Source organism: Ceratotherium simum, chromosome 33 (genome assembly GCF_057802395.1).
Source record: "Ceratotherium simum simum isolate JZ-2026a chromosome 33, ASM5780239v1, whole genome shotgun sequence".
Taxonomy (NCBI): domain Eukaryota; kingdom Metazoa; phylum Chordata; class Mammalia; order Perissodactyla; family Rhinocerotidae; genus Ceratotherium; species Ceratotherium simum.
The window spans coordinates 12,645,389-12,781,094 of NC_141932.1; the positions used below are offsets into that span (position 1 = coordinate 12,645,389).

At 43.6% G+C, this 135,706-nt stretch overlaps 5 protein-coding genes, 1 long non-coding RNA gene and 1 pseudogene across 18 annotated transcripts; 3 read left to right on the top strand and 4 right to left on the bottom strand.

The window, feature by feature from the left end:
- Positions 1-2,212: 2,212 nt before the first annotated feature.
- Positions 2,213-8,768, bottom strand: DKKL1 (dickkopf like acrosomal protein 1). Of its 4 annotated transcripts, none has more exons than XM_087421379.1 (5): positions 8,554-8,768; positions 6,057-6,231; positions 5,440-5,580; positions 5,225-5,317; positions 2,213-2,614 (listed from the first exon to the last, which is right to left on the bottom strand). In XM_087421379.1, the coding sequence occupies exons 2-5, from the start codon at positions 6,210-6,212 to the stop codon at positions 2,303-2,305; spliced, it is 702 nt and encodes a 233-aa protein (XP_087277505.1). In that variant the 5' UTR covers positions 6,213-6,231; positions 8,554-8,768; the 3' UTR covers positions 2,213-2,302. The 4 variants fall into 4 exon arrangements, with proteins under 4 accessions (XP_087277505.1, XP_087277506.1, XP_004440323.1 ...); XM_087421380.1 differs by lacking the exon at positions 8,554-8,768 and adding an exon at positions 6,518-6,701 and having other exon boundaries at positions 5,276-5,317; XM_004440266.3 differs by lacking the exon at positions 8,554-8,768 and adding an exon at positions 6,518-6,697.
- Positions 8,036-23,178, top strand: TEAD2 (TEA domain transcription factor 2). 7 transcript variants are annotated; one of them, XM_014795228.2, is made up of 13 exons: positions 8,036-8,059; positions 9,667-9,904; positions 10,305-10,369; positions 10,840-10,902; positions 12,332-12,343; positions 12,570-12,677; positions 12,780-12,838; positions 15,302-15,366; positions 16,396-16,544; positions 18,982-19,155; positions 20,862-20,984; positions 21,710-21,862; positions 22,406-23,178. In XM_014795228.2, the coding sequence occupies exons 2-13, from the start codon at positions 9,673-9,675 to the stop codon at positions 22,517-22,519; spliced, it is 1,317 nt and encodes a 438-aa protein (XP_014650714.1). In that variant the 5' UTR covers positions 8,036-8,059; positions 9,667-9,672; the 3' UTR covers positions 22,520-23,178. The 7 variants fall into 7 exon arrangements, with proteins under 7 accessions (XP_014650714.1, XP_087277500.1, XP_014650713.1 ...); XM_014795227.2 differs by having other exon boundaries at positions 8,037-8,059; positions 20,862-21,023; XM_004440263.3 differs by lacking the exon at positions 8,036-8,059 and adding an exon at positions 8,078-8,099 and having other exon boundaries at positions 20,862-21,023.
- On the bottom strand, positions 23,168-28,847 carry CD37 (CD37 molecule). Of its 4 annotated transcripts, none has more exons than XM_004440265.2 (9): positions 28,495-28,847; positions 28,168-28,350; positions 27,985-28,057; positions 26,969-27,093; positions 26,780-26,854; positions 26,069-26,173; positions 25,159-25,395; positions 24,671-24,754; positions 23,168-23,551 (listed from the first exon to the last, which is right to left on the bottom strand). In XM_004440265.2, the coding sequence occupies exons 1-9, from the start codon at positions 28,555-28,557 to the stop codon at positions 23,474-23,476; spliced, it is 1,023 nt and encodes a 340-aa protein (XP_004440322.2). In that variant the 5' UTR covers positions 28,558-28,847; the 3' UTR covers positions 23,168-23,473. The 4 variants fall into 4 exon arrangements, with proteins under 4 accessions (XP_004440322.2, XP_087277504.1, XP_014650715.2 ...); XM_014795229.2 differs by lacking the exon at positions 23,168-23,551 and adding an exon at positions 23,559-24,372; XM_087421378.1 differs by lacking the exon at positions 24,671-24,754.
- On the top strand, positions 24,707-64,340 carry SLC6A16 (solute carrier family 6 member 16). Its single transcript, XM_087421913.1, has 8 exons — positions 24,707-24,771; positions 34,613-34,816; positions 61,234-61,335; positions 61,932-62,440; positions 62,831-62,988; positions 63,174-63,300; positions 63,515-63,690; positions 63,933-64,340. Exons 3-8 carry the CDS (start codon positions 61,289-61,291, stop codon positions 64,338-64,340), a joined length of 1,425 nt encoding a protein of 474 aa, XP_087278039.1. The 5' UTR covers positions 24,707-24,771; positions 34,613-34,816; positions 61,234-61,288.
- On the bottom strand, positions 53,161-53,522 carry LOC101401445 (replication protein A 14 kDa subunit pseudogene; annotated as a pseudogene).
- A 38,094-nt stretch (positions 64,341-102,434) lies between the features above and the next one.
- Positions 102,435-110,078, top strand: LOC101401534 (orphan sodium- and chloride-dependent neurotransmitter transporter NTT5-like). The gene is made up of 11 exons (XM_087421914.1): positions 102,435-102,840; positions 103,278-103,435; positions 103,627-103,753; positions 103,940-104,115; positions 104,313-104,423; positions 104,604-104,845; positions 106,982-107,168; positions 107,560-107,761; positions 107,880-108,039; positions 109,441-109,603; positions 109,803-110,078. The coding sequence occupies exons 1-11, from the start codon at positions 102,477-102,479 to the stop codon at positions 110,076-110,078; spliced, it is 2,166 nt and encodes a 721-aa protein (XP_087278040.1). The 5' UTR covers positions 102,435-102,476.
- A 2,676-nt stretch (positions 110,079-112,754) lies between these two features.
- On the bottom strand, positions 112,755-114,449 carry LOC147912828 (uncharacterized). The gene is made up of 2 exons (XR_015549464.1): positions 114,292-114,449; positions 112,755-113,015 (listed from the first exon to the last, which is right to left on the bottom strand). It is a non-coding gene; the product is annotated as an uncharacterized LOC147912828 (long non-coding RNA).
- Positions 114,450-135,706: the final 21,257 nt, after the last annotated feature.

Genomic DNA, 135,706 nt, shown 5'->3' on the forward strand with positions numbered 1-135,706 from the left:
CCTTCAGCCTTCAGAATTTTAACGCAAATTTCCCCTGCGGCCAACGCTAAATCAGAACCACGCAGGGAGAGGAATTTCGGGAAATATAGCTTCGGCTTAGCTAAGGTGACACAACACAAAGTGACCCCAGATGCCAGGGGTGGTTAAGGTTTATGGGATCCTTGTGGACTGCTAGAGGGAGTAGACGTGTCAGGACATTCTATCTAATCAAAGTAGGTGGAGGCATCCCCTACAACCCAGAAATTATTTGCCTCTTTGTGGCCCCCCAAATCCCTCCTCCCCCTCCTTTTGGGCCATAAGGGGACATACACACTGGTGTTTATTGTAGCATTATTTGTAGTGGTGGGAAATCAGAGGCAACTCAGCTGTGCATCACTGAGAGGATGGAGAGGTTACATGTGGTGAAGGTTGACTGTAGAGTCTTATTCGATGGATTGGATGTACCAATGCAACGTGGATGGGTCTTACAGATGGTGCTGGGAAAAAAAGCCCCATCAGAATGAAATATGTAATACCACTGACATAAATTTAAAATACTTGCATAGGGCCGGCCCCGTGGCTTAGCGGTTAAGTGCGCGCGCTCCGCTGCTGGCAGCCGGGATTCGGATCCCGGGCACGCACCCACGCACCGCTTCTCTGGCCATGCTGAGGCGGCGTCCCACATACAGCAACTAGAAGGATGTGCAGCTGTGACATACAACTATCTACTGGGGCTTTGGGGGAAAAAATAAATAAATAAATAAAATTAAAATACTTGCATAAAAAGGAATTCACACATTTTGCAATAAATACTTACTGTTATGAGCTGAGGTGTGTTCTCCCAAAACTTGTATGTTGAAGCCCTACCCCCCAGTTCTGATATGGTCCATGAGGACCGTATTGATGCCCTTTTGGAATGATCAAAAATCTAAATTTTTTCAAAAGAAAGTTCACTTTTATTTACACCCGTGCGTTGCTAGATTCCTGAATGGACCGGGTCTGTTTGGGGGGTGATCCAACGCTGAGCCCTGGCTTCAAGAGAGAAAGTCGTGTCTGCACTCGCTACGGGATTCAGCATCAAGAGGACCCTGATGTGCCTTCTCGATGGTGGGTCTTGAGGGAGGAGTCTCGGAGGGAACAGGAGATGCTCTGAGGATGGGGACAAAGGGGACAGGGCACCGAAGACAGGGTCTGTGAACTTTCAGGTTTGGCTGAGGCATCAGGCCTGGCTGACAGAGATGGAATCACAGGTGATGGGTATGGAGGGACAGACAAAGGGACAAAGGGAAAGAGAAACAGAGCAAGTTGGAGATGGAGTCAACACTAAGTTGAGAGTCAGGGAATGAGAAGATAAAGATGAGTGAAGAACAGGGATGGGTCTGGAGATGCAGAGTTGGGGGCTGGAGGTGACAGGGTCTGGACCCGTGGTAGGCAGAATAATGGCCCCCCAAATATGACCACCCCCTAATTCCTGGAAGCTGTGAAATATGTTGTCCAGGTGGGCCCAATCTGATCCCATGAGCCTTCAAAGGCAGACAGCTGTCTCCCACTGGAGGAAGAAGAGGAAGCCACAATGGACAGGGGGCAGGACAAGTCAGAGAGATTCCAAGTGTGAGATCTGAGGCGTGGGTTCCACATACAAGAACCAGAGAGCAGCAGCTAGGAGCCAAGGGCGGGTGGCCATCAGGTGACAGCCACTGAGGAATCAGGACCTCAGTCCACAGGGGCGCGATTGTGCCAACAACCTGAATGACCTTGAGATTCTTCCCAGAACCTACTGGTATGAGCCTAGCTGGCCGACACCTTGATTTTGGCCTTATGAGACGCTGTGCAGAGGACCAGCCAAGCCATCTCGGATTTCTGACCCAGAGATCAGCGAGGGAACACATTTGCATTGTTTTTAAGTCGCTACATTTGTGGTCATCTGTTGTGGCTGTAATAGGAAACTAATGCAGGGGCTGAGTGGACAGACAGGACTGGAGCGAGAGTTGGGAGCGGGAGGGCAGACAGGGCTGGAGGTGACAGGGTGGGGAACTGAGCGGATGGATGGGGCTGGAGGTGGCATAGTTGCTGAATCAAGACAGACAGCGTCTGAATGAGGAAACCAAGCCGGGAGTCGTTGGCAAGAGCTGGCAGTGCAGCCAGATGTCACGCTCAAGGCTAGGGTCGGGGGGACTCGCATGGCCTGGTCGGCTGAGGCTTGGGGACAGATCCCAAAAGGAGATAGTGCTGATAGATGTAAGAAAAAAACTTTATTTCCATATGGTGCTTGGGGTGGGGTCTGTTGCGGGGGGTGCATGCAGGTGTTCCCCGGCCCCTACCCCTATAGCTGCTGGGAGGGCCTGAGGATGTACAGGAAGTGGGTCTTGCGAGGGGGCAGCTTGAAGTGGGAGGAACTCTGGGTCCCCTCTTCCGGGCCGTCCTCCCGGGTCCCCTCGCGGAGCCCATCCCGGATGGCCTGCAAACGGTGTCGCTTCTCGCTGAGCCAGCGGCTGCCCTCCTGGGCATCCTGACGGGACCTCCGCCGTGGCAGCTTCAGGATCCAGAAGGCCACTCGGGGACGGGGTTCCTGGCGGAAGGTGTCCAGGGCCTTCGGGACAGGCACCACGGCCTCCTTCTCCTCTATCTTGTGTGCCTGGGGAGAAGGGACAAGGAGACCCTCTCAAACTCCACATGACAACCTCAAGATGCTCGGTCCTGCCTGGCCTGTTCAACCCACTTTGCCACCTACAGGGCACTTCACTTAGGGAGTTAAAAGCTCACTTTGCAGTTTACAAAGCACTTGGGTTTACAAGTGCTTTAAAATTAAAAATACTCAGGTTTATGGAATACTCTGGGATTGAAAACACATTTTGGAGGTTTCAACAGCACGTTAGGATTAAACATACCTTGAGCTGTAACTCTTTTTTTTTTTTTTTTTGCTGAGGAAGACTGGCCCTGAGCTAACATCTATTGCCAATCCTCCTCCTTTTATTCCCTTTCTCTCCCCAAAACCCCAGTAGATAGTTGTATATCATAGCTGCACATCCTTCTAGCTGCTGTATGTGGGACGCGGCCTCAGCATGGCCGGACAAAGCGGTGCATCGGGGCGTGCCCTGGGATCCGAACCCCAGCCGCCAGCAGCGGAGTGCGCGCATTTAACCGCTAAGCCACGGGGCCGGCCCCACCTTGAGCTTTAGAAAGCAGTTTGAAATGTACAAAGGACTTCAGGATTAAAAGCTCTTGGCTTTACTAAAGGATCATAACCACAATTGCAATGTGTAATCTTTGATTGCATCCTGGATCAAAAATCAAATCAGCTCCCACGGACAGCTTTGGGGCCAGAGGGGACATTTGAATATAGACTGAATGTTTATTTGGTCCTTGCTTCTCAAAGTGTGGGCTGTGGGCCAGCGGAGCCAGCATCATCTGAGAGCTTGTTAGACATGCAAATTAGCAGACTCCACCCTTCCCCAGACCTACGGAATCAGAGCCCACATTTTAATAAGTTAAGGTGGAGATGCCCTGTAGGACATTGTTATGGGTTGAATTGTGTCCCCCCCAAATCATATGCTGAAGTCCTAACTGGCAGTACCTCAGAATGTGATCTTATCTGGAAATTGGGCCATTGCAGATTGAATTAGTTAAGATGAGGCCATTAGGGGGGGCCCTAATCCAATGTGGCTGGTGTCCTTATGCAAAGGGGACATTTGGACATAGAAATGCACATAGGGAGAATGTCATGTGAAGCTGAAGGCAGAGATGGGGATGATGTATCTGCAAGCCAAGCAACGCCAAAGATTGTCAGCAAACCACCAGAAGGTAGGAGAGAGGCCTGGAACAGAGTCTCCCTCACAGCCTCAGAAGGAACCAACATATTAACACCTTGATCTTGGACATCTAGCTTCCAGAACTCTGAGACAATAAATGTCTGTTATTTAAGTCACCCCATCTGTGGAGCTTTGTTACGGCAGGCCTCGAAAACTAATCCGGAGACAACAGTTTGCCACCAACGGTAAATTTCTTGGGTGTGGTCATGTGGGAGAATGTATTCATTATTCTTAGGAGATATCTGCAGAAGGATTTAGGGCTAAAGTGTCATGATGTCAATAATTGACTGTCATATGGTTCAAAAATGAAAGAGTAAAAATAAAGTAAACGTGGTAAAATGTTATGTGGTGTATCTAGGTCAGTGGTTCTCAACGGAAGTCTGGAGACAGTTTCTGTCGTCATGACTGGTGGAGGTGGGGGTGCTACTTCCGTCTAGTGGGTGGAGGCAGGGAGCTGCTAACCATCCTACGGTGCACAGGACAGCCCCCCAGCAAAAGACGATCCAGCCCCAATGGCCACTGGTGCCAAGGTCAAGAAACCCTGCTCTGCGGACAAGGGAATACAGATATATTTATTGTACTATTTTCCCAACTTTTCTGTAGATTTGAAATTTTTAAAATAAAAAACTGTGTGTGTGTGGGAGCACCATATGGGTTTGCCAAACACTCAGGGCTTCTTGAAACTTTTTAGGATAAAAAAATAAGCACTTTGTGGTTAGAATCACTCAGAGGTTTATGAAGGGGAGCTACACAAGCATTTGGGGTTCATAAAGGGTTTGGAACTAAAAATCACACTTTGAAGTATACAGGGGAGAGACTTACCAAGTACTTTGGGATAGATTAAAAGATAGTCTGAGGTTTGCAGAGTACTTTGAGATAAAAACACACTTTGAGGTTTAGGAGGGTGAAGCTTATCAAACACTCAGAATTAAAAGCACTTCTTTGTTTACAAAACACTTTGGCATTCACAAAACCCTTTGAGGTTTACTAAGCGAGTGGGGATGTACGCTGAGGTCGAAAACCTCATTTCTGAGAGCTGGTTAGTCTCTTTTGACAGATGACAAAACTGAGGCCCACAGCCCAGTGGCGTAGTGGTTAAGTTCGTGTGCTCTGCTTCTGTGGCCTGGGGTTCACAGGTTTGGATCCCGGGCGTGGACCTACACACTGCTCATCAAGCCATGCTGTGGTGGCATCCCACATACAAAATGGAGGAAGATTGGCACAGATTTAGCTCAGGGCCAATCTTCCTCACCAAAAAAAATAAAAAATAAAAATAAATAAAATTACATCCCAATTTCCCTTTAAAAAAAACAACAACACCGAAGCTCAGAGAGAGGAAGTCTCACACAGAGGGAGAGGGAGAGTCAACGCATCTTCTCCTCCTCCTAAACAACAGAAAATGTTGGGGCTTGGACACTTTGGGGGCATGTCTTAACCTTCAGGTCACCCTCCAAGATCCCCTCTGCCGGTTTGATGGATGCTACCACCTTCTCGGAGATCAGCACTTCTCCTGTGTTGTTGTCGGTCACCTGTGAGGATGGGAGGAGAGAGTGAGAGCCAAACTACTTTCCTCCTCTCACCTCTTCCCAACAGATACTGCAGCATGAGGGATCATGGGGAGACTCCAGGAGGGACTTCCCGGCATAGGCACCTTGTCGATCTGGAGGTGGCTGGAGAGAGTGTTGTTCCCGAGCCGGCGATCCTGTTTCTCCTCTTGGTGGTAGTTCCTGGGGAGGCCCCGGAAGTCCATGGGGGCAGAGAAGAAGCTGTCCACACCCCGCAGCAGGTCATCCTGGGGCCGGAGGAGGGACCGGTGAGCTGCTGGACCTCAGGACTCTCGAGTACATCTGCAGCCCTGCCAGGATGCCCTCGAGGCCCACCATGTCCCTCCCATTCCCTTCCCTCTCTGTCCTCTGACCCTTAGGGCCTGACTAGGTCACCTCCTGCCCCCATGCCCCCATCTGTCCTGTCTCCATTCTCTGTCCCATCACCTTCCTATTCATGCCCCTCATCTGTCCTACTGTCTCTCTGTTCCCATCCCCCTCTCCAGTCTTTTGCATCTGCTCCATCTCCCTCTCTGCCTGTCTCCCTTCCTCTCTTCCTATCCTGTCTCTCTGTCCCTTTGACTCCCTCTCTTCCTGTCTGTCTTTCCTGGCTGCGACAGATCTCCCAGTCTGTCTCCCTGAACCCCTCCATCCCTCAGTCTCCGTCTGTTCCCGTCCCTCTTCTCTGTACCTCTTCTTCCCCTCAGCCCCTGCCATCACTCACTTTCAGGAAAAGCCGGGTGAAGCCTTGCAGAAGGCTCTGGAGGCCCAGAAAACCCGAGGAGCTCTCCAGGGAGTCAGCATCGCGGATGGGGGCTGCAGTGGAGGGGGGCACGGGGGCAGAGGGGAGCAGCAGCAGCAGGACCAGCGGATGCCACATTGCGGGGCTGGCCAGGAGGCTGTGGCACCGGTAGGGGTCAGAGCCCAGGCCTCCTATCAAGGCCCCGCCCCCTCAGCAGTCAAGCCCCCTCCCAAGACAATTACCCCTTTCCTATCCCTGGCCCAGGCTCCGCCCCCACACCAAGCCCATCTTCGCCCTCCCCTTTCCTTCCACTCCCATCCCTCCATCGCCTCAGGCCTGAAGGGACACGGCTCTTCCCAGGCCAGGCTCTTCTGGGCCCGGCCTCATTCACCGATCTCACGCTTCTCATTTGCCCACAATCATACCCAGATCTCATTCCTCACCTTCTCCCACGCCCTGCCCCTTCTTCTGGGCCCCGCCTTTACGCTACACCACAGCCCGATCACCGGACTCTCAGACTCCGGCCATCCACGGACTGTTAAGTCCAAACAGTTTTGGTCTCGAGCCCAGGCCGGACACCTGGAGCGTTGGATGAACTCCGCGAGCCCCGGCCTCACCCCTATTGTCTGACCACGCCCCCATCTGCTGACCTCACGCACGAGCCCTCTATTGGGTGGTCACACCCTTAGGGCAGAGCCACGCCTCTAGTCTTCGTTAGCCACGCCCCTTAAACCAGCGCCGCGCGGTCATTCCATGGTCACACTCCCATCTTCGGACCACGCCCCTGTCGGTTGACCTCGGCCCTGGAGACCCAGCGGTGCCTGTATTCTCTGATCATGGCCCTCCCGCCGGAGTCCCGGTCCAATCGCAGATGGCCACGCCCCTCGATTCATAGCCACGCCCCCCGCACCTAGGCCACGCCCCTCGATTCATAGCCTCGCCCCCCGCACCTAGGCCACGCCCCTGTGCCCCTGATCTTGCTCCCGGGGCTCTCAATGCCATTCCTAGGCTCCCTCTGCTCCTGAAACGCTCGAGTCCTAACAGCCCTTCTGGTTCACCCACTCCTTAGTTTTGTATTTATCTCAGAGTTTCTCCGTGTCCCTTCTGGTCTTCTCCAGGATTTGACACGATTAATGCACTCAACAGAGGACTGTGCAGGGACGCTGAACCGGAGCCCTCTTCGGTTCCACTAAAAAGCCCCGGAAACCCTAAATCCAGTCCTTCTCCCTTAGGACCCCAGCGTCCGGACTCCAGCCCCCTATAGTCCCGTGAGTTTGAACACCCACCCTCTCATCTTTAAGGGACCCAACAGTCCGCACCCGAGGCCCCTCTCCCCTCAGACACCGAGGCTCTCCCCCGGTCCTGGGACAGCGCCACCTCTAGTCCACTAGGGCGTGTGGATGCGGGAGTCTGCACCTCCATGGACCTCCAATAAAGTCCCGGTCGTCCTGCCCGCGCTTCTTAAGTCTGGTGAGGTCACAAGGAAACTACGTTGTCATAGAAATCAATCAAAACGCATATCCATATCTCAAACTTCAAAAACATACTTGGGGCTGAACAGGAAAGACTCTTTTGTGTATCACTTCCACATCCCCAACACACTAGAGGGTGGCCAGAGGTCTAGGCCCCCAGACTCCTCTTCCCCCAGACCCAGGAGTCCCGGCCCCCAGCCCCACCTCCTCCAGACCCAGGAAACTCGGCCCTTAGCTGCCTCCTCCCTCAGACCCAGGAGGCCAGACTCCCAGCCTCCTCCTCTGCCAGGGATCCGAGCACCCAAATCCGGACCCAGCAAGACTTCACCTTTCCTTTGCCAAAGCAAAAAAATCTTCCCCCAAACTGTCACCGTCGGATCCCCCTTCCCGCTGTCCGGCGCCTGGACCCGCCCCCCCTCCGGTCCCTCCCACTTTTCCCAAACAAAGCTCCCGGGTAACTTTCTCCCTCGCAGCGCCCCGCCCGCCCGCGGCTCCCCAGCCCCAGGCCGGGAGGTAGGAAGGCGCCGGCGGGAGTCGGGGATCCTGCTTTGGGGTGGGTGAGTTGGGGTGGGAAGTTACGCGTTCTGAGTTGAGGTGTTTGTGGGACCGACTCTGAATTGCTTGCAGCCCTCTTTTTGCCGGCGGGCCCGAGTTTGCGCTCAGACTAGTCTAAGTGTGGAGTTGGAACTTTCGCCGGAGTTGGGGTGTCTGCGGATGGGTCTGAGTTTAGGAGTGTGCGCCCGGGGGTGGGTGAGGGCTGGAGACCTTGGCGGGTGTGTGTGGGGGGTGTGAGTTTCTGCGGCGGTGTCGGTTTCAAGTGAGAAAGGACCCCGTGCGTGTTTCTGACCGAATCGGTGTGTGTGTCATTTGTGGGTTCCTGGTCCTCCTCATGGAGAAAGCAGGCCTCCGGGGTGCCAGGGGGAGGGCTACGGTGCTTTTGGGATCTTCAGTCTTGTCTCTTAGGAAGTTTGGGGCCTGGGGCGGGAAATTGGGGGGACCTTTCTTACCCGGCTTCTCCGTCCCTTTGTCTGGCCACATGGGGGAGAGCTGGGCTGGCATTTTGGCCTACGGGGGTCCTGAACGCCGCAGCGCCACTGGGCTCGGCCTGGGGTCTTTGTCTCGGCCGGGGATCCAGGGTCCCAGGGAGGAGGGGGATGGGGCCTGGACTCTGGGGTCCTGGGAAAACTGTGGCAGACGTGGAGCCGCCAGGGAGGCGGGATCTAACTGTATTGGAAAAAGTTTTCCCCTGTTCCCGGCCTCCGGAAAGTCACTGGGAACTTGAGTTGGATCCGAGCCCACGACGCAGGGGGAGGCGAAGGGAGGGGCGGGGCCTGGGGCCCGAGGGGAGGCGGCCTCGCTGCCCAGCCCCTCCCCTGATGGGGGTTGTGGGAAACTGGGGGAGGGGACGCCTGGGCCCTTTGTTCTGGCTCTCCTGATGGCAGGGCGCCCCTGCCCCTCAGCCTGTGGTTGTGTGGGTCTTTCCTGGTCTCGGCTTGAGTTTCTGCCCTGACTCTCTGTCCCCCTTTCTCTGGGTCTCTGTCCCCTTCTCTCTGGGTCTCTGTCCCTCTCTCTCTGGGTCTGCCCCCACACTAAGTCTCTGTCTCCCTGTCTGTGGATCTCTACCCCCCACACTGAGTCGCTGCCCCTCTCTCTGGGACTCTGTCTTCTCTCTGAGTCTCTGTCCCCCTCTCTCTGGATCCCCTTCAGCCCTACAAGGGCCTGTGCCCCTCCTCCTTCTTTTCCAGCAGCTGCTGCTGACATCCTAGCACCTGTTCTTGGGATGAGACTGAGAAGATCTCACTCACAACCCCCTTCCCTGTAACTAGGCCCTGACTCCTGTCTTCTTTAAGTCAGAAATCCATACACCAAAGGTTCGGCCCTCATGGGCCCTAAGCATTACTCTGGGGTCTTCAAGACTTCATCACAACCCAGGCTCTCCTGGAAACACAGAGGGAACACTCTCACCCTAACCTTCCCCCCAAATCCATCCCCCTTCTCTCTCAGACCCGGGAGTCCTGGCCCCCAGCCCCTCCTCCCTCAGACCCAGCAGTCTGGCCTCCCAGCCCTGAGTTCCCTCTGGGAGGGTCCGGGGAGGCTTGCTGACCTCTGTGTTCCTCCAGGCCCAGATGGGGGAACCCCGGGCTGGGGCCCCCCTGGATGATGGCAGCGGCTGGACAGGAAGTGAGGAAGGAAGTGAGGAGGGCACCGGTGGCAGCGAGGGGGCTGGGGGAGATGGGGGCCCGGACGCAGAGGGTGTCTGGAGTCCGGATATCGAGCAGAGCTTCCAGGAGGCCCTGGCCATCTACCCGCCCTGCGGCCGGCGGAAAATCATCCTGTCCGATGAAGGCAAGATGTATGGTGAGTCCGCCCCTCTTTTTTGGCCTGGCCCCCATTGATTAATAAAAATAATGACCAACATTTATGGAGCCCTAAACACTGTTAACTTAAAAGCACATTATATCTCACAATGACTCTGGTAGGAGCTAGCATCACCATTTGCACAGATGAGGAAACTGAGGCATAGCAAGGTTAAGTGATTTGCCTAAGGTCACAAAGCTAGTCTGTGGGGGAGCTGGGATTTGAACCCAGGCAGTGTGGCTCCAAAGCCTGCGGTCATAACTCCTGTCCCGCTGAGGAGACCTGCAGCCCGGCTTGCAGCAGACCTCTGGGAACTGTTGCTTCTCTCTTCTTCTCTCATGTCCTCTCTGTTGGGAAGTTCTGCTGAAGGTCTAACTCTGTTCCGTCTTTGACTCTTCAGGTCGGAATGAACTGATTGCCCGCTACATCAAGCTGAGAACAGGGAAGACCCGAACTCGCAAACAGGTCTCTGGACTGACTTGTGGGCTCTGTCTGGGGCGGGCTTGGCTTCTCAGGGCCATCCTAGTATGGGCAAGTTCAGGTTCAAGGAGGATCTGCTCCATGTGCTTTTGTCTGTCTTCTGGCTCCTCTGTTAGTATGCTCAAACTGTGCCAATTCTGGTACAGTTCTCTTAGCCGTGTCTTGGAACCAGAGAGTAAGATCGAGAGACCGAAAGAGCCAAAGAGAAGGATGTAGAAGGGAAAGGAGACCCGGATTTGCTGGGCCTGGGGAAGAGCAGTAGTGTTGGTGAGAAAAGGATAGCCTTTATGGACACGTCTGTGTTAGCCTGCTCCTGAGACAGCTAGCGTGTTCTGTGTGTTTGTGATCTTGCATGTTCCAGCAGCTCTGTGGGGCACCCAGAGGGAGGGAGGGGGTAGGAGACTCAAGGGGCGAGTGGCTGTGGCTTGAATCTGCTTCTTTGTCACTCCCTCCAGGTCTCTAGTCACATCCAGGTTTTGGCCCGAAGGAAATCGAGGGAAATCCAATCCAAGCTCAAGGTAGGGACCAAGGCACAGAGACCCAGGTGGAGGGGAGCAGAGCCCCAGAGAGAGGGCAGCAGAGCCCCAGAGAAAGGGGACAGGGACCCAGAGAGAGGGGGACAGAGACCCAGAGAGAGAGAGACAGAGACCCAGAGAGAGGGGGACAGAGACCCAGAGAGAGGGGACAGGGACCCAGAGAGAGGGGGACAGGGACCCAGAGAGAGGGAGACAGAGACCCAGAGAGAGGGGACAGGGACCCAGAGAGAGGGGGACAGGGACCCAGAGAGAGGGGGACAGAGACCCAGAGAGAGGGGGACAGGGACCCAGAGAGAGGGGACAGGGACCCAGAGAGAGGGGGACAGAGACCCAGAGAGGGGGGGACAGAGACCCAGAGAGAGAGGGACAGGGACCCAGAGAGAGGGGGACAGGGACCCAGAGATAGAGGGTCAGGCACTTAGAGAAAGTAGACAGAGAGACTTGGGTGGGCGACAGAGACCCAGAGATGGGGACAGAGTCACACAGAGAGGTGGACAGAGTGGAGGAGCAGAGACCCAAGATGGGGGCTCATGGCCCAGCAGCGGTGGTGGATAGGGACCCTGGGGAGGGAGAGACCAGTAGAGAGAGGTGGATGGAGATTTAGCTTAGGACAGTCCGGAAGGATGGGGCGTTGGGACTCTCCTGGCTCCTGCTGTCTTCCCTCCCTCTCCTCTCCTTTTCCTGTCCCTCCTTTTGCTCTCCTGGTATCCCCATTGCCTTTTCCCTCTTGTGCTGTAAGGATCTCCTCTTCATCTCCTGGTTCATCTTCCCATTTCCCAGTCCCCGTGTGGCTTGCCTGCTCCTTCTGTGCCCCGAAATCCTCATTTCATTCTGGAGATTTTTACACCCCTTTTCTTTTCTTCATCCTCCGGATTTCCTGTTCCCTCTTGGCCGGAGACCCTCATCTTCTACGCTTCTGGGTGTGGGGTCTTTTCTGCCTCTTCCTTTGGATTTGGGGACCATCACTTCTGGTTCCTTTTTTGTACCCGGAAGCCTCCTCTTCCTTTCTCTCTAGTTCTAAAAGCCTTCTTTTCCTGTCTTTTCTCAACCTCGCTGTTCCCCCTCTGTCCTGTCCATGCTAGGGAATGTTCGTGGCCTATTCCCTCTGGGTCTGAAATTCTCATTTCCTGTTGCCTGCGTATCCGGAAACCTTCACTTCTGGCTGTTTCTTGACCTAGAAACTCTCATTACTGTCTTTTATTCTGGACATGGGAACCCCTTTTCCCCTCTAGGCCTGGCCCCTCTCCTTCCTGTTCCGTATCCATCCTTGCTGCCCCTTCCTCCCGTTGCTCAGCTCAGGGTGGTGGGGCTGTAGGAGTTGGGAGGGCAGGAAGGTGGGGGAGCCCAGGCCTCACTTCCTAAGTCGTGTTTTCTTTCCTCCTTTGGCACCCTCCCCCACCCCCACGGGCAGGCCCTGAATGTGGTAAGTCCCCCTGCCCATCCTCCCACCTGCTCCCTTACCCCAGACATTCCTGGGGAGGCCAGGAGGGGCAGGGGCTGTAATGAGAGGGATTTGGGCCCTCCCCAAACCTTTTGCCTTGACTGCCCAACTCTGGATCTCCCCCCGCTTGGCCCACCCCATCACTGACCCACCCTTGCTGTGTCGACCGGTACTGCTCATTAACCTGGACCTCCATCTTCTCCTCCAGGACCAGGTTTCCAAGGACAAGGCTTTCCAGACAATGGCCACCATGTCCTCAGCCCAGCTCATCTCAGCACCTTCCCTGCAGGCCAAACTGGGTCCCGCGGGTCCTCAGGTGGCCTGGATTGGGGGTTGGGAGGCTCAGGGCTGGAGGGGTGGGGCCACAGTTTCAACAGGGGACTGATTGACTGACTCCTCTTCTTTGTCCTGTCTCCAGGCCTCTGAGATTTTCCAGTTTTGGCCGGGGGGCTCTGGGCCCCCCTGGAATGTTCCAGAGTGAGTACTTTCTCTTCTGACTCAGTACCTGCCCCCTACCTCCACTCCCCCTCACAGAATTTTCTCACCCCACCTTCCAGCTCCCAGCTCCCTGTGAACATAGATTCTGGAGCCAGGTTACTGCATTACTCCATAGGTGGAGCCAGGTTACTCCACCTCCCAAGGTGGAGGCTGGGGCGATGGTCTGGGGAAGAGGACTAGGTCTGAGCTGGGGAAGTGAGGAGAGGACGGGGCAGAGGGAGGCAGGAGGAGGCGGGATGGCATTGGGGCCTGATGGGCTGAGAAGGAGGGAGGAGGCAAGGACAATGCCTGGGGGCTGGCTGGTGACTGGGGTTGGTGAGACAGCATGCGGCCCGGGGAGGAGCGGGTTTGGGGAAGAAATGAGCTCAAAAACTTGGAACTTGATGAATGTGAGGGGCCTAGAGATCATCCATGGGGATAATGGCATTATATTTCCATCTCCCATCGAGATTATCTGGGCCCCAGAGGCTAATGGGAAGGCTGTTCTTGTCCCATAGATGTGTTCTTGGGCCTGAGGGTAGAGCAGGTGTCCTTATCTTGTCTCAGAGTCAAGAGGAAGAAAATGGGTCCCCGAGGTACATGGGAGTGTCCTTTTCAGCGCTGAGAGAGCCCCGAGGGTGACAGGATGTATTTCTAGCCTAGAAGAATAGGAATGGACTCCAGAGGCTCATGGGAAGTACAGTTTTCAGCCCAGAGAGGAGTCAGTGGATCCAGGCTGGGCAATGGAAGGGCAGTGTGGCCACAGGGCAGTGAGGCAGGAGTGTTGAGCATATTGCCAGAGAAACAGTGAAGTGACGGGCTGGGAGAGAAGAAAGTTCACTGGGGAGGAGCTGCTGGATGGGGACACAGGAAAGGGTCAGAAGAAGTCCCCAGGGGGCCAAAGGGGCCTCAGGTCTGCAGGGGAGGAGGCTGAGCTGGAAGGAGGGGCAGCTCAGCAAGCCATGCACTGGATACTGGGGTCCTACCTTTTGTGAAGCCGACAATCAAATGGGGGAGATAAATGTTAATTAAATCATCCCCTGCGTAAACACAAAATTGAAGACTGTGACATATTGTGAAGAACTGCAACAGGGTCTGAAGTGAAGGAGAAAGTTCTGGGAGTTTCTCTCAGGAGGTAACATTGAAGGCTGAGGAGGACGTAGCTGGGTGTATAATGGGGGTGGGAATATTTTAGGCAGAGAAAACAGCACGTGCCAAGGCCCTGAGGTAGGAAAGTTTGATGAGTTCCAGGAATTGAGAGAACGTGTTAAGCCATTGGCCAGCCAGTCAAATGTTTATTGAGCAACTGTTAAGTGCCTGGTACTCTACTTGGATGGGGGCACAGCATTGAACAAGTTAGACAGAATCTTTGCTTTCGTGGAGCTTATATACTTGGAGAGGCGAGGAGACAGACAACAGACATGTAAACAAATAAATAAGCATTAATAAGAAAGGAATAAATGTGGGAAATAAAGCAGGGTGTATGTGCTCTATTCTGGGGTCAGGAAGGGCCTCTCTAACGAGGTGACATTTGAGCAGTGGCCCTGACGACAAGAGATTAAGTCAGTGGGTAGGGTACTGGAGTTTGGACTTCAGAATTGGGATGGCAGGTTCTAGGCCAAGGCCCCTGGGAGTTGAGGTCTGAAGGTCCATGGAGTTTGTATCTTTCTGAGCCTGGTCTTTTGACCCTTGACCTTATCCTGACCTCTGACCCCAAGTCCTGTCTCTCTGACCTCTGACCTCTCAGTCTCCTCACCACTATCTACCTATAGGTCATTGGCTTCTAGAGCCGTGCTGTCATGTACTATAGTCACTAGCCATTTAAATTAATTAAAATTAAATAAAATTTAAAGTTCAGTTCCTCAAGCACACTAGCCACATTCGTGCTCAGTAGCCACCTGTGGCCAGTGACACAGATACAGAACATTTCCATCGTCACAGAAAGTTCTGTTGGGCAGCACTGCTTTAGATTCTGTTGTGTGGCCTCCCCACCCCGAAATTTGGCCTGATGTGTCATCTCCAGATCGCTGCTCGTTTTCTCCCCACCCTCCCGACCCTTCAGCCTCCTCTTTCTCCAGATTTCCTCTTCTTTCTGTTTTCCCCCCACCTCTTGAAACTCTCTTTCTCTTCTTTTTCTGCCATTTTGTGAGAGGTACCAAAATATCTTCCTCAAGACCACAGGCTTCGTGAGGGGGACTGACCTGGGTTCAAGGTCAGGCTCCACTGTGCCCAGCTGTGGGAATTTTGGGGGGGGGTCAGTTGACCCCTGTGTGCCTCAGTTTCCTCCTGTGCAAAATGAGAGGAGCAGTAACTGCACCTACCTCATAGGCTGTGAGGCTTCAATGAAATCGTGCTCATGATGTGCTAGCACGGGGTCCGGCGTGTCATGGCCCCTCAGCAACTGTTAGCTAGTACGATTAGCATCTTTCCACCTCTCTGACCGCCAGCTATTTTCTTCCTCAGTGTGAAGCCATTCTCACAGACGCCGTTTTCCTTGTCACTGACTCCCCCATCTACTGACCTCCCAGGTAAGAGCCTGCTTTCCATCTTCCTTGTCTCCCCTTTCTCCTCAACCCCAACTGCCTTTCCTTCAACCTTCCATTAAGCAGGGGACACATGCTTACTGAGCTCCAGCTCTGAGGCAGGGCATGGAGGGGTATGGAAAGAAGAGTGGCAGAATTTGTAGTGGGTAAGAGCATGGCCTCTGTAGCCAGACACACTGGGTTTGTGCTCTGCCATTTGCTAGACTAAAGGACATTGGGGAGGTGGACTAGTCAAGATTCTTTCAGCCACAAGTGACGTTAACCCAAATCAATCAGATGACCAAAAAAAGAGGAATTTATTAGTTTGGGTAACTGATTTATCAGGAATTGTGGCTTCAGGTATGGTTGGATCCAGGGTCTCAAATGCTAGCATCAAGAATTGGTTGGTTCTGCTTTCTTCTGTGGCAGCTTCATTCCCAGGCAGGCTTTGCCCACCTGGTAGCAAAGACGGCTTCCAGAAGTTCATGCTGTGTGGTCCTAAGAACTCATTGGTGAAAGAGAACTCAGGTTCCACAGATTCATCAATTAGGAATGCTTTTGGCTGCAAGTAACAGAATGCCCAAATTAATAGTGCCCTAAATAATAAAGGCTTTAATGATTCCACATAACAAAAAGTCTGGAGGTGGGCTGCTTCTGTGCTGGCTCAGCAGTTCAGCAATATCAGGCCTGGCATCTCCATAGGTCCCTTGGCCTCTGTCTTATTGTCCCAAGATGGCAGTTATGACTTCAAGCATCATGTCCCAAGCAGGACTTGGTCAGGGCCAAAAGCTTTCTCCTCCCAAAGTTCTGTCTTTTTTGTTCAGGAAGAAACTCCTTCCCAGAAGCCCCCCAGCAGATTTTCCCTAACATCTCATTGGCCAGGACTGTGTCACATGGCCACCTCTAGCTGCAAGGGAGGCTGGGAAAGTGAGTCTTTAGCTTTTTCAGCTTCTAAGCAGAGGCAGGCAAGACAGAACAGTGCTTGATACATTCAATAAATGTTAGCAATTTTTATTGTTTGTTCTCTCTCTTTAGGGTACGAGCCGCCCCAAGCCCTCTCACCTCCTGCCCTGCCCCCACCTGCCCCATCACCGCCAGCCTGGCAGGCTCGGGCCCTGGGCACTGCCCGGTTGCAGCTGGTGGAGTTCTCGGCGTTTGTGGAACCGCCGGATGCAGTTGACTCCGTGAGTGCAATTTTGGGATAATCACTGTGGGTGTTTTGGGATGTAGAGAGCTATAGGAAGGGAAAGCATAAGGCAATGATTCTCAAACTTTAGCATGTATCATAATAACATGGAGGGCTTGTTAAAACACAGATTGCTGGGCCCCACCCTCAGAATTTCTGATTCAGTAGGTCTGGTGTGGGCCTGAGAATTTGCATTTCTAACAAACTCCCAGGGGATGTTGATTCTGCTGGTCCAGAGACCACACTTTGAGAACTACTAGCGTAAAGGAACTGGAAGATCATGGGGTCATGGGTTAGGAACGTCAGAGAAACTCCCCGGGGACATTGTTCATTCATTCATCAAACATTTTTGAGTGCCTACTGTGTGCCAGGCTTTGTGGTGGACGCTGGGAACCTGGTAAAGCAGATCTTGTTTCTAGGCTCGAGCTTTTCCTGGCCTAGGATGGAGACATGCCATAATAGTCAGGGTGGGCTGACTGTTAGAAGAAATAACCCCAACGCTCAGGGACTGAACATCATAGATGTTTCTCACTCATGTAACATTTCAGTGTGGGTGTTCAGCAGGAAGCTTCCACGCAGTGATTCAGGGAACCGGGCTCCTTCCATTTGGTGCCTCTGCCATTTTCTTGGGCTTCAGAATCTGCTGCTGGATTCTCTGCATCTGGCTGGCAGATGGTGGAAGGGAGAGAGTCAAGAATTGTGCAGGAGGTTTTATGGGTGTGGCTTGGAAGTGGCAACTATCAGGTCTGCTCACATCCCACTGGCCAGAACTTAGTCATGTGGTCACACCTAACTGCAAAGGAGCCTGGGAAATGTAGTTTAGCTGTGTGAAAAGGAACCAGGGTTTGTGAACACAGCAGTCTCTGCCACAGCCATGTAAACACCAATTGCTGTATATAGTGGTCCTGGTAAAACCCAAGTCAGATCAGGTTAAAACCCTCCTATCTCACTTGAAGCAAAAGCTGAAGTCCTTTCAGTTGCCCACATGGCTCTGCAGGATCTGACCTCCATTCCTGCTCTGCCCTTACCTCCTGCCCTCTCACCCTTACTTACTCTGCTCTGACCACACTGACCTCCATGCCCTTTCTCAAACATGCCCTGCCCACTCCTGCCTCAGGGCCTGTGCATTTGCTGTTCTTGCTGCCTGGAATATGCTTTCTCCAGATAAACCCACTCTCTCCCTCTATTCACTCAAGCCTTTGCTTGATTATCTTCTCAGATTGGCTTTCCCAAACCACTTCATGAAAAATACCAGTTACCGTCACTCTTGACCCCAGTACTATGCTTTGTTAGGATTTTTTTCATAGCATACATCACTCTCTGAAATTGACATTGTCCATTGTATGATTTTTAAGATTTTCTGTCTCTGCCAGTAGACTGTGAGCTCCATGAAGTCATGGACTTTGCCTTGTAGCCCTGGGACCCAGAGTAGGGCCTGCACATAGTAGGTCTCTCAATAGATGTCTATTGAATAATGAGTATGCTCTGGGATAGGGGAAGCACAAGTTTTCATGGGTGTACAGAGGAGTAATTCTGCCTGGGGAGTCAGTGAAGGCTTCCCTGAGATGACAACATTTGGGTTGGGCTTTGAGGGTTACATAGGAGTTTGCCATGTGCAGAACTGGATGTTTCAGGTACAGAGATGGAAACAGCATGAAGTTTTCAGGGAAATAAATAACTGAATATGGTGGGAGCTGGTGAAGCTGCAGACAGGTGGGCAGGTGCCGGTTCTGGAGGAGCTGGCATTGCCAAGCTGAGGGACCCAGACTTTCTCCTGAGGGTGATGGGAATCCATGGAAAAGGTGGGGTAGAGAGATCCCATCTGATTGTGATCAAGGGTGGCTTCCAGGAAGAGGCAGATTTGGATGAACTTGGGCCTGGAAAGATGGAGGGAAGATTTGTATTGGAAGAGAAGATGGGGAAGATTTTCAGGATATGGACAAAACGTGATGAGAATGGGAGTAGAGAGGAAGTCTTGATGTGGGCTCTGTGGATTCCCATCCATCCATCTATCCATCCATTGATCGCACGTTCATGAGCACCTATTCAATACAGGGCCAAGTAGAGGGGGTGTGGGCTTTGTCCTGGGGGCGGTAGGGAGCCATGGGAGGATTATGAGCAGGGGAGGGCCACGGTCAGCTCTGGAGCATGTGAATGATGAACTGGAGAGGAGAGACTAGAGGCTGGGAGGCTAGGGAGGAGGCTGGGGTGAGAGTGGGAGAGGACAGGGCTTGGGGACTGAGGTATTATGGGAGTCAAGGGGCAGAAGGGAGTGGGGACTGTGCCTGGGAGTAGGGCCCAGTGTCTGGGTGGACAGTATGGAACAGCTAGCAGGAACTGTGTGGGTGGCGACAGGAGTGTGGGACGAGCTTGGGCATCGAGGGCCGGAGGCCCAGCCCATCTTCCACTCCTCACCCACGGCTGACCCTCCTCAGTACCAGAGGCACCTGTTCGTACACATCAGCCAGCACTGCCCCAGCCCTGGAGCGCCCCCCCTCGAGAGTGTGGACGTCCGGCAGATATATGACAAATTCCCTGAGAAAAAGGGTGGTCTGCGGGAGCTGTATGACCGTGGGCCCCCCCACGCCTTCTTCCTGGTCAAGTTCTGGGTGAGTTCTGCCACCGAAAACAAGAGGGCTCATAAATCATGTGGCCTCCCAGCTAAGGCCTCTGGATCTAAGGGACACAGTCTCAGGACCTACCAGGTCAGCCTGGGCCTTCCCGGTCCTCAAGGCTCAGAGCGTTGGCCCCCTTTGCAACAAGGAACGCAGAGGAGTTTTGCCCCCAGTGGGGGATGAGGGGTCAGCGCAGGCATAGGGCTAGGACTCTGACCTCCCCAGATCCCACTAGACTTGGCCACATCCAGTCGTGTGACTGATACGGCCCTGGGGATTGGCTTGTAACGTTTCAGGCTTCCCTATGCCCCATCTGACCACCCCAAGCCTTGTTGCTAAGGAATGGCCCCCTCCCCTTAGCAAATGGAGTCAAGGAGAGTTTCATCTCCAGAGGACAAGGCTTTGCTTGTTCCACCAGACCCTGTTGCTAGCGAATGTCTGGCCTTGAGGAAGCGATTAAAGGACCTGGGGAGTGGCTGTGTGAAATCCTGTATTTATTTAACAATCATTTATTGAGCACTTACTATATACAGGCCCCATGCCAGGTGCTATGTATATCATTGTGAATAAGAGGGTCCATCTTGGGTCTCTCTTGGGCCTCTGGTTTTGTGTCCAGTACGATGACTGATGCTATCAGGGTTCAATAAATGTGGTGAGTGCTTAGGGGGTGTTACCTCTTGTGGCAACTAGGTCGGTGGCGGGATCTAGTCCCTGAGAAGGAAGGAAGCCTGCTGAGGGTTGAAGTTTACTGGCCTTGCTTTTCCTATAGCTACCATGGTTCTAAAGTGTTCTAGTGTGTGAAGTGGAGGCCCGAGACGGCTCTGGGGATGTGCTGCTGAGGTCCTGGCATTGTCAGGGCTTAAGACGGGCCTCACCAGGTCGCAGGTCTGGAGAGCGACCCTTAGGAAGCCCAGCATCTGAATGGATGCAGGGGAGTGGCTGGGAAGGCCTTCAGTTTTGTCTGGCTTCACCAGTTCCTGTGGCCAGGGTGATGGATGGAGTCAGGCCCCTGAGGAGAGGAGTAAACCACCCCAGGAAGTGCCTGGGCAAGTTAGCAACTAACGTTAGGGGTGTGGAGAAAGGGATGTGGCTCCCAAGAAGGTGACCAATGGGCTCGGACCAGAGGTGTGATGAGGTCTTAGGCTTCCTTAGGTTCTGCTTGGCCTAATGGACTCTCTGCCCACTTGGCCACTGGGGTCATAGAGGGGTCTGACCTCTGAGAATCGGCTGAAAGGGCCCAGGAGGGTGTTCTGGAGAAAGGTCAGGCTTCCCCAGGCCCCAGCAGGCCCCATTGGTCGAGAGACCACTTGCCTTAGCAGCCAGGGTTGTGGAGGGCTCCAAGGGAGAGCCTCTGGTTGCTAGGGAGTAACTGCTTCCTTAGTAACCAGGCCCTTGGAAGGGGCTGAACTCTCGAGTTGGGGGCTTTAGGAGAAAAAAGTTGAATTCCAAGCCTCGTTTGGCGGGGGTTTTACCGGGGAGAGAGGGCTAGGACCTAGACTTCTCCAACGCTGATGGAAGGATGGGTCTTCTCCAGAAACTGGCCCATGGAGAGGTGGAGACATTGAACGCTGAGAAAGAGAGGTGCACAACTGCAGGGCGATGGGAGAAACCGGGCCATGTGTGGGTTCCCACTATAGAAGAGTCCCCACTGTTTATAAGGGACGTCCCCTCCAACTTATCTGTGCCTCCCTATCCCCCAGGCGGACCTGAACTGGGGCCCGAGTGGCGAGGAGGTGGGGGCCGGCGGCAGCAGCGGTGGCTTCTACGGAGTGAGCAGCCAGTACGAGAGCCTGGAGCACATGACCCTCACCTGTTCCTCCAAGGTCTGCTCCTTTGGCAAGCAGGTGGTGGAGAAGGTGGAGGTGAGGCTGGAGGGGTGGAGCTCTGGGCGGGTGAGCGCCCAGCCACCTGCCACTTCGGGGGTGCAGACGAAATGCACCAGGAGCCACGACAGCTCAGGCATTTGGGGGTCTGCATGGTGGAGTGGGGGGTGTCCTAGCCTCTTTGGGGGTTTAATGCATGGGCTTAGAGCTAACATGGAGTTCCAAAGTCACATGTAGGGGTCACTTGGAGGAGTCAAGGGTAGTGTGTGGGACAGAGATTTAGAGTCACTAAGATTCAAAAGGTTCTTATGGATATGGAAGAGTCTGCAGGCCAAGGAGGTTCAGGGGTCACAGTTAGGGGTGCTGAGGGCTTGAGGGACCTTGAGTTCAAAGGTCATACAGAGTTTGGAGGTCTCACGGAGGGGTCTTTGGAGGGTTTGAGGATATCTGAGGGCCTGGAGGTCAGAGGAGTTCAAAGGTCATTGAAGGTTCAGAGCGTGGCTTTGAGGGGCTGGAGGGGCCCCTGGTTTACAGGCTCAGTGATCCTGAGCCGGATACCCAAGGGTGCAGGGTCCCGTCTCCGGTCACTATGGATGGGGCACTGGAGGGAAGATGGCAGTGGGGGGGGGTGGCATCTGAGAGGCATGGAGGAGTGGGGCTTGGTTCCTGGGGCCACCCCGTGTCTCTCGGTCACTGTCCTCCCCATTCCCCGTCCCCCGGGTCAGACGGAGCGTGCCCAGCTGGAGGATGGGAGGTTCGTGTACCGCCTGCTGCGCTCGCCCATGTGCGAGTACCTGGTGAATTTCTTGCACAAGCTGCGGCAGCTGCCCGAGCGCTATATGATGAACAGCGTCCTGGAGAACTTCACCATCCTCCAGGTGAGGCGCAGGGGCTGGGCTGGAGCAGGGCCCTTGACGGGGAGCAGAGTGCCCATCACAGACCCTCAGCCCGGGGACCCTTTCACCTGGGGAACTGACACAGTGGGGACGCCACAGTGGACCCTTAGCTTAGGGGACCCCTTTACCCAGGAAACTGATATGGTGGGAACTCCACAGCACTCTCATTCACTGGGGAAATTGACCTGGAGGACATCCTGCGGGGGATCCTCAGCTTAAGGGACCCCCTTCATGGGGAACCTAACCTTAGCCCAGAGAACACGATATGGTGGGATCCTCTTTAACTCTGGGGAACGTGATGTGGTGGGGACCCCCTTGACCTGTAACATGATATACCATCTGATGTGAGGCCCCTCATTGCCGACCCTCAAATCAGGAACTTGACATGTTGGGCATCTGCTCTATCTGGGGAACGTGACATGGTGGGGACCCCTTTCCTGGGTAACCCATGATGCCTTAGGGACGGCACAGTGGTCCCTGCTCCCCCTTCCAAGCGTAAACCCCTTCTCCTGGCTTCCTTGGCAGGTGGTGACCAACAGGGACACCCAGGAGCTGCTGCTCTGCACCGCCTACGTCTTTGAGGTCTCCACCAGCGAGCGGGGGGCCCAGCACCACATTTACCGCCTGGTCAGGGACTGAAGGGGAACCCCCAAAGTGGCTCACCCCCGGAAGGACCTCCAGCTTTCCTCATGTTTTTATTTGGGGAGGGGGCTGCTCCCTGTTAGAGGGGACCTTAAAAGCTGGGTGGTGAGTTGAATGGGCTGGGACCGAGAGGAAAGAATCGATCCTGATATGGGACCTCACAGGGGCGTCTGAAAGGACACATCACTCCAGCGCATCAGGGACTGGTCACAGGAGTGAGACAACCCCCAGGTACAGCACTGGTTTCTCAGTCTTTACCAGGCGCCCTCCTCCCACTCTGTTCTGGATGTTTTGGAGGGCCCTAGTTACACATCGGCTTGTCCCTCACTCTGTTTCTCAGCCCCACTCTTTTCCCTGCCTTCCTTTCCTTACCACCCCCAACCTGTGACCCTAATATCGAATATTGAAGGTTAACCCTTTCTGTGCAGGAGCAGAGCCAGGTGGGCCCTGGAAATATTTTTTTTTTTAATATAACAAGAGATATTTATAAGTGGGTGTTAGGGTCGTGACTTTTTCTCAGCTGGGCAAACAGTGGGGTGAGGCTTTTAAATCTCATCCCCTCTTCTAAATGAGCCGTGGGCTAGACTGTGTTGCCCCTCCCTCCCCCAAGTGTGTTGGTTTGTGTTTTGACAGAGGATAAAGCTATTTTACCAAAACACAGGGGATTTATTTGGGGTTTGGGTGAAAAATCATCTTGTGGGAAGTGGTAGGCCGACAGATGAGCTAAGGAAATGAGGTGTCTTTTGGGGCAGGAAGCTGGTGGCAGAAGCCCCAGGTCCCGCGGGAGAGGTGACAGCAGCGGGGCAGGCAGACACCTGGGTCCCCGGGGGAATAAAGAGGCAGAGGGCTCAATGGCTGGTGCCAACTGGGGATTAAACAAATATTTACAGGCCACAGGGAAATACCCAGGCACTGGAAGTGGGCGGGGCGGGGCTTTGGGGAGGGCGGGGCCTAGCGGTACCGAGCGAGCCGGTCGTAGACGTGGTCCAGGTTTCTGCACAGGAATATCGAGAGCGTCATGAAGCTGAGCTATAGAGAAAGGAGACGCAGTCAGAGAGGTCGAGGGGGTGCCGGCGAGAGGGGGGTGGGGTAGTGAGGGTCCCAAGGGAGAAAAGTCGGGGTGGGGCCAGGGCAAGAAAGTAAGGCACCGAGAATTGGGCCGGGAGGGGTCCTGGGAGGGGCGGAGAAAGAAGTAGGTAGAAAATGGGCTGGGCTAGAGGGAGAACTGGGCCTGGTTGTGAAAGGTGGGGTTAGGGATGGGAGTTGGGGGGAAGATAAGAGGTGGAGAATGTGGTGGAGTTAAGGGTAATAGGGCAGGAGGTCATGGGGTAGGCCACAGAAGATGAGAGCGGGCCGGGGAGGGTGGGAACAGAGTTGGGAGCTGGAAGAGGAACAGAATAGGGTAAGGGAACCCAGTTGCGTCTAGCGTAGGTCTAGAGTCTGGGAAGGAGTGAGATCTGGAGCAAGCCCAGGGTCCTTTATTCTGGAGGCTCATCTGTCTCCCCTTCCGCCTCAGCCTGTAATTCCACCTTGGCCTCCACCTCCGTGCCTGCGCTCCTGGTCTCAGGCTGTTCCTCGTCTTGATCCCAAAGAGGCCAGGGCCCCAGGGCCATGGGCAGCTTGCCCTGCGGGGCCTTGTCCCCCCAGTTGGGGCAGGCATCCGCCATGCCCCAGCCACCCCACAGATTGCCGCTACGCCCGCTGCTGCTCAGCACACCACAGCGCCCTCCGTCGCCGTCAGCGCTCAGGCCGGGCCCAGGGCTCGAACCGTGGGCACCCAGGACCTGCGGCCGGGCTTCCCGGTAGAGCGCCCTGCGCAGTAGTAGCAGGCTCAGCCCCGCCACACTCACCTGCAGGGAAAGGGGAGGGATATTGTGGCCAATAGCAGGATGCTGGTCTTCCGAGGAAGGCCAATGGGAGCCTCGCGAGGAAGGGCGGGAACGCCTGCTTCCTCCGTACAACCAATCAGAGCTCACAGAGGCTAGGTCGCCTCCCTCGTCCCAGTTGGAGCGGCAGGAGGGCCTGTCTGAATTGGCTGACGTTCTACCACGCATGCGCCTTTCCCAGAGACTGGGAGGAAGCGCAATTTGGGGCGGGGCCAGCTAGGGATTGTAGGGCCAATCGCGAATGGGGGCGGGACCAGATCACCTCGAGGAGACCGACGCCCAGACAAATGCCCACTATGGAGATGAGGTTGTTCTGCAACCACTTCTGGAGGCTCTGCTCGCATCCCTGGGGAATGGTTTAAGGTAGAGTTCTTTTTGGGATTCGCCCTCAAGCCCGGGCCCACCGTTCTCAGCGCACCCCTCGCACCTCTTTCAGGCACCGCCCTGCTTCCTTCGTGACCAGAGTTCTCTAGTCTCCGCTTCGCCCCGTCCAAGCGTCCCCCTCCCTAGGCATCAGCGTTCCAGGTGCGACCCTTTTAGCCAGTCCTTTGCTTTAGGCCCCGCCTTTCCTACATGCCTCGCCCCTTTTAGGGGACTCCGCCCCTCCCTTTGTACCGTTCTTTCTCGTGGTTCCACCCTGCGTGCAGACCCCACCCACGTCCTACGGCCCCGCCTCCTGGGGACCCTCCCGGCAGCCCAACACCTCCCACAGGTCCCTCCCCTTTCCAGCGGTTCCCGAACCCGCCCCACCTCGCGGTAGATGTAGCTGTTTTCAGGGACCACGCAAAGGTCTGTACTGTGTCGCGGCCGCGCCAGTGGTCCGAGCCGGCTGAACTGGGGGAGGGAGATCTTTTCGAAGATTGTGGAGTCGTTGGTGGCCGATGAGTTATAGCAGGAGCAGGGCACGTGGGGCACCTCCGACTCGTTGCTGCTCAGGCTGGGGACACGGAACCAGTCCTGAGGAGACTTCCAGCCGCAGCAGCGCAGCTAGGAGAGGGACAAGAGTCAGAGGGACCGGGACTGGAGGGATGCAAGATGATTTGGGGCATCATGGGACTGGGTGACGGGTATGAGGACATGTTGGGGAGCAGAGGGCTAAGTGGTGGGTGCAGGGTGGGGTCACGACAGGGCCAGGGCACATTAGGGGAACGTGGGGTTGGAAGAGACGAATCACGGGGCGACCTGGGGCTGGGGGAGGAGATGCAGAATCACGCTGTGGACCGAAGATTGGGTGGACAGTGCAATTCAGCCTCAGGTAGGGGACAGGTGGATGGAGGGCGGGGCCACACGAATGACAGGGAATGGAGCCTCACGTGAGCTGCATCCCGTGGGAGCCCGAGTCACTACGGGGCAGGGAGTAGGGTCACTCTAGGGCCTGGGGGCTGAGGGCCGAGTCTTGTCGAGGCGGAAGACGGAACCATTCCACAGTCTGGGAGCTGGGGGACTGGGCCACGTTGGGGCCAGTGTTCTTATCTGAGGGCGGGGCCCCGTCCGGAGTGGCGAGAGGTGGAGTGGATAGTTAGGGTTACGTCAGGGTCTTGGAGCTGGGGGCCCGGGCTCCGTTGGGGCGGACTTTCCTCGAGGCCGAGAGCAGAGCCACGTCAGAGTCTCAGAGCTGGAGGGAGGAGTACACGTCCGGGGGGGTGGGGGTCTCACGCACCTGGAACTGCACGTAGTCCCAGCTCTCCTCGGCCGCGGCCCGCTCCGGTTTGGCGCGGTACTTCTGGATAGTCTCCAGCACGATCTCCTTCACCCTCCGCGCCAGCTAAGAGGCCGAGAGTAAGGCTGGACCCCTACCAGCCTCCCCACCTCCACCGGCCCCGACCCACTCCAGCCACTCCCCTGCTGTTTCAGCCCCGTGGGATCCCTGAGCACATTTATGTTGGCCTCAGTTCCTCACTGAAGGGCTAGCTATGTTTTTGTTCCTCAAAACCTCAGCCAGTTTCTACCCTCTGTCTTTCTATTTTTCCCTCTATCTCCCACGATCTCTCATTAGGTCTCTATCACTACCTGGGAGCCTTTTGTTTCTCTGCTGTGTTTTTTATCGTTTGTTTGTTTGTTTGTTTTTCCTGTTTGTTTCCGTTTAGATCTCTTTCTCTCTTGCTATGTCTGTCTTCCTCCGTCCATGTCGGTGAGTCTTTCTCTGACTCTCCCTGTCTCTTTCTCTCTCTGTGTCCCTCTGCCAGTCTCTGTATCTGACTCTCTTCTGTCTCTCGCTCTTTCTGTGTCTGTTTCTCTCAGTCTTCCTCTGCCTGGTTATATCTCTTTATCTATGTCAGCCCCTGTCTGCCTTTGTTTCTCTTTCCACTTCCTCCCACTCCCCCACGCCCACCCACTAGCTGCAGGGAGGGAGAGGGGAAGGCAACCTCACCCGGCTCCGCTGAGTGGAGATGAGGATCCCCAGGGTGATCTGCGTGGCAAACAGGAGCAGCAGTATCCCAAAATACTGGGGGGGCAGAGTGGAGAGGTCAGGCTGAGCCCCTCCCCTGGATGCAGGGCCTGCCAGGGCTCTATTTGAGGGGGGGATGTGAGTGGTCCTAGGGATGCGGGGGGCACTCACCAGACCCAGGAGGCAGCGAAGCTCCTTCAGGGCCCCCACACAGCCCAGGAGGGCCAGGCCCATGGTGAGGATTCCTGAGATGGCCAGAGCCTTGGACCAGATCTGCAGGGGCATGAAGGACAAGCCTGGGGGACATGAGAGGCAGTGACTTTGGGCCCCATGTGCACAGCTCCAGGCAGCCCCATTCCCCACCCACGTGGCCACCCAAGTGGGGAACAGCATCCGGGCGGGGGCCTCTTTCTGGGCTCCCAGCACTCTTTTCTCTGGGTATCTGTCCTGGCCCTAGTCTCTGTCCCTTTTCTTCTGAGATTCTCTCCTTCTCTCTCTGAGTCTCTGTCCTCCTCTCTCTCTGGGTCTCTGTCCCTTTCTCCCTGGTCTCTGTCTCTCCCTCTTGCTCTCAGTCTCTCTTTTGTCCTTCAGCTCCTCCTCAACCCTGAGAGTATCAGCCCATTACTTGTTCTGTGACATTAGATCAGTCACTTAAACATCCCTGCAGCCTAGGGGTTAGTAATATCTATTTCTTAGGGTTGTTTTGAAGGACATGTGTTCAACCCAGTCCTCAACCCAGGGCAAACACTTAGTAAATATGAGCTATTAGGGTTTTGACTATTACCCCATTATTATTTTCCTACTCTTATTATTAGTGTCACATTTGCTCTTCCACTTCCTTTCTGGGTGACATCCAGTAAGTGACTTCCCCTCTCTGAACCTCAAGAGAGAGGAAGGTTTGCTGAAGAATGAGAATCTGCCCAAGATCTGACACATAGGAAGTGCCTGAGGGATGGCTATTATTATTATTATTATTAGTAGTAGTATGCACAACTCATTTGTCAGAGGAAGGTGCTAAGCTTAGGCATGGCAGTGGCGAGCCGTGGAGCAAAGCTTGGGGCCTGCCTAGGGAGCTGAGCACCGTGGGCCCCCCTGGGACAAGGGAGACCACAGGAGGCCACTTGTGGGGAGGCTGAGTCCACGCCTGCTGCAGGGAGGCCCCCCGCCGACTGCCCCAGCCCCCTCACCCACAAAAGACACGAAACTGGTCTTGTCGATGAGTATCCAGATGCCGAAGCAGAAAATAAGGCTGCCTAGGACCTGGGGAGAGGAGATGAGAATACGGCGGTGGGCAAAGGGGGCTAGGATAGGAGGTCGGGCGGCTGCGGCAGGGGTGGGGACCCGGGCTGGGTCGCCATGAGGCAACTCACGAAGAAGAAGAGGTTGAAGACGAAGAGGAGGTACTTGATGAGGCTGAGGCATCTGTCCTGGGCTGACATCTTCACGTAGAGGGGTGAGCCACCAGTGGGAGGGACGGGACAGAAGAGGTGTTGGCAGTGGGGGAGACAGGCAGAAAGACAGAGGCCGTGAGAGAGAGAGAGAGAGAGGAGAGGCTGAGAGAGGGAGAAAGGAACACAGAGAAAGAGGAAGTTCCAGGGGTGGAGCCCCACCCCCTTCCTCTACACCCGAGGTGGCTTTCTTCTCTGTCTCTGTCCCTGTCTCCCTCACCTGCCCCACTGCGACACACACACCCATACCTGAGGGGCCTTGGAATTTGTGGGCACCACGGACACAGCAGGCAGTCCCTCCCAGGTCTCCATGGCTCAGGCTGGGGGACCCACAGGAACTCCTGGTCTACTTGTACCCACCTCCTCTGGGCACCAGGACCCCAGGCTGGCTCTGAACAGCAGCCGACCTCACAGACACTCTGACCTCACCGCCTGCTAAGCTCTGCCATCCCTGCATCCGTCTCTGTCCTCCCTTCCTGGCCCTGGGTCTCTTGTCCTCCCCTCTCTGGGTCTCTGTTCCCTTTTCTCTGGGTTGTTAGTCCTCTCTTTCCCTCTGGGTCTCTGTTCTCCTCTCTCTGGGTCTCTGTGTCCCTCCCCCCCCCCGGGGGTCTCTATCCTCTCCCTCTCTGGGTTTCTGGCCCCTTCTCTCTGCATGCCTGTGCTTTCTCTGTTTATCTAGCCCCTTCTTCCCCCTTGTCATGGCCCCTCTCTCTCGGAGTCTGCATCCTGTTCTTGGCGACAAGTGTCGATCATGGCGCTCCCACGTGCTGGGGCAGGGGCTGGGCACCTGGGGGAAGTGAAAGTGCTGCAGGCCCCAAATGGGAAGGTCCCTGGGAGTGAGGAGGGCGACTGGGTGGTACCAAAACACCCAGAGCGGAAGCTAAGCCTCGGGCAGTACTTCCTGCCTCTGCAGTGGGGCCCCAAAAGGAGGAGCCAGGATCGAGCCTGGGACCTTGGCAGTTAGATCCAGGTTTGCAGTACCTAATTGTCTCCAGGCCTGAGCTGCACACCCAGCAGCTTCTGAAGTCTCCCCTGAGGCCCCACAGGCTCCCCACTCTTGTCCCAAATTCCTCACAGATTTGCAATGTCAGGGATGTTCCTACCATCCTGACATCCACCCAGGCCCTGGAAAACCAGCCTCTCTTAGCATCCTCTCTTTTTTTTTTTTTAATTTTATTTATTTATTTATTTTTTCCCCCAAAGCCCCAATAGATAGTTGTATGTCATAGCTGCACATCCTTCTAGTTGCTGTATGTGGGACGTGGCCTCAGCATGGCCGGAGAAGCGGTGCGTTGGTGCGCGCCCGGGATCCGAACCCAGGCTGCCAGCAGCGGAGCACATGCACTTAACCGCTAAGCCGTGGGGCCGGCCCAGCATCCTCTCTTCTGAGAGGTCTCATCCACTATTTTCTTTTTTTTTTTAAAGGCTCCTAATGCAATTAATTTTCTTATTAATGTCATCAAAAATCAATTCATATTAATAGTATTCCAATTTTTGATTCTGGGCTTTCCTTTTTTCCCCCAACTTGATTGAGGAATGGTTGACAAATATAATTGTCTATATTTAAAGTGTACAACATGATTTGATATACATATACATTGTGGAATGATTACCAAGCTTGAGATATTTAACACATTCATCATTTCACATAGTTAACTCTTTTTTTTTTTTTTTTGTGGTGAGAATGCTTAAGATCTACTCTTAGCAACTTTAAGTACACAATACTGTATTATTAACTATAGTCACCATGCTATACCTTACATCCTCAGAACTTCTTATTCTTATAACTGAAAGTTTGTACCCCTTAACCTACATCTCTCCATTTCCTCCATTCCCCAGACCCTGGCAACTGCCATTCTACTCTCTGTTTCTATGAAATTGGCTTTTTTTTTTTTTTTTAGATTCCACATATAAGTAATACCATACAGTATTTGTCTTTCTCTTTCTGACTTATTTCACTTAGCATCATGCCCTCCAGGTTCATCCATGTTGTTGCAAATGGCAGGATTTCCTTCTTTTTTATGGCTGAATAATATTCTGTTGTGTATATATACCACGTTTTCTTTCTTTTTTTCTTTTTTTTGTTGAGGAAGATTGGCCCTGAGCTAACATCTGTTGCCAATCTTCCTCTTTTTGCTTGAGGAAGATTGTCGCTGAGCTAACATCTGTGCCAGTCCTCTATTTTGCATGTGGGACGCCACCACAGCATGGCTTTATGAGTGGCGTGTAGGTCTGCACCAGGGATCCGAAACTGCGAACCTCAGGCTGCGGAAGCGGAGCATGAGAACTCAACTACTATGCCACCGGGCCGGCCCCTATACCACATTTTCTTGATCCATTCATCTATTGAAGGACATTTAGGCTGTTTCCATGTCTTGGCTATTGTGAATAATGCTGCAATGAACATGAGAGTGCAGATATCTCTTCCAAATACTGATTTCATTTACTTTGGATATATACGTGGGAGTGGGATTGCTGGATTATATGGTAATTCTATTTTTTTTTTTGGGGGGGGAGGAAGATCAGCCCTGAGCTAACATCCGTGCTAATCCTCCTCTTTTTGCTGAGGAAGACCGGCTCTGAGCTAACATCTATTGCCAGTCCTCCTCCTTTTTTTTTTTTTCCCCAAAGCCCCAGTAGATAGTTGTATGTCATAGTTGACATCCTTCTAGCTGCTGTATGTGGGTCGCGGCCTCAGCATGGCCGGACAAGTGGTGTGTCGGTGCGCGCCCGGGATCCGAACCTGGGCCGTCAGTAGCGGAGCGCGTGCACTTAACCGCTAAGCCACAGGGCCGGCCCTCATACGGTAATTCTATTTTTAATTTTTTCAGGATCCTCCATACTGTTTTCCATAGTGGCTGCACCAATTTACATTCCTACCAACAGTGCACAAGGGTTCCCTTTTCTCCACACCCTCTCCAATACTTGTTCTCTTGTCTTTTTGATAATAGGCATCCTAACAGGTGTGAAATGGTATCTCATTGTGGTTTTGATTTGCATTTCCCTCATGATTAGTGATGTTGAGCATGTTTTCATGTACCTATTGGCCATTTGTATATCTTCTTTAGAAAAATGTCTCTTCTGGTCTATTTCTTAATGAGATTATTTGCTTTTTTGCTGTTGAGTTGTATGAGTTCTTTATATATTTTGGATATTAACCTCCTATCAGATATATGCTTTGCAAATATTTTCTCTCATTTCGTAGGTTGCCTTTCAATTTATTAATTGTTTCCTTTGTTGTGCAGAAGCTCTTTTGTTTGATGTAATCCCACTTGTTTATTTTAGCTTTTGTTTCTTGTGTTTTTTGGTATCTTATCCAATAAGTTATTGCCAAGACCAACTTGGCAAAACACAAGGAGCGGTTTCCCTATATTTTCTTCTAGGAGTTTTACAGTTTCAGGTCTTACATTTAAGTCTTTAATCCACTTCAAGTTAATTTTTGTGAGTGGTATACGATAGTGGTTCAGTTTCATTCTTTTGCGTATGGCTGTCCAGTTTTCCCAGCACCATTTATTGAAGAGACTATCCTTTCCCCAGTATTATTCTTCGCACGTGTGTCAAAAATGAATTGACCGTATTTGTGTGAGTATATTTCTGGGCTCTCTATTCTGTTTCACTGATCTATATGCCTGTTTTTATGCCAGTACCCTATTGTTTTGATTACTATAACTTTGTAATATAGTTTGAAATCAGGAAGTGTGATGCTTCCAACTTTGTTCTTCTTTCTCAAAATTGTTTTGGCTATTCAGGATCTTTTGTAGTTCCATACAAATTTTAGGATAATTTTTTCTATTTCTGTGAAAAACACCATTAGAATCTTGATAGGGGATTTCATTGAATCTGTAGATTGCTTGGGGTAGTATGGACATTTTCACAATATTAATTCTTCCAATCCAAGAACATATCTTTCTACTTGTGTCTTCTTCAATTTCTTTCATCAATGTCTAATAGTTTTCAGTGTACAGATTTTTTACCTCTTTGGTTAAATGTATTCCTATGTATTTTATTGTTTTTGATGCTATTATAAATAGGATAGCTTTCTTAATTTCTCTTTCAGATAGTTTGTTGTTAGTGTATAGAAATGCAACTGAGTTTTGTATGTTGATCTTGTATCCTGCAACTTTACTGAATTCATTTATTAGTTCTAACAGTTTTTTGGTGGAGTCATTAGGGTGTTTTATATAAGATCATGTTGTCTGCAAGCTGATAATTTTCTTCCTTTCTGATTTGGATAACTTTTATTTCTTTTTCTTGTCTGATTGCTGTGGCTAGGACTTCCAGAACTATGTTGAATAGAAGTGGTGAGAGTGGGCATTTTTGTATTGTTCCTGATCATAGAGGAAAGGCTTTTAAATTTTGACCATTGAGTATGGTGTTAGCTTTGGGCTTGTCATATGTGGTCTTTATTATGTTGAGGCACATTCCTTTTATACCTAATTTGTTGAGAATTTTTGTCATGAAAGGCTGTTGAATTTTGTCAAATGCTTTTTCTGCATCTATTGAAATGATCATATGGTTTTTACCATTCATTCTATCAGTGTGGTATACTCATGTGTTAGTTTGCCTATGCTGAACCATACTTGCATCCCAGGGATAAATCTCACCTGATCATGGTGTATGATCCTTTTAATGTGCTGTTGAATTCAGTTTGCTAATATTTTGTTGAGGATTTTTGCATCTATGTTCATCAGGGATATTGGCCTGTAATTTTTCTTTTCTTGCTGTGTCCTTGTCTGGCTTTGGTATCAAGGTAATGATGGCCTTATAAAATGAGTTTGGAAGTGTTCCTTTCTCTTCAAATTTTGGGAAGAGTTTGAGAAGGATTAGTATTAATTCTTCATTAAATGTTTAGTAGAATTCACCAGTAAAATCATCTGGTCCTGGGCTTTTATTTGTTGGGGGATTTTTAATTACTGATTCAATCTCCTTGCTCATTATTGGTATCTTCAGATTTACTTTGTGATTCAGTCTTGGTAAGTTGTATGTTTCTAGGAATTTATCCATTTCTTCTAAGTTATCTAATTTGTTGGCATATAATTGTTCATAGTAGTCTCTTATGATCCTTTATATTTCTGTGGTATCAGTTGTTATGTCTCGTTTTTCATTTATGATTTTATTAATTTGAGTCATTTTATCTCTTTTCTTAGTTTTGCCAAAGGTTTGTCAATTTTATTTATCTTTCCAAAAAAGCAACTCTTCATTTAATTGATTTTTACATTGTCTTCCTAGTCTCTATTTCATTTATTTCTGCTCTAATAATTATTATTTTCTTTCTTCTGCTACCTTTAGATTTAGTTTCTTCTTCTTTTTCTAGTTCCTTGTGGTGTAAGGTTAGAACACAGATACAAAAAACCTCAACAAAATACTAGCAAACTGAATTCACTCTTTTTTTTTTTTTTCTGAGGAAGATCAGCCCTGAGCTAACATCCGATGCCAATCCTCCTCTCCTTTGCTGAGGAAGATTGGCCCTGGGATAACATCTGTGCCCATCTTCCTCTACTTGATATGGAATGCCGCCACAGCATGGCTTGACAAGCGGTGCGTTGGTGCGCGCCTGGGATCTGAACCCTCAAACCCCGGGCTGCCAAAGCAGAGCGCGCGCACTTAACCGCTGCACCACCGGGCCGGCCCCTGAATTCACTCTTTTTCATTCTTATTTCTTTTTTATCCTCTGACTGGATAATATCAAGAGATCTGTCTTCAAGTTCACAGATTCTTTCTTCCTGGGTGGGCCAACCCCTGGGTGACATCCTTATTCCCTCTTTACCATACAGCCCATCAGTCTCTAAGCCAGTTCCTCCTGCCTCCTGATTCTCTACTCTGTCCCCTCATCTCTGTCCTTATGGCTCAGGATGGCTCAGGACTTGTGCTCTCCCACCTGGACCCAGACCTCAGGCTCCTCTCTGGCCTTAGTCTCTCCCCTCCAGCCTATTCCCCTCTTGGCCCCAGAGGAGTTTTTTTGAAACCAAGACCTGAGTTACACAGCCCTATGTCCAAATCTCAGTTAGGACACCAACTCACCACCCCTCATCCCTCAGCTCCCACTTCTAAGCCATTATGAAGTCCTCTATGCTCTACTACTAAAATACATTTCAAATCCATCCACTTCTCTCCAACTCCAATGCCACCATCCTAATCCAGGATCTCATCATTTTCCACACAAATAATTATAATTGCCTCTGAACTGATTGTAGTGGGTTGAATGTTGACCCCCCAAAAGGTGCGTCCATGTTCTGGAATCTGAATGTGACCTTATTTGGAAAAAAGGGTTTCTGCAGATGTAATTAAGTTAAGGATCTCAGGAGGAAAGCAACCTAGATTATGTGAGTAGGCCCTAAATTTAATGATGTGTCCTGTTTTATAAGAGACACACAGAGGAAAAGACACAGAGCGAAGAGGAGAATGCCATTTGAAGAGAGAGGCAGAGATTGGAGTTATGCAGCCACAAGCCAAAGCAGTCCTGGAGCCAACATAAGCTCAAAGAGCAAAGATCTGATTCTCCCCTAGAGCCTCCATGGGGAGTGCAGCCCTGCCAACACCTTGATTTTGGACTTCTGGCCTCCAGAACTGTGTGAGAATAAATTTCCATTGTTTTAAGCTACCAAGTTTGTAATAATTTGTTATTGCAATCACAAGAAACTAATACACCAATCTCCCCCTATTCCACCCACCAATCCCTTCCTGAGAGATGAGTACATGAGTAACTGGAGGTCCAGGGGTAGGTGGCAGAGATTCACTAGATACTCACCAACTTGGTTTCTTCTTTCCTCTTTCCTAGGCACACAGGAAGACTACATTTCCCAGGCCTCCTTCCAGTGAGATTGAGGCCACGTGACTAGTCTTGGGCCAATAGGGTGGGTGCAGTGTGATATAGGCCACTTCTGGACTCGGCCATAACATGTCCTGTACAGGTTTTACCTTGTCTCTCTCCCTTCACTTATTGGCTGACTAGAAGCTGAGAAGTCATTGGAGGACTCAGGGATGGAGAGCCAAGAGATAAAGGAGCTTAGGTCCCTGGTTTCTCCTTGGAGGAGAGCCTTTTGGACTTTATATAAGTATGAAAATATTGCATTAAGCTACTAATATTTTAGGGTTGTGTGTTAAAGCAACTAGCTTTAATAGTCCTGACTGCTATGGGTAGAATACCTGTAACTACGTTTTAGTCAGCATCAAAATTCAGATCTGTGATAAACTCCAGTGCTTTCAAATTTTCTTTTAGTAGTTTTGAGTGCATAATGTTATTTTTTACCTTTTTTTATTGTGAAAGATGACACATATAGTAATGTTCACAAAACACAATGTACAGCTCAGTGAATTATCACACAGTAAATATCCATGTAACTAAGATCAACATTAGCATCAACCCAGAAACTATTTACTCCCTTGCAAATCACTAGCCCCTTCCTCTTTTTTTTTTTTTTGTGAGGAAGATAAGCCCTGAGCTAACATCCATGCTAATCCTCCTCTTTTTGCTGAGGAAGACCGGCTCTGAGCTAACATCTATTGCCAATCCTCCTTCTTTTTTCTCCCCAAGCCCCAGTAGATAGTTGTATGTCATAGTTGCACATCCTTCTGGTTGCTGTATGTGGGACGCGGCCTCAGCATGGCCGAACAAGCGGTGCGTTGGTGCATGCCCAGGATCCGAACCCGGGCTGCCAGTAGCGGAGCGCGCGCACTTAACCGCTAAGCCACGGGGCCGGCCCCGAGCCCCTTCCTCTTGACTTATAACACTATACTTTGGTTTGGCCTGTTTTTAATTACGCAAATAGAGCCATCGAGTAAGTATTCTTTTCTGTTGGACTTAATTTTTTTCAACATTATGTTTGGGAGATTCATCAATGGAATAAGTAGCAATAGTTCTTACATTCTCACCATTCTGTAGTATTCCATTGTCTGAATATACCACAGTTTATCCATTCAACTGTTGATGTACATTTTGGTTGTTTCCAGTTTTGGGTTATTACAGATAATACGAGTATAAATACTAAAGAAAAGAAACATTATTTTTAATAGTATGTTTTATTTAATCCAACATATCTAAAATATTAACATGTAATCAATATTAAAAGTATTAATGAGATCTTTTACATTCTTTTTGCATTGAGTCTTTGAAATCCAGTGTGTATTTTACACTAACAGCATATATCAATTTGGACTCACCACATTTTGAGTGCTCAGAAGCCATATGTGGTGAGTGGCTACCATCTTGGACCACCCAGCTCTAAGGGAAACCAATCCACCTGATGCTCTATTCCATCTTTTCTTGCCTCCTCCTTACGGACATCCCTCCTATGATTTGTTTCCTCTTTCCTCTGAATCACCAAGTTCCCCTTCTCTACCAACTCTTTCCTACTAGCATACAAACGTGCTATTATTTCTTCCATCTTAAAAGCTCATTCCTTGACCATACATCCTTCTACACTTTCGTCCCATTTCTTCCTCTTCTTGATAATAAAATCCATTAAAAAGTTGTCTATGTTCACAGCTTCTTCTTCCTCTCTTCCAAGTCTCCCTTGACTCTACTCTAGTAAGGCTTTTATCCTGACTCATCCACCAAAACCACTTTTGTCCAAGTCACCAATGATATCCATGCAGTCAATCCTTGGTCCCCCTCTTACTTGACCTCTCTACACCAGTGGTTGTGGTCCCTGCAAGGGCAGCATCAGTGTCACCTGGGAACTTGTTAGAAATGCATATTCTCGGTCCCCATCCCAGACCTACTGTAGTGGGCTAAATGGTGGCTCCCCAAAAGGTATGTCCTTGTCCTAACCCCCAGAACTTGTGAATGTGACTTTATTTGGAGAAAGGGTCTTTGCAGATGTAATTAAGGATTTCAAGATGAGATTATCCTTGATTATTGGAGTGGGCCCTAAATCTAATGTCAAGTGTCCTTATAAGAGGCACCCAGAAGAGAGACACTCCTAGAAGAGAAGGCCACTTGAAGACAGAGGCAGAGATTGGAGTTATGCAGACAAGCCAGGGAATGCCTGGAGCCACCAGAAGCTGCCCTTAGCCCAGACATCCTATTGTCTGCCCAGAAGCTAGAGGGATCCTCCTGTTAAAACATAAGTCACTTCTTGACTGAAAATCCTCTAATAGCTTTTCATCTCGCTCAGGAAAAAAACCCCAACTTCCTACCATGACCTACAAGGGCCTCCACACAACACTCTGGCCCCTGCTACTTCTCTGATCCCATCTACTACCGCCCTATCCCTCAATCACTGGGACCCAGTCATACTGTCTTCCATGCTGTTTCAAGAACCTGTCAAGTACACATCTGCCTCTAGGTCTTTGCCATTGCTGTTCTCTCTGCCTAGAATGCTCTTTCCCATGTTGTTCACGGCTCCCTTCCTCATCTCCTTCAAGACTCTTCTCACTTCCTCTGAGAGGTCTTTCTTGACTACTCTGTCTATAGCTCTCTGCCTTGTCCCCTCATAACACTCTCTTTTGTTTTCTTTTTTCTTTTTTGGTGAGGAAGATTGGCCCTGAGCTAACATATGTTGCCAATCTTCCTCTTTTTGCTTGAGGAAGATTGTCCCTGAGCTAACATCTGTGCCAATCATCCTCTATTTTTTATGTGGCACGCCGCCACAGCATGGCTTGATGAGTGGCGTGTAGGTCCATGCCCAGGATCCCAACCCGGGAACCCCGGGCCATCGAAACGGAGTGTGAACTTAACCACTACGCCACTGGGCTGGCCCCTCTTTTGTTTTCTTAATGACACTCTCACTTTTGGAAATTCTTATTTGTTTGTGTGTTTACTGTTTTTTTGCCACTAGACTATAAAATCTTTTTCATAACAGTATCCCGAGTGTCTAGGGCAGTGTGCGGCACATCGTTCAACACATATTTATTGACTGACCTTTTTCCAAGTGACTTGAATTCACAAATTTTCCTGCCTCAGCGCCTTTGCATAGTCTCCAGGCCTGAGATGCTTACACCTCATTTTTCACTAGTAAATCATCCTTCAAGCCTCAGGTTCAATATTACTTCCTCAGAGAACTCCTCCCTCCAAATTAGGTCTGTGTGTTGAAGGATGGAATGATTTCCACAGATTGTGATGCATTCTTACAGCACCTAGACATTTTCCTTTACATCTCTCTGTTCAATGGTAAGTATCTAAGCCTGTGGTTCTCAACATGTGGCCCAGGGACCCTCAGAGGTTCCTGAGACACTTTCAGGAGTCCATGAAGTGAAAATTATTTTCATAATTTCATAATAAAATTAGGATGTTATTTGCCTTTTCACTCTCATTTTCTCTTGAGTGAACAGCAATGTTTTCCAGAAGCTACAGGACATGAGCTATTTTGACAGACCCAGTGCAGAAACAGAAATGAGAATCCAACTGTCTTCTATTAAGCTGGGCATTAAAGAAATTTGCAAAAACGTAAAACACTCTTCTCACTAAATTATTTTTGGTGTGGAAATTATAGTTATTTTAAAAAACGTTATTTATGTTAACACATGGATTTCTTTTTTTTTTTTTTTTAAAGATTTTATTTATTCCCCCCAAAGCCCCAGTGGATAGTTGTGTGTCGTAGCTGCACATCCTTCTAGTTGCTGTATGTGGGACTCGGCCTCAGGATGAACGGAGAAGTGGTGCCTCGATGCGCACCCGGGATCCGAACCCGGGCCGCCAGCATCGCAGCGCGCGCACTTAACCACCAAGCCACAGGGCCGGCCCAACACATGGATTTCTGATGATAATATACATCTTAGAAATTTCTCAGTTTTAATATTTATAGATATAATTCACATAAACGCACAACTTATATAAATATAGCCCACATAAATTATTGGGGTCCTTAATTTTTAAGAGTATAAAAGCAGTCCTGAGACAGAAAAGTTTGAGACCCACTGACCTAAGTAAATCTTCATCTGGGTTTTTGATTCTTGTCTGCAATTCCAGTAGATTTCTCAGCTCTCTGAAGGCAAGGTTCCTGTCTGTCTTGTTGGACACATATTTAAGGTTTGGCTAGTAGTAGGGGAGCCTTAAGTAAGTGTCAAAGGTTTGAAGTCAAGAAGGAACGAATGGGAAGACCAAGCCTCCCACCTCATCCTCACCGCCACCTTCCTTGGGGCCGTGGAAGCAAAGCGCATGCTCCAGACCAAGCCCATGGCTAAGAGCCTAGCAGGAGCAGTGGAGGGGAGAAACGGGACCGGAAACGGGCTTGGGCTCCTGGTCCAAAGCGGGAAGCGAGAGAAGCAGCGGCGCATGCGCGGGCGGAGGGCGTGCTCAAGTGTGCATGTGCGTGCGCGTGCGTGTAGGGATGAAGCTGACGCGGAGAGGGCGGAGTGGCGGAATCATCCGCTAAATCGGTAGAGGGCGCGCGGGGGAGCAGCTGCGCATGCGCAGAGGAGCAGCTGCGCATGCGCAGAGGAACAGCGGGAAAGGCGGCCCTTCGGCCAGAGCGAGGAGGGGCGCGTGAGCGGGCCCGACGAGGCCTGAAGGGAACTGAGATGGTCGCTAGGCTTCTCAGTTGAGGCTTTTTCACCCTCATTTTTGCCTGACTGACCAGACTGAAGAGCCCAGGCCCCCTGAGGCTAGGGTGAGGGTGACTTGGCTCCAGAGAACCCAGAAACTCATAGACCTGAGGTGTGTGAGGCTAGGCGTCACTCCCGGGGCCTGAGGTCCCTGGACTCCCCCGAGGGGTAACAGGCCACCTGCCGGGAGCCTCCTGGGCTCTGTGGGGCTGAGGGATTAAATAGGCCTGAGAGGGCCCTCTTTTTTCGTCCCCTAGGACCTAGGAAACTGGCTTCAGCCCCTTGACCCTCCTAATCTGACTTGGAGTCAGTCCCGAGGCCCAGCCTTCGGGAGACTCGGCCATCAGTCCCTGCCCGCTGGGGAAACCCATGGTTCAGGCTCCCAGACAGCGGAAGCCGGGTCCAGCCCCATCCCCGGCCTGTTAGGGACAAACAGTTATGTCCTGCTCCTTGAGGAACCTGGACAGCTCCCTCCTTCCCTTTTTGGAGGTTATAGTTCCAAGGAGGGAGGTAGACTGGGAGGAACAGGCATTTCTGGGGGACCCTGAGCATCCCCCCACAGGGCATGGGCCTGGGAGAGCAGTTGCTGGAATGACGATGTAGGGGGGTCTCAAACGTTGGGTCACCACCGGGGCCTCCCGAGCCTGGGAGGAAGGGTCTCCCAGGGGTCCAGGGGGCTTTCTAGGTGTCACAGATGGCCAGATTGCAGAATCTCAGGTTGCCAAACCTCGGTCCTCTCACTGAAGGATCAAATTTACTAATTGACCAGAAACCTCGTTTTAAGGAATACACTCTTTGAACGTGTTCAAGAAAGGTGGATATATATTTTTCTTGAATACAATTTTCCTGTTTTTAGTGGAACACAGAGTCAGGGTCAGTGTTCACAGCCTGAATTATGAGAATCAGAAGTACTCCTTGTTGTTTTGAGGTATGTTACACTTCAGCTGCTGGAAAAATATCTAGAAGTAGTGAAGATCTGTGCTTCTTAGGTAAGCTGCCAACTATGAGACAAATGTCTCCAGCTGGCTCAACTTGGTTAACTTTTGAACGAATTGAATTAAGATTTCTGTTTATTCTTACACCACCAGCTTCCCCAACAGGAAAGCAAAACGCAAAAGAAAGAAATCACTGTGGACGCTTTTTAGAGTTTATCTTATTTGATTTTGTGTTGATAAACTGAGGCTCTTGGTTACTTTGTCTGTCTTGAGCTTTTGTGACAGCGTTTTCTTCCAGCGTTTCTCCTAATTCTCTGGCCATAACTTCTTTTTCTTTATTTTTTATTTTTAACATTCTAAATTGTGAAATAGAATATGCATTCACAAAAGTGCATGGGACATATACACAGAGTTTTAAATGAATAATTATAAAGCTTATCTGTGTAACTGCTGCTCAGATCAAGAAACAGAACATTACTGTGAATCTAGAACATCTCCTGTTGTCAGTTCACCATCGGTCTTTTAGTTTCTTTCTTTTACCTTCCTCCCTTTTAGAGGTAACTTCTAGTCTGACTTTTGTGCTAATCATTTCCTTGCTTTTCTTTATACTTTTACCATGTACATGCATCTCTAAACTATATAGATTAATTTTGCTTCCTTTTGAACTTAGAAATATGGACTCATTCTGTCTGGAATATTTTATGTTATGCTGCTCAACATTGTGCGATTAATTTGTATTGTTGAGTGTGGCTGTAGTTTATTTTTCTCACATATGCACAGTATTCTTTTTTTTTTTAAAGATTTTATTTATTTATTTTCCCCCCAAAGCCCCAGTAGATAGTTGTATGTCACAGCTGCACATCCTTCCAGTTGCTGTACATGGGACGTGGCCCCAGCGTGGCCGGAGAAGCGGTGCGCGCCCAGGATCCGAACCCGGGCCGCCAGCAGCGGAGCGCACGCACCCAACCGCTAAGCCACAGGGCCGGCCCTGCACAGTATTCTTTTATTTGAATATTCTAGACTTTATTTTATTGTCGATGGACATTTTTATTTTTCCACTTTATGACCATTATCAATAATGTTGCTGAGAACATTCTTGTGAGCAGTGGAATAATGTAGTTGGTTAAGAGCTCTGTTTCTGAAACCAGACCGTCTTAAATCCTAACTCTACCACTCATTAGCGGTGTAACCTTGGGAAAATTGTGTAACTTCTTTGTGTTTCAATTTTTTCGCCTTTGTAAAATGGAAACAACAGTAGTACCTACTTGATAGTGTTGTTGTGAGGAGTAATGTAATTTCAAAATGTAAAGCACTTAGAACAGTGGCTGACAAAAGGTAAGCACAATGTGTTGGTTATCATTATTGTCATTATTACTGTATTCTGTTGTGCAAGTGAAGGTTTCTCTAGGGAGTATACCCAGTAGTGGAAATTATTGGGTCATAGGGTATTCGTGTATTCAATTTTACTAGTAATACCAACTTGTTCTCCAAAGTAGTTATAACAATTTACACTACCGTTAATTGAAGATGAGACTTCCTGATTGCTCTATGTCTTATCAACACATGGTATTATTAGACTTGAACATTTTTTCCAATCTGGTGGGTGTGCAATGGTATTTCATTTTTATTTTAATTGCCTTTCTCTGATTATTAATGAAATAGAACACTTGTTAAAATATTTATTGGCCTTTTGTGAAGTGCCTTTCAAGCCTCTTGCCCATTTTCCTGCTGGATTGTCTGTCTTTTTCTTCCTGATTTGTAGGTGTTCTTTATATCTTTTGAATGTTAGTCATTTGTTATTATGTAGGTTGCAGATATCTTCTTCCATTCTATAGTTTTTCTTTCTCTTCTCCTTTTGGGGTGTTTTGATGAAAAGGAGTTTTTTATTTTAATATAGTAAAATGTCAAATTGAAAATTTATGGTTATTGCTTATTGTGTCTTTTTTAAGAAATCTTTTCTTACACCGAGGTGGTGTACTAAGGGACACCATTTACGTAGTCAGTAATTTTGTCCCCTGGAGTAGTATAAGCCATTGATCCCCCATCTCTTATATTTTCTAGAATTTTATAGGTTTGCTTTTCACATTTAATTCTTTTGTCCATCTGAAATTGATTTTTGCATGTTCTTTGAGGTAGAGGGTCAGTTTCTTTTTTTGCTATATGGATACCCAGTTATCCCAGCACCGTTTGTTGAGAAGTTCACCCTTTATTCACAGGTCTGCTAAGGCGGATCTGTCATGTATCAAGACTCCATATAGGCATGGGTCTGATTTTACGCTCTCTATTCTGTTCCGTTAGTCTATTTGTTTGTCCCTGTCTCAATCCACACTGTCTTACTACAGATTTATAATAAGGCTTAATACTTGTTAGAGCATGTCTTCTCACTTTGTTTTTATTCAGGAGTATCTTAGCTATTTTTGGGCTTTTGCATTTTCAAACAAATTTTGGTGTCAAGGTTATGGGTGGTCTTATAAAATAGCTGGGGAGTGTTCCTCTTTCTGTTTTCTAGAAGAGCTTGTTTAATACTGGAATTATTTCTTTCTTAAAGGTTGGTAGAATTTGCCAACAATGACATCTGATACTAGACAGGTTTGTGTATATATGTGTGTGTGTGTGTGTGTGCATGAATATATATGTGTGTTTGAAAGATTTTTGATTCCAGATTCAATTTATTTAATGGTTATAGGACTTCTCGGGTTTTCTATTCCTCGAGGTAGTTCTTTGGTTAATTTTTAAAAGGTATTTGAGTGTTTAATCTATTTTTTCAAATTTATTGATGCAGTAATGTTAATATTCATTATTATTATTTGTTTATTTAATGTCTGCAGGATCTATAGTAATGTTCCCTCTTTTATTCCTAATATTGATTATTTGTGCTCTCTCTCCTTTTTCTTGACCATTCTCACTAGAAGATTGTCAATTTTATTAGTTCTTTTAAAGAACTTTTGGGCTTTGTTGATGATCTCTATTGTATATTTGTTTTCTATTTCATTAATTTTTTGGTTATTATGAATAACACTTCTATGACTATTCCTGTAAAAATCTTTTTGTGGCAAATCTTTTTATTTTTTGGGGAGTAAACCCATAGGAGGGGAATTACTGGGTCTAGAGTTTAATAAGAACTAAGATTCAAAAAGTCCTGTTTCATAGACTCTGCTAGACCTTTTTCAAAATGGTTATACCAGTTACACTCCCACCAATAATGTATGAAAGTTCCAGGTGCTCCACCTCTTTGCCAACATTTCGTGTTAGTCTTCTTAATTTTATCAATTTTGGTAAGTAAGAAGACTGGTATTTTTTATCATTTCGTATATTTTTCTCCTTCTTATAGTTATAAAGTTTTACACTCCATATTTATTTAGTCATCATCTTAGAACTTAAAAAATGCACACCTAACTTATTGAAGTTACAGTATGTTTCCCTTCCTCCCAGAAGATACAGAGAACTTAGAATATTTGCATTCTGTTTACCTTTTCCCCAACTTGTACGTTATTGTTTTGATGCTTTTTATTTTTACTTTTTAACCTCCCAGGACATTATTGTTTTGTTTCATGTAGTCGCTTTTTTCATTCAGATTTTCTGACATATTTTATATATTTTAAATATATATATATTTCCCCCTTATTCCTCTTGCTTCTCAGATCACCCATCTGGGATTACTTTGCTTCTGCTCGAAACACATTTTTTAGAATTTCCATTAATGAGGATCTGTTGGTGACGGATTTTCAAAATCTTTGTCTATTGTAAACTATATTTTACCCTCATTTTAAAAGGTGAGTGTTTTTAGGGCTTAAAATTCTAGATTGGCAGGGTTTTTTTTCTTTCAATATGTTGATCATATCCTACCGCTGTCTTGCGGCTTCCATTTTTGCTGTTGAGAAGTCACCTTTATGTCTCTCCCTTACAGGTAATCTGTGTTCTTCTTATAATTGTTTTAAAGTGTTTTATAATGATGTGTCTATATATGGAGCTCCTCTTGTCTCCCATGGACTCTGTTGGCCTTTTTGAATCTAAGATTGGTGTGTTTCATCAGTTCTGGAAAATTCTGTGTTTTTTTGTTTTTGGGGTTTTTTTTGGTGAGGAAGATTGGCTGTGAGCTAACATCTGTGCCAATCTTCCTCTATTTTGTATGTGGGATGCCACCGCAGTATGGCTTGATGAGCGGTGTGTAGGTCCACACCCAGGATCCAAACCTGAGAACCTCAGGCCGCCGAAGTGGAGTGCGTGAACTTAACTGTTCTGCCACCGGGCCGGCCCCTGGAAAATTTTTTTTAATCTCTTTGGACATTGTTTCTGCACCATTTTTTATTCTTTCCTTTTGGAACTCCAATTAAATATTTGTAAGACTTTAAAAAATTTCTTTAACTTATGTGTTTCTTAACCTCCTTTTTATATTTTCCATGTCATTATCTTTCTGTGATACGTTCTTGGTTATTTTTCTGACCTATTTCAGTTCACTAATACCCTCTTCAGCAGAATCTAAACCACTGTTAAATCCATCCAGTAAACTTTATTTCAATTATTCTGTTCTTCATTTCTAGGAGTTCTATTTTTTTAAAAACCTGTTAAATCACTTTTTATAGAGTCCTGTTCCCTGCAGATATTTTCAAACTTTTCATTTATTTCTTTAAAAATGGAAACCAGTTATTTTATTGACATTGTCTAATGATTCCAATATCTGATGTCTTTGCTAATCTGATTCTGACATCTACTGTTCCTGTCAATTCTCACTAGTGGTACCTTTTTTCCTTATGTGCTATGCTTCTCCTTGTTCTTGACAAATTATTTGGAGGAATAGTTTAAGGCCTTAGAATGAAAGTTCTTACTCCAGGGAGGATTTCAGTTTGTTTCTGCAAAGTGCCTGGGGGTACCATTAGTCTTGTACCACTTATACTTAATTCGTGGGTGTTTGATGGTATGTCATTGTGGTTTTAATGTGTATTTCTCTGATGAGTAATGATGTTGAGCACTTTTTTCAGGTATGTGTTGGCCATTCGTATATCTTTCTTTGTGAAGTGCCTTTTCAAATCCTTTACCCATTTTTTATTGAGTTGTATATCTTTTTATTAAGTTGTAGGAATTCTTTACGTTTCCTAAATACAAGTCCTTTGTCAGATATACGTCTCGGGATCATTTTCTCCTAGTCTCAGGCTTGCCTGTTAATTTTCTTAATCAAGTCTTTTGATGTATAGAGGTTTTTAATTTGGTAAAGTCTAAATGATTAATTTTTATGATAATTGCATCTTGTGTCCTGTCTATGAAACTTTTGCCTACCCCTAAGTCATGAAGATATTCTCTTATATTTTCTTTTAAATGCTTTATACTTTTAGATTTTACAATTAGGTCTATGATTCAACTCAAATTAATGTTTGCATATGGTGTGAAGTAGAGTTCGAGTTTCACTTTTTTCCCCATATGGATATCCAATTATTCCAGAAATGACTTTTCTTTCCCAATTGGATGTCTTTGGACTCTCTGTCAAGAATCAAAAGAATCAAAGTATACTTATGGGTCTATTTCTGAATTACATTGTTTGGCTTTTGCATGTTGAATTCACCTTGCATTTCTGGGCCAAACTCTATGTGATCATTATTTATTATCCCTTTTATAAATTCCAGGATTTGCCTTGTAACTTTTGTTGAGGATTTTTGCATCTATATTCATGAAGACATTGGTCTGAAATTGTCTCTTTTACTAATATCTTTATCAAGTTTTGGTATTAGGGTCATGGTGGCCTCATAAAATGGATTAGAAAGTTTTTCTCCCTCTTCTATTTTTCCGAAAGTATTTGTATAAGATTGGTGTTATTTATTCTTTCAATATTTGATATAATTCACTAATTGAAACCATCTGGGCCTGGAATTTTTTTTGGTGGGAAGAGTTTTGATAAGGAATTCAATTTATTTCATAGATATAGGACTATACAGACTTCTCATTTCATTTGATGTCAATTTTGTTAAGTTGTATTTTTAAGGAATTTTCCCAATTCATCTAAGTTGTTAAGTTTGTTGACATAAAGCTGTCATATAATATTTTCTTATTATTCTTTTAATGTCTGTAGGATGTGTAGTAATAACTTGTCTTTTATTCCTGATATTGATTATTTGCATATCTCTTTTTGTCTTAATCTGTCTAGGGGTTTACAAGTTTTGTTGATCATTTCAAAGAACCAGCTTTGGCTTCCTTACTTTTCTCTATTGTCTGTTTGTTTTCTATTTCGTTGATTTCTGATTTTATATTTTCCTTTGTTCTTTTCTTGAAAGCATCTTATAAGACACTGATTTTAAACCTTTCTTCTTTTCTAATATCAACACATAAAGCTGTAAAATTCTCTCTAAGCCTTGCTTTTGCTGCATCCCACAGATTTGATGTTTTGTAGTTTTATTATCCTTTGGTTTAAAGTATCTTATAATTTCTTTGTGATTTATTTTTTGACCTGTGGATTGTTTAATAATGTGTTCAATTTCCAAGTATTTGGAGTTTCCTTAAATATCTTATTGTTATTGATTTTAAATTTGCTTACATTGGAGTCTGAGAACATACTCTGTGTGATTTCAGTCCTTGTAAATTTATTGTTACTTGTTTTATGACCTAGCCTATGGCAAAGTATGTGTATTCTGCAGTTTTGGGGCTCTATAAATATCAGTTAGGTCAAAGTTGCTGATACTGTTTTTGGATCTTCTATGTCTTTACTGGTATTTTGGTCTTCTTTTTTCCTATCAATTGCTGAGAAAGGGTGTTAACTGCTACCATGATTGTGGAATTAGGTTATTTTTCCTTTGGCTTTTGTAAATTGTTGCTTCGTGTGTTTTGAGACTTGTTATGTTTCTACATATTTGTGGATATTGTCCTCATGATGGATTGACCTTTTTATCATTAGTAAATGTTTGTCTTTATATCTGATAATACTCTTTATCTCGAAGCCAATTTTATGTTATACTAATAAGGCCATCACAGCCTTCTTATGCTTAATTTGCATGATATATCTTTTTTTCTATTAATTTACTTTCATCTGTCTGTGTCTTTGAACTTAAAGTGCATCTCTTCAGAAGCATGTAATTGGCTTTTGCTTTTTTATTCATCATGGCAATCTTTGCCTTTTAATTGGAATGCTTAGGGCCGGCCCCGTGGCTTAGTGGTTAAGTGCGCGCGCTCCGCTACTGGCCTCCCGGGTTCAGATCCCCGGCGCGCACCGACGCACTGCTTCTCCGGCCATGCTGAGGCCGCGTCCCATGTACAGCAACTGGAAGGATGTGCAACTATGACATACAACTATCTACTGGGGCTTTGGGGAAGAAAAAAAGGAGGAGGATTGGTAATAGATGTTAGCTCAGGGCTGATCTCCCTCACCAAAAAAAAAAAAAAAAATTGGAATGCTTAAACTAAAAACATTTAATGTAATTATTGATATGGTTGAATTTTGGCCTCTCATTTTATTATTTGTTTTCTATTTGTCCATTTTTTGGTTCTATTTCTCCTTTCTATCTTTTGGATAGTTTGAATAATTTTTAGTATGCATTTTAATTTATTTATTGTCTTGGTAGCTATAACTCTTTGCGATATTTATTTAGCAGTTTTTCTAGGGATTACAATTCATATTCTTTTTATAGTCTCTTTAGAGTTAATATTTTATCAATTCACATAAAATGTAGAAATCTTGCAACCACATAATATTTGCACCCCCACTGCTTTTAATATGTCTTACATTTACCATGTAGTACGAAACCTACAACTTATAATTTTTGTTTTAAACATTCATATGTATTTTAAAGAAATTAAAAGGAAAATATAGTTTTTTATGTGTAGCCACATATAGACCATTTCCAGTACTCTTTATTTGTTCCTGATGATCTGAGTTTTCACTCTGATATCATTTCCCTCAGTCTCAAGAACTTCCTTCGTCATCTTTTGTAGTATGGGTTTGCTGGTGATGAATTCTTTTAGTTGTTCTTTATTTGAATATGTTTTTATTTCACCTTTTTTTCTGAAGGATATTTTTGTTGGTTATAGAATTCTGATTGACAGTCTTTTCTTCCCTTTCTGTGCTTTGACGATGTTATTCCACTCTCTTTTGGCCTCTATAATTTCTGATAAGAAGTATGCAGTATTTGGTGTTGTTCCTCTATATGTAATATGTTCTTTTTCTTTGGCTTCTTTCAAGATTTTTTTCTTTATCTTTGATTTCCAGCAGATTGATTGTACTCATGTTAGACATGTTTCTGTTTGTATTTATCCTGTTTGGCATTTTTTTGAACTTCTTTGACTTGAAATCTATCCCTTTCACTAAATTGGGGAGGTTTTCTGCCATTATTTCTTCAAATATATTTTTCTGACTTATTTTCCTTCTCTCCTCTCCTTTTAGGACTCTACTTATCCATTGTTAGACCTTTTGATTGGCCTTCCAGGTTCCTAAGACTTTTTAAATTTCATCTTTTTTTCACTTTCTCTTTCAGAAATTGGATGATTTCTATCAGTCTATCCTCAAGTTTACTGACTCTGCTCTATCCATTAGCTATTTAGACAGTTCAGTGAATTTTAATGCAGTTCTGCCTGACAATTTTAAATTTATTTTCTGAAATGCTGTTATGAGTTGAATTGTGTCCCCTACAAAAATATATGTTTAAGTCCTAACCCCCAGTAACTCAGAATGTGACCTTATTTGGAAATAGGATCATTGCAGATGTAATTAGTTAAGATGAGGTCATATTGGAGTAGAGTCAGCCCCTAATCCAATACGAGTGGTGTCCTTATAAGAAGATGATCATATTAGGGAGAATGCCATGTAATGATGAAGGCAGAAATTAAATTGTCCAGCTGTATGCCCAGGAATGCCAAAGATTGCAAGCCGACTACCAGAGACTAGGAAGAGGCAAGAGAGAATTCTCCCACATGTTTCACAGGGAGCATGGCCCTGCTGACACCTTGATTTTGGACTTCTATCATCCAAAACTGTGAGACAGTAAATTTATATTGTTTTAAGCCACCTAATTTGTGGTACTTTGTTATGACAGCCCTGAGCAACTAATATAAACACTGAACCACATTATCAGGAATGGGAATTGAGAGTTGTCCCTTTGGTGACTTTTATTTGGTTCTATTTAGAATTTCCTTGTGTTTTGACATGATGATGAGACCTTACTGTCCATAAATGATATGGATTTTGTTATATTTTTAAATTTTAAAAATTCTTTAGTTGGCTTGAGGGAAGATTGTGGATTAAACTGGATGCTTTATTTATACCCCATAGCTGGGAATGGTAAAGACTGGAGGTAAAGTTAGGAATGTAGTGTATTTCCTTATTTATCCAAGTTTTCTTTTATTTCTTTCTATAAATTTTTGTATTTTTAATATAAGCCTTGTATATTTTTAGGAATTTATTATTAGTGATTTTGGAGTAGTTTTAGATTTATGGAAAAGTTTCAAAGATAGTACAGAGAATTCTTGTATAACCCCTCATCTACCCCCTCATCCAGTTCATCTCCCTTAATGTTATCTTGCATTACCATGGTACATTTCTCAAAATTAAGAAACTAACTTTGGTACATTACTATTAAATAAACTCCAGGCTTTATTAAGATTTCACCAGTTTTTCCATTGATCCTTTTTCTGTTCCGGGAGTGAATCCGTGATCCTGCATTATATTTAGTTGTCATGTCTCAGTCTCCTCTACTCTGTGAGTTTCTCAGTGTTTCCTTGTTTTTCATGACTTTGACAGTTTTGAGGAGTGCTGATCAGACAGTTTGTAGAATATCCCTCAGTTTGGGTTTGTCTGTTGTTTTCTCATGATTAGACTGGAGTTAAGAGTATTAGCAAAAGTACCGTAGAAGTGAAGTGCCCTTCTCATCACATCATGTTAGAAGGCTCATGATATCTGCCTGACATCACTGGTGATCTTAACCTTGATCACTTCACTAAGGTACTGTTTCCCAGGTTTCTCTACTGTATGCTTCCCAGGAAGTTTTCCCCTTTTTATGCTTTTCAAGTTTTTAAGCTTTACAGTATAATGATTACAACTGATGTTTAATGCAACTCTCTTGGCTGGATGATGGGAAGAAGCTGGAAACAGAAAGTCCGGTTATATACCTATGGCTGTTGCAGTAGTTCAAGTGAGAGATGACAGTCACCTGAACTTACGGTGGCAATGGCTGTGAAAAGGAGGTATTCAAGCATTTCTGGGAAATTGAGTGGCTTATGGTAACCTTAAAAGAAACAGGACAAATTAAAATCTCAATGAGATAGTACTGTACACTCATAGGATGACTATAATAAAAAAGTCAGATAATAACAAGTGTTGTTGAGGATATGGAGAAATTAGAACCCTCTTATACTGCTGCTGGGGATGTAAAATGGTGCAGCCACTTTGGAAAACAGTTTGGCAGTTCATCAAAAAGTTAAGCATATTTTCCATTTGCCACAGCAGTTTCACTCTAGGTATATAACTGAGAAAAATGAAAACATATGTGCACACAAAACTTATACTCAGGGCCGGCCCCGTGGCTTAGCGGTTAAGTGCACGCGCTCCACTGCTGGCGGCCCGGGTTCGGATCCCGGGCGCGCACCGATGCACCGCTTATCTGGCCATGGTGAGGCTGAGTCCCACGTACAGCAACTAGAAGGATGTGTAGCTATGACATACAACTATGTACTGGGGCTTTGGGGGAAAAAAAATAAGTAAAAAAAAAAAACTTATACTCAATTGCTCATAATAACATTATTCATTATAGCTAAATGGTGGAAACCACCAAAATGTCCACCAACTGATGAATGGATAAACAGAATGTGTTGTAGTGGAATATTATTTGGCCATAAAAAAGGGTGAAGCACTGATACATGCTACAGTATAGATAAACCTTGAAAACTTTATGCTAGGTGAAAGAAGCCAGTCACAAAAGACCATATATTATATGGTTCCATTTATATTATATGTCCAGAATAGGCAAATCTATAGAGATAGAAAGTAGATTAGTGGTTGCTTAGGGCTGGGGGGTGAGTAGTGGTGGTGGAGGTATTGGGCCATAATAGGTAAATGGTACAGAGCTTCTTTTTGGGGTGATAAAAATGTTCTAAAATTGATTATGGTGGTGGTTGCACAACTCTGTGAATATACTAAAAGCCACTGAATTGTGCACTTGAAATATGGTAAATTGTATGATATGTGAACTATATTTCAATAAAATTATTACAAAAAATCAGGGAACACATGGAAGGGAAGCTACACTAGTTCAAACTGTACCTGTTCAAATTGAGGTACTGGTGGGGCATCCAGGTGCAGATGTTGTGCAGCTCAGAAGTGAGTTTGGATCTAGAGCTATGGCACCATAAATCATTAGCATAAAGGATTTATCAACAGAAAACAAGATACCCTATTCATTTAGTCCAATTTACTAAACATGGTAGCTCAAGGGAAGGCTGCAAGCAGGACACTTTTAACATTTAATAGCACTGAGTTTTCAGAGGTTACCACGATTGAGACTGACCCCTTCTCTGGCATTGAAGGTAACACTGTTATCAACACTGGCTGATGTCCCTCCTAAATTTCAATTATAATTGTCTTCACTTTCTGTAATAAAGTGCTTTACTGTTAAGTGGCTATGGCAATGTCCCTTAGGTAATTTGCAGAATATTTTGGGATGATGAAAGTTGAAATTTAATATTATATCAATTTAAAATAAGTATTTTTGGTATAATTTACAATCAAAGTGGGTTTGGAATTAGTTTATTTTCTCACTGAAAAGAATGGGTCAAGCCATAAAACCTAACTGGCCATACAGTTCATCGCAAGTTATTCAGCATCACCCTCTATCCTACACTTGCCACATCACTCCCTGCCCACCCCCAAAATTACTTGGTGGTAAACGGGAATTCCATATTAAGGATAATGACAGTTGAAAGGAAGAAAAAAAATCAAATGATTTCATCAACTGTTTTAATGATCATGTATCCTTTTTTTGGCACTAGTGAATGCTCAGTTTTAAAATCCCAAAAAAGAGGTGCTTCACAAATTACAGAAGATGTAGCATTCTGTTTGCTCTTTTAATTTGTCAAAATCATTTTTTATAGGGAATGTCAAAGAAGTAATTAACATGGCATTGTTTGTGAGGTAGTGAGTAAATCTTTAATACACTTGACACAGGGTTTCCTTTGGTAGGACCTGACCTTACAGCTATGAAATTCCAAGTTTATGCTTGAATACATGACTAAAAGAATTTTAATTTTTATTAGTAAAATAGAAAACTGAACTCAGACAACTGTTTTGTTCTTGCCTCTAATCATTCCATATACTGGAGAAGTGATTCTTTATAAGAGGACTTAGATGAGAACTGTCAATATAGTTCCATCAAAAACTGCAGATTAGAATATCTAAAATGAGGTAAATGAAATTTAAAAAGAGAGCAAATTAAATATTAGAAACCACAGGAGTCTCTCCCTCAAAAAAGGGGCTTTCTTTAATAGTCTTCAATGTAGCTCATTTGCAATCATAAAAAATTCATCAAGATCAATCATATTGCACAACTCCCAAAGGAAAAACCTGAGGGAACTCGTGGGTAACTTTCACAGCTTCATTGTAAAGTCCAACATCGAAAGGATGGCTGGTTATCTTCTTTAAACTGGACATAAGATGCATACATGATAGTTAATTTGGCTGTTATTCTTCCAACTAATTCCATGATTCCAGAGATTTCTTCATCAAGGAGCTCCATCAATTCAATGGTTTCATTTTTTTCCCTTCTCCTTCTGGAAAAACAAACATTTTTTTCCAGTGGGGTGAATCTTTTCCAGGCTCCCAATAAAAATGGGCCAGTTGATGAACTGTGTGGCATTAATGCACGACCTGAGCAACTCCATCTCGTCCACCATGATTGCGGTGCAAACTGTAGCTGTCTTGAGTAGGGGTGTAAAAATATTACATTTATTCCTGGAAAATTTAGTAGACACTCCCTAAATGATTGCTAAAAATGTTATTATTTTTCTATGGTTATCACCAGGCCATTATATCCCAATTGTTGCTTGATATCTTAGTTGACCCTGAGGTTTTTTTTTTTTTTTTTAAGGAAGAGTGCACGTGCATTAAGATCCAAATTGTGTTTTCTGTTTCTTTTTATTTGTCTTTGAATGAAGACGTAGTAGTCCTAGCTTGCTTCTTGCATAAAAATTGTGTGGCATTAAATTTCTTTTTGTAACCCCACTGATTATCTGATTCTTGATGTAGAATGTTCTTCACAGGTCTTAAGCTTGAAGGCTCGCTAACTAGAATTATATTCCTGTTTAGTGATTTAGGCTGCTTGATGGAGAGAAGAGGCAGCTGGGCCTGTGACTAGACTTAACTCTTCATCTCTGTAGTATTTCCCAATTTTTTTTTTTAATTAAAGATATGCCAAACGCTGGGTTTCACTACCTAATTTTTTGTTCTTCTCTGAACATTTGTGGTGCAAATTAATGCTCCCTCTTAATGCTGTGGTGACACAGTTTATCTCAAGGAGAGACCCATCAACCCATTGACTTTCTCTTTGGAGTGGCTCACATGTCTTTGTGCCCTCTGGGACACAGCTTCTGGAAGTCATTGGTTCACTGGAGCGGAAGAGTTTTGGAGAGGGATTGTTTTTATCTCTCCAACAAGCTGCCTGGAAAATTATAACTTACTTCATAAAACATTGAACCACTTCATCAGGAAGGATAGATGTAAATTAACACCTCAGTGACTACAATTTGGTCTTCTCTATTGTGTATGTAGCAGAATTTTCTCCATTTTTGACGTGAAGGTGGAAACTGTTTTTCAGAAATGATGCATATATCCCCATATTTTTAATATTTTATAATCATTCACTTGTTTTTTTCTTGGTTGTGGGGGAGATTGTGAGTAAGTTTGCACATCAGTGTTCATGTAACCATGTTTCCTAGAAGACACTTCCTTTTGTTTTGATCACAAATAGTAGGAGTGGCAGGGAGCTTGCCAGTATTTTTTTTCATATTTAAGACTTTATTTATTTTTAATTTTTTGGTGAGGGAGATTGGCCCTGAGCTAACATCTGTTGCCAATCTTCCTCTTCTTGCTTGAGGAAGATTGTCCCTGAGCTAATATCTGTGCCAGTCTTTCTTTATTTTGTATGTGGGACACCACCACAGCATGGCTTGATGAGCGGTGTGTATGTCCGTGCCCGGGATCTGAACCCCAGGCTGCCGAAGTGGCACGTACGAACTTAACCACTATGCCACCGGGCCAGCTGCAGACTTTATTTTTTAAGAGCAGCATTAAGTTCACAGTAAAATTGAGAGGAAGGTACATAGGGTTCTGATATGCCTCCTGCCCCCCCCACATGCACAGCCTCCCCTGTTATCAACATCCCCCACCAGAGTGGTACATTTGTTACAATTGATGAACCTACGTGGACACATTATAATCACTCAAAGTCCATAATTTACATTAGGGTTCACTCTTGGTGGTGTACATTCTATAAGTTTGGACAAATGTATAATGACGTATCCACCATTATAGTATCGTACAGAGTATTTTCACTGCCCTGAAAATCCTCTGTGCTCCACCTCCTTATCCATCCCCTGCTGACCCCTGGCAATCACCAATCTTTTTACTGTCTCCATAGTTTTGCCATTTCCATCATGTCTTATAGTTGGAATCGTATAGTATGTAGCTTTTACAGGTTGGCTTCTTTCACTTAGTAATATGCGTTTAAGGTTCCTCCATGTATTTTCATGGCTTGATAGCTCATTTCTTTTTCATACTGAATCATATTTTCTGGATGTGCCACGGTTTATCCATTCACCTACTGAAGGACATCTTGGTTGCTTCCAAGTTTTGGCAATTATAAATAAAGTTGCTATAAATGTTCGTTTACAGGTTTTTGTATGGATGTAACTTTTCAACTCTCTAGGATAAATACCAAGGAGCACAATTGTTGGATCATATGGTAAGAGTATGTTTATTTTTGTGAGAAACCGCCAAACAGTCTTCCAAAGTGGCTGTACCTTTTTGAATTCCCATCAGCAGTGAATGAGAGTTCCTGCTGCTCCACATTCTCACCAGCATTTGGTGTCATTATGTTCTGGATTTTGGCTATTCTAATAAGTGTGTAGTGCTGTTTCATTGTTGTTTGTTTTGTATTTCCCTGATGACATATGATGTGTGGAGCATATTTTCATGTGCTTATTTGCCTTGTGTATGTCTACTTTGGTGAGGTGTCTATTAAGGTCTTTTGCCCATTTTTTTAACCAGGTTGTTTGTCATCTTATTGCTCAGTTTTAAGAGTTCTTTATATATTTTGTATAACAGTCCTTTATCAGATGTGTCTTTTGCACATATTTTCTCTCAGTCTGTGTCTTGTCTTCTCATTCTCTTGACAGAGTCTTTTGCAGAGCAGGGTTTTAATTTTAATGAAGATTATCAATTATTTCTTTCATGGATTACATTTGGTGTTATATCTAAAAAGTCATTGCCATACCCAAGGTCATCTAGATTTTCTCCTATGTTATCTTCTAGGAATTTTATAGTTTTGCATTTTACATTTAGGTCTTTGACCTATTTTGAGTTAATTTTTGTGAAGGGTGTAAGATCTGTGTCTAGATTCTTTTTTTGCATATGAATGTCCAGTTGTTCCAGCACCGCTTGTTGAAAAGACTGTCTTTGCTCCATTGTGTTGCCTTTGCTCCTTTTTCAAAGATCAGTTGACTATATTTATGCGAGTCTATTTCTGGGCTCTCTATTCTGTTTCATTGATCTATTTGTGTATTCTTTTGCCAAACCATATTTCTTGATTACTATAGCTTTATAGTGGGTATTGAAGTCAGGCTATATCAGTCCTTCGACTTTTTTCTTCTCCTTCAATATTGTGTTGGCTATTCTAGGTCTTTTGCTTGTCCATATAAACTGTAGAATCAGTTTGTCAATATCCACAAAATAGCTTGCTGGGATTTTGATTGGGATTGCATTGAATCTATGAGTCAAGTTGGGAAGAACTGACATCTTAACAATATTGAGTTGTGCTGTCCATGAACACGGAATATCTCTTCATTTATTTAGTTCTTTGATTTTATTCATCAGAGTTTTCTACATATAGATTTTGAACATATTTTGTTAGATTTATGCCTAAGTATTTCGTTTTTTTGAGTGCTAATGTATATGGTATTATGTTTTTAATTTAAAATTCCACTTATTCATCGTTGGTATGTAGGAAAGTGATTGACTTTTGTATATTAACCTTGTATCCTGCAACCTTGCTATGCTTGCTTATTAGTTCCAGGACATCTTTGTCAATTCTTTTGGATTTTCTACATAAACAGTCATTTCATTTGCAAATGAAGACAGTTTTATTTCTTTCTTCCCAATCTGTATGCCTTTTATTTCCTTTTCTTGTCTTACTGCATTAGCTGGGACTTGCAGTACAATGTTGAAAATGTGTGGTGAGAAGGGACATTCTTGCCTTGTTCCTGCTCTTAGTGGGAAAGCTTCTAGTTTCTCACCATTCAGCATGATGTTAGCTGTAGGTTTTTGGTAGATATTCTTTATCAAGTTGAAGAAATTTCCCTCTATTCCTAGTGTACTGATAAGCTTTTATTATGAATGGGTGTTGGATTTTGTCAAATACGTTTTCTGTATCTATTGATACAATCATATGATTTTTCTTTTTTAGTTTGTTGATGTGATGGGTTACATTAATTGATTTTTGAATATTGAACCAGCCTTGCATAATTGGGATAAATCCCACTTGGACATAGTGGATAATTCTTTTTATATGTTGTTGGTTTGGATTTGCTAATATCTTGTTGAGGATTTTTGCATCTATGTTCATGAGTGGTATTGGTTAGTAGTTTTCTTTCTCTGTACTATCTTTGTCTACTTTCGGTATCACGGTAATGCTGGTCTCGTAGAATGAGTTATGAAGTATTCTTTTTTCCTCTATTCTCTAAAAGAGATTGTAGAGAATTGGTATAATTTCTTCCTTAAATATTTGGTAGAATTCACCAGTGGACCCATCTGGGCCTGGTACTTTCTGTTCTGGAAGGTTATTAATTATTTATTAAATTTATTTGATAGAGACAGGCCCATTCAGATTATATATTTCTTCTTGTGTGTGTTTTGGAAGATTGTGTCTTTCAAGGAACTGGCCCGTTTCATCTAGGTTATCAAATTTATATGCCTTGAGTTGTTCATAGTATTCCTTTATTATCCTTTTAATGTCCATGGGATTTGTGGTGATGTCCCCTCTTTCATTTCTGATACTAGTAATTTGTGTCCTTTTCCTTTTTTTTCTTACTTAGCCTGGCTAGAGGCTTATCAATTTTATTGATCTTTTCCAAGAACCAGCTTTTGATTTTGTTGATTTTCCCTGTTGATTTCCTGTCTTCAATTTCTGCTCTAATTCTTCTTTTTTTTTCTGTTTACTTTGCATTTAATTTTCTATTCTTCTTCTAGTTTCCTACGGTGGGAACTTAGATTATTGATTTTAGATCTTTCTTCTTTTTAAATATATGCATTCAATGCTATAAATTTCCCTCTAAGCACTGCTTTTGCTGCATCCCACTAATTTTGGTAAGTTGTGTTTCATTTTCATTTAGTTCAAAATATCTTTAAATTTCTTTTGAGGCTTCTTCTTTGACCCATGTGTTATTTAGAAGTGTATTGTTTAATCTCCACATATATTTGGATTTTCCAGTTATCTTTCTGTTGTTGATTTCTAGTTTAATTTAGTTGTGGACTGAAAGCAAACATTGTATGACTTATAGTCTTTTAAATTTGTTAAGGTGTTTTATAGCCCAGAATGTGGTCTATCATGGTGAATGAGCTTGAGAAAAATGTGTATTCTGCTGTTATTGGATGAAGTAGTCTGTAGATGTCAATTATATCCAATTGATTGATGGTGTTTTTGAGTTCGACTATATCCTTACTGATTTTCTTCTTGCTGATTTTCAGTCTTTGTTCTCTTCGCTTTTCAGTTTTGGAAATTTTTATTGAGATATCTTCAAGCTTAGAGATTCTTTCCTCACCCGTGTCCAGTCTATTAATAAGCCTGTCAAAGGTATTCTTCATTTCTGTGACAGTATTTTTTATCTCCATCAGTTCTATTTGATTCTTTCTTAGGATTTCCATCTCTGCTTACATTGACCATCTGTTCTTGCATGCTGTATACTTTGTCTGTTAGAGCCCTTAGCATATTAATCATAGTTGTTTTAAATTTCTGGTCTGATAATTCCAACATCTCTGCCATATCTGGTTCTGATGCTCACTCTGTCTCTTCAAATTGTGTTTTTTCCTTTTTGGTATGCCTTTTAACTTATTCTTGATAGCCAGATATGAGGTACCGGGTAAAAGGAACTGCTGTGAACAGGCCTTTAGTAATGTGGTGAGGTGTAGAAGTGTTCTATAGTCCTGTGAGTAGGTCTCAGTCTTTTAGTGATCCTATGCCTCTGCACTGTGAACTTCACTTGTGTTTCTCGGGGTCTTTTTTTCTCCCTTCTTAGGTGGAACAGGATGGCTAGAGTGAGCTGGAGTTGGATATTTCCTTTCCTCTAGGTCAGTTTGACTCTGATATTATCCCAGCAGATTAGGCCCTGGTCTATAGTTTCTCCTGAGGGCAAGCCTTGTTAAGAACAGAATTCTCTGGAGCACTTCAAAATGATTCCCTTTCCCTCCCCTTGCTGGAAGCACAGGGGTTTTTTCTCTGATATTCTGTGAGAACTTGGTTAGGTTCCTGGAAGTTAAACTCACAAAAATGTGCTCCTTTCGCCCCATGACTGGGTCCCCCTGGAGTTTCTAATTCTCAGAGTTGTCCATGCTGAGCCTCCAGCAATTTGTCAGTTACGGTTCAGGATTTTCCTACCCTGGCACTGGTTCCTGTGGTGGTTTCCGCTGGTGAGTCTCTATTCTGGTCATCAGCGAACCTTTGTATTTGCCTGTCTGTCTCTCCAATCTTGGGGGCAGTGGTCTGCCCTATGTCCTCACCTTCCTTAGGGATCCAAGAATAGTTGTTGATTTTTCCGTCTGTTCAGCTTTTTGCTTGTTAGGGTGGAGTGGTGACTTCCAAGCTCCTCACATGTGAACTGGAAACTGGAAGTCCAGTCCAGATGTTTTTCGAGTTCCAGTATTAACTTCTTATTTTGACATGATTTCAGACTTGCAGTTGTTATTTCGGACCTACAATTCTTCCATCTTTCCTTGTCTTCGTGACTTTTACATTTTTAATACAGGTCAGTTATTTTATAGGAAGTCCCTCAATTTCGATTTGTCTGATGTTTCCTCATAATTAGATTCTGGTTCTACATTTTTGGCAGGAATAGCTGAAGTGATGGCATGTTCTTCTCAGTGCATCACATCAGAAGGCAGATGGTATCAATTAACTTCCATTTCTTGCTTAAGGTAGTGTCTAACACTGTAAAGGTACTATTTTTCTGTTTTTTTGATAAGGCTATCTTGTAGGGAGATGCATTAATACCAGGCAATTATTTGTCCCCATCAAACTTTCACTACCTTATATTAGCAACCATTGATGATGCTTGCTTGAATCACTTATTACTTTCATGGTTTCCAAAGGATGATCTTCTAATTTCATCATTCTTTGTACATCTATTAGTTTGCATTTTACTGTGAGGAAGAGATTTTTCTTTTCCTTATTTATATCACTATGAATTCATGGATTCTTATTTTATTCTATGGGTTCTCATCTGTTACTATTTTATTTATTTTGATGCTCTAATTATCTCATATTTGGCTGCTGGGAGCTCCTTCAATCTGACTTCTGTGTCCAGTGTCATCTTTTTATTTTTAATATTTGCTTATCAATACGTATTTTTCTTGATTATTAAAGTAACACGTGTTTTTTTTAGACAATTTACTAGACTAATTTAAAATCAGAGAGAAAGATATAAAGATGTCTTTACCTATATAAAGATATAGGTAAAAATACCTATAATCCTGTTGTCTTCTATATGTTGATGTATTTTCTTTCAGCCTTTTCTTCCATTGCATTTTTAAATGTAGTAGAGATAGAACTAAAGGTAGAGATTTGTGTCTGAGTTTTGTCTTTTTAGCCTATCACCGAATTATAAGCATTCCCTGAGCTACTAAGAACTCTTTGGAGGGCCGGCCCTGTGGCTTAGCGGTTAAGTGCGGGAGCTCCGCTACTGGCGGCCCAGGTTCGGATCCCGGGCGCACACCGACGCACCGCTACTCCGGCCATGCTGAGGCCGCATCCCACATACAGCAACTAGAAGGATGTGCAGCTATGACATACAACTATCGACTGGGGCTTTGGGGAAAAAAAAAAAGGAGGAGGATTGGCAATAGATGTTAGCTCAGAGCCAGTCTTCCTCAGCAAAAAAGAGGAGGATTAGCACAGATGTTAGCTCAGGGCTGATCTCCCTCAAAAAAAAAAAAAGAACTCTTTGGAAACAGTGTGTCTCACAACTGATTATCCCTGTGACCCAGATGTGCCAGTGCTGCCTTGATGCCCACCCACTGCCTCTGCTTTTGGATGGCATGCTTCTTCCTCCTCTGAAAGAAAACTCCAGTTCCCTTTCTCTTCCCCTCTTCCACATCCTGTTTTTGTTTTTTTTTTTTTAGCACGCTCCTTGCCCTTTGCCTTGTAGAGCATTTGAAGAGCCAACAAAAGGCGGGAATGGCGAAAGCACAGAGAGCAGAGAGGAAAGTGGCCCCGGACATGAGGTAGAGCACCGTCCTCTTGCTGGGAATAGAGCAGCAGTGGGGGAGGGGGAAATAGGCAATAACTAGATTAACTATCAATAGATAACCACATCAGGAGGTGAGAAAAGCTATGGAGAAAAATTAAAGTGGCTAGGATGGAGAGAGTGGTGGGTAGGTAGCTGCTATTTTAGACAGATGGGCAGGGAAGGCATCTTAGGTGAGGTGATATTTGAGCAGAGACCTGGGTGTTTTACAGATGAGAAAGCTCAGAGAGGTAAAGCAACTTTCCTAAGGTTACAAGGCAGATTTAGTATTAAATTAGTTTCTTTGATTCAAAAGCCCACTATAAATGTACCTCCCTCTGTAGGCAGTATACCTCAATATTTTCAGAAACTCTTTGAGTGGAATTCCTGAACTCTAAGCTTGGCTATCTCTACCCTAATCCCTTTCACCAAAATGCTTCTAAGAAGTAAAACTTATGTAAGGGATTTTTTTGTGCTTTGAATTTCAGTGGTGGTAGGGACAGAAATGAAAAGTTTGCTTTAAGGAGGTGTTGAGGACTGTTTTGGAACTCAGTTATTCCTTGACTCTGAAATCTAGTTTTTGGTGTCCTTAAGGCCTACTCAGGAAGATGAACCCTCCCTCGAAAACGCTGAAGCTGCTCCAGAGAGTCCGCCTGGAATGAAGACAGAGGCCCAGGCTTCAGAATCTTACCCAACAAAAGCCTCATCTACTGAGTTAAATCTTTCTGAGAGTGCCCCAGGAAGCCAAACTTGGGAAGACAAGGGCATAGCAACCTGGTCTCTGACGGCCTGGGTTTCAGAGGCCCAGGCTTCAGAGACCCAGGCTGCGAAGGCTCAGGCCTGGGAGATTCACGCTTCTGAGGCTCAGAGCAGGGCCAGCCAACCCAGGCAAACCTCTGTATTGCCAGTGGCAGCTGCCCCAGCCCTGAAATGGAAACTCTTACCTGAGAACGTGCAAGTGTCAGAGAAGGAAACGAGTAAGGCCCTCTTCACCCGTCCACTCTGGTCCAACAAAGTTGAGTATATGCTGGCCCAGGTGGGCTACTCCATGAGGGCAGGCAGTCTCTGGCGTTTTAGCTTCCTGTGGCTTCGCAACGGAGGTTGTAAGTCTGGGGACCAGGAATCATGGATATACAAGGGGCTAGCAGGACAGAGGCCTGTCCAGGCTTCAACTTGAAGGTCTCTGGGATGTGTAGAAGCTGGAGATTTGGTATTCTGAGCAGGATAGGAACCAGGTGCCTGAACACCTAGGGTCATGAGAGGGGTAGAGGTGCGGGCATGGGGGTGGAAACTAGGTATATGGGTCTTCCAGGAATTGGGGGCCAAGGGACTGGACACCTGGGACTATGAGGGATGTTCAACAGTTGAGTCCTGATGCCTGTGGCCCTGAGGGAGGTCACTGGTGGGGAATATATTTTCCTGGACCCCCGAAGAAGTCCAGGCACTGAAAAGCCAGAGAGTTCTCAGAGCCCCTCCTTGAATTGCTTGCACAGGCAGTTTTCTCATCATCTACACTGTCATGATGTTCTTGATCGGGATTCCTCTCCTCTTCCTGGAGATGGCAGCTGGTCAGAGGATGCGTCAGGGCAGCGTTGGTGTGTGGAAGCTCATTGGCCCCTGGATTGGTGGTGTGGGGTATACCAGCTTCATGGTGAGGAGCCCTGGGTTGCCCAGGCCTACCCTTTACACCCCACCCCATCCTAACCCTTGTCCTGGAGTGAGTCCTGTGACTTCATTTCCATGGGTCAAGTCCCTTCAGCTCCCCAATCCTCTGTCAAATCCCCTCCGTTCTAGTCCCCACTTTTCCTCCCCAGCCACCTCCTCCCTGATCCCCAGGTGTGCTTCATCACCGGCTCGTACTTGAATGTGGTCAATGCCTGGACCCTCTTCTATTTGGGCCAATCCTTCCAGTTTCCCCTTCCATGGGAGAAATGTCCCTTACTGAAGAACTCCAGTGACTTTGGTGAGGAGGAAGTAAAAGAGGAGGAGAAGGGGAAAACAGAGGTGGAAGGGAATTTGTAAGAGGAGAAAGGAGCGGGGGGTGGATAAAGAAAAGGAAGGCAGTAGAAGGAAGAAGAAATGGGAGGGGAAGGAGTAGAGGGAGGTGGGGGAAGGCCTAAAGAAGAGGGGAGGGGTCACTCTGTCTAGCAGGAGTGTCCAAAGCCAGGTCCCCCCAGATCCTGAATGTGCACGGACGACACCCTCCACGTACTTCTGGTACCGGCTGACCTTGAAGGCCTCAGACAGAATTGAGGATGGTGGGCCACCAGTCTTCAGCCTGAGCCTGCCCTTGTTGGTGGCCTGGTGTCTTATTGGTGCTTGCATGATCAAAGGGCTCAAGTCCACTGGGAAGGTGAGCCACCATTTTTGGATTTCTTGATGTTCTCAGATGCTTTAGTCCTCGCCTAACATTGTTACTCATTAATCTTGTAATTTCTCACTCCATCTGGCCTTTTACTCCTGCTAACCCCTGACCCCTGCTGAAAGCTGTCGTCTAACTCCTCCTCATTTCTGACTCAGAACTTTTGATCCCTGCTGACTATTGTTTGACTCCCACTGGTCCATGGTTGCTGATGTGTCCCACTCTCAATTCAGGTAATGTATGTCTTGGTACCAGTCCCCTATCTCATCGTCCTCTGTTTTCTTATCCGGAGTCTACTGCTGGAAGGGGCGGTATTTGGCCTTCAATATTTGGCATTTGCCAAGGTAAGGTGTATCTTCCTCACTCCCCTATCAGGCCTTAGAGGACACCTATTGCCTATTTTTAGGGCGTCCTTTCCCCAATATCTCCCTCCGTGTCCCTCTCCCCCACTGTTAAGGTTCTCCTCTCCTTCTTTGACATTCCCCCTTATACTTGTCTTTTCCCTTTTAGGTATCGGCTATGTACAACATGAATGTGTGGTGCCAAGCAGGGATCCTAGTCTTGTTTGCCTTGGGCCTAGGCTTTGGCCCCATTGTCTCCTTATCCTCGCACATGCACGCATCCAACAACTGTCTCAATGATGCCTTTGTTGTGGCTCTGATCAACCTGGTCACCATGCTGCTTTTCACAATTTTTGTCTTCTCTGTCCTGGGCTTCTGGGCGACAGTCATCACGCACCGCTGCAGTGAGAAGTAAGGCCAGCCCCTTAGTCGAGGGTCCCAGCCCCAGGGAACTACAAACCCAGAGATCCTAACCTTAGAGGTGCTACAAAGATCCATATTCACACATCTCAGCCTTAGATGCCCTTGCAAGCCCGTTTTCTCTTAGAGTGAAAAACAGAGACAATAGAATCCCTGTCATATATTATCCTTCTGAGAGCCCTTTTCTAGCCCTAGAAATCTTCAAACTCAGAGGTTGACAACTGTACACCTCGGACTACCACCACAGAGATATGCTAAAAGTGGCAAACATCAAGGTTATGCTAGTCCCAGACAGCATCTAAGACCACACCCATCTGGAGAACCTTCTTCCTGAATGTCCTCATTCTTAATTGTCAACTTCTAAATTTAGGGATTTCTGTCAATCTATCATACTTAAATCCCAAAAGGACTCTCAGAACCAGAGCCTTTACTGTCTGCTCACCCCTGTTTTTTATTCTTTAGGCATTAATTTAAAAAACATCCGTCAGACATTTAGAAAGTACTCTTTGTGTACCACAGGGGCATGGACAGGTGAATCAGAGCACAGTCCTTGCCTTCATTGAATTTTCACTTTTGGAGGGAGAAAGGGGGAAGGGAATTAGATACTTAATCAGATAGTCATAAACTCATGATATCCGGTAGCAGGAGTGATGGGGAAGACAGAAGACAGAGCCATTATTTCTGCCTGGGCTAGTCAGAGAAGGACTCCCAGAGGATGCAAACCTAAGCTGAATTTGTCCCCTGCAATCCTAACCCATGAAAATAACCGCCATTTTCTTCTAGAAGATACCTGGGCATGTGCACACATGCAAGAGTTTTCTAGGGTATGTACTTAGGAATGGAACTGCTGGGTGGGGTAGACACACCTTCAGTTTTACCATATATTGCCTGATTTTCAAAGTGGTTTATGATGTGTGAGAATTCCATGTATTCTACTTTCTGCACAACACTTGATTAAACTTGGTCAAACTTTAAAATTGTTGCCAATCTGCTAGGAGTGTAATGGTAATTTTTAATGTTTTTAAAAAACATTTTATTATGAGATATTACATACATATAGAAACACACATGAAACAAAATGTGCAGTGTAAAGAACTATAAAATAAACACCATCAATGTTAAGAACTGGAATGACCCTGGAGCCTCTCTATGTATCTCTAATTAGAACCTCTTTCTTCACTCCTAGAGGTAAGCACTGTCCTGCCTTTTATGATAATTGGTTTTTTGTTTTTCTTTATATTTTATTATCTATGTATGCCTATCTAAACAATATAGTTTGATTTGTACACTTATATAAAGCAATATAGTTTAGTATGTCCATTTGTGTAGTTTGTTCATTTATATATATTCTCTTTGTATTATTTTACTTCTTTCATTCAACGTATGATTGTAAGATTCATCCATATTGTTGTGTGTGGCTCTAGTCTGTGCTTTTTAATGCTGTATAATGTTCTGGTATATGAATACACAGTCATGCGTCGCATAATGATGTTCCGATCAATGATGGACCACACATATGATGGTGGTCCCGTAAGATTAGTACCATATAGCCTAGATGTGTAGTAGGCAATACCATCTAGGTTTGTGTAAGTACACTCTATGATGTTCACATAACTATGAAATTGCCTAATGATGCGTTTCTCAGAATGTATTCGTGTTGTTAAGTGAAGAATGACTGTACCACAATTTCTTTATCCATTCTACTGTCGATGGACCTTTGGAGTCTTTCCAGTTTGGGGCTCTCAAAACAATGCTGCTCTAAATATTCTTATACGTGTTCCTAATGTACTGTGTGTGTGCACATTTTTCTAGGGTATATACCTATGAGTGAGATTGTTGGGGCATAGTTATCTATTACTGTGTAACAAATCACCCCAAAAGTCAATGACTGAAAACAACAATGATTTACTATTTCTCATGATTTTGTGGCTTGGCTGGAAAGTTCTTCTGTTGGGCTTGCATGGGTTAACTCACATGTCTGCCTTCAGTTGGGCCCAGCTGGGAGTGCACTGCTCTGCTGTATGTGGTGTTGGCTGGGCTCACTCCAGAGCTCGCAGTCAGCTTTCCGGTCAGCAAGGCCTATTCTCTTCCAGAAGGCCTCTCCATGTGGCTAGCTTGGGCTTCCTCATATGGCAGCTCACAGAGAACAAAGGCGGAATCAGCAAAGTGTCTTGAAGCCTAGGCATGGGAATGTTCCCATTGTCATTGCTGCTACATTTCTTTGGTCAAAGGAAGTCACAAAGCTACCTTAGACTCAAGAGATGGAAAAATAGACTTTACCTCTTGATGAGAGGAGCTGCAAAGTACCGTGGCCATATGTCTTCAATCTACCACGTATATCTTCAGTTTCACTAGATAATGCCAAATTACCTTCCACAGTGTTGGTAGGATTGTAGTGATTTCTCTGTCTCTGTCTCTGTCTCTGTCTCTGTCTGTCTCTCTCTCTGTCACACACACCCATTTGCTTAATCCTGAGTTAGAATACACTGCGTAATCGTTACAAGATTGCTAGCCCATGCCACTGCAAAAAGGAACATACTAATTCCAGGGTTCGTTATTTTTTGAAGACTTTTTGTCTTTGTCCTGGATTTTACAGTCAAAATACTGTATTCAAAAATTACTTGGATTTGGGCCGGCCCTGTGGGTTAGTGGTTAAGTGCGCGAGCTCTGCTGCTGGCAGCCCAGGTTCGGATCCCAGGCACGCACCGACACACTGCTTCTCTGGCCATGCTGAGGCCTCGTCCCACATACAGCAATTAGAAGGATGTGCAATTATGACATACAACTATTTACTGGGGCTTTGGGGGAAAAATAAATAAATAAAATTATTAAGAAAAATTACTTGGATTAGTTTTTTCTCCATTCAGTATGGTTATGATGTTGACTTGAAATACGGTTAGGTTCATTTGTTTCTGTTTGTACATTTTAGTGTCACTCCAAACTTAATTTTATTTTTTGTTAAACATTAATATGGTTTCAAAAGACAAAATTACACAAAAAGATGCTCAGAGAAACATCACTCGCCCACCATCACTTCAACCCAATTCCCACCCATCCCCTATAGATAATCAATTTCACGATTTTTTGGTTTATCTTTCCTGTGTTTGTTTGTAAAAATAAGCAGAAAGATGTATATTTTCTTACACAAAGGATAGCATACTATTAATTTTATACTCTTGTTTTTTACTTTTCTCATTTAACAAGCTATCCTGGGAATCTCTTCCACATTCATTCTTTTCTTAGGTGATCTGCCTTAGGGTCTAGAGGTAGTGCCTGCTCTCCTCTGTATCGGCTCTTCCTCTATTCTGTAGAGTTCTCATTACCCCTTAGTAGAGAAGCCCCTGTTATAGTTAATAATAGGACACTATCAAAATTAAAGCCATTTTCTCTTTTAAATATACCATTAAGATAATGAAAATGCATGCCACAAAATTGGAGAAATTTATATAGAGGACCCCTTACTCTCCCCCTTTTTATATTGTAGTTGTCGTATGTACTATATTTACATACATTGAAAACCCCATCAAACAATGTTATAATTTTTGCTTTAAACTGATATACATTTGCTTTTAACTGACATATATATTCTAAAACTTAGGAGGAGAAAAATATGCTCTGATATTTCCCTAGATAGTTACTGTTTTTGTTGCTCTTCATTTCCGAAGTTTGAATTTTCCCTTCGGTATTATTTCCATTCCATCTGAAAACTTCCTTTAGCATTTCTTTTATGTTGCAGGTATGTTGGCAATGAATTTTCTGAGTTTTTAAAATCTGAGAATGCCTTTATTTTACCTTCATTCTTTTTTTTTTTTGTGAGGAAGATCAGCCCTGAGCTAACATCTGTTGCCAATCCTCCTCTTTTTGCTGAGGAAGACTGGCCATGGCCTAACATCCGTGCCCGTCTTCCTCCACTTTATATGGGACGCCGCCACAGCATGGCCTGACAAGCGGTGCGTCAGTGCGCGCCCGGGATCCGAACCAGCGAACCCCGGGCCACTGCAGTGGAGCGCGTGCACTTAACCGCCTGCACCACCGGGCCAGCCCCTATTTTATCTTCATTCTTGAAGGATATTTTCACTGGATATAGAGTTATTGGCAGTCCTTTTCTTTCAGCACCTTAAAAATGTACCATTTCCTTCTGGCCTCCATTTCTGATGAGAAATTTGCAGTCATTCACATTGTTGTTCCTCTATATGTAATGTGTCATTTTTCTCTGGCTGCTTTCAAGGTTTTTTTAAAATTTTATGTTTAGTTTTCAGTCGTTGGATTGTGGTGTGTCTGGGCCTGGGCGTATCCTCTTTGAGGTTTGCTGCGCTTCTTGAATCTAACGCTTTACGACTTTGCCCAAATGTGGGAAATTTTCAGCCATTATTTCTGCAAGTATTTTTTCTGCACTGCACTCTTTCACCTCTCGTTCTGGACTCTGATGACACGGAGAATAGGCCCTTTGTTATTGTCCCGTAGGTTTCTGAGGCTCTGTACACTTTTTCCCACTCTTTTTTCTGTCTCTTGTTCCTATTGGATGCTTCCTATTTTATCAAGATGAATCTTGAAGATTTATCTTCAAGGTCACTGACTCTCTGTCATCTTCATTCTGCTATTTAGCAGATCAAGTGAATGTTTTATTTGTGATTATAGCTTTTAGTTATAAAATTTTCCCCTTAGTATTTTTCTTGTATCTTTTGTCTGCTGATACTCTGTCTTGCTGTTTGTTTCAAGAGTGGCTGCTCTGACTTCTCAGAATATGATTGTAATAGCTGCTTTAAAGTCTGTTAATTAAAAGTTCTGTGTCATTTTGAGGTTGGTGCATATTGATTATCTTTTTCCTTATGGCATGTTGAGATTTTCCTGGATCTTCATATGTCAGGTAATTTTGTATTGTATTCTGGTTATTTTAAATATATTTGAGGGGGCCGGCCCCGTGGCGTAGCGGTTAAGTGCGCGCGCTCTGCTGCTGGCAACCTGGGTTCGGATCCCGGGCGTGCACCAATGCACCACTTGTCAGGCCATGCTGAGGAGGCGTCCCATATAAAGTGGAGGAAGGTGGGCATGGCTGTTAGCCCAGGGCTGATCTTCGTCCACAAATAAATGAATGAATGAATGAATAAATAAATAAATAAGTAAATATATTTGAGACTGTATTTATTTAAGTTCTTTGGAAAATGTTGATTTTTTTTTTTTAGTTTTAGGAGGCAACTGACCCAGTTAGATTTAAGCTGGAAGATTCAGCCCATCTTCTGTGGGCTATGGTTCCAACATCAGTTTAGTTTTCAAAGTCTTTGCAGTGCTCTTTGGATCTGTCCTGGCTGTGTGCCACCAGTACTTTGGGAGCTGGGCAGTGGTATACCCTGTTTTCCAGTTCTCAAAGTCTTTGGAATACTGTTTAGGGTCAAATACAATCATGTGTTGCCCAGCATTTCATATAACGCTGTATGGGATCACTTTCTTGAGCCCCCTCTTACCTGAAATCTCCCTGACACTTCCCAGCTCTGAGAAGTCACACTACCTGGTTTTCTGCCTAGACAACTAGAGCTTTAGTTTCCCCGCTCTGCTACCCATTTCATCAACTGCATCTGTGTCCAGGGCTAAGGATTGAGAGGATAGAAATCTTTAAAAAGCAGAATTCTCCCCCTTTATCCATGTTCTTAGGACCACAGTTTCTTTGGTCAGAGGAAGGTTTCCAACTCAGAGTTATAGGTGCTTGTCCAGCCACCACTGCCATAGCCACCTTTGTTGCTGCAGGACTGTCTGATGTGTGTGATAAAACAGAAAAAGAGCAATAAACATCAGGGGATTTCCCCCACTCTCTCTGAGACTTTGAGGCCTCTTTCCTATTCCTGGGGCCAGCAATAGAGGGCTTCCCTTGGAACTCTTTCTGTCCATACCTGATATGTAGTTCTGGGATTCAGGCTGCTTTTGAGTCCAGACTGGGAGATACAGGAGGGAAAAATTGCTGGAAACTCATGGCTACTTTGGTGGTACTTTAGGTTCTGTTTTCCTTCCCCACGCTGCTCACTACTGTTTACTTTTTTCAGAGTCTTTCCATGTATTCTGTGTAGAGTTTTTAGTTGCATTCAGTAGAGGCAGAGTGAGTGTGCTCTGAGCTCTGTAGTTTCTGATAAGAAGATATTTTAAAAAAATATTCATTCTGCTTGGGGTTTGTGGAGCTTCTTACATCTGTAAATTTATATATTTTTCACCAGATTTGAGAAGTTTTCTGCCATTCTACCTTTAAATATTTTTTCTGCTTCATTTTCTCTTCTTCTTCTGGAACCCTAATTATGTATACATATGTACGTTAGACTTTTTTTTTTATTGTCCCACAAGCCCCTGACGCTCTGTTCATCATATTTTTAAATATGTTTTTTCTCTGTTCTTCAGAGTATATGGTATCTATTGATCTGTCTTTAAGTTACCAACTCACTTCTGATTCAGTCCACCTACTGAATTTTTAAATTTCAGATACTGTATTTTTTTGTTCTGAAACATCCATTATGGTTCTCTTTTATAATTTTTTTCTTTGCTGTGATCTTTATCTTTTCTTTCCTTACAAGTATATTTTCTTTTAAGTCCTTGAGCATCAGTCCAACAGCATTAAAATTCTTGTCTGCTCATTTCAGCATCATCTTCTCTTGGTATAAATCATGTTTTCCTGTTACTTTGTGTGCCAATATATTTTTTAATTATATCCTGGACATTGTAGATATGGTGTAGAGACTCTGGATTTTGTTATGTTCCTCAAAAGTGTATTGATTTCATTGTTATTGTTGTTGTTTTACTAGGAAGGCGGTTGACTTGACTGAACTCAAAATGGAAGCTTTCTCTCCTGTGGTATATGCCAACTAAAATTGTATTTCAGCATTTTTAACTCTAGTTGCGCTGCTTGGAGCTGTTCAGAGGTCAGCCAGAGATTAGGACAGAGTTCATATACAGAATTTGGGGCTCCTCTTTCTGGCTCTCTTCTTTCCACTGTCTGCCAGCTTCCATTGTGGCTCTGAAGAATTCAGCTGTCAGTTTGAAGGTAATCTGTGTTTTTCCCAGGCACCTTTTAAGGTTGCTTCTCTTTATTTGGCTTTCTACAATTTCATTGTAATGTATCCAAAGAGGAATTCTTTTTGTTTTGCTTGGGATTCTTTCGGCTTCCTGCATCTGTGGATTACTGTTCTTCATTACTTCTGAAAATTCTTAACCATTATTTGTTCACATATAGGAGCACATATATTTGTTCACATAGAATGAGGCTCTGCCTCATTATCCACCTCATCTCATTTGTTAGACCTTTCCACTATGCCATCCAGGTCTCTTAAACTCTCGTATTTTCCATCTGTATTTTCTTCACTCTGGCCACAGTCAATCACTATAGATTTTATTTGTCTTTTCTACAGCAAATGGAATCATACTGTATGCAATCTTATATCTGACTCCTTTCACTTAGCATAATGTTTTTGGTGTTTATCCATATTGTTGGATGTATTGGTGGTTTGTTCCTTTTTATTGCTGGATAGTCTTTCATTATATGGATATACCACAATTTTGTTTATCCATTTTCCTGTTCCTGGGTATTTGAGTTGTTTCCAATTTGAGGCTATTATGGATAGAGCTGCTGTGAGCATTCATGTACAAGCCTTTGGGTAGACATATGTTTTCAATTCTTTTAGGTGAATACCTAGGAGAAGGATCACTGGTGATATGGTTACTGTATGTTTAACTTCATATAAAACTGTTAAATTGTTTCAAAAGTTATTTTTACCAATTTTACATTCTTATTAGCAAGGTGTGAGAGTTCAGTTGCTCTACATTCTTGCCGATGCTTGATAACATCAGTCTTAAATTTTATCCATTCTAGTAGATGTGTAGTGGTGTGTCATTGTGACTTCAATTTGCATTTCCCTCGTGACTAATGATGTTGGCCATTTTTTAAAGTGCTGTTGGATTTTTACATTTCTTTTCTTGGGAAGTGTCTTTTGAAATCTACTGCCTATTTTCAAAATTTTGTGTTTGTGTATAATTATTGAGCTATAAGAATTCCTTATGTATTCTAAATGCAAATTCTTTGTCAGACATACATATTGTGAATATTATATCTCAGTGTGTGGCTTGCCTTTTATTTTCTTAATGATGCCTTTCAGTGGTCAGACATTTATAATTTTGATGGTGCCTAATTTACCAAAAATTTTTTCATGGTTTGAAATTTCCGTGCCCTAAGACGTTTTTGTTTACCTCAAGGTTACAAAGATTGTCTCCTGCTTTTTTTCTAGAAGTTTTTTTTTTTTTTAAGAAACAGGTTTGTTAAGATGTAATTGACGTACCATAAAGTTTACCCTCTTAAAGTACAGTTCCGTGGTTGTTATTATTTTTACAAGGTTGTGCAACCATCACCACTATCTTATTCCAGAACATTTTCATTACCCCAAAAAGAAACCCCATTAGCTGTCACTCTCTATTCTTCTCCTCTGAGCCCCTGGAAACCAGGAATCTACTTCCTGTCTGCACAGATTTGCCTATTCTGGACGTTTAGTACAAACGGAATAAAACAATATGATGTGGTCTTTTGTGTCTGGCTTCTTTCACCACAGAACCTTTTTTGTGGGTCTGTTTTTTTTGTAGTGGTCATAGCAGCATCGTTTTTTTTTATTGTGGTAAAAAAACATAAAATTTACCATTTTAAACATTTTTAAATGTACAGTTCAATACTGTTAAGTATATTCACGTTGTTCTGAAACAGATCTCCAGAACATTTTCATCTTGCAAAACTGAGACTCTATACCATTTAAACAACAACTTCCCTTTTCCCCCTCCCCTCACCCCCTGGTGACTATCTTTCTACTTTCTGTTTCTATTAATTTGACCACTTTAGATGCCTCATATAAGTGGAATCACACAGTATTTGTCTTTTTCTGTGTTCTTCTAGAAGTTTTACAGTTTTAGCATTTTTCTGTTTAGGTATCTTATCTATTTCAAGTAACTTTTTGTATAAGGTGTGAAGTAAGAGTCAAGGTTAATTTTTCTTCTGCTTAGATACCCATTCATTCCAACACCATTTGTTGAAGAGACTATCTTTTTCTCATTAAGTTGCCTTGTTATCTTTGTTGAAAATCAATTGACCATAGATATTTACGTCTCTCTTTTGCTGGAGTCTATTCCAGTCCATTGATTAATATGTCTATCCTTTTACCAATACCACCCTGTTTTGATTACTAAGATATTACAGTAAATCTTAAAATCAAGTTGTGTAAGTTCTCCAATTGTGTTGTTCTTTTCCAAAATTGTTTCGGCTATTGTATATCTTTGCTCTCTGTGTAAATTTTAGAATTAGCTTATCCATTTTTTACCAAAAAAAAATCCTTCAGGGTGTTAATTGGGATTGCATTGAATCTATGGATCATTTGGGGAAGAATGAACAACTAACAATACATGACTCAGGAACATGGTACTTCTCTCTATTTACCTGTTCTTTAATTTCTCTCAGCAATCTTTTGTAAATCTCAGTATATAACACATCTTGCATATATTTTGTAAAGTTTTTCCCTAATGATTTCATGTTTTATGTTCTATCGTAAATAACATTCTTAAACTTTAAATCCAATTGTTCATTGCTTAGTATATTGAAATACAACTGATTTATGTACACTGACCTTGATAAACTTACTTATTTTTATAGCTTTAGGTTTTTCTACATACACAATATCTGCAAATGAAGACTTTTACTTCTTCCTCTCTAATCTTTTAAAAATTATTTTACTTGCTTTATTGCACTGACTAGAATCTTTAGTGCTATGCTGATAAGGAGTGAGAATGGACATGCATGCATTTTGCCATTTTCAGGGAAAAGCAGTGATTCACCAGTATGTATGTCTACCCTCTTGATACTTTTCTTTTTGTCCTATCTCTTCTTTGTTACTTTATTCCTCATTTCCTAATTAGATTGACTTTTGTAAAAGGATTTTTAGGACTCCATTTTTATTTCCATTCTTGGCTTATTCACTGTAACCCTTTTTTTTTTTCAAGTTTCTCATTGGTAAGGAAGAAATGAGTTTTATTTCATTTATTTATTTTTTAGAAGAGTGGCATTGTTTCACTTTTTTTTTTTTTTGAGGAAGATTGGCCCTGAGCTAACATCTGTTGCCAATCTTCCTCTTTTCTTCTTTTTTCTCCCCAAAGCCCCCAGTACACAGTTGTATATCCTAGTTGTAGGTCCTTCTAGTTCTTCTATACAGGATGCCACCTCAGCATGGCTTGATGAGCAGTGAGTAGGTCCACACCCAGGATCCGAACCAGCAAACCCCGGGCTGCTGAAGCGGGACTTAACCACTCTGCCACCGGGCCAGCGCCTCACTATACCTTTTTGTTTTGTGTGTTTAATGGCTTTTCTAGAGCTTACAATATACATCTTTAATCACCACAGTCTTTTTTCAAATAACATTAAACAATTTCACACAAATTTTAAAAACGTTACGACAATATACTTCTATTCTCTCTTCCTGTCCTTTTTATTGTTGTTATCATGCATTTTTCTTTTTACCACGTTATAAACAGAATACATTGCTATTATTTTTTTCTTAAATAATTGATGTCTTTTAAATAAATTTTTAAATGTGTCTCATATTTAGCTAAATATTTTGCATTTCCAGCACTGTTCATTCCTTTGTGTAGATCCAAGTTTCCATCTGGTGTCATCTTCCTTTCATTTAGGAACTTCCTTTAAAGATTTTATTTATTTATTTATTTTCCCCCCAAAGCCCCAGTAGATAGTTGTATGTCATAGCTGCACATCCTTCTAGTTGCTGTATGCAGGACGCGGCCTCAGCATGGCCGGAGAAGCGGTGCGTCGGTGCGCGCCCGGGATCCGAACCCGGGCCGCCAGCAGCGGAGCGCGCGCACTTAACTGCTAAGCCACGGGGCCGGCCCATGGAACTTCCTTTAACATTTTTTGTAATGCAGACCTGCCAGCAATGAATTCTCTCAACTTTTATTTGTCTGAAAGTCTTTATTTCACCTTTAGTTATGAAACGTATATTTACATGAATATATAAAATATATTCAGTCACAAAAGAATATTTGAATGTAGAATTTTAGTTTGACAGTTTTTTTCTTGCAACACTTTAATGATGTAATTTCTTGTCCTCTTGATTTTATACTTTCTGATGGCTTTTCCGCATTCATTTTTATCTTTTTTTCACTGTAACGTGTCTTATTCTTTCTCAGACTGCTTTTAAGATTTTCTCCTTTTCACTATTTTTCAGGAATTTTATTATCATAGGTCTTCTTTCAGTTTTCTGTTTATCCTGTTTGGGGTTTGTTAAGCTTCTTGGAACTGGGGATTTACAGTTTTTATCAAATTAGGAAAAATTTAGGCCAATATTTTCTTCAAATACTCCCCTCTCCCCCCCTCTTTTTCTAGGACTGCAGTTGCACTTATTTTATTATATTATTATTATTTTTTTTGGTGAGAAAGGTTGGCCCTGAGCTAACATCTGTGCCCATATTCCTCTATTTTGTGTGTGGGGCGCCACCACAGCATGGCTTGATGGGTGGTGGGTAGGTCCATGCCCAGGATCTGAACCCATAAACCCTGGGCCGCCAAAGCAGAGTGCGTTAACTTAACCGTTATGCCACCAGGCCAGCCCCTCAGTTATTTCATATTTTATTTCAAGAGGTTCTGTTTAGTTTTTTTAAATCTTCATGGTCAATTTATAGTTTCTTGTTCCCTGCAAATATTTCCAAGCTTGTCTTTTATTATTTAAGCCTAGTAAACACAGTTGTATTATAATCTTCAATAATTCTAATATTTGGAAGTAACTTTAGGTCTATTTTTACTGTGTTGTTTCTGATGGTTATTGCTCATGGTGTCTTGCTTTTGTGTGCTTGGTAGTCTCTGTGTCCTATTTATTTATTTGACTATTATTTGTGGAATTCTTTAAGGCCTAAGATGAAGGTGTATTCATCCAGATAGGACTTTTATTTCTACCCGATGCATAGGGACATTAGAAAGAGACTTCTTAAACTCAGAAAAAAGAAAGAAAGAAAAAGGAAACTCGGTTCTTGGCTTAAGCTTTTGAGACAACCAGGCTCAAAACTTTGGGCTGCAAATCCAAACTTGTGCTGGCTTGTGATTATAACATGTCAGGAACTTTAAAATTTTCCCGTTGTTTTTCTCGTTTCTGAAGCAGCTTTCCTCACCGTCCCTGTTGTGTGGAAGGGCTGCGTGCTGCTTCTGGTTCGTTTTTGTACTGAAGGTGTAGCCCTTTGAAGTGCCAGATGTAGGGAAAAACCTTCTCTTCTGATCCTTACTTTGGTCAGACTCTGATGCTTTATATCTGATCCCCACGTTCCTTTTATTTCTTAAAGGTCATGAAATTGGACACTGCGAGTACAGTGTTGTGTTTGACGTATGCCTTCAGGGCAGGGCTGCTTTGGACGGCCCCTTCCCCCTGGTTTTGTCTGTACTTCAGTTTTGTCTAATAATTGCTTATTATCTTGTCAACATTTTCACTCTTTTAAGATTAGCAAATATCTGCCAGACTTTTAAATTATTTCCAGTGAGAAGGTTGGTCTACATATTTAACTTGCCTATTACCAGAAGAATAGTATTTTATTTTCTAAAATGTGATCAAATTATACTTCTTTTCCTGCAGCTTGCATTTTGCTCTAATAAGTAAGATTTGGCAGGCCTCCCATTGCAGTTCTTATAGAGCAGTGAGCTGAATTTTTAAGGATTTGTGGAAGTTATCCAAGTGAAGAATGGTGGCGGGGGTGGGGTTGGTCTTGGGCATGAGAGGGTGTGGCAGGTCTTGAAACTGTAAGGAGTTAAGTCTGACCAGAGTATGAAATACACAGAAGGTCGTGGGGGGAGCATAAGGCTAGAGAGGTCAACAGGGCTCAGATCAAAAAGTCGAAGAAGCAATTTCTCTCTCATAGCACAACTCCATGGAAGCATTATGCATATAGTAATCTAAGTAAACGGTGTTCATTGACGTTGTGTAATGCAAAGCATAGAAGGTTGACTTTTACCCACTTGTCTAAGGAGGGAGGAAGGGAAGAAGTAGGGGGTGAATAAGAGACTCTATCACTGGAGCAGGGACCCCAGAGTCCCCAAGAAGACTATAGAATAGGCTTCTCCTGGCCCCCCCCCCATTGTCATAAATTCTCTAGGCTCACACAAATTCATGTCCCTGAAGGTGGGTGCCTTCTAGGTTTCATCCCAGGGTCTACCTTACCCAGATCAGTAATGCTAAGCTATTGATGTCCCTTCTTATCTGGAAGATAAGGGAAAAGGAGGTGGTCTTCTAAGGAGCCAAATGATTCTATGTGATTCAACTCTTTATCCCCAGGAATGCTGAAACACTTATGAAGCTGGTAACCCTGGGGAAACTGCCTCCTGAGGCCCAGCCCCCTCCAAATCTGCTTGATAACCCGACCTCCATCTTCACCTCCTGGCTCAACAGCCTTCCCCAGCCCATCAAGAGCATGGTCCTCAGCCACGTGCCTGAGTGCAACTTAGAGAAGCAGTTTTTGAAGGTCAGTAAAATAGATGAGTGAGGCCTAGAGTTCCTCAAAGCCTTCTGTAAAACAGAAATTTCAGCATTTATTAGCACCAGGAAAAAAAACCCCAGAAGCACCAGGATAACCCACAGCCCTGGTAACGCAAAGAACTATAGCTTGCAGAATACCCTCCCATGGATAATGCTAGGTGGATTGGTTTTCCGTGTCAGAGGGTCAGCTTAGAGATCTGATTTGCTCAGTGACCCAGGGCTTTTAGGGAGTTTTACAGGGAAGGTAGAATGTATTTTTTTCTGTATTTTGTTGTTGTTGTTATGTTCAAGGACACTTGAACTCCTGCCCTTTCTCCTCTTAACAGGTTAAGGAGGCCCCAGGCTTTGCATTCTTGGCCTTCATTGAAAGCATGTCCTTCATTCCTGGGTCTGTCTTCTGGTCTATCCTCTCCTTCCTGATGTTGCTGACCATTGGGCTGAGCACCATGATAGGGATCATGCAGGGTATCATTACCCCTCTCCAGGACACCTTTTCTTGTTTCAGGAAATATACAAAGCTGCTTACAGGTACCCTGACCTATGGCTCTACTCCCACCAATGACCCTGACTTCACTGAGACTCTTATCCAGCCCTGGTCTATGACCTCTGCTTAGCCCTTGTCACCCAGCCAGACCTCTGACCTTGATCCAGATCCAATGTTTCCTCCAGTGATTGTCTTTGTGCTCATGTTCCTGTGCGGCCTCTTCTTCATTCGACCTCCAGGCATCTACTGCTTCACACTGCTGGTTCAATACTGGACAGTCCTCCCCATCATCATCATCGTCATATTTGAAAACATGGCTGTGGCCTGGGCCTATGGGGCCAGGAGGTGATAGCTTTGGTCTATAGGGAAGGTTAACCCCTTTTTTGTGGCCTCTATTCTCACCCAGCTAGAGTGACATAGGGACCCTTAACTTCAGGGCCTTCTGAGAAACTTTCTTATTTATTCATTCATTTAGCATATTTATTGTGTTTAATATGTGCGAGGCACTGTTTTAGTCACCAGGGATACAGCATTGAATAAAACAAGCATCCCCATCCTCAGGGAGTCTACATTCTAGTGGTGGAGATAGACAATAACCAAATGAACAAATAAAAGTTTCAGGTGGTGATAACTGACCAGAGAAAATCATAGGGTGAGTAAGATGATCAAAGGTGGAGTGGTGCTAATTTAGATGGGATTGCAGGCAAGGCCTCTCCGATAAGGGGACATCTGAGCAGACTCCTGAATAAAATGAGGGAAGGAGCCTTGACAAGATTTTGAGAAAGACTATTCCAAGCAGAGGAACTGGCAGCAAGGCAAGAGGAAACATCGTGCATGGAGTTTTTGAGCAACAAGGAGATCAAAGAGGTTGAAATAGAATGTTAGGAGATGAGGCCAGCGAGGTAACGGGAGATCATGTAGGGTCTTCTAAGTCATGGGAGGACTTAGCTTTTTATGCAGAATGAGAGAGGACGCATTGGAGGGTTTTGAGTAGGAGAGTGACATTATCAGACTTATTTTTTTAAAAGATACTTATGACAGCTGTGTGGAGAATAGACTACGAGGAGTCAAGAGTGAAGCAAGGAGAACAGTTGGGAGCTATTGTAATATGCCAAATGAGAGCTAACAATGGCTTGGGCTAGGGTGGTAGAGGTGTAGGTTGAGATGTGTTGTCTAATTCTGCAAGGAAGAGCTACCAGGGAAGAGGGAACAAGATAATCAGAGGCTGGCAGCTAGTAGACATAACTGGAAGGAGGAGAGGGAGAATCTAAGTCAACTACAAGGGACTCCTGAGCCCGACTGTTTAACAGGCTGGTGTGTGGACATCCAATGGTATAATTCAAGGGCAGAAGGCTCAGGTGGCAGCATTTTCACGTGATAGTGGTTCTTGGGGTCAGTTCATTCATTTATTAACTCACTCAACAAATATTTCTTGAGACTTTCTCTGTGTCAGGAAAGCCTTGTGGTACTGGGATAGAAATGAATTAGAATGTGCTCCTCCTTTCAAAGTGCACAAAGTCCAAAGAGAAAGACATATAGAAGCAGACAATCCCAGTAGAAGGGGGTAAGTCTATAGCAGAGGTAGCCAGGGGCCCTCTAGGGGCACCTAGAGAGTCAGAGAAGGCATCCTAGAGGAAAGGATGGTTGAGCAGAGTTGGGGCAGAGGAACAGGTAGACAAAGAGAAAGAGAGAATGGCATTCTAGGCCAAAGGACCCCACGTGTATATTTATTGAGATTGAGAACATGCAGTAAAGGCGGCTGGATATATGGGCTGCAAGAAACTAAGAAAAGTTCCCTGAGGATCAAGTGTTACCTTTTTTTTGGTCTGTGTTGTTCACTATGGATACCCAGCACCTAGAGGAGTCCCCGGCACATCATAGACATTCTCATATTCATGGAATGAATGAAAAGAACTTGGCCTTTATCCTGAGGGCACCGGGTACCCATGCAAGGTTTTTGAGCAGTAGAGGAACGTTTGAAAATTTTTCTTGGGTTGGGATGGAAGACTGACTAGGGAGAAGATAAGAGAGGATGAGGCTTGAGCTGAGGCAGGGTGGAGGTGAAGTAGAATATTTGAAAGATGCTAAAGTCAGGTTGGCCTCACCCCCCAAGACTGGGTAAGGCCTGACTGGGCCTTCCACAGTCTTGTGGCCCTTCCTCCCAGTTTCCTTGCAGACTTGGCGACCCTGTGGGACCACCCCATCTCCCCCATCATTCGATGGCTGTGGTGCTGTCTGTCTCCAGTTATACTGCTAGTCCTGTTGGTGACCACTGTGATTCATCTATCTCTGAAGACTGTCACCTACGTGGCCTGGAACTCAAGCACTGTGAGCCTTCCTCCCCAGACCCCAGACCTTCTTAGGGAGTGGGGGCCAGATCTTTCAATCCACTCTTGGCCTAAAGACCCTATCATCCCATTCTCTGACTCCCTGAGGTTATTCTCTGCCCTGGTTCCCCTCCCACCCTTCTCCTCCATATCCTCCCTCTCTTGGGAACTCTGATGTTCTGAACCGTTTTCCCATCTCTCCACAGTCAAAAGAGGTGCTTCGACAATACCCATCATGGGTGCTGCTCGCGATGATTGCCCTTTTTATCATCGTTATCCTCCCCATCCCCACATACTTTGTATACTGCCTCACCCATAGGATTCCCTTCAAAGCCATGAGCTGGGCCAGGCCTTTGATATCCTCCAAATCCCTACCCCTAAGTATCCAACTAACTCCCCATTAAAGAGGTCTAAAAGGAGGAACTCCTACAGGGTGATAATCAAATTGCTGATCAACCTGTTGTGTGACATCCTAACTTCATTCGTTTGGCCTGACATTGTACACGTCCCTCAAAACAGCTCTAACAGGCAACTCTTAATACCAACTTGCAACTGTTGATGTCCCTGGACCCAGAACTGCTTTTATTCCCAAGGATAGGGGCATTATTTGGGGAGGCTCATGGGGCCTGGCTTTGCAGCCCCTCCTCCCACACCCCATCCTTGCTGGTTACCACTGTCGTTGTGTTTTCCCCATCTCCTTCCTACACTTGCCCATCATCATATACACCATTGATTATGCCTACCGAACCTAATTCTTGACTGGTCTGCCCAGCTCCTGGAATAGAGCTGGAGGAGTAATGCTGTTGGTCAATAAATCAGTCCACTGGGACTCTAAGCACTGGGTGTGAGCAGATCTTTTTTTTCTCTAAATGTCTCAGATGTTTAGTCTTCCTCAGGAGGCTTCCATTCTTTTGAGAGCCAAATGTCCAGCCCTGAGTTCCTGCCCTCTCCTTGTCATGGCAAATTCAGATGCTAGATTATTAGACTAACTTTATCCATGGACTGGCCTTTAGCCAAGAGAAACCTAGGAAATGGTGGCTTCAACAAAGATGGAAAGAATATTAATGTGCTTGCTAATGGGACATGGTAATCCTGCATGGGTCTAAAAATTATTTTTAAAAAGAGGTTCCAAGACTGTTAGGGACTAAGTGTATCTGTGAATCGACTCACAGTTTAGGAAACTACCGAATTGTATTGCTGAGCCCCCTAGTCCCGTATCTGCTTGGTAAGAGACATCGCAGGTTTGACCACAGGGCTAAATCAAATGAATTTGCCCATCAGATGGTAACTGAGTGGGTCTCTGGGAACTTGTGGGAGGGATGTCTCCACAACTGAGCTGAAGTACTTCCCAAAAGGAGATGGGGGTCAGTCAGTTAGCGACTGAGGATGGAGGCTGCGGGTAGAGGTGATTGGGATTCTCGAAGATCCAGGGAATGGGTTTTCCTTAAATGCTCAGAGATCCCAGGATTTTGGATTGCTTACGGCCCACAGGGAGGCTGCCCCTGCGTAAGTTTCTGTGACAAAGGAAGAAAAAGCAGACATCCCCGATCACTGGCAGGTGGGACTCTGGGGGGTGGGTTTGGTGAATGGAGAGCGCAGTTCCCAGATGTCTCCAGACCTCTGAAGTTTCACGCTCCGCAAGCTGGAAGATGGGAGGGCTGGAGAGGACGTGAACCTGCATGTCATCACCCATTGGCTCCTGTACCTTGTAGCCCCGCCCCCTCACGCTCCTTCCGCCTCCGCCACCTCCACCCCTACAATCCAAACGATCGGTCTGCTCGAAGACCCGTGCTATTGAGTCGGGTAAGGTGGGAATCGGAGAGGAGACAGTCACCTTCTCCTCCTGATCAAATAGTCTGTTTTCAGCCTCCTTCCTTTTGGAAACCCAGGTGCTCATCCTCCTCTCTGCTTCCCCCAGTCCAGTTCCAGCTTTGGGATGGAACCCGTGGGAGGGGGATTGAAAAGTAGGGCTTACCGGATAAACTGATGGGAGTGGAACGAAGATCTTGGTGTGTCTCCTTTTCCCACCCTAAATTTTTTTCTGCTCAGGCCACTTGTTGACTGTCCCTTGGCACCTAACGGCAAGGTTGTTTGAAGTGGGAATATCTCACAGTGCTGATCAGAGATAGGAGCACTGACTTCTATCGTAGGTGCTTCTCGAGGTAGCTCTAGAGGTCCTTATTGTCGACAGTCGTGTTTCGTACCACCCATGTGTGTGATGCGGGGGTGTTCTTGTGGACTGCTGTTGATCTCTGGCCTTGTTAGACAACATGGAGCCCCAGCCCTTGGGAGGGTACCTTACACATGTCTTCACTTTTATTCCTCACGAGATTGGTATGAGATATAGGTATTGTCATCCTCAATTTTCATCAGAAGACCTGAAAGAAAGGGGTTCACACAGTGAGTCAGGGGTAGAGCTTGACCAAGATTCTTGTCCTGTGGCTCCTGGCCGTTTTATTTTGGAAATTTTCGAACACATACAAAAAAGTAACATAATGAATTACTTTGTACTCATCACCCATCTTCAATAATGACCAGCTCCTGACCAATCTGGTTTCATCTCTCCTTCCCCCGCTGTATGCCTCCCCATTATTTTGAAGCAAATTCCCATTTATCATTTCATCTGCAGATATGTCAATACATAGCTCTAAAAAACAAGAACCTCTTAAAAAACTTGACAAAACTACTATCACACCTAAAACACATAACAGTAGTCCTTTAATATCATCAAATATCCAATCAGTATTCAGATTTTCCCAGCTGTCTCATAAATTTTCTTGTGGTAGCTTTATCTTTTTTGGCAGCTTTATTCAGATATAATTCACATGCCATACAATTCACCCATTTAAAGTGTACAATTCAGTGGCTTTTAGTATATTCACAAAGTTGTGCAACCATTACCACAGTCAATTTTAGTTCATTTTCCTCACTCCCAAAAGAAACCCCACACCCCCTAGCCATCACCCCAACTGCCCCAGCCCCCAACCCCAGCCTTAGACAACCACTAATCTACTTCTTGTTCTGTAGATTTGCCTATTCTGGATATTTTGTATAAATGGAATCAGACTATATGACTAGTCCTTTGTGACTGACTTCTTTCACATAGTGTGTTTTTAAGATTCATCCATGTGTGGCATGTATCAGTTTTTCATTTCTTTTTATTGCTGAATAATATTCCATTGTATGGATATACCACATTTTTTTTATCTAATTATCAGTTGATGGTCATTTTGGGTTGTTTCCACTTTGGGGCTTTTATGAATAATACTGTTACGAACATTCATGTAAAAGATTTTTGGCGAATGTATGTGTTTATTTCTCTTGACATAAACTTAGAAGTGGAATTGCTGGATCATATGCTATCTCTATGTCTAACTTTGAGAGACTGTCTCAATTTTTTAAAGTTTGTTTGACTCATCATCCAAATAAAATTCATATGTTGCAATTCGTTGCTATATTTCTTAAGAATCTTTTAATCTATGGGGCTCCCTCCCTCTTTTATTCCCTTGCAATGTATTTGTTGATAAAACTGGGTTATTTGTCCTGTGGAATTTCCAGCCGTCTGGAATTTGCTGATTGCCTCCCTGTAGTGTCATTTAATATATTCTTCTGTCCTCTATATTTCTGATAAATTGGTAGTTAGGTTGAGAAGTTGATTAGTTGAAAGTTCAATATTCTGGCAAGAATATTTCATGAATTGTTTTATGTACTTCTTTGAGGAGGCACAAAGTGTCTGGGTGTATCTTTGATATCTTGGCAGCTGTTGATGATCATTGTGTACATTGACACATTCATTAGAGATTATATAATGGTGGTATTCTAAGTTTATCATTCCTTATTTTTTTAACTAGCTGGAATACTCCCAGAAAGATAAAATTCTCCTTATCAAACATTTGTTACCCTAGCATACAGTTTATACAGGAAAAGCAGAATAAATTTTGATCTTTCCCTTTATTTACCAGCTTAAAAAATGAGGTTGTTGCCTAATATCCTCCAAATGTGATCATTGAGATTTTCTCTTTTTAGTATCTCTCTGACCTCATCGATTTAAACATATTTGATGTGTTTTGGTCCATTGCAGCTATTCTTATCGATGCTCAAATCATCTCATCTTTGGCTTGTGGGAGCATCTTCAAGTTGACTCCTGAGTGCTTTCAACAAGACCCCAGTAGGATTTAATAATTTCCTTGCTTTCTGGTATGACTGTGTGGTCCACGATTAACTTGGACATTTCATCCTCCAGATCTGAAATCAGCTATTTTTCCAAGGATACCTAGTTGTTTTTAGTGGGAAATAGTATTTAGAGATCACACTTTTGTGCTAGGGGTATTCCTTGCTGCTGCATTTGTCATTGTTTCTAGGCCTTTTCAATAGATACAGCTAGGAAATACGTTTTTTTCTAAGATAAAAATACATTGTAAGTTCATACTCATTTTTTCAATTCAAATTCAGGACTGTAGGGTTTTAACTTTATCTCTCTCTCTTTTTTTTTTTTTTTTTTTTTTGTGAGCAAGATCAGCCCTGAGCTAACATCCATGCCAATCCTCCTCTTTTTTTGCTGAGGAAGACTGGCCCTGAGTTAACATCCATGCCCATCTTCCTCCACTTTATGTGGGACGCCGCCACAGCATGGCCTGACAAGCAGTCTGTTGATGCATGCCTGGGATCTGAACCCAGGCCACCAGCAGCAGAGCGTGCGCACTTAACTGCTATGCCATGGGCCTGCCCCTTAACTTCGCCTCTTGGATCTTACATTTATATATATTTCTCTCATGTGATCTGAGGCTCTTGATTTTTGTTTCTCAGCTAGAAATTGGTGCTCACAAGCCCTCACCCTCATCTCAAACTGAACTCGTCATTGTCTCTATCAATTTTCCCATCCCCAAACTTACAAATCCATCTGTATTTCTACCTAGGGAGTAGCAGGTAGACCTAGATCTGGTGGACCTAGAGTCTAGGCAGACAAATTAAGGCAAACCCTTGGTTTTAGGGCTCTATGTGGTAGGGTTGGCAGACATCGAAGATGGAAATGCCCACATGTCCTCTCACGGATTTAGGGGTCCACGGGCAGCAAGACTGATCCTAGACACACTCACTGATGGGACTGTTGTTGCAGTCCCTGTCTTGGGCTTCTTGGCCTGGTGGGAAGAACATGGCATTTGGAGACAAAGAAATCTGTGTGTGTATTTTATATCAAACTCACAAGTAGTCCTGTGACCCCCAGCAAGTTACTATGTCTTCTATCCTTAGCTTTCTTATCTGTCAAATGGAGATGGGGAAACAACCCCACAGATTTGTTGGGAAAATTAAATTGTTACGCATAAGGGCATTATCCCTAGATTAAAGAGCTGATATAGATGATAGTGTCCTGAGATTATATAATTTTTCTCTAAATCTGGACATTCGTTCAGACTTTATACACAGATATTACACACTCAGATATTCCCCACTATATAAGATATTTTGTTACTAGAATATAACGTAAGCTCCAAGAAGACAGGAGTTTCGTTTGTTCACTACTGTATCCACAATGCCTAGAACAGTGTCATACATGTGTTTAGCCCAAGTAGGCCGTCAAATATTTGTTCAGTGAATAGATTAATCCCAGAAGTTGATATTTTAAATAAGTAAAGCAGTTTTCAGTCTGAATGTGAGAATTTTCCACTTCATTTGTTATTTCTTCCTTGATTAAAAAAAAAGAAACCCTTTTAATAGTCTGAAGTGGTAAAGTATAAATATGAAAAGATTGTGTTTTTCCCCAGGCACTGTGCCTATCTTTATATTGTTGACATTATCTTGCTGCGTTCCAGATCCCTTAACTCCTGGTCAATTTCACTCATTAAAAATCCAGTCCAACGTCCATTTTAAAACTCCAATCTCGTCTGATTCAAAGCTTCCCCACTCCCATGCTTGGAGAGGCTTGTGACTCAGTGGACCTGAACTGGAGAAGAGGTGTCTGTTCTTTTATTTTTCTTTCCCCTTTGACTCATCTCCTCCCACTTTCCAAGCCTGCATTTCTAACCCCAAGTTCTCTAATGTTTTCAGGCTTAAGACTCTCTCCTTTTCCCAAGCCTAAGTCTCCATGGAGGGAAATAAGGAGCAGTCATCTCCAATTTGACTGGGGACATGACTGCAATTGTCTCTCTGTTGGTGGTCTCTGTTTCTCTAGCGAACAGACTGGCCTTGTGTGCCCCAATGTGTAGGAGGTGTTTGAATGGTGAGGTTTATATGTGAGTTCTCCCTGACAGTATAATTCCCTGACATGGAGATTTGACTCCAAGATAACCTCTTCTGAGCCCCCTCATCCTACTCCAGAAGCCAGCCTTCTGAGATAGTGTACCTACTAATGAGTGTAAGCTGAGCTATCTTCCATGGTGCCCACTTGACCCACAGGAAATCCAGGCATTCTTGTCCCCACCACCCTGGTCAAGAAATAGAACACCGTCAGCATCCCATAAGGCCCCATGTGCCTACTCCCCCCGCCACTACTTCCCTCCCCTCTAGAGGTAATTACTATTCTGACTTTTAAGATAAGCACTTCCTTGTTTCTTTATAGTTTTACAACCTATGTATGTATCGCTACATAGTTTTACTTTGCTTGTTTTGGAGATTATCTATCTATCTATCTATCTATCTATCTATCTATCTATCTATCTATCTATCATCTGTCTATCTATCTATCTATCTATCTATCTATCTATCTATCTATCTATCTATCATGTATCTATGTATCTATATCTATCTATCATCTAACTATGTAAAGCTACAGTAACTGAGACACTGAGGTAAATGTGCAAGGATATACAAAATGACCAATGAAACAGAATAAAGAGCCCAGAAACAGACCCACCCATATATGGAACTTTAATAAATGACAGAGATGGCACTGCAGATAAATGGGGAAAGAAAATTCTGTTTAATAAATGGTGCTAATACAATTGGATATCCATATTTTTAAAAATAAATTTGGATTCACACCTTACACCTTACACAAAAAAAATCAATTCAAGATGGATTAAAGGCTTAAATATTAAAAAACAAAAATTTGAGGGGCCAGTGGCGCCACTACCCAGTGGCGTAGTGGTTGAGTTTGCACCCTCTGCTTCGGCGACCCGGGGTTTGCAGGTTTGGATCCCAGGTGCGGACCTATGTACTACTCATCAAGCCACATTGTGGCAGGCGTCCCACGTATAAAATAGAGGAAGGTGGGCACAGATGTTAGCTCAGGGCCAATCTTCCTCAGCAAAAAGAGGAAGATTGGTGATGGATGTTAGCTCAGGGCTAATCTTCCTCACCAAAATAAAAAAAAAAATTGAAAGTTTAAGACAATATACAGAATACATTTTGAAAAACTATATATATACATATATATGTATGGAGAGTGAGCGAGCTATATATGTATAGATTTATTATTCTTCAAAAGTGTCCTCATTATTCTTTTTTAAAATTTAAATTTATATACAGTAAAATTCACTCTACGTGTATAGTCCTATGAGTTTTGACAAATACATATAAAGTCACATAACTACAGCCACAGTCAAGATACAGAACAGTTTCACCACCCCAAAACACTCCCTGGTGCTACCCCTTTACAGTCAAACCCTATCCCCACCTTTAACCCCTGACAACCAGTGATTGGTTCTCCATTACTATAGTTCTGCCTTTTCCAAAAGGTCATTTAAATGGAACCATACCATATGTGGTCTTTTGAGTCTGGCTTCTTTCATTTTGCATATATATGAGATTCATAGATGTTGTTGAGTGTATCGATGGTTTGTTCCTTTTTACTGCGGATTAGCATTGTATTCCATGGATATACCACAGTTTATCTATTCACTGTTGAAGGACATTTGGATTTTTCCAGTTTGGGCAATCATGAATAAAGCTGCTATAAATATTGGCATACAGGTTTTTGTGAACAAAACTTCTTGGAAAATTACCCAGGAGTGGTATTGCTGAGTTATATGGAAAGCGTAGGTTTAACTTTTTTAAGAAACTGTCAGACTCTTTTCCAAACTGGCTATACCATTTTGCATTCCATTTTTTCCCAATTTTTTTAAATTTAGGTAACATGGGTTTATAATATTATAGAAATTTCAGGTGTACATCACTATGTTTTGACTTCTGTATAGACTACATTGTGTTCATCACCAAAAGTCTAGTTTCTATCCATCACCATACAAAGGTCCCCCTTTACTCCTTTCGCCTTCCCCCACTCCCCTTCCCCTCTGGTAACCACCAATCTGTTCTCTGTATCTATGTATTTGTTTGTTGTTGTTGTTTTATCTTCCATGTATGAGTGAGATCATACGGTATTTGTCTTTCTCTGTCAGACTTATTTTGCTCAGCATAATACCCTCAAGGTCCATTCATGTTGTCAGCAAATGGCAAGATTTCATCTTTTTATATGGCCGAGTAGTATTCCATTGTATATAAGTACTGCATCTTCTTCAACCATTCATCTGTTGATGGGTTCTTAGGTTGTTTCCAAGTCTTGGCTTTTGTAAATTATGCTGCAATGAACATAGGGGTGCATATATCTTTTTGAATTAGTGTTTTCATGTTCTTTGGATAAATACCCAGAAATGGAATAGCTGGATCATATGGTAGTTCTATTTTTAATTTTTTGAGGAACCTCCGTACTGTTTTCCACACAGAGGCTGTACCATTTTACGTTCCTACCAATAGTGCATAAAGGTTGCAATTTCCCCACATCCTTGCCAACCCTTGTTGTTTTCTGGGGTTTTTTTTTTTTTTTTTTTTGATAGTAGCCATTCTAATGAGTGTGAGATAGTATCCCATTGTAGTTTTGATTTGCATTTCCCTAAGGATTAGTGATGTTGAGCATCTTTTCATGTGCTTATTGGCCATTTGTGTATCTTCTTCGGAGAAATGTTTATTCAAGTCCTTTGCCCATTTTTGAATCAGGTTATGTTCTCTATATATTCTGAATATTATCAGATATATAATTATATATCTTATCAGATATATGATTTTGCAAATATTTCTTCTCATTCTGTGGGTTGCCTTTTTACTCTGTTAATATCTTTTGATACACAAATTTTTAAAATTTTCGTGAAGTCCGATTTGTCTATATATTTTTTTGTTGCCTGTGCCTTTGGTGTCATATCCAAGAAATCATTGCCAAATTCAGTGTCATGCAGATTTTACCCTAGGTCTTACATTTAGATTATTATTTTTTAGATTATTATTATTATATTTTAGATTATTATTATTTTAGATTATTAGGTTATCTAAGTCTTACATTTAGATCTTTGATCCATTTTGAGTCAATTTTGTATATGGTGTTAAGTAAGGGTCCAACTTCATTCTTTTGCATGTAGAATATCCAGTTTTCCCAGCACCATTTGTTGAAAAGACTTTTCTTTCCCTATTGAATGGTCTTGGCACTCTTGTCAAAAATCATTTGACCATATATGCGAGGGTTTATTTCTGGGCCCTCCATTCTATTCTATTGGTCTATATGTCTTTCTTTATGCCAGTACCACACTGTTTTGATTACTGTAGCTTTGTGGTAAGTTTTGAAATCAAGAAGTATGAGTCCTCCAGCTTTGTTCTTCTTTTTCAAGATTGTCTTGGCTATTCAGGCTGCCTTGAGATTCCATATGAATTTTAGGATGGATTTTTCTATTTCTATAAAAACATCATTGGGATTTTGATAGGGATTGCATTGAATCTGTAGATCGCTTTGGATAGTATTGACATCTTAACAATATAAGTCTTTCAATCCAATGAACGTGAGATGTGTTTCCATTTATTTATCTCTTCTTTCATTTCTTTCAGCAATATTTTTTTGGTTTTTATTGTAAAAGTCTTTCACCTCCTTGGTTCATTCCTAAGTATCTTATTCCTTTTGATGCTATTGTAAAGGGAATTGTTTTTGTAATTTCCTTTTCAGGTTGTTCATTGCTAGTGTGTAGAAATGCAACCAATTTTTGTGTGTTGACTTTTTATCCTGCTACTTTGCTGAATTCATTTAGTAGTTCTAACAGAGATTTTTTTTGGTGGAATCTTGAGGGTTTTCTATATATAAGATTATGTCATCCATCAACAGAGATAATTTTACTTCTTCCTTTAAAATTGGATACCTTTTATTTCTTTTTCTTGCCTAATTGCTCTGGCCAGAACTTCCACTACTATGTTGAACAGAAGTGGTGAAAGTTCCTGATCTTATAGAGGAAGACTTCAGTCTTTCACCATTGAGTATGATGTTCACTGTGATTTTTCATATATGGCTTTTATTATGTTGAGGTAGTTTCCTTCTCCTAGTTTGTTGAATATTTTTATCATGAAAGAATGTTAAATTTTGTCAAATGCTTTTTATGCATCTATTGAGATGATCATATGATTTTTATCCTTCATTCTGTTAATTTGGTGCATTACATTGATCAGTTTTCATATGTGGAATCATCCTTGTGTTCTAGGAATAAATCCCACTTTGTTATGTATTATCCTTTTAATATGCTGCTGAATTCAGTTTGCCAGTATTTTGTTGAGAGTTTTTGCATCTATATTCATCAGGAATATTAGTCTGTAGTTTTCTTTTCTAGCAGTGTCTTTGTCTGGCTTTGGTATCAGAGTAATACTGGCCTCAGAAAAATGAATTAAGAAGTGTTTCCTCCTCTTCAATTTTTGGGAAAAGTTTGAGGAAGATAGATATTAGTCTTTCTTTAAAATGTTTGGTATATTTCATCAGTGAAGACATTAGGTCTGGGGCTTTTCTTTTTTGAGAGATTTTTTATTATTGATTCAATCTCCTTACTAGTTATGTATAGTCAGATTTTCTATTTCTCTGTGATTTAATCTTGGTAGGTTTTGTGTTTCTAGGAATTCATCCATTTCATCTAGGTTATCCAGTTTGTTGGTGTACAATTGTTCACAGCACTCTCTTATAATCCTTTTTGTTTCCAGATAATAGGTAGTAATGCCTCACTTTAATTTCTGATTTTAGTAATTTGAGTCTTCTCTTTTTCTCTTAGTCCATATAGTATAGCTAAGTGTTTGTCAATTTTGTTGATCTTTTCAAAGAACCAACTTTTGGCTTGATTTATTTTCTCTATTCTTTTTCTATTATCTGTTTCATTTATCTCTTCTCTGCTCTTTAGTATTTCCTTCCTTCTGCTAGCTTTGGGTTTAGTTTGTTCTTTTTCTAGTTCATTAAGTCATAAAGTTAGGTTGTTGATTTGAGTTGTCTCTTGTTTTTTAATGTAAACATTTATAGCTACATATTTCCCCTTTTGTACTGCTTTCACTGTATCCCATAATTTTTGGTATGTTGTGTTTTTGTTTTCATTCATCTGTATTTTATAATTTCCCTTGTGGTTTCTTCTTTGATCCATTCTTTGTTTAAGGGTGTCTTGTTTAATTTCCACAATTTTGTGAATTTTCCAGTTTTACTTCTATTATTGATTTCTAACTTCATCCCTTTGTGGTCAGAGAAGATATTTTGTATTGTATTTACCTTTTTAACATCTATTGAAACTTAATTTGTGGCCTAACATATGATCTGTACTGGAGAATGTTGGGTGCATTTGAGAAGAATGTATATGCTGTTGTTTTTAGGTAGAGTGATCTAGTTGGTTTATTGTGTTGTTTAAATCCTCTATTTCCAGATGGTTATTATATCCATTATTGAGAGTGGAGTATGGAAGTATGCAACTGTTATTGTAGAACTATTTTTCCCTTCAATTTTATTGATTTTTGCTTCACGTATTTTGATCGTCTGTTATTAGATGTGTAAATACTTATAATTGTTATATATTCTTGCTGAATTGAACCTCTTATTAATATATAATGTCCTTCTTTGTCCCCTTTAAACTTTTTCAATTTAAAGTCTAATTTGTCTGATATTGGCATAGCAACCCCTGCTCTCTTTTGACTACTGTTTGTGTGGAATATCTTTTTCCATCCTTTTACTTTCAATCCGTTTGTTTCTTTGGATCTAAAGTGAGTCTCTTGTAGACAGCATATAGTTGGATCATGTGTTTTTATCCATTCTGACAATATCTGTCTTTTGATTAGAGAATTTAATCCATTTACATTTAAAGTAATTACTGATGAGGAGAGATTTACTTCTATCATTGTGCTATTTGTATTCTGCGTGCCTTACAGCTTTTTTTTTTTTTTGGTCACTTATTTCCTGCATTACTGTCTTCTTTGGTGATTTTTTGCAGTGAAATGTTTAAATTCCTTTCTCATTTCATTTTCTGTATATTCTACAGCTATTTTCTTTATGGTTGCCATGGGGATTACATATAACATCCTAAAGTTATAACACTCTAACTTGAATTTATACCAGCTTAACTAAAACAACATACTGTTTAACTTCTGCTCCTTTATAGCTCTGTTACCACCGTTTTGCTTGATGATCTCACAAAATTACATCTTTGTATATTGTGGGTGCCAAAACACAAACTAATAATTCTTTTCAATGCACCAGTCTCTTAAATTATGTAGAAAACCAAATGTGGAGTTACAAATAAAAGTTACAATAATACTAGGTTTTAGACTAATAATTTTTTTAAAAAATGTATTGGTTTCTTGATTTAGTCTCTTTCATGTAGAAAATAAAAAGTGGAGTTACAAACTGTTGTTACAGTAATACTAGCTTTTATAATTGCCCATGTATTTTCCTTTATTGGGATCTTTATTTCTTCATATGGCTCAAGTTAATATCTAGTGTCTTTTCATTTCACCCCACAGGACTCCCTTGAGCGTTTCGTACAGGGATGGTCTAGTGGTAACAAACTCCCTCAGCTTTTGTTTATCTGGGAATGTCTTCATTTCTCTCTTTTTTTCTTTTCCAGTATAAGCACTTAATGCTATAGATTTCCCCTTAAACACTTCTTTAATTACATCACCCAAAATTTGATATGTTGTATTTTCATTTTTGTTTAGTGCAAAACATTTTCCAATTTCCCTTGATAATTCCTCTTTGACCCATGGGTTATTGATAAGTATGTTGTTTAACTTCCAAACATGTGGGGATTTTCAAGAATCTTTGTTTTTTATTTCTAGTTTAATTCTCTTATGGTCAGAGAATGTATTTTATATGATTTGTTTTTTTTTAAAAAATTATGTCTTGGGGCTGGCCAGGCAGTGTAGCGGTTAAGTGCATGCACTCCACTGCGGCAGCCCAGGGTTTGGATCCAGGCGCACACCGACGCACGGCTTGTTAAGCCATGCTGTGGCGGCGTCCCATATAAAGTGGAGGAACATGGGCACAGATGTTAACCAAGGGCCAGTCTTCCTCAGCAAAAAGAGGAGGATTGGTGACAGATGTTAGCTCAGGGCTAATCTTCCTCACACACACAAAAATTTTTTAAATTAAAAAAAGTTATGTCCTGTTTTATGTGCCAGTATATGATCTCTCTTGGTGGTTGTTGCATGTGTTTGAAAATAGTGTGTATTATGCTGTTATTGGAGGGGTATTCTAGAGATGTAAATTAGATTATGTTGGTTGATAATGTTATTTAGGTCTTTTATGTTCTTGCTGATTTTCTGTCTACTTGTTCTGTCAATTACTCAGAGAATAGTGTTGAAGTTTCAAAGTTTAATTGTGGGTTCTTTATTTCTTCTATCAGTTCTATCAGTTTTTGCTTCATGTATGTGGAGCTCTGTTATTAGGTGCATATACGTTCAGGGTTGTTATGTCTTCTGGGTGAATTGAGACTTTTAACATTATGTAGTGTCTCTCCTTATCCCTGGGATTTTTTTTATTCTGAAATTTGCTTTGTATGATATTAACGTAGCCACTCGAGATTTCTTTTGATATTTGAGTAGGATATCCCTTTTTTCCATCCTTTATTTTTTGAACAGCTTTATTGAGATGTAATTCACATGTCATAAAATTTACCCATTTAAGGTGTACAGTTCAGTGATTTTTAGTATATTCACAGAGTTGTGCATTTATCACCACAATATAATTTTAGAAAGTTTTCATCATCCCCTCCAAAAACCTATCCTTTGACTTTTAACCTATTTATATCATTATATTTAAAGTGGGTGTTTTTTTGTGGACAGCATATAGTTGGATCTTTTTTCTCCATATCTGATAATCACTGTTTTTTCATTGACCTATTTAGACCATTTACAATATATATACACATTATTGCTATGATTGGATTATTTAGGTCTACCATTTTATTATTTGTTTTCTAACCATCCTCTCTGTTTTAAGATCCTGTTTCCCCTTTCCTGCCTTCTTTTGGCTTATTTAAATCATTTTTAGTATGCCACTTTAATTTATCTGTTGGCTTTTTAGCTATATATCTTTGAATTAAGTTTTTTAGTGGTTGCTCTAGGAATTATATTATACATACCTAATTTTGCATGGACTACTTGAATTAATATTTTACCACTTCCAGTAAATGTGGAAACCTTATAACCTTATGGGACCTTTTACCTCTTTGTTTATTTTATAGTTGTCATATGTATTATATTTATATACATTGAAAGCCTCCCCAAACAATGTTATAATTTTTTGCTTTCAACTGTCAAATATTTTAAAGAAAATCTTTAAGAGGAGAAAAACAGTCCTGGTTATATACCCCAATATTTATTGTTCCTCCCTCTTTCCTGAAGTTCCTAGTTCTCCTTTGACACCACTTCCCTAAAGCCGGGAGAACTTTACTAGCCTTTCTGTAAGAGCAGGTCTGCTAATGAGGGATTCTCTTAGTTTTCCTTCATCTGATAATGTTTTTATCTCACCTCATTTCTGAAGGATATATTTCCTGGATGTAGAATTATGATATTACACTTTATTTTCTGCTAGCTCTTTAAAGATATTGTTCCACCAACTTCTGGCTGCCATGTTTTCTGATGAGAAATCCACAATCATTCCGATTGTTGTAGCCTTGTATATAATCTGTTGTTTTTCTCTGCCTACTTTACAGATCCTTCTCTTTTGCTTTTTAGCCGCATAATTATGATACACCCGAACCTGGTTTTGTTTGAGTTTATTCTATTTGGGGTTTGATGAACTTCTTGCATCTGTAAATTTATATATTTCACCAAATTTTGGGAGTTTTCAACCATATTTCTTCAAATAGTTTTCTTCATTAATCTTTCTCATTCTTGGACTTTTGATATTGTCCCATAGGTCCCTGAAGCCCTGCTCATTTTGTTTTCAATCGTTTTTCTCTCTGTTCTTCAGATTGGATCATTTCATGTTCCAGCTAATGAATTTCTTTTATTGCCAATATTTTGTTTCTTGGCTCTAAAATTTCCATTTGGTTATTTTTTATGGTTTCTATTTCTCTGCTGAGAACTTCTATTGTTCCATTACACCTTTACCTCATGGAGGATGGTTATAATAGTTACTTTGAAGTCTTTGCATAGCTTTTGTTTTTAAGCAAAATGGTAGAACAGGAGGGCCTCAGCTCATGTCCCACCACACAAACAATCATCTAGCAGCCATCCACAGAAAAATCTGCTTTGTGGGACTTTGGGATCCAGGTGGGAGGTTGTGAAACTCCATGGAAACCCAAGACTAAGGAGAGTTGCTTTGAGAAGGCAGACCCTCGCCCTGGGGGCAGGCTTACCGAATGTGGTCCTGGGTGCAGAACAAAAGCAGCCCCATCCCCTTATGGACTTGACTCAAGCCCCACTTGGCTGCAGTCCTGCAACCAGCTCCACTGACTAAGGCACCCAGGAGGAACCATGGTCACCTATGCCCCCAGTATCAGGCCCACCAGCTGTGGACCAAATTGCAGATCCTGAAGCATCCTTGTGACCCAGCTCCAGCCCCACTCCACTGCCAGTCTAGAGTCAGTCCTGCTTGCACAGGGATCCTACAGGAGACATGCCCTCATAACAGTCCTGCCGACCTTGGTCCTGACTACGGATCCTGAAGCAGCTCTGTGACCTGGCTTCAGCCCTGATCTCAGTCCTGCCTGCCCAAAGACCCAGCGTCACCTGTTTGTGCCCCTGGTAGCAGGCTTGCCAACCTCAGTCCTGGCTGTGGATCCTGAAGTCAGTCCCACCTATGGACTCTGAAGTGGCCCTGAGACTCAGTGCCAGCCCCACTCTGCCACAGCTGGGGGGAGTCCTGCCTACCTAGGGAACTGGCAGGAGACATGTCCCTCCAAACCACCAGTGGCAGGCCCGCTAACCTTTGTCCTGACTGTAGAACCTGAAGCAATCCTGTGACCCAGCTCCAGCCCTGCTCTACTGCAGTTCCAAAGGCATTCTTCCTACCCAGGGATTCGCTAATATCAAAAAGTCAAAAGATAACACGTGCTGGCAAGGATGTAGAGAAAAGGGAACCGTTATACACTGTTGGTGGGAATGTAAATTGGCACAGCCATTATGGAAAACAGGATGGCGGTTCCTCAAAAAAAATTAAAAATAGAACTACCATATGATCCAGCAATCCCACTTCTGGGTACATAGTCAAATGAAATGAAATCAGTATCTCAAAGAGATATCTGCACTCTCATGTTCACTGCAGCATTATTCACAATAGCCAAAATAGAAAACAACCTACGTGTCCATCAATGGATGACTGGATAAAGAAAATGTGATAGATAGATAGATAGATAGATAGATAGATAGATAGATAGACAGACAAACACACATACACATGATGGAATATTATTTAGCCTTAAAAAAGAAGGAAATCCTGGCATTTGTGACAATATGGATGAACCTGGAGAATGTTATACTAAGTGGAGTAAGCCAGGCACAGAAACACAAATACTGCATGATCTCACTTACATGTGGAATCTAAAAAAGTTGAACTCATAGAAACGTAGAGTAGAAGAATGGTTACCAGGGGCTGAGGGGTAGAGGAAATGGAGAGATGTTTGTTGGTCAAAGAGTACAAACTTTCTGTTATAAGCTGAATAGGTTCTGGAGACCTAATGTACAGCATGGTAACTATAGTTAATAATAATGTATTATATACTTGAAATTTGCTAAGAGAGTAGATCTTAAGTGTTTTTCCCACACACAAAAAAATAATGGTAAATGTGAGGTGAGGGATAAGTTAATTAGCTTCATTGTGGTAATCATTTCACAATATATATGTATGTCAAAACATCACATTTTACACCTTAAATATATACAATTTTTATTTGTCAATGATACCTCAATAAAGCTGGAAAAAATAAAATACATACTTTAAAAAAAATAGTAGTCTTTTTCTATTAGTTCCATCATGTAGGTCATCTCAGAGTTGACATCTATTGATTGTCTTTTCCCTTGGGAAATGGTCAGATTTTTCTTGTGTTTGTTTTTTTTTTTTAAATTATGAGTAATTTTGGATTGTATCCTTGGAATTTTGAATATTATGTTTTGAAACTCAGGGTCCTGTAGATATAATATCCTCAGGAGAGTGTTGAATTTTGTTTGCTTATTTATTTTAGCAGGCAATCAACCCGGTTAGGTTCAGATGGCAAGTTTTGTCATATCTTCTGAGGGCGTTGGTTACAATGTTAGCTCAATTTTCAAAGCTTTTGCTGTGCTATTTGGGTTAGCATGTGCCACCCTGGGGTTAGTCTGTGACTTGGACAGTGGTTCAGTTTTTAAAGCCTTGCTATGATTCTTGGCATTTGTTCTGTACTTGTGTAGTTCAGAGGTGAGCCTCTGACGTGAGAAGGGAAAATGGGTATTTACCTCACACTGTTTGGTGCATAGGAACTCCTTTTCCTTGTCCTCTGGAAATAGGGGGTTTCTCCTGGAGTTTTTGCTTTTAGTGCTTTTTGTACAGTTCCATGATTTGGCTTGGATCAAGAGACAAAGGAGGAAAAAAATATGTGAAACTCATTCCCCCTATTATAAGTCATTATTCAAGTTTTAACTTGAATCCCCAGTGTGACCACTATTGTTTACTTTTCAAAGTCTTCAGGTAGTAGCTTTTTGTATTCTATCCAGAGATTTTAGCTATAATCAGTGGGGGAGATTGGCTGTATGTTGTTAGTTTACTCCATCGTGTCTAGCAACCAAAGACTAGTGGTAGTTTCTTCATTATTTTTGGCACTTTGTTCTTCTATATAAGTTGTAAAATCTTGTTAGCTTTCGTGAAAAATTATATTGAGATTTTGATTGGAATTGCATGGAATCTATAACTCAATTTGGAGGAGAAACTCCATATTTACAGTATTGAATATTTATATCCATGAACATTAGATATTTGTGTATTTATTTAGGTCTGTTTTAATGTTGTTTAGGTTTTTCTTGATGCCATATAGTTTTTGTTGCTATTGTAAGTGCTATCTTTCTTTTTTAAAATCCACTTTCTGTTTATTATTACTGTATGGAAATCTAGGATTTTTTTGTTTTCTAATATTTATTTTTTAGATAAACTTTTATTGAAGTAGCACATATTGAGGTATGCACAAATCATAATTATGGCTAGATAAATTATCACAATGTGAGCACACTATCCTGGCTTCTTTTTTTTTTTTTTTTTGGTGAGGAAGATTAGCCCTGAGCTAACATCTGTTGCCAATCCTCCTCTTTTTGCTGAAGAAGATTGGCCCTGGGCTAACATCCATGCCCATCTTCCTCTACTTTGTATGTGGGACACCTGCCCCAGCATGGCTTGATAAGCAGTGCACAAGTCTGTGCCCGGGATCCAAACCCACAAACCCTGGGCCGCCGAAGCGGAGCACATGAACTTAACCACTACGCCACTGGGCCGGCCCCGTATCCTGGCTTCTGGTACTGTGAATTTGTTTTGCCTATTCTTGAACTTCATATCGATGGAATTATATAGTATGTTCTCTTCTGGATTTGGCTTCTTTCATTCAAAATAATATTTTTGAGATTCATCCATGTTGTTGTGCACATCGGTAATTCATTCTTTTTATTTTATCATTATCCATTCTACTGTTGAAGGCTATGTGGGTTGTTTCCAGGTTTTGGCAATTATGAATAGTGCAGCTATTAGCATTCTTGGACATGGTTTTTGGTGTACTTATGTACACATTTCTGTTAGATGACCACTTTGGAGTGGGTGAGAAAGTATGAAAATATTTAAAGTATGTAGATACATTCAACTATTTCTGAAGTAGTTGTACCAATCTATGCTCCTACCAACAGTGTATGTGAGTTCCAGAAGTTCCCACACATGCCATCATTTGGTTTAATCAGTCTTTTTCATGTCAGTTCATCTAGTGGGTATATAGTGGTATCTCATTGTGATTCCCACCCAATATTTTATTTTGAAAAAATGTGTAAGCATACAGAAAAGTTGAAAGATTTATACAGTGACCATCCATATACCCATCAACCTAGATTCTACAATTAACATTTTACTATAATTGATTTAGCACATATATATCCATCTATTCTCATTGTGGTTTTAATTTATGTTTTCTTGTTGACCAAAGAAATTGAGCACTGAGCACCTTTTCATAGGTATATTGACCGTTTGTATATCTTCTTTTTTATCTTTTTTTGTGTGTGTGAGGAAGATCAGCCCTGAGCTAACATCCATGCCAATCCTCCTCTTTTTGCTGAGGAAGACCGGCTCTGAGCTAACATCTATTGCCAATCCTCCTCATTTTTTTTTTCCCCCCCAAAGCCCCAGTAGATAGTTGTATGTCATAGTTGCATATCCTTCTAGTTGCCGCATATGGGACGCGGCCTCAGCATGGCCGGAGAAGCAGGCCGGAGAAGCGGTGCGTCGGGGCGCACCCGGGATCTGAACCCGGGCCGCCAGTAGTGGAGCACGCGCACTTAACCGCTAAGCCGGCGGGCTGGCCCCTTGTATGTCTTCTTTAGTAATATGCCTGTTTAAGCTTTCTGTTCCCTTCGCTCCACTTTTTAGGTTGTCTGCTTTTTCTTATTTATTTGTAGGTATTTCTCTTTTATAAATATTTTTTTGGGAAACAAGTCCTGTTTTTGGTTGTATATTTTGTTAATTTCCTACTGTGGCTCTAACAATAACTACAAACTGAGTGGCTTAAACAACATGAATTTATTATCTTACAGTTCTGGAGGTCAGAAATCTGAAATCAGTTTCACTGGGCTAAAAGCAAGGTGTTAACAGACCTGTGTTCCTTATGTAGAATCTAGGGGAGCATCCGTTTCCTAGCCTTTTCCTGCTTCTAGGAACCCTCTGCATTCCTTGAATCATGGCCCCTTCCTCCACATTCAAAGCACATCACTCCAAATTCTGCTTCTGCCATCCCATTTCCTTCTCTGATTCTGACTCTCCTACCTCCCTCTTGCCCTTATAAGGACGCTGTAATTACATTGGGCCTGTCATAGATAATCCAGGATAATCTCCCCATTTCAAGATCCATAGCTTAACTGCACTGGAAAGTCAAGTCACTTTTGCCATCTAAGGTAACATATTTCACGGGTTCTAGAGATTATGATGTAGATATTTTGGAGGAGGGCGTTTTTCTGTCTACCATATATTTTGCAAATATCTTCCACTACTCTATGGCTTGTCTGTTTACTCAATTAATGGTAACTTTTGATTGACAGAAGTTTCTATTTTTACTCTAGTCTATGTCAAACTTTTTCTTTATGATTGGTGGTTTTGTGTGTCCTATTTAAGAAATCTGTGCCTTCCTTCAAGTCATGTAGATATTCTTCTAAGTTTTTCATCTAGAAATGTTATCGTTTTACCTTTCACATTTAGAACTACAATCTGCACTGAATAGATTTTTGTTTAATATGTGAAGTTGGGGAGGCCAAGGTTCATTTATTTTTATGTAGATATCCAATTGCCCTAACAACCAGTCATTTACTGAAAAGAATATCCTTTCTCTACAGTTTTGCAGTGCCATCCTTTGCTGCAAATCAGATATCCAGGTGTGTGTATGTTTCTGAAATCTTCCAGTGGTATCCAAAGAACTTTCTGTGGTAGTGGAAATGTTCTATGTCTGTCCTTCCAATATGGTAGCCATGTGGCGACCAAGCACTTGATATTGTGAGTAGTGTGACTGAGGAACTAAATTGTTAATCTTATTTAATTTTAATTAATTTAAATTTAGATAGCCATATGTGGCTAGTAGTTATCATATTGAAAAGTGCAGCATATTGCTCCATTGATCTATTTGTGCCATAGATCCCTGTGTCAATATCATACTCTCTTAATTACTGCAGCTTTATAATTAGTCTTTACGTTTTCTTCTTCTCCATCAAGATTGTATTAACCACTCTAGGCCTTTTGCTTTTCATGTATGTTTTAGAATCAGCTTGTCAATTGCCACAAAAACCCTGCTGTGATTTCAATAGGAATTGCATTGCATCTATAGATGAAACTGGGGAGAACTGACGTTGTTTACTACTGAGACTTCCAACTCATGAACATGTTCTCTCTCTCAACTTATTTGCAGCTTCTTTATTTTCTCTCAATAATGTTTTATAGTTTTTTGGTGTGTGTAAAGGTCTTGCTCATCTTTTGTCAAAATTATTCCTAGGCATTTTATGTCTTTTACTATTATTGTAAATGGTATTTTTATATTATTATTTTCTGGAGGCAGGCATATTCTTGGTATCTTCTCCCAGGTGGAGAATCCATGTTCTTATCCACACAAGGATAAGAGGGCTGGGGAGGCCTCAGGGGTTCTTGTAGGATTAGTCTTGTCTTTCCTCAGCTCATATACCTCAAGTCTATGGTTCTTGATGTCCTTAAGGTCAACAAGGAAGGAGGCACCATCCCTGCAGAAGCAGGAACTAGAGTCTACCCAGGATGACAACTGTTAGTGGAAACAGGGAGGCCCAGGATGAGAAGCCCCAGATGTCTAGACCTTCGGATTCTGAATCCCTGATTGCTACTACCTCAACTTCCCAGTTCTTAAAGTCTGAGTTGTTGCCTACTGAGGAATTGATTGGGAGACGGAAGTATGACGTGCCATCATCAGACATTTGGTCTGATGAAGATAATGAGGAAGCATTGGCGACCATAGAAAAAGATGATAAGCCAAAGGATGAAGCCCCTACTGACCGCCCATTCTGGGCCAATAAAACTGAGTACCTCCTGGCCCAGGTGGGCTTCTCTGTGGGGCTGAGCACCATCTGGCGCTTTCCTTATCTGTGTTTTCACAACGGAGGTGGTAAGCCTGGGGACCAGGAATCATGGACCCACAAGGAGATGAGGAGCCAGAGGACTCTCTTGGCTATTCCAGGGTCTCTGAGAAATGTAGGGGCTGAGGATTTGGGATTCTGACTGGGACAGGAGCCAGGTACCTGAACACCTAGGACCTTGGGAGGGTGGGAGCAGAATATCTGAATACTTAGGTTCATAAGGATGGTGGGGCTGGAGGCCTGGGTCAAGGGTGAGAGTGGAAACTAGGTATCTGGGTCTTCTAGGAATTGAGGGCCAAGGGACTGGACACCTGGGACTGTGAGGTATGTGGAAACAATTAGTCCTTGATGCCTGTGGCCCTAGGGAGGTCACTGGTGGGGAATGTGTTTTTCTGGACCCTGGAAGAAGTCCAGGCACTGAAGAGCCAGAGGGTTCTCAGAGCCTCTTCTTGAATCCCCTGCACAGGCAGTTTTCTCATCATCTATATCCTCATGCTGTTCTTGGTTGGAGTTCCTCTTCTTTTCTTGGAGATGGCAGCTGGTCAGAGGATGCGTCAGGGCAGCGTTGGTGTATGGAAGGTCGTCAGCCCCTGGATTGGTGGCGTGGGGTATACCAGCTTCATGGTGAGGAGCCCTGGGCTGCCCAGGTCCACCCTTTACACCCCACCCCCATCCCAACCCTTGCCCTGGAATGGGTCCTATGACTTCACTTCCATGGGTCAAGTCCCTCCAGTTCCCCAGTCGTGAGGTCAAAATCCCTCCCATCTACTGGCCACCTTTCTTCCCCTGCCTCCAGAATTCTTCATATTCCCTAGGTGTGCATCATTGTGGGCTTGTACTACAGTGTCCTCATGGCCTGGAGTCTCTTCTATTTGGCTCAGTCTTTCCAGTCTCCACCACCTTGGGCATGGTGCCCTTTACTGAAGAACTCCAGTGATTTTGGTGAGAAGAGAGGGAAGAAAAGAGCAAGTGGGAGGGCTGAGAAAAGGATAGGGCAATGAAAAAGGCAGAGGATCATTGAGAGAATAGGGATGAGCAGGAAGATGATAAAATGGGATTGAGGGGGTAGACGTGAAGAAGGGGGAGGCGCCTGGTCTTGCAGTTTCCTCCATGGCCAGTTCACCTCAGATCCTGAATGTGCACGGACAACATCCACCACGTATTTCTGGTACCGGAAGGTATTGAAGGCCACAGATGAAATCGAGATCGGTGGGCTACCAGTCATGCATCTCAGTGTCTCTCTTTTTGTGACCTGGTTAATTATCTGCATCTCCATGATCAAAGGGCCCAAGTCCATTGGGAAGGTGAGCCTCCCTCTAACTTACGAAGATGACGGACTCCCTTCTATCTGAGACCCCCTAATATGCTCCCAACTTGATGCCTGTAGGTCTCCAACTTTTCACTCCTTCTAATCTGACCTGTCATTCCCAATAGCCTTTAATTCTACTATCCCAACTTCTGCCTTTGTGAACTCTATTCCTGAAGCATACTTCCTACTCAGATGCTGTATGTCTCAGTACTCCTTCCCTACATCATCCTTTTCTGCCTCGTTATCCGGAGTCTCATGCTGAAAGGCGCACATTTTGGTCTGAAGAGTTTGTTGGCTGCCAAGGTGAGGTGTCTTCTGCCCTTTAATCCTCTTATCCAAATGGGGTTGTCAGGGACAGCATGGGTGTCAGTCTGACAGAGGCCCTCTTAGCTGCCTCTTTCATCCCCTCTCGTCTTCCATCTCCATCATGGTATACCTCTCCCTGCTTTACATCCCAGTTTGCATGGTCCTTCTCCTCCTCAGGTGTCAGCCCTGTACTCTGTGGAAGTGTGGCGCCGGACAGGGAACCAAATCTTTTTGTCCATGGGCCTCGGCTTTGGCAGCTTCACCACAATCAGCTCGTACATCCCTCGGTCCAACAACTGTGTCATTGACGCCTTTGCTGTGGCTCTTCTCAACTTGGCCTCCTCCTTGACGGCCACGGTGTTTGTATTTGCCTTAATGGGCCACTTGGCTGCAGAGAACAACGACAAATGTTACCTGAAGTGAGCCCAATCTTTCATATGGAGATCATCACGAAAGACCAAAGTCTCGGAAATAGCCCACAAAACTCCAGTCTAGGCCCCATCCCTCAGCGATATTGGTTCAGTCAATGTGGGGCCCTCAAATTGGAGCATCCTAAACCTTAGAAACACCTGAATCTCTCCAACTCTATCCCTTTCAGAGCTGCCTTTCTAAACTAGGAAAGGCCCAATCTTGGAGGTTTTCAAAGGTGTGTTCGCTCCATTCTTAACTGGGGACTGCCATGGAAAAATTAGGGGATACCTTTAGCTGAACCATTAGAGAAGGAACAAAAGGCCCACAGCACCAGAGCCCCCATAGCCTATTCCCCATTTTCTTCTCCTGTGACATTCATTCCAAAAATATTCATCAGACATTTGTAAAACATCTCCTATCTACCAAACCCTATGAGTTCTGGAAACATAGCCAATGATGAATCAGACCACAACCCTGCCCTCAGGAAAATCATAGCCTTTTGAGAAAGCAGATACTAAACAGATAATCACAAACTAAGTGAGAACTAGTAGTAGGGATGATGAGGAGACACTGAGGAGGAAGCTACTAACTTCCTGGGGCAGTCAGAGAAGGCTTCCTAGTGGAGGCAATCCTGAGCTGAGTTTGTCTCTTGACAAATAACCACTGCTAGTATTCTGTTTTGTTTTTTGTTTTTTGTGAGGAGATCAGCCCTGTGCTAACATCTGCCAATGACCTCCTCTTTTATTTTGCTGAGGAAGACTGGCCCTGGGCTAACATCCGTGCCCATCTTCCTCCACTTTATATGGGACGCCGCCACAGCATGGCCTGACAAGCAGTGCGTCAGTGCGCGCCGGGGATCCAAACCGGTGAACCCCAGGCCACTGCAGCAGAGTGCGCACACTTAACCGCTTGCGCCACTGGGCCGGCCCCCTGCTGCTAGTATTCTTTCAGCTATTTCCCATTCATAGACCCATGTATAAAAACATACCATTTTTCAAAAAGTTGGATCACACTGTACTACTTTTCTGTAGCTTGTTGATTTAACTTTATCAAAATAATTCTTAGGGGGTGGAGGGAGGGCAAAAGGAGTAAAAGGGCACATATGTATAGTGATGGTTGGAAACCAGACTTTTGTTGGTGAACACAATGCAGTCTATACAGAAATCGAAATATAATGATGTACACCTGAAATTTATATAATGTTATAAACTAATGTGACCTCAATAAAATTTTAAAAAGTGAATAACACACACACACACAAAGAAAAAGATAAAGAGAGTAGATCTTGAACAGCTTTCCATGACAGTAAATAGAGTTCAGTGAGATGAGAAAGGATTTGTAGGAATTTGCCATATGGAGAATGTGCCGTGGCGGGTAGAATTGGGGTAGACTGAGTCAGGGTAGAGTGGGGTAGTTCTAGGCAGAGAGAACATCATGTACCAAAGATACTGAGACAAGAGAGCATGGCAAGTTGAAGGTTTAATAGTTGAGTATGGCTGAAGTATAGAAGGTGAAGAGAATTGTGAATAAAGAGGTTGGAGAGACCAGGAGGTCAAGAAAGCTAAGGAATTTAATGTTATGCGGAGATTGTGTAGGAGGAGGTACGGGTGCTAAAGTCCTCAGTGATACTGTAGGAAAGACCCCCTTAGGGGTCCACTTAAGTCAGAAATTCTCTGGCCTCACACAAACACCTTTGTGATTATGAAAGTAGGTGTCAAGCAGTGTACACTAGGATCCTGGAGACCTGGGTTTCAGCGCTGGCTCTACTTTAATCAGATCAAAAAGTCTAGGCTGGGGCTGGCCCAGTGGCGCAAGCGGTTAAGTATGCGCGCTCCACTGCAGTGGCCCGGGCTTCGCCAGTTCGGATCCTGGGCGCACACCGACGCACTGCTTGTCGAGCCATGCTGTGGCGGCGTCCCATATAAAGTAGAGGAAGATGGGCATGGATGTTAGCTCAGGGCCAGTCTTCCTCAGGAAAAAAAAAAAAAGAGGAGGGTTGGCATCAGATTTTAGCTCAGGGCTGATCTTCCTCACAAGGAAAAAAAAAAACTCTAGGCTGCTGATTTCCCTTCTCATCTAGAAGATAAAGGAGAAGTTATCCTAAAGGGCCAAATGATTTTATATGATTCTACCCCTGTCCCCAGGAATGCTGAGACAGTGATGAATCTGGTAGCTACTGGGGTGATCCCTCCTGAGGCCCAGCCCCCAGAGAGTCTGTATCATGATCCGAGCTCCATCTACTCCAGGTGGCTCGACAACCTCCCCGAACAAGTCAGAAACATGGTCCTACTCCATTTGTCTGATTGCAACCTATCTGAGAAATTGGAGGAGGTAGGTAAGGGTTGGGGATGGGACCCTAAAGTTCCCCTCAAAGCCCCAAGTGCACCGGACACTTCAGCCCTTCTTAGGTGTCTGTAGAATCCAGAAAGGCAATTCTCAGCAGCATCCTGGACAACCAAGACCGAGGTTCATGGTATCCTTTTGTGATGAGGCAGTTGTAGCCGCTGTAGCACCAAGCACTAGAGTTCATATAAGCCTATTCGCCCAACCCAAAAGAGTTGTTAAACAGCAGCTGTTGTAGGAGGAAGTTCTCATGCCTCAAGGCCAGATGAGTATATAATGTTCATTGACAGTGCTGCAGATAGTTTCCTAGGGAAGGGGACAGAGTTGGGACTCTACAGACTGAGCTCAGAGCCCTCGCCATTCCTCCCTTCACTCACAGGTTATGGAGGGTCCAGGTGTGGCCATCGTGGCATTTACCGACATTATCTCTCTGTTTTCTGGATCCACCTTCTGGGCCATCACCATTTTCTTGTTGCTGGCAAACCTGGGGCTGAGCACCATGATAGGGATCTTGCAGGGCATCCTTGCCCCTCTCCAGGACACCTTCTCTCCCCTCAGGAAACATGCAAAGCTGTTCACAGGTACTCTGACCTATGACCCCGTTCCCACTATGGGCATTGTTTAGCTTAACCCCACTGGGACTCTTATACAGCCCAGCTTGAATTCTGACATTGATCCAAATCTGATGTTTTCCTCCAGTGGGTGTCTGTGTGCCTATGTTCCTAGGCAGCCTCCTTTTCGTGAGGCCCTCGGGAAGCTACTATGTGAACCTGCTGGATGATTACTGGGCGTCTCTGCCCCTCTTCTTCATTGTCATCTTGGAGAACGTGGCCATGGCCTGGATCTATGGGGCCAGGAGGTGATGGATGTCCCAAGCTCAGGATCTCCTGCCGTGCACCCACTCAGCTAGGGTCCCTAGGTGGTGTTGGCCCCTCCTGCTTTCACCGCCAGGTCTCTGATCCCAGGGCTTATGGAGACGCCCCAGGAGGGTGGGAAGGAGAAAGGCATGGGCTGGTTCCTGGAGAAAACAGCTGTAAAACAGAGAAGTGGTGAACAGTCTATATCAAGTCCTGGGGGCCCCCGAGCCCTACTTTTAACCAGAGTTGTGTTTACCTCTGGAACGTGTAATCCCTTGCTTCTCAAAGTGTGCTCCTTGGACCAGCAGCATTGGCATCACCTGGAAGCTTATTAGAAATGCAGACCCTCAGGCTCCACCCCAGATCTTCGAATCTGTTTCTGTGTTTTAACAAGAGCCCTAAGGGATTCCTATGCATACTAACATTTGAGAAGCACTGTGTGATCCAAGGGTGGCAGTGTTTCCAGGTGATGGTGGTTCTTGGTATCAGTTCACTCATTCATGCACTCACTCACTCTAGAATTAATTTCTTAGGGCCTCCTGTGTGCCAGGCAGGCCTTGTGGTGAGTACTGGGGATACTGGGATAAACTATATTTAGTTTCTGCTCTTATATCCCCAAAATGAAGACATATGGGAAGCAGATCCTTGGCAGGGTGGTATGTCTATGACAGAGGCAGCCAAGGGCACTCTCGGAACACAGGTGGTTATCTAAAGATTAAGAGTCAGGCAAGGAGAGAATGCTTGAACAGAATCTAGGCCGCTGAAGGGGAGTTTGTCAAGGGAGGGAAAGAGAGAAGAGCATTCTAGGCAGAAGGAACCCTACTTGCATATGTATTAGGGTTAAGAAGGTGCACCAAAGAAAGCTGGATATATGAACTTGAAGAAACTACATTTAGGAACTTGGTTTTGGGGGCAGCCCAGTGGCGCAGGAGGTTAAGTGCGCACACTCCACTGCGGAGGCCCGGGGTTCGCCGGTTCGGATCCCGGGCACGCACTGATGCACCACTTGGCAAGCCATGCTGTGGCGGTGTGCCATATAAAGTGGAGGAAGATGGGCACGGATGTTAGCCCAGGGCCCGTCTTCCTCAGCAGAAAAATAGGAGGATTGGCAGATGTTAGCTCAGGGCTGATCTTCCTTACAAAAAAAAAAAAAAGGAACTTGGTTTTTATCCTGAGACTGATAAAGGAGAGAAATGTTTTAAAAAAAAACATCCTAGGGCTGAGACAGAAATCAGACTGAAAGGAGATGTATTAGAGGCAAGAAGACTGGTTGTGGAGGTGAGCAGAGAGCTCTCAGAAATATTAAGGGCTCTCTCTTCCAGGCTGGGTTTGGACTGACCCCTCCCCTGAGGTTGGATAAGGCCTGAATAGGTCTCCCAAAGCCTTGTGGCCCTTCCTCCCAGGTTCCTTGCAGATCTGAGTATCATGTTGGGCCGCCCCATCTCCCCCGTCTATCGTTGGCTGTGGTGCTTTCTGTCTCCACTTGTGCTGCTGGTCCTGTTTGTAAGCACCCTGTTTCATCTGTATCTGAAGACCATCACCTACTTGGCCTGGGACTCAAGCATTGTGAGCCTCCCTCCCTAGACCCCAGCACCCCTTAGGGAGTGGGGACAAAACTTTCAATCCACTCTTGCCTATAGGACTCAGTCGTCTTATTCCCTGATTCCCTGGGGGTTCAGTCTCTTGTCTTGGTTTGTCTCCTACCCCCACCCTCTGCATTTCACAGAACCTGGACATTCTAAACCTTCCTTCCCTTTCTCCACAGTCAAATGAGGTGTGCCGAACTTATCCATCTTGGGCTAAAGTCTTGCTCATAGTCCTCATCGTCATTACCATCTTGCCCATCCCTGCCTACTTCTTGTACATCCTCCTTCAGATGCCTCCTGTGGTCTCCATGATCCACAGTAGGGCCACAGATATCTTCAAACCTAAAGCTAAAGGGCGCTTACCCAAGCCTTGTCCACGGCTTCAGGTGAGGCAAAGCCAAAAGAAGATTAATGAAGTGGGTAAATACCCAGGGAAAAAACTTTCTGCCCTGTGAGTAATTCCATTTGGAAATAAATACTTGGTGCATTTGGCATAGCATCATTTCTTTTTCAAAGTGGAACTCCCTGGCTGGCAACTTGACATTAGAAGAGGTAAATGTACAAGTGCTAATGTAACTGGACCCAAAGACCTTTTGTTTTTCCGGATTAGGAAGGTTTTTCTGGCCTGGTGGGGATTAACATAGCAGTCATTCCCCACCTCTCCCACACTTTCCCTCACCAGACCCATAATAATGGTGTGCTTTGACTTCCAGTATTTGGTTGATGGTGACTGCTGACCCCACACCTCCTAGGCTACCTTCCTCTTGGAACTGGTCTGTGTAAGGTCTGGCCACTATGAAACTAGGGCAAAAATGGTGCTGGTCAATAAACCAGTTCAGTGGAACTTTACTTCTGTCATAAAAAAAAAAGTGTCCAACTCCCAGTCTTGCCTTCCAATGACTCTGTTAAACTCAAATGCTAGAATCCGAGGTCCTCTCTGCCTGGTGCTTCCTGTAAGTAAACTGGACCAGAGAGAGAGAGTTTGCTCAGAAAACAGTGGATTCACTGATTATGGCAAAGTGGTTAACTATCTGCTAATTAGTGACCTCCTCGCATATCTCTTAAATACTTGGAATAGTATTTAAATTAAATACTTAAATACTTGGAAAGATTACTTTACCAAGTCAACCAAGGGGCTTAAAGCTTTAGACAACATTGTTTATTTTTGCTAAGGTGGTCTAGGAGCCTGGAGGAAAGGTATTTGGCAGGGAATGAGGGGGAGAGTAGAGATTGACTACAGAGATGGAAGAAGACCAAGGAGGACTTCATCTGGGCCAATGTGACAATAAAATAAGACAAACAAAACACACCATATTATAAGACACCTAAAATGTAACATAAAATACATTTCAACAATCCTCTTTAAATGCATAGATGAGCTTAGAAGAAATTGAGGGAAATCTTTAAGAAGCCAGAAATTAAGCCTAGGCTTGAATTCAGATAGGTAAGCAAGTGTTAAAGCTAGTAACTGCTTTGGGACAATTGTCACTCTCTAGTAACTTAGAGATTTTGGTTTTAGAGGCTAGGTGAAGACAAAGTCTTGGGTTGATGAAAGAAAAGAAACCCCTACACATAGAAAGCTGAAGGGCTATACCCTCTATGAAAGAGTTAGATAGCAATAAAATGTATGTGTCTTGGTCCTGTCTCTGACGGGAGGGAAGTAGTGTCTTTTTGGAGAATTTGTAACCCAAAACCTTCTCTCACATGGGATTTTGGTTCAAATTCACACAACCTGCGTAGTCTGAAAAATCCAAGTTGAGATTAATATAAAAGGTGCCTGGTGGATAGCACCCCGCCCCCTGGCACTTGTCATAAGTAAATATAAATCATCTCTGGGGGAAACACAGCCTCTCCCGGGCCTCGCAGGATTCCCACAGATAAACTTTCAATGAACATGAGGTCACAACAAGAAATGACAAAACACACAAGGAAACCAAGCACCTTAAAGGAGAATTAGCAGAACTTTCAAGCAGCAGAGTCAGACCTGCAAAGACCTAACGTACTGGAATTATCAGGTACATAATATAGAATAAATATGCTTAATATATTTAAAGATGAAAAGACAAAAATTTTTAAAGAGTTGAAATGAAGAGCAAGGAACAAAAGATTCTCAGAAATGATCAGGGTGTCTGAAAAAGAACCAAAAAGAACTTTTAGGAATGAACAAATCATTAATATTAAAAGCATCAATGGATGGGTTAAACAACCAGTTAAAAACCTACGAAGAGAGATAAATCTGAGGAAATTGCCAATAATGTAGCACAGAGAAACTACAGTATTAAAAATATGAGATTAAGAGACATAGAGGATAGTGGAAGAAAGTCCAACATACATCTAACAGGAGTTCCAGAAAGAGATCATTGGAAGAATGGGGCAGAGCCATACGCAAAGAGAAAAAAAGCTGAGTGTTTTCCAAAATTGGGGAAAGACACAAATCTTTGGACTGGGGAAGCACAACATATCCAAAGGAGGATAAATAAAAGGAAACTGCAGCTAAAGGAAACTACACTCTAAAAATAGATCTAAAGGGACCAGGCACAAAGACATTACCTACAAAGGAATGCCAATCTCACAGCTGGTTCCTTATCAACAGCAGGAGAAGTGGGAAAGTATCTGCCAAGGGGTGATAGAAAATAACTGTCAACTTAGAATTGTTAATCTAGCAAAAAACTATTTCTCAAGAAAAAAGTAAAATAGAGATATTTCCAGGCAAACAAAATAGTTTTCCACCCACAAATCTTTGGTAAAGAATATACTTCAAGGAGAAGTAAAATGATCCCAGAAGGAAGATCTGAGACCTGAGACAGAAGACATGGCAAACCAAGAAATTGATGATAATGTGGGTAAACGTAAACACATATTGATTCTATAAAGCAATAATAACAATGTTTCATTTGTAAGGTTAAAAAAATGACATAGAACTAAAATACTGGACAAAAATAACACACAAGCTAGAGACAGAGTATTCATCTCAGCAGGATGATAAATATAATATTGATTAGACTTCAATAAGGATGCATGTTAAAATTTCAAGGGTGACCACTAAAAAAGATAGACACAATTTACAATTTCTGTATTAATTTAAGGTAAATAATGATAGCTTCTCTAACAGATCAAATACAAAATCTCAATGACTTCATACAATCAAATTTTATTTCCTGCTTATATTAAGGTCTAGTACAGTATAGCCTGGAATGGGGGTGGGGGGGGCTCTACTTCATTCAGTCATTAAGGAACCCAGGCTCCTTTCATCTTGGGGCTCTTCCCTCCTCTAGATTCTGGAGTTCTTGCCAGTGAGCTTCTGGATGGAGAAGGAGAATGAGTTTTATGGGTCAGGTCTACAAGTGGAGCACATCACTTCTGTTCACCTTCCATTGGCTGGAACGAGAAGGCTGGTAGGACAGAGGAACACAGTTATTAGGAAGCGTTAGTAGTCTCTGCTGCATTCACAAACCAGCAGAGGGAGAAAAAGAGAGAGAAATCAACCCAAAAGAATGCACAGCAAAATATAAAAGGTTAATGTAGAAAAAGTGGGACAAGCAGAAGGTAAAATATTAGAAATAAATCTACATATGGTAGGAATCACAATTATTTGCAATGGACTAAACATACTAGTTAAAAGACAAATATTGAGGACAAATGTTTTAAATCCAGCTATCTGCTATTTATGTGAGACACATCTATAACACAAGGACATAGGAAGATTTAAAGTAAAAGGAAGAAGGAAGCTCTACCAGGCAAATACTAAACAAAAGACATTATACACGTTACAGCAATAAAATATTATTTGAGCTAAAGAGGTTAAAAGTTTACATTAACAGGAAGTTATGAAAATTACAAATTGCATGAACCTAATAATATAGCTTCAAAAGTATAAAACTGACAGAACTACAAGGAGAAATCGACAAAGGAAAATTAACACACATTTATCAAAATCCATAGATAAGCAGAAAAACAGTAAATATATAGATTTGAACACAACAAGCTTGACATAGGGACATATGTTGAACATATGTTGTATTCAATAATTAGAAAATACATATTTTCTCAAGCACACAGAATATACAATTGATCACACAATAATCCATAGCACAAGTCTCAACAAATTTCAGGTGATTATTATACAGACCTTGTTCTATGACCACAATGCAATTAAGTCAGATGTGAACAATGAAAATATAACAAAAGAAAAAGCCATACAATTGGATGTTTTAAAAATCACATTTAAAAGAATTCATGAAGGACATGAAGGGTGAAGGACTACATCATAATAAAAATTAGAAACTACAGAGAAGTAAGAAATAAAAACCATATCAAATTGATGGGAGGGAGCTAAAATGGTAAATTAATTTTAAATTATTACACAGTAGCAGAAAAGAAGGCTGAAAATTGATGAGCTAAACATCCAATTTAAGAAGCTAGAAAAAGAACTGAATAAATCCAAAATAAATAGAAGGAAGAAAATAATAAGTTGCAGAAATTAGTGGTATAGAAAAAAGGATCACAAAGTCAAAAGCTGTTTCAAAAAAATAAATAAATAAAAATCTGGTTTTTACAAATGCAGCAGAGATTCCAAAAAGTTAATAAGAGACTTTAATGAACAACTTGAGGCCTTGAAAATTTTGAATGAACAAAGTCCTACAAGACCGAGAAAATGATAGCCCTTACCTGGAGATCCAGGATTTCAGATTGCCTAATAATTCAGGGTAGGTTGCCCTTGAGAGGGTTGTGGGGTGGGGGTGGGATTTGAAGTTTGGGGTAGCTCGTCAGAGAACTGTTGTCCAAGGGGCCGTTTTCTCTGGACTTCCTCATTTACTCCTGCTGAGAAGAGGTTAATTTGGCCGTTGAAAGAACCTAATTACGATGGAGGAGTTAAGGGACACCGCCCACTTTGTGGGTGTGGTTCTGCTTGTTGATATCCATTGGCTCTAACCTCTTAGAGGTTAGAGGGTCTCTTGGCACCGCCCACTCCTTCACTTCTTGGCTTCCACCTTTCAAGACAGAGCAGTAAGGTGACTCAGGAGTTGGAGACTCCATTCTCCCGTGTCTGCCATCTCCCCGCATAATACCCAAAATGCAGTCGTTAATTCTGTCTGCTTTCTACCTTGCCTTCCAAGATCCCTTTTGTCCAGAGGTCTAAGATTTTCTTTATAACAGCTTTATTGAGCTATAATCCATATATCATACAGTTCACCTATTTAAAAGTTACAATGCAATGTTTTTTAATATATTGATAGAACTGAATTTTACCAAGTGTGTTTTCACCTTCTTGATAGATTTTTTGGTATTGAAACATCCTTGTGGAATCACTCCTTCATTAGTCATAATGTACTATCCTTTTGATATATTGCTGGATTCTATTTGCTAATATTTATTTAGTTTGTTCCTCTACTCATCATAGATGAATTTTTTTTAGTGTCTTTTTTAGATTTTAGTGTTCAAGTTATGCCAGCTTCATCAAGTAAAATGATGAGCTCTCCATCTTTTTCTGCGATTTAGGTCTTTGTTTCTCAAACTTTAGTATACCTAAGAATCACCCGGAGAGTTTGTTCAACAGATTCTTGGGATCCACTCCTAGTGATTCGGATTGAGTGGAGCTAAATTTAGATCAATTAATTTGCATTTGTATCAAGCCTCCAGGTAACGCTACTGGTTCACGGACCACACTTTGAGCGCCATGGTTTGATTGACGCTATAACCATGTGCTTTTTACAGGGTGGAAGGAGTGGGAGGACCTGAAGTGCGCTTCACTCCGAAGCACGCAGATCATCAGGTTTCAGAGCTCGGGGCACCGTGGGGGAGGCGGCACGCTTCAGAGAGCTGGGGCCGAGACGCCGGCAGCGGCCTACGACCTGCGGGTCCGGAGCCCAGACGACTGAATCAACAGGGGCAGAGGAGGGTCTGGGCTGGGGGTGGGGGTCTGTAGGGGGCACCTCAGATGCGAGCATCTCCAGGGTGAATTGCCTAAATCGCCTTCCGGCTGCAGCGACATAGTAAAATCGCCTCTGGCCCCAGTGGATGGCGGTGGCTCCCGCAGACCCTCGGCCCCCGGTCGCGCGCCCAGGCGCCCCCCAACACACACACACGCGTGCCTGCAGAAGCCACTGGTTTTCTCCGGACTCTCGAGTCGGTGGCGGGTAAAGGGGGGTGCAGTAGTCCTGGCCCCCAGCTCCTGACCTCTCGGGGAGCCAGGCCTCTGTTGCCCCGGCCACCACCCCTCCCAAACCTCCGAGCCTCCCTTCCCATCTCCCTTGCTTTCCAGGAACTTAGGGGTCAAGGATGCCCTGAGCCTGGGAGAGGAGGGGCGGGGTACGCCAGCGGGTGGCGCAGAGATCTGGTGGCGCATCCCGCCCCCTCCTGGCTCCCGAGCCCGCCTCGCCCTTTCTGGCTCTCTCTTCTCGCAGGTCGCGCGTGGGCCCGCCCTGGAGACACCGACTTCCTCCCGGCAGGCGAGCGGGGCTGAGCCCGGTGGGGCTGGGATGCTGTCGGCGCGTCCTGCGCTGACTCGCTCCTGGGTGGACTCCTGGGACTCGCCCGTCCGGATCAGTTTCTCAGCTGGCCTTCAAACAGGCTGTCGCTCCTTTGATGCTCTGAGAGCCTGGCGGAGAGCAGACAGAGCAGGGGGCGCGGAGGCCGAGAAAGACCCAGTGCACAGATCCAGGCAGGCCGGCCTGGTGACAGAGACAATTACCCCAGGCGGACGCTCCCTGGGCTGGCACCGCCCGGGGGCGAGGGCAGAGGAGCATCGGCAGCAGAGTTAATTGCAGGTACGTAGCCTTGAAAGGGTGACAAGTGTGGGGCTGTAGCTAGAGGCAGGGTGGGAGGCGGGAGCAGGAGGGGGAAACGGGGCCGTCAGGAAGGGCCCTGGGTGCTAAACTAGCCAGGGCCCTGAGGACCCTGGGGAGGATTTAAGCAAACGATAGACTTGATCAGGTTTATATAATAACTCTGGAATATTAAGTAGCCATAAAAATCATATTTTTAAAGAATACTTTGTTACATAGGAAAATACTTATGTTATAATGGAAATATATATAATCTCCAATTTGTAAGAAATGCACACACATATGTTCATAGAGTATATATTAATATATATGTATATCTATATGTTACATTTAACAATATTATCCAATATATAATATATAGTCTATAATAATATTGAATTTGTAATAAAGATGCATACATATACTCATGGAATATATTAACATGTGTTTATATTCTAGATATAATATATAACAATGTCCAATACATAATATATATAAATAATAATATCCAATTTGTAAGAGATACACAAGTATAAAATATTCATATATACATATATGATAATATCCAATTTCTAACATTGGCTGTGCCGCTTTCCCAAACCTAAAAGGAGCAAACATTTTTAAATCATGGTACCTTTTAAGATTTTGTAGGCTTTGCACCTAGTTAAACTAAAACTTCAAACTTAAACCAAGAGGAGGCCAAATGACCCCACTTTGCATCCTCCCTGAGCCATTTTCTCAAGTTACCAGGTCGAATCTACCTGGATTGTGTGCTGCCTTGGTGCAGAAGCTAATGCTGGTGCCAGCACTGCCCACAGAGGAGGCTGAAAGGTGTGTGCAGAGCAGGATGACTGCCCACCCAGTTAGAGTCTGTGCAGTGGGCTCTTGAATAGGTGGGGTGGGGAGGAGCCACATTCCCCAAACCAAATTTGGAAACTGGTTACCCAACAAAGGCTGTCCTGGTGAGACAAAAAGTCAGGGAGATGCCAGCTGAATACCACAATAGCAGCATTTCCAGATTGCAACAGTTTGTGGAAGCATTTTAATCAGAACTTCCCCGAATGGAGCCTATTGGGGCCATTGCGCTGGGGATGTGCAAGTGTAACAGCTAGATCTTAGGTTAGCATGAGGGAAGCCAGCTTAGGGAAAGGAAGCGATATTGTAACTATGATCCTGACTCCCTAGTCTCTGTGAATACATTCTAGCCTGCATGTAGCCTAGATGATTAAGCACCTCTCACTTTTGCAAAATACATGATCTGCTAGTTCTGTGATTCTTGCTTACGTATATCTCCCAGCTGTGATAAGATGAAAACTTTGTTCTCTGAGTTCCCCAGGAACGTGATGACCTCCAGAAAGAAAAACTCTATGCTGGTTTCCATCACAAATGACAGAAGAAAGAGATAATGAGGTGCCTTGAAGTTCATCACACCAGATGGTCAATATCCCTAAACCCTCTCCTTCCCTGCCCATTTCCCCTATATAACTGCCTCAAGACTCTGTATGATTTTAAGATGGTTCTTTAGGACACTAGTCTGCCATCTTCCGATTATGCTAGCTAATCGTATAAATTTTCCTTTCTCAACCACTGGCCTGTTTGCAATTGATTGGCATCAGATTGTGGCAAGCAGAATGAGCCCCTTTTTGCTCAGTTACAAAAGGGCGTTTATGTGTCAGGTGGTTGTATTAAAACCTCACCAGATCTCTGGAGAGTTCCAACTTCATGTCAGGTACTGCAGCAGGGAAGCAGCAAAGGTGATCAAGCTCGGCTTTCTGGAGGAAGTTGGATCTGAGAGGAGACACCAATGATGCGTTGGAGTTATCTGGATGAGGGAGGATGGGAAGGGACAGAAAGGAGAATGTTAGTGTGAAAAACAGCAGCCAGAAAGGAGTTTTCTATGCATTTACGTGCATATGTACGAACACTTAGAAATGTGTTGTTTTCTTTATGTGGATCGTTTTTTTCATAAATGGTATCATACATTTGATATTCTGTGCCTTTTCACCTAGCAGTGTGTTTTGGACTTTGTTATGTTCTTGCATACATATATACCTCTTTTTAATCATAAAATATAATACGTATTCAAAAAAGTGTACAAAACTGAAATTTTCCACTCAATGATTTATTACAAAGCAAATACCCCAACCATCCTAGTCAAAAAAGGAGAACATTGCCTACATGCTAAAAATGCTCCCTTGAGCCTTTCCCAGCCACCAATCCCTCCTGCCGCCCGAAAGGGAATCACTATCCTGACACTTACGATCATCACTTCTTTGCTTTACTTTATGGTTTTACCACCTCAGTATGCATATCTAAACACTTAAGTTTAGTTTTTCCTGTTTCTTTTGGACTTTGATATAAACAGAGCCATATGATATATATTCTTTCTTTTTCGTGTGTGTGTGAGGAAGATTGGCCCTGTGCTAACATCTGCCAATCCTCCTCTTTTCGTGTGTGTGTGAGGAAGACTGGCCCTGAGCTAACATCCGTGCCCATCTTCCTCCACTTTATATGGGACGCCCCCACAGCATGGCTTGCCAAGCAGTGCGTCAGTGTGTGCCCGGGATCCAAACCGGCGAACCCCAGTCCGCCGCAGCAGAGCACGTGCACTTAACCGCTTGGGCCACAGGGCCGGCCCCATTGATATATATTCTTTAGGATATAGCTTCTTTCACTCAGTGTTACGTTTTTGAGATTCATCCACATCATTAAGCATAGCTGTAGTTCATGTCTTTTTTTGCTGTGTAGTATTCCTTTGTACTGGCTATATTGCTATATATCCATGCTACTGTGATGAATTTCTGGGTTGTTTCCTTTTGGGGTTGTTGCAAACAATGCTGTTAAGGAAATTACTGTGTGTGTTCTTTAGTGCACATGTACACACATTTTTGTTGCAATTATACGTAGGAGTGAAATTGCTGTTCACGGGATATGTATACCTTCAATCTTAATAGATAATGGCCGACCTATCTTTCAAAATAATTTTTGTCAGTTTCCATTCCCACCAGCAGTGTATAAGATTTCCCATGGCTCCTCATTCTTGCCAATATTTGGTGTTCTCAGTTTTTTCATACTAGCCAGTCTGACTGGTGTGTAGTGGCACCTCATTATGGTTTTAATTACCATTTCCCTGCTGTTTAAATAGCCTGAGCACTTTTTCATATCTTCACTGGCCATTTGGAGAACCACTTTGGTGAAAGGTCTCTTCAAGTTTCTTGAGCATTTTTCTATTGGGTTATTTATATTGTTCTTATTGATTTGTAGGAGCTTTTTATAGATTCTGGATAAAAGCCCTGTATTAACTACATATGTAGCAACTTTTTTCTATTCTATTTTGACTCTTTTAATGGTGTCTTTTAAGGAATAGATGTTCTGAATTCTAATAAACTCAAATTTATCTATTGTTTCCCTTATGGTTAGTGCTCTCTGAGTCTTGTTTAAGAAATCTTTCTTAACCTCCAGCTCATGAAGATATTCTCCAACATTAACTTCTTTAGAAGCTTTTTGAATTGCCTTTCATGTTTAAACCTGTAATCTTCATGGATTAACTTTTGTATGATGTGAAATAATGATCAAATTTTATTTTTTCTGTATGAATATACCTTTTCCCATCCTAATTAACACTGTTATTTCTACCATACTCTGGGTTGACATGTACTCTCTCTCCATTTATTTAAAACTTTTACTTCTCTCAATAATTATTTATAGGTTTTGATATAGAGGTCTTGTCTTTCTTTTGTTAGATTTATTCTTAAGCACTTGAAATATCTCCATGTTATTATAAATGTTACCTTTAATTTTTTTCATTATCTATTTATGTCTTGTTAGTGTGTAAAGAATCTATTAATTGTATTCCATTAACTCAGTATCTAGCAACCTTGATAACATCACTTATTAATCCTAATAATGTATTTACAGATTCTGTGTTACCTTTTACATGCACAATCATATTTGTAAATAATGACAGCTTTACTTCTTTTCCAAACTTTTAAAAATCTTATTGCATTTTCTAGACCCTTGTATTAAATATCTATTGCTACCACAATGCTGCGTAACAAACCACCTCAAAATTCAGCAGCTTAAAACAAGAATTTCATATTATACCTCATGAGTTATTGGGCTGGGCTCAGCAAATATGTAAGGGAGTTGGCTGGCTATTGACTGATCTAGGCTAGCTTGACCTGGGACCACTGGAGTGATTCAGCTCTGAGTGACACATCTCATTTCCCAGCAGATTAGCCTAGACATGTCCTCATGGTGATAGCAGAAGTGTAAGAGGGCAAGCAATAACAAAAAAGGTCTTTTGAAGCCCAGGCTGTGAATTGGCACACCAGCCCAGATTCAAGGGGTAGGAGAGTAGATTATTGCCTCCTTAGCAAGAGGAACTGCAGAATCACATTGCAAAGATGGTGGATATAGGAAAAATTGAAGACTTGGGACCATTAATGCTCTTAATCTACTCAAACTTTAAATTGAATTTGACTAGAAGGGATGGTAGTGGGCATCCTTGTCTTATTCCTGAGCTCCAAGGAAAAGCCTTCAACATTTTATCATTAAGTCTGATGTTTGCTGTAAGCTTTTTTGTAAATAACCTTTATGAAAACAAGGATGTTCCTTCCTAATCCTAGTTTCCTAAGAGTTGAGGTTTTTTTAATGAATGGCTATTGGGTTTTATCAAATATTTCTGCAAATATTGAGATGATCATATGATTTTTATTCTTTATTATGTTATCACTGATTGATTTTTTACTTTTAAACTCCCATGAGGGCCGGCCCCGTGGCTTAGTGGTTAAGTGCGCGCGCTCCGCTGCTGGCGGCCCGGGTTCGGATCCCGGGCGCACACCGACACACCGCTTCTCCGGTCATGCTGAGGCCGCATCCCACATACAGCAACTAGAAGGATGTGCAGCTATGACATACAACTATCTACTGGGGCTTTGGGGGGAAAAAATATCTAAACTCCCATGAATTACTAGACTAAATTCAGCTCAGTTGTGATGTAATATTGTTTTTATATATTGATGGATTTGATTTGCTAATATCTGGTTTGGGACATTTGCATCAATGTCCATGAACGACATTGGTGTGTGATTTTCTTTTTCATAATTCCCTTGCCAGATTTTGGGGTTAAGGTTATGCTAGTCTTGCCACTTTTTCTATTCTGGAAGACTTTATGCAAGATTAGTAGTAATTATTTCTTAAACGTTTAGTACAATTCACAAGTGAAATCATCCAGGCCAGAAGTTTTCTTTGGAAGAAAGTTACTAATGACAGGAGCAATTTGTTTGAAAGTTATAGGACAATTCAAAGTTTCTCTTTCTACTCGTGTGAGTTTTGTACAATATGAGTAGAAGTGGTGATAACAAACATCCTTGTCTTGTTCCCAACCTCAAGAGAAAAGCGTTCATATTTCACCGTTGAGTGTATTGTTAGCTGTGGGTTTAAGGAAGCTGTGAATTAAGGAAGTCACCCTCTATTCCTAGCTTTCCCATCAGTTTTTGCCATTGTTCTAAAATATTTTCCTTCTACATATTATAAATCCCACAATACATTGCTATTATTGTTGCTATTAAGCAGTCAATAGTCTCTTATATTTGCCTACATATTCACCCTTTCAAGTGTTCTCTATTCTTTCTTGCATATCTCTGCTTGCATCTGGGGTAATTTTCCTTCAGCTGAAACATTTTCCTTTAATATTTTTTGCAGTGCAGGTCTGTTGATGATAAATCCTCCCACCTTGTCTTTGTCTGATAGCATTATTATTTCACCTTCATTTTTTATTATTTATTTTTATTAAGGTGGAATTCACATAACATAAAACTAGCCATATTAAAGTGAAAAATTCGGTGGCGTTTAGTACATTCACAATGCTGTGCAACTGCTTTAAGCGGTCTAATAGTCCCTTATATTTGCCCAATTCCCCATTTCTCCCTCTTTCCAGCCCCATTCCTAATGTCTAATCTACTTTCTGTCTCAATGAATTTTCCTATTATGTTATGATAGATACTTTATGTAAGTGGAATCATACAACATTTGTCCTTTCGTGTCTGGCTTATTTAACTTAACATAATGTTTTCAAAGCTCACTCATGTTGTAGCATATATCAGAATTTCATTCCTTTTTATGGACATACAATATTCCATTGTATGGATATACCATACAATGTCTGGATCACCTTGTATTGACCCAACTCCCTCTTCACCATCTCTCATGCCCGTGTCACTGCATGTGGAGACCTACAGGCAGCCTTTTTTTTTTTTTTTGGTGAGGAAGATCGGCCCTGAGCTAACATCTGCCAATCCTCCTCTTTTTTCCGCTGAGGAAGACTGGCCATAGGCTAACATCCATGCCCATCTTCCTCCACTTTATATGGGACGCCGCCACAGCATGGCTTGCCAAGTCATCACATGATGGCTTGCCAAGTGCATCAGTGTGCGCCCGGGATCCAAACCAGCGAACCCCGGGCCGCTGCAGCAGAGCACACGCACTTAACCACTTGCACCACCAGGCGGGCCCCCCAGGCAGCCTTTGAATTCAGACCACAGCCTCACCCACGGAGCCTTGCATCTTCCACCTTCTCGCATTGTGACAGTGCCTGTTAACCCCTAAGGGAGCCGACTGGCACCGATTCCTTTCCAGAGTTTCCCATTTAGAGTATTTTATTCCAATCCATACTTCCAATCCATCACCTTGGCACCTGGATATTCTCCTTACGTGGAAAATTTATTTCAGTGTGTTTATTAGATCGTTTTGGTTAACTTTACCTGCATCTTCTCGCCCCTGCATCTATGCAAGCAATTAACTTGCACTGCATGCATCCCTGAGGCTCAACTCCCTGTCTCTTCACAGCCTCCAAAATAAACCACTCGCACAAAAGCAGACTTTACTAAAGGCTTAGTAGGGCACACTGAGGTTGGGAGAGGGGGCTTACCTCACCTATCCCAGAGTGAAAAGACTTTAAAATTCCTATTAACCGTGTTCCTTTCTCCCAAAGTCTTGTCTCAGTTTCCTTTCCTCCCCCTTCACCTGTGAAGTTGTTCCATGCAGCCTTCAACCTCACTGGCTCCTCTCCCCTTTGCAGTTCCTGTCCCTAAACCCCCACAGAGGCCATAAAACCAAGGTCCATGAATTAACAGTGTCCAACTGCACCACCGCGTAACAGTCGTCTTTACTTAGGGTCTTACCCCTCACTCCTGAACAGCTTATTGGTGTTTTTTTTTTTTTCCCCTAAACAACATTGTTGTCTCCCTAGAATACTCCTCCCATAGCTCCCTCTGGTTACATCTGGGCCATCTTAACACGGCTCACCTCCATCTCTCTACTCCTGCTGACCTGCAGTCCCCTGCTAATGCTCTGTCTTCCTCTCCTCCTCCCTTCCCCTGACTTCTGGTTTCTGTCATGACCAGAAGCTGATTTTCTTGATGTTCCTCCTCTACACCCTCCTCCTCTGCCTCTTCATCCCAGGTCTCTTCTTGGAAGGTGCAGTCACCAGCCTCAGACGTATGGTGACCAAAGCCGGGAGGCCAGCGACTCCAAATCTCGCTTCCTCAACACCCCAGGCCTTCTCTGAGTCGCCCTGCCCTACATCTTTCCTTCTGTCCCTATCCTTCCCCTCATTCCTCTGCTGTCTGCCCCAGCCTGCCCCTCTGACAGCTCACTGGTGGTTCCCCGCTCTGAGCCCCCTCCCCAACTCTCTCACCCACCCCCATCCACAGCTCTCTGCCTGGGCCTCGCTGGACCTGTGGCGACAGGCAGGAGGCCACGTGCTCTATTCCCTGGGCCTGGGCCTGGGCACCATCATCAACTTGTCCTCCTGCAAGGCTGGAGGCAAAAAGTATGTCCAGGTGGCCTCCTCGATGGCCCTGGCCAACCTGGTGACCTCATTGCTGGCCACATCCATCATCTTTATAGCGCTGGGATTCTGGGCCACCACCAGTGGCCACACCTGTGTTTAGAAGTGAGTAATCACAGCCTTGCAGGTCCAAGAAGAGATCCCCCTCCCTCTACCTTAGCAAGCCCCCAGCCTCATGGACCTTCAAACTCAACCCTCTCCAACAATAATAGTCATAACAATAATATCACATTTGTTCTCAGAAAAAACAGTCAAAAAGGGAATATTCTAACATCCACTACTTTATAGATAATAGTCTCAGAGACGTGACTGTCCAAAGGTTTCCATAAATTGCAAATGATGTAAAGAAGATTTCAAAATCAGTTGTTTAACTCACAGAGAAGGCTGTTACAGCATTCTGAGCCACAATCAGTGGTTATTGGCCTACACTGCAAATTAGAATCATTTGAGGAGCCTTAGAAAACATTTATGTCTGAGTCTCACCCCCAGAGATTCTGATTTACTTGGCCTGGGGTGCGTTCAGGCATTGGGATTTTTAAAAGCTCCAAGGTAGGATTTTCCTTCCAGTTAGGCCGTTGAAGGACGCAAAAGTTCATGCTTTCGAGGTAGCATCTTTTTAAATGGATAGCAATGTTTAAATGGTAGCAATTTTTTAAATGGATAAAATAAAATCATACTTTCCTGTGAAGTTATTGAAGAGCAATGGACACAAAGAAGCCTTAATGAACTAAATCCTAGAGAGTAATAAGCCCATCGTCAGTGAGAAAAGAGCCATGAACGCGTTTATATCTGGAGGTAAGTGGCTAATCTGGGTGCCTGTGGGTGGAGGGGAGCAGGTCTGTCATAGATGGAGAGACTTTGCACAGATAAGAATAAACCATCCAAGCATTTAGTGACAGTATGGGCTGTCAATAGATATTGGAATCTCAAAGAGACAGCAAGATAAATCAATTCCTTGACCCAACCGTTATCCTCACTCTATTCCTAGGAATTGTGTCGAGAAAGCAGCAGACGCTGCCATGGAGTCAGGGCTCGCAAGCAGAGGGAGGATGTAAAGTCTTATGGTGCTCAGATTTATGGCCCCACAGGGGTCGAATACAAAGATGAACCAAAAACACCTAAAGCTACAATCCAACTACTCCAATTCAAATTATGGCAACCTCAAAGGAATGAGTCCCTGCTGGGGGGTGCAGAAAGTTGGAGGCATGGCTCAAGGGCAAAGTGAGCTTTCCTTAATCCCATATAAAGGCAGAGAACAGCTTAACTAATTAAAACTGCCACCCAGCCCCAGCTCAACTCAACTCTTAGAAAAATCTAAATAATTAGCCCTCATCCTAGTTGCCTGTTGGAATAAAAGGCTTAAATTTATTGAGACTAAACAAAATAAAGCAAATAATATACCTTTCTCCTTTGTTCTTCTATATACAATGTCCAGCATAAAATAAAATCTCAAGACATTCCAAAAACCAGGAAAATGTAACCCATAGCCAAGAGGAAAAAGAAGACCCAAAGATCATCCAGACATTAGAATGAACAAAGAAGAACTTTAAAACAATCGTTATAAATATGTTAAGAAATTGGACAGAAAAGAAGAATGAAGTGTGTGAAGATAATGGGGATATTTTAGGAAAGATATGAAGACTCTAAAAAATAACCCAGTGGATATTCTAGAACTTAAAAAGTAAATGAAATGAAAGTTTCACTGGATGTATTTAATATGGATTGGAACCAGCAGAAGAAGGGATCAGTCAACTTGAAGACAGCTAAATAGAAGTTATACAAAGTGAAGCACAGAGAGAAAAAAAAAAAATAAGGAAACCTGAACAATAGCATCAGTGACCTGTAAGACTAAAATACGTACAATTGGAGAGAGAATTGGGGCAAAAATTTATTTTAAATACTGGGCAAATGTTTTCCAAATTTTATTAAAAACATCAGCCCACAGATCCCAGGAGCTCAGAAAACCCCAAGCAGGATAAACACAGAGAAGATCACATCTTGGCACATCATGGTCATATTTCTGAAAGCCAAATATAAATAGAAAATGTTTAAAGAAATGAAAAAATTAAAAAGTACATTGCATCTAGTGGAACAATGATAGGAATGATGGCTAACTTATCGTCAGAAACAATGGAAGTCAGAAGACAATAGAATAAAACATTTTAGAATGCTGAAAGGATCTGGCAACTTAGAGTTGTATATTCAGCAAAAGTATCCTTAAACGATGAAAGTGAAATGAAGACATTTTCAGATAAAGTTGAGAGAATTAATCACCAGCAAATCTATACCAAGAGAATACTAAAGGAAATTCTTTTTTTTTAAATTTTTTTAAAATTTATTTATTTTTTCCCCCAAAGCCCCAGTAGATAGCTGTATGTCGTAGATGCAAATCCTTCTAGTTGCTGTACGTGGGACGTGGCCTCAGCATGACCTGAGAAGTGGTGCGTCGGTGCGCCTGGGATCCAAACCCCGGCCGCCAGCAGCAGAGCGCACGCACCCAACCACTAAGCCATGGGGCCGGCCCTAAAGGAAATTCCTGCAGCTGAACGGTAATACTTGGGTTTGAATTTAGATTTCCTAAAAATATACAGTTGAAAAAGTAGTTTCACAAAGCCAAGTTGTTCCAAACACACTTAATTGTTTTCCAATAACCAAATAACCTAGCTTTTTAAATTTAAATTAATTAAAATTAAATAAAATTTAAAATTCAGTTCCTCAGTCATGTTAGCCACATTTCAAGTACTCATAGCCACATCTCCTTAGTGGCCTCTATGTTAGACAGCACAGCTCTTGAGTGTCTTGACATGAGTACAGCCATGTTTGGCCATTCCATGGACCTACCGCCACCAGCACACAAAGAAATATGAAGCTGCTTTCTGTGTGGTGGGAACTGGCCCTTCTCCCATGGAGATAGTTGCAATTTATAAGATTACAAGGCTCTTTGGGTGTCGTAGTTCAGGACGGACTGGCCATCTGTGCCGGGCTGGGACGATAGCCAGGGGACTCAGAGCATGTACGCAACTGAAAACCATTTGTGCATGGGAACACCAAATGCTGACTCTGCAAACTCTGCAAATGCTTACTCTGGAGATTGCTGATGCTATATAAACTGCTGGAAAGTGAGGCCTGGTGAGAGTCTCACCTGTGGTGGGGACGCCTTGTCCAGGACCTCTGACGATTGGACTCCCGCCCAGCCTAGCCGTGTCAATCGAAGGGACTCTCCCTGGCAGAGGGGCGTGGATGTTGTGAGCAACCGATCCGATGTTTCTGTCTCGGTTGACCTGGTGTTTCTCTTTTCGGTTGATTTGTGTTATTTCCCTTCAGTCGATCTGGTGTTTCCCTTTCCGATCGATCTGATGTTTTTCCCTCTTATTATTTGACCTATTCGAATCTGCTTCTATCTTGGTCAATCTGGTGTTTCCCTTTCCGATCAATTTGTGTCATTTCCCTCTTGTATTTGACCTATTCAGATCTGTTTGCAGACTATCGCCTTTATTCTCCTCTATATAATAAAATATACCTTCAGTCCATTCGTTTGGGTTGGAAAGTTTCTTTTTGTGTCTCCAATCGAATCCACCGAACCTCTCAAAACATCGAGTAATCACCAAAAACAAAATAATAAGAGGTTCACCTCAAAAGGCAATAGAGAAGATAAAATGAAAACAAAAAATTATTTGATAAATACCAAAAAGAGGCAGAAAATGAGGAAAAATGAATAGAAGAGACAAAAAGAAACAAATAGCAGGAAGGTAGACATAAACCAAACCATATTGATAATTACATCAAATCACCACCCCTCTTAAAAGGCAGTGATTATCAGACTAGATAATGCAAGACTCAAATATATCCTGTTTACAAGACATGTTCTGTATAAAGACACAGATAGGCTTGAAGTAAGAGAATGGAAAAATACACCATGCAAACAAATAATCATAAGAAATCTAGTGTGGCTATATTAATATCAAACAAAGTCAAGAAAAGTAACACCAGAGATTAAGAAGAGCATTTTGTAATGATGAAAGGGTCAATTCAGCAGGAAGACTGAATTATATAAATGTTTATGCACCTCCTAACAGAGTTTCAAAACAAAGAAAAAAAATTTAAAACCAAAGAAAGAAACAGATAGGGCCGGCCCCATGGCTTAGCAGTTAAGTGCGCTCGCTCTGCTACTGGCGGCCCAGGTTTGGATCCCGGGCGTGCACCGACGCACCGCTTCTTCGGCCATGCTGAGGCCGCGTCCCACATACAGCAACTAGAAGGATGTGCAGCTATGACATACAACTATCTACTGGGGCTTTGAGGGAAAAATAAATAAATAAGTAAATAAAAAAGAAAGAAAGAAACAGATAAATCCATAATCATAGTTGAGGATTTCAATGATTCCCTCTCAGTAACTGATGAAAAAGAAAGAAAGAAAATACAGGCTTAAAATATTAGAAATTAAAAAAGGGAGCATCATTATGGATCCTGTAGACATTAAATGTATAATGATGAAATGTCACAATCAAACTTATACCAATAAATTCAATAACTTAAAGGAAATGGACAAACTCCTTGAGAGGCACAAATTATCGAGACTGACACAAGAAGAAATAGAAAATCTAAATAGCCCCTATTTCTGGGTTTAAAACTTAAATTTATAATTTAAAACTTTCCCACCAAGACAATCCTAGGCCTATGTGACTTCACTGGTGAATTCTATCTAACATTCAAGGAAGATATAATACCAATCCAACACAAAATCTTCCAGGTAATAAAGGAAGATGAAACACTTCCCATCTCTCTTTTTGAGGCCAGCATAACTCTGACAGCAAAACACCTAAAGGGCATTATAAGAAAAGAAAATTACAAAACAACACCCTTCATCAACATAGATGAAAAAATTCTTAACAAAGTATTAGCAAATTTAATCCATAATACATAAAACAAGCAAAACACATTGTGAGTAAGAGGGTTTATCCCAGAAATGAGCTGATCAATGTAACCCACTACATTAACAGATTAAGGAGAGGAACAACTTGACAAAATTCAACACCTATTCAGGAAAAAACAAACAAAGAAACAAAGTAGAAATAAAACAGAACTTACTCCATCGAGTTTCTCTACTTTGACACTATTGGAATTTTGTGCCAGATAATTCTTTGTTGGAGATGGAGGGTGCTGTCTTGTGCATTGTACAATGTCGAGCAGCATCCCCAGCCTCAACGCCCCCCCAAATTCAATTGTGATGACCCAAATGTCTATCAGGAGGTGAACAGATAACAAATCTTAGTAAATTTATTCAACCAACAGAATACTATTCATCAACAAAAAGGAATGAACTATTGACACATGCAACAACATGGATGAATTTCAGACATTATATTAAATGTAACAAGCCAGACACAAAAGATTACACATTGTATCAATCTATATGAAATCCAAGAACACAAAACGAATATGTATGGAAGGAAATCAATAGTTGCCTCTGTAGTGGAGGGAAAACACTGGAAAGAGGCCCAAAGTAACTCTCTGGACTGATGGAAATATTCTGTGTCTTGACTGGGGTCTTGGTTACATGGGTCATTTGTCAAAACTCATTGAAGTGTACATTTAATATCTGCGCTTTTTATTGTCTGTAAATTATAGCTCAATATGGGTCGGCCCCATGGCTTAGTGGTTAAGTGCGCGCGCTCCGCTGCTGGCAGCCCTGGCCCGGATCCCGGGAGCGCACCAACGTACCACTTCTCCAGCCATGCTGAGGGCGCGTCCCACGTACAGCAACTAGAAGGATGTGCAGCTATGACATACAACTATCTACTGGGGCTTTGGGGGAAAAAATAAATAAATAAAATTTTTAAAAAATTATAGCTCAATAAAAACTGAGTCTCGTATTTTTTAAAAAGGCTCCTGAGTGATTCCAATGAGCAGCCTAGACTGAGGACCACTATCTCCTAGGGCAGCGCTGTCCAATAGGCCTCTTTGTGATGTCGGAAACCCTCTACACCTGCACCGTCCGGTACAGTAGCCACCAGCACATATGGCTGTAGAGCACTGAAAATGTTGTGAATGCGACCGAATATGGCAAATGTGACTGAGGAACTGAATTTTTAATTTTATATAATTGTAATTAATTTTCATATAAATAGCCATACGTGTCTAATGGCTATCATATTGGACAGGGTGGCCCTAGAAGAACTGCCATCTGAGCCCCCTGCCCTTCGTTAGATAGAGCTTCTCAAACTGTAAAGGGCCTTATGAATCTCCTGGGGCTCTGAATCAGTAAATCTGGGCTGGGTCTAAGATTCCGCATTTCTGACAAGTTCCTGACAACAGCAGGTGATGCTGCTGTTTCACAGAGCCCACTTTGAATAACAAGGCTACAGAGAAGAGAAGTTTTCTAATCAAGAGAGTAGAAGACAGTTGAGAATTTGGCAGCATTTCGTTAAATTAAGTAAGCACAGTATGTATGGCCCAATGACCCCATTCCCAAGTGTATATCCCAGACAAATTCTCACACAGCCCTGCAAATGGACGGTCACCATGGCGATGTTTGTGATCACAGGAGGTGGGGTCATTGTTTGGGAAATCAAACATAAAACGTGGATTGTAAATGCGTGTTACACAGTCCAGTGCAGTAGTCAGAAACAACAAACTACATTCAACATTCAGCAACGTAGAGATGTCACCAAAAACTTGAGGGGAAAAAATAACAGACAAAACTATTTACAGCACAATGACACTTAAGTGATGACACACACAAAACAACATATTTTTTCACAAAGAAATGCCCATATTTAATGTTACTGGTCAAGCACACGAAAGTGAGTAGCTATAGAAGCAGGAGAAAGAATAAAATTCAGAGATGAAGGAAGAAAAAGATTAAACAGATTTTGCTCTGCCAATTGAGGAAAATGTATTATGAATGGGTTTGATTAACACAGCACCCCAAACCTGAGGTCCAAAAAGAGAAAATTCTGAGTGTCTTGGTTTTCTAGGGCTGCATAACGAAGTACCACAAACTGGGGAGCTAAAACAGAGGAAATTTATTGTCTCTCAGATCTGGAGGCTAGAAGTGTGAGCTCAAGGTGTTGGCAGAGTTGGTTCCTTCTGAGGGTGATGAGGAAGAATCTGTTCCATGCCTTCCCCCTAGCTTCTAGTGGTTTGCTGGTATCCTCTCCCTTCTGCCAATCCCAGGCCACCCACTTCACCAGTGGTGGCACCTCCAGGGCAACATTGCCTCTGAATGCTCTGAAAAGCCACTGTCCAAAAAGATGCCCTTGGTGCCCCTCAAGCACTTCCAGTGGTCTTCGCACCGCTTGGTACAGTCCGACTTCACATTGCAGGAGAGAAACAGCGGAGCTCATCGAGGGGGTTCAACGCCCTTGGACAGGGGGCTGAACCTGGACGCCTTATGTCAGTCCAGCCCGCCCTAGAGTAGGAGCAGTCAGGGCTCTTCCTGGCTCAGCCTGCCTCCCCTTGCCTCCCTGACTTCCGCATCGTCCATGAGGAGTGCCAGCCTTCAAGGCAGGTGAGCTGGGCCTTGATAGCCATAGACAACAGTGACAAGCACAGGGAGACCAAGGGGGAAAATCTGCACAAGAAATCTGTTCAGTAACTGGTGGACACCACTCACTTTTCCAAGGCAGCAAATCCGTCCCATAACTGTCAGCATTAGTGCCCACTTTGCTACAGGAATAGCTGGTTCTGCCAGAAAGGAGGGGCAGGGGCGCGTGGAAAACTTGCCTAGCAACCGGTGACGTCACTCATTTGGCCTCAGAAGGAAATCGACGACCTGGGATCTCTTCCCTCTCCTGGAATAGTACCAATTCTGCTAAGTGGAACGCCCTACTCTGGGATTGGAGAACTCAGAAGAAATCAACTCAGCTGCTCACAGGGTTGGACCTAGTGCCCCCCTCTTCCTGTGAAGTGGGGGCACCATTTTGGCATAATGGTGATGGGCATCATAGCACTTTCCAGGATCCAACGTTCCCAGTTATCATGGAGATAAAGTGTTCTCTCCAACCCTCCACCTCCCCACCAAACTGGATCAGTGGAGTGGCTAACTTCTCCGGGACTGTCCTCTCAGAACGGGTCTGGGACAACAATAAATAAATCAGTCAATAAATTGGTCCAATGCAACCGAAGCCCAGGCTGTGGACCTAGCGTTCCTTTTGCGAGCAGCCCAGATGTCAGCCTCCTCCCACACACGCATCTTCCAAATCGCCAACCTCTGGTGAACTGAGTGTCCAGTCTGGGGACCCCAATCCCTCTCTGCCTTGGGGACACAGATACTGAGTTTCTAGACCCCTCCTTGTCCTGGAGTTGAGCCAAACCGCGGGGGAACTTTGCAGCAATCAGTATCACTTAATCTAGAAAGTGTGTTAATCCCTAAATCTAACTTGGTAATTGGTGACCAAACTCAGTCTGTCCCATAATGATCATCTCACTACTACTACCTAGGGGACAGCATGTCTAGAACAGCACTGGCATGGAGGTCCTCTCTAGTTGGCTTCATTCTTACTTTGGGTAGAGTCTCTCACCCACCTGGGCACTGGGAGGTGGGTCACGTGGTTTCTGTGGGCTAGACACCAAGGAGTTTTGGAGAACTTGGAGCTTATTAGGGCTGTCTACGGGATTAGGTAATACTATCCGGCTGTTACTACTCTTCAAATGTCACATGGAGTTAAGGCAGCTCAGGCGGTGGAGGCACCTTCCAGAAACCACACCCCTTAGTGACTTCCTGGGCAAAAACGCTTCTCCCATATTCCCCATCCCCAAAGGTCATGACCTCAAGAATCAATGCCAGCTCCCATCACCACACACTCTGGTTCCCAATCACTTCCCAAATCTTCGCCTGCCCTTTCACACCTTTTGTTTACCTCAAAGATCTCTAAACATTCTTTATCACACTTCCCTATCAGTGACAACATTTTGAGAAAATATCCCCAACATATGTGGAAAATTGACATGTGAAATACTGTCATTCTACCATGCTTAATAGCAATAAAGCTTAATTTGTTTTGCTTATTTTGGTAAAAAAAATAGATACAAGTAGAAATTCTAAATTTTTCTTCTTGCATCCCCAACGTAATGGCTTCTACAGCCCAAATCGGAGAGCCCTGAAAAGGTCAGAGGCAGAAGCCCCCAGGCCCTGCCTGCCCCTGAGACTCACACCTCCTGCCTCCTCCCTTGCTCTCCAGGGACCCTGGGTCTGGGGTGACACAACTCAGGAAACTGGAGCTGAGTAGAGGGGGCCTGGTCCCCCTTCCCCCCTCACCCACACTTCTATGTCTCTCTTCCCCTCTCAGAGCCAGGACGGGCCGCCATGAACCGGGTATCACCGTGTCTGGCGGGGGTAAGATAAAGCCAGATTAGATGATGCATCCTAAGTCACGTAGAGCTCTAGCTCTACGGTGGTTTTGTGTGAAGTTGGGGGATAAGAACTCCTGGCACAGAGGACACTGTCCCAGTCCTGTGAGAAGCCCCCATGCTCTCGTTAATACTTGGACAGGGCAACAGACAGGCCCTTTGCTGGGCTCCTTCACCCGCCTCTCCTTTCAGGACGTAGGTACTGCAGGAGGCTCAGAGAAGAAAAAGAACTGCCCTGAGGTCAACCAACCAGTCAGCGATTGAGGTGAAAACAGAATCAAAGTCTTCCGTCTCCTGGCCTGGGATCCTTTCATTTTTCATTTCCCTACCGGGTTAAATGCTTCTTGACCCTTGAGGCTAGGGTGCCAGCATGCGACCTACATTCCCCAGTCTGAGGCGTTCCCACAAGCTTGGAGGGGGAAACAAGGACACGCGAGGTGACCTCTGTGTATGAGGTGTCAACTGAAGAAGCAAATTCGCCTGGTGTTTTACCCTCAAGACAAGTTCTTTTGGGAATAGCCAAAAGAATTGCAATTCAGGATGTGCCTGCTATGGCAAAACATAGGCAAGTCCAGAGAACAAAGGAGGGGAGCTGCCTTTATAGAGAAAAGGGGGAGTAGGGAGGGGCTGTGCTAAAGGAAAGTCCATTGGGAAGAAGTAACTGTTCAGGGCGGCAACGGCTTCTCATTGGCTGAGCTGCAGCATTTCTCATTGGCTGAGCTGTGGCATTTCTCATTGGCTGAGCTGTGGCGTTTCTCATTGGCTGAGCTGTTGCTGGGTGGGGAGAGAAATCTTCCGTCAGTGGTAAAGTAGTTTTACTTCCTGTGAAGATGCCAGCATCTATTTCTCCCTGTTTGGTGTAACTGACGATGTGTGACAGGACACCAGAGCTCCTCCTACAGGCCTTCCCCACTCCAATTTAGTTAAGGTTTCTTTTATTAACTTCCACAGGGGAGATTGGTGGTCTTGGTGAATGTGGGGCGGAAGCCTCTGGCCCCCCTGCAATGGGCTGTGGTGGAGGAGGTATGTCTGCTAGGACAGTCTTGCAGGGTGGGCGGGTGAGTTTTGTTGTTATTTGGATGACCATTCCATTGACTTGGGTAAGCCACATGGGTAGTGTCAGCAAGTAGTTGCAGCTAAGACAGGAGTCAGGAAACTTTTCCTATAAAGGACCAGATGATAAATATTTTTGGCTTTGCAGGACCTATGGTCTGTATTGCATATTCCCTTTTGTTATTTGTTTTTTACAACTCTTTAAAAATGTAAAGACCATTCTTAGCTTGCAGGCCAGATTTATCTCACAGACCGTACTTTGCCAACCCCTGATCTAGGGCCATGTCAGGCCAACAAGGGAATGCTGGCGGCTAAACCAGAATTGAGTTTGAACTCCTTAGTTGGCGTGCTTTAGGCCAGGCTGCCACCCGGAGGATGTAACCACAAGGCTGTCCAGCAAGCAGAAAGAAAGGTGACCCAAGTGGCCAGCCTGGTGGCATAGTGGTTAAGTTCATGCCTTACGCTTCGGTGGCCCAGGATTCGCAGGTTTGGATCCCAGGCGTGGACCTACACACCACTCATCAAGCCATGCTGTGGCAGCATCCCACATACAAAACAGAGGAAGATGGGCACAGATGTTAGCTCAGGACCAATCTTCCTCACCAAAAAAAAAAAAGAAGAAGAAGAAGAAAGAAAGAAAAGTGACCCAAGAATGGTCAGGGGGCAGAATCCTTAATTTTCAAAACAGGTCTGTATAACTCCCTATGCCTTTGGTCTCAGTCACTACCCAGGAGGCAACCAAGAGGAGATGAGGCCGCTCTGGAAGCACCCACATTCAGTGACCAAACTGCCTAAGGCGCGTGGACCAGGAGGAGGTGAGGAAAGGAGAGTGAGAAATATATTCTTGAACGGATTTTTGAGGAAACTGTTCTAACAATCAATAATACCAGATCCCGGTGGGTGGTAGGGAAAGCAGAAAGTCCCAGCCAAGACCTTAACCGTCAACCGCCCGCAGTCTGTCTTCTGCAGTTGGCTTTGGGGGTTGAATGGCTGCTGCACCCTAGTGGACACCACCAGCTTTTAACTCAGCCCCACCAGCAGCCAACCAGGCCCAGCCATTTAT

Excerpts from the sequence above, each read along its gene's own strand:
- SLC6A16 (XM_087421913.1), top strand. The coding sequence starts at position 61,289 with ATGGCGAAAGCACAGAGAGCAGAGAGGAAAGTGGCCCCGGACATGAG. Across the intron at positions 61,336-61,931 it reads AAAGTGGCCCCGGACATGAG|GCCTACTCAGGAAGATGAAC; the intron begins GTAGAGCACCGT and ends GGTGTCCTTAAG. Across the intron at positions 63,691-63,932 it reads GGCTCAAGTCCACTGGGAAG|GTAATGTATGTCTTGGTACC; the intron begins GTGAGCCACCAT and ends CTCTCAATTCAG.
- CD37 (XM_014795229.2), bottom strand. The coding sequence starts at position 28,557 with ATGGAGACCTGGGAGGGACTGCCTGCTGTGTCCGTGGTGCCCACAAAT. Across the intron at positions 28,351-28,494 it reads CAAATTCCAAGGCCCCTCAG|CCTCTCCTCTCTCTCTCTCT; the intron begins GTATGGGTGTGT and ends TCCCTCTCTCAG. Across the intron at positions 24,373-24,670 it reads TGGGCGTCGGTCTCCTCGAG|GTGAGTGTGGCGGGGCTGAG; the intron begins GTGATCTGGTCC and ends CTTTCCCTGCAG.
- TEAD2 (XM_087421375.1), top strand. The coding sequence starts at position 8,261 with ATGGGTCTGAGTTTAGGAGTGTGCGCCCGGGGGTGG. Across the intron at positions 9,905-10,304 it reads CGATGAAGGCAAGATGTATG|GTCGGAATGAACTGATTGCC; the intron begins GTGAGTCCGCCC and ends TTGACTCTTCAG. Across the intron at positions 12,839-15,301 it reads CCCCCCTGGAATGTTCCAGA|TGTGAAGCCATTCTCACAGA; the intron begins GTGAGTACTTTC and ends TTTCTTCCTCAG.
- LOC101401534 (XM_087421914.1), top strand. The coding sequence starts at position 102,477 with ATGACAACTGTTAGTGGAAACAGGGAGGCCCAGGATGAGAAGCCCCAG. Across the intron at positions 104,424-104,603 it reads AGAGTTTGTTGGCTGCCAAG|GTGTCAGCCCTGTACTCTGT; the intron begins GTGAGGTGTCTT and ends TCTCCTCCTCAG. Across the intron at positions 109,604-109,802 it reads TGGCCTGGGACTCAAGCATT|TCAAATGAGGTGTGCCGAAC; the intron begins GTGAGCCTCCCT and ends CTTTCTCCACAG.
- DKKL1 (XM_087421379.1), bottom strand. The coding sequence starts at position 6,212 with ATGTGGCATCCGCTGGTCCTGCTGCTGCTGCTCCCCTCTGCCCCCGTG. Across the intron at positions 5,318-5,439 it reads GCCACCTCCAGATCGACAAG|GTGACCGACAACAACACAGG; the intron begins GTGCCTATGCCG and ends CCATCCTCACAG. Across the intron at positions 2,615-5,224 it reads TCTTGGAGGGTGACCTGAAG|GCACACAAGATAGAGGAGAA; the intron begins GTTAAGACATGC and ends CCTTCTCCCCAG.